The sequence below is a fragment of the Nelumbo lutea genome, chromosome 7 (assembly GCF_056320005.1).
Source record: "Nelumbo lutea isolate HS-2025 chromosome 7, American lotus-T2T, whole genome shotgun sequence".
Lineage (NCBI taxonomy): Eukaryota > Viridiplantae > Streptophyta > Magnoliopsida > Proteales > Nelumbonaceae > Nelumbo > Nelumbo lutea.
In genome coordinates, this window is record NC_142690.1 from 43,164,480 (window position 1) to 43,308,658 (window position 144,179).

The 144,179-nt window shown below is 40.1% G+C and overlaps 1 protein-coding gene and 1 pseudogene across 3 annotated transcripts; both read right to left on the bottom strand.

The window, feature by feature from the left end:
* Window positions 1-11,769: 11,769 nt before the first annotated feature.
* Window positions 11,770-104,313, bottom strand: GSNAP (gamma-soluble NSF attachment protein). 3 transcript variants are annotated; one of them, XM_088952825.1, is made up of 10 exons: window positions 103,918-104,313; window positions 103,671-103,782; window positions 78,380-78,447; window positions 78,189-78,273; window positions 77,932-78,090; window positions 76,918-77,055; window positions 38,171-38,249; window positions 28,700-28,779; window positions 17,448-17,577; window positions 11,770-12,134 (listed from the first exon to the last, which is right to left on the bottom strand). In XM_088952825.1, exons 2-10 carry the CDS (start codon window positions 103,715-103,717, stop codon window positions 12,030-12,032), a joined length of 891 nt encoding a protein of 296 aa, XP_088808951.1. In that variant the 5' UTR covers window positions 103,718-103,782; window positions 103,918-104,313; the 3' UTR covers window positions 11,770-12,029. The 3 variants fall into 3 exon arrangements, with proteins under 3 accessions (XP_088808951.1, XP_088808952.1, XP_088808953.1); XM_088952826.1 differs by having other exon boundaries at window positions 103,903-104,010; XM_088952827.1 differs by lacking the exons at window positions 76,918-77,055; window positions 77,932-78,090; window positions 78,189-78,273; ... (1 more) ...; window positions 103,671-103,782; window positions 103,918-104,313 and adding an exon at window positions 63,738-64,315.
* On the bottom strand, window positions 14,696-16,917 carry LOC148846201 (NADH dehydrogenase [ubiquinone] flavoprotein 1, mitochondrial pseudogene; annotated as a pseudogene).
* Window positions 104,314-144,179: the final 39,866 nt, after the last annotated feature.

Sequence of the window (144,179 nt, forward strand, 5' to 3'; positions counted from 1 at the left end):
GCTCATTCGACAGTGGCTCTTGCGCACACCATGGTTGAATACACATCATTGCCATGGTGTCCCTTTTGAATATTGGATGACCTTCCTCAGTGGTGGGCCCCACACCTCATTGAGAGGTTACGTGCGAAACCCTAGCCAATTTAAGGCCCACCGAAATCTAGCTTTATGAAAGTCAGTGGGAGCCACTTTGGTTTGACCTAAATCAAACTAGGGCGTAATTAACTGTTCCCTCTAGCTAATATGAGTGCACGTGATAGGGAGATTCATATGATGAACTCTCTAAAGGCCTTCCATCATTAGCATGAGGATGGGTCCTTCAGTAATGAGGAAACACACCAGAAAATGGGCTATCCATTTGTTGTTGGGCTTGTCTAAGTGTTTCATAAGATGATAGGGGCGTCATAGACCGATGTGGGAGGGGCTTCACCAGAAAATGGGAACTCTCTCACGGTACCTTGGCGTTCACGAATATGATGGTTAAGCACTCACTGGACAGAAAGGTTTACCTGAAAATGGCTCTGAACCTTGTCTGACAGAGGCCAAAGGGAAAACTCATACGATGAGTGGATATGATCCTTCACAGAAAGGTGGTGGGGTTACGTAGCTGAAACAGTTGGCTCCATGCACTCTATGTGATTTCCCACATTTCTAGAGACAACCCGTACTCTCCATCACTGAGAAAGGAGGGAAATCTCAGAGATGAATAAATGAAAATGAATCGTAGATTAAAATCCATATCTATGAAATGAACATGAATCAAATTAGGTTGTGGACTGATGTTTACTCTTTTATCAGAAAATGGAAAACGAATCTTTTGCAAAGCTTCTTGATGACAACAACCTTAAGGGCCCAAACTACGCCGACTGGTATAGGAACCTTATGCTGGTCCTAGCTTCTGAAAAGCTGGACAAAGTGGCAAAGAATCCTGCCCCGGAGCGTCCGGGTGACAAGGCTTCTGAGGCCCGAAGGAGAGACTATCAGGAATGGGAGGAGAAAAACTCCCTAGCCTGGTGTTACATCATTGCCTCCTTGGACAGTCCAATATAGAGGCAGTTCGATCAGATTTAACTTGCCAAGGACATATTGGACAGCCTGAGGACGATGTATGAAGAGCAGAATCATTCTACTCGACAAAAGGTCTTGAAACAGTTTATGACCACTCAAATGTCCAAGGGCCAACAAGTTCACGACCATTGTCTTCGGATGATGGGTTACATCAACGAACTGGAGGCTCTTGGATCCGGGCTGGACCTTTCAACCCAGATAGATGCTATCCTTAATTCTTTGCCTCCTTCCTTTAATCCGTTCATCATGAACTATAACATGAACAAGCTGAATGTCAGCTTGCAAGAGCTCAGCAATATGTTGCAAAGAGCTGAAGAACTGATTAAAAAGGATGAGCCTGTAGCTATGCTTGTTGAAGCTAGCAAAACGGGCAAGAGAAAGAGGACAGCAAAGAAGCCTCAGAAGAAAGCCACTAAGGGCAAGAAGCAGAAGAAAGACAAAGCATCGGATGGCTGTCACTTCTGCAAGAAGACCGGCCATTGGAAAAGGAATTGTCCTGCCTACCTGGAATCCAAGAAAGGTAATTTCGAAACTTGTGTTATAGAAACCAATTTATTGGTAGCTTCTGCGTCCTGGTGTATTGACTCCGAGGCTTCAACTCATGCGTGTAACTCACTGTAGGGGTTCAAGGTAAGCAGAAGGTTGAGTGAAGGAGAAGTCACTCTCTACTTGGGGACTACTACAACTATTGCAGCCGTGGCAATAGGAACTGTGGAGTTAATTTTTAGAGAATGAAAAGTTGTACTAAAAGATTGTGTTTATGTACAAAACTTAAGAAGAAATTTGATTTCTGTTTCAAAACTGTGTGCAGATGGTTATTATGTCTTCTTTAGTAATACAATTACTATTAAAAGAAATAACAGATTCATCGCATACGGGGAACTGGAGAATGGTCTCTATGTTCTACATCCTTCTCTAGAAACTAACATAACCAAAACTACATCGGCTGAAATCCCCAAGAAGAGAGCCCGTGATACAGTTAATCCCACGTGCCTGTGGCATTACCGACTTGGCCACATCAGTGTTGACCGAATCACAAGGTTGGTAAAGGATGGTCCTTCAGATTTTCTAACTGTAGAAGATCTTCCCACCTGTGAGCCTTGCCTACAAGGCAAGATGACGAAACGGCCATTTAACGGTAAGCCTGAAAGATGTACAGGCACACTTGACCTAATACATACTGATGTATGTGGTCCCCTAAGTGTTAGAACACATAATCAACACGTGTATTTCATCACATTCACAAATGATTTCTCACGATATGGTTACGTGTACCTAATGAGACACAAGTCTGAATCCTTTGAAAAGTTCAAAGAGTTTAGACAAGAGGTCGAGAAACAGTTGGGGAGAGAAATTAAAGCCATTCGATCTGATCGAGGTGGCGAGTATCTCTCTAACGAATTCAGGGACTACTTAAAGGACAATGGGATAGTATCACAATTAGCTCCTCCTGCTACACCTCAACTTAACAGTGTTTCAGAGAGGAGGGTAAATGGTTGCTAAGAGTTGAGAGTGTTGTGGCCAGCTTATGGCAAAGGTTGGCATGTCTCTAGCATTTGTCGCACCTTAGTACCAGCTCAGTTGTGTCTTTGTAAAGAGTCATCGAAAAGTATCTCTACCTTAGTGTTTTTTGGGATAGGGCTCGGGTGCCGAGGTGGTTACCGTAGATGCCTTCGTGAATTTCTCGGAGCACGTACTCGCCCTCCTCCTGACGGAGGCATCGGAGGTAAGGTAAGGTGAAGGATCTTTTGTACAACTTTCCTTCCAGCAAGGTGTAGTGGGCTTCCTAACGTTGGAGTCTCCTGGCTTTGTTCCTGTCATCAGGTAGTTGTTCTATCAGTAGGAAGTCGATGATGGGGTCTATCCATGATGGCTCGGCCTCTACTGGAAGTACTTGGGCTTCTTCCATAGAAGGCCAAGGTAGCTTCTCCACATAGAGAGTGTAGTTGAGGGCTACATCTGAAATGCTGGCCAACTTAGAAAGGGCATCGACACTTGTGTTCTCGACTCACAGGACTTGCTACAGGGAGAAGCGCTGTAAGTGGTGGGTTAGCTCTTGAACTTTGGTGAGGTACTTGGACATTCTCTGTTCTTTGACCTCATACTCGCCGTTGACTTGGTTCACCACCAGTTGTGAGTCGGTAAAGGCTTCGACGTGTAGGGAGTCGAGGTCCCTCGCAAGCTGTAATCTAGCGAGGAGGGCCTCGTACTCGGCTTCGTTGTTGGATGCCAGGAAGTTGAACCTTAGCGCATACTCTATGACTACATTATCTGAGGTGAGAAGGATGAGACCCGCTCCATTTCTTTTGGCATTGGATGAGTCATCAAAAAAGAGTTTCCATTTAGGGTGAGCCTCCTCGGCCGGGCGTTCCCCCTTCGCATTTTTGGGGGCTCATCAAAGGGCTTAGCTGAAGGTGCATTCTACTATGAAGTCTGCTAGGGCTTGTGCTTTGATGGTGGGCCTCAATTGGTACTGTATGTCAAATATAGGCAGCTCAATGACCCACTTGGTCAAGTGCCCCGAGGTCTTAGGCTTAGTGAGGACAGCCCTGAGGGGCTAGTTTGTCAGGACCATTATAGTGTGAGCTTGGAAATACGGCTTGAGCTCTCTATCCGAGATCACAAGAGCGATGGCCGGTTTCTCCACCTCAGGATATCTGGTTTTGGCATCATAGAGGACCTTGCTGATGTAGTATATTGGCTTTTTCATTCCGTCTTCTTTTATCAGAATTGAATAGATTGCGTTGTCCCCAGCTAATAAGTATAGATATAGGGTTTCTCCTCGGGCTGGCTAAGCAAGGAGGGGAGGCGAGGCAAGGTAGACCTTTAGCTTGTTAAAGGCGCATTGGCATTCCTCCATCCACTAAAAATCCTTCAACTTTTTGATGGAACAAAAGAAGGGAAGGTAGCAGTTCGTTGACTTCGACATGAAATGGTTGAGAGCATCTATCCAGCTGGTGACTCTATGAGTTTCCTTTACCAACCAAGTGGGTGCCATGTCCAATATGGCTTATATCTTGTCAAGATTGGCCTCAATGCCTCTTTGTGTAACAATGAAGCCTAAAAACTAGCCTAAGGTGACGCTGAAGGCACACTTGCTGGGATTAAGCTTCATGTTGAACTTTCGCAAGGTGTCAAAGGTCTCGGCTAGGTCTGAGGTGTGCATCTTGGATTTCAGGCTCTTCACCACTATATCATCCATGTAAGCGTCGACGTTCCTCCTCATCTGATTTTTAAACACCTTGTTGATGAGGCATTGGTAGGTAGCCCTACATTTTTTAGGCCAAAGGGCATTACTTTGTAGCAATAAGTGTCGTGCTCGGTGATGAATGAGGTATTTTGCTCGTCCTCTGGGTGCATCTTCATTTGGTTGTATCTGGAGAAGGCATCCATGAAGCTAAGTAGCTCGTACCTTGCAGTGGCGTCGATGAGGTGGTCTATCCTCGGCAAAGGAAAATTTTCCTTAGGACAGGCTCAGTTAAGGTCTATGAAATCAATATAGATCTGCCATTTTCCAATTGCTTTCTTTACCAAAACAACATTTGACAACCAATTAGGGTAGTATACCTCTCGGATGAAACCGACATTGAGTAGCTTGCCAACTTCCTCTTTTATGGCCTCCAATGCTCTAGTACAAAGTTCCCCTTTTTTTGCCAAACTAACCTAGAGCTCAGGTCCACGCTCAGCCTGTGAGTGATGACCGAAGGATCAATTTCGGGCATGTCAGTGGTACACCAAGCAAAAACGTCAGCATTAGTTTTGAGGAAACTTACCAGTTCAGATAGGCTTTTGGGGGGAAGGTTGGACCCGACACAGACTGTCTTATCAAGCTTGGCCTCATCTAAGGGAACCGAGATAAGGTCCTCGACTAGTTGGCCTCAACTCGCTGCTTCCTCCTTGAGGTCGATGCCCTCTAGTGGCAATGCTTCCTCGTTCTTATCCTTTAGTGCTACCACATAGCACTGGCAGGCTACTTGCTGATCCCCCCATGACTCCGATGCCGTACTCGGTGGGGAACTTGAGGATGAGGTGGTACAAGGAAATGGCTGCCCTGAGCGCATGAAGGGTTGGCCTCCCCATGATCACATTGTAGGGTGAGCCGATCTTCATGACTAGGAACTCGTTCATCCTCATCACCTGCTGAGGCTCAGTCCCTATCGTGACAGGTAGAGTAATTTTTCCCTTCAGTCTGACCACATTACCAGAGAAGCCGACTAATGGAACATAGGCTGGCTGGAGGTGCTTAGGCACTATCTTCATCTTTTGGAAGGCTTCGTACAAGAGGATATCGGCCGAGGAGCCACTGTCGACGAGGATCCTCTTAACTACGAAATTTGCGATGATGGCCGAGATCACCAAAGCGTCATCATGGGGGACTGTGACCCCCTTCAAGTCCTCGTTTGTGAAGGAGAGGGTTTCCTATTGCTTCGGCTTCTTGGGGGCAGGCTTGTGGATGCTCAACTACCCGGTGTAGGCCTTACGGGTCGAGGCCGAGGCTCCGCCCAAGGCCTTGCCCCCGACGGTGACATTGATGACGTTGACTATCTACTGGTGCTACTGCTACTGCTGCTGCTACTGGGAGGATGAGGCCCCATGCTCACAACTAACGAACTGCTTAAGGTGCCCTCGTTGGATGAGGGACTCTATCTCATTCTTTAGGTCATAGTATTCCTTTGTATTGTGGCCAGTGCCGCGATGGTACTTGCAGTACTTCTTGGGATTTCCCTTTCTGAGGTTCTTTTTTATCTTCTTAGGCCACTTCATGAACTTCTCCTCCCCTATTTGCATCAATATCTGTGTTCGGGTGGAGTTGAGTGGCGTGTATTGGTTGTAAGCCAGGGCCAAGGGTGGTGGCTTCTTGTTGTCCTTGCTGCTGTTGTTGTGGTGGTGGTGGTCTTTGCCCTTCCTCTTCTTCTTAGGGGGCCCATTGTGGCACTCAGCCTTCCTTTCTTGGTGGACCCCAGCCGAAGCCTCTACGGCTGCAATGTACTTTTGGGCCTTCTTGAGGAATTCTAGTTTCATTTTTGGTGGGGTCTTGGTGACTGAGCACTTCAGGGCCAAACTAGTGCAGAGGCCATTGATGGCAACGTGCATGGAGACCATGGGATCAAGGTCACGGACCTCAAGCTCTTCCTTCTTGAAGCGGACGATGTAGGACCATAGACTCTCTCCCTGCTTCTACTTTATGGACATTAGCATGACTACACAATTCTGGCATTGTCTGTTGCTGATGAAGCGAACAAGGAACAGGTTGGCAAACGGCTCCCACGAGCTGATCGATCAAGGCGAGAGACTAGAGAACCAACGACAGGCGGCCCCCCTGAAGGTAGCTTGGAAAATCTGGCATGTCAAGGCATCGGAATACCCATAAAGTATCATGAGCACTTTGAAATTTTCTAGGTAGTCATCAAGGTCTGAGTTCCCGTCGTACATCTCCAATGTGGGAGCTTTGAAGTGCTTGGGTAAAGGCTTAGAAATGATGTTCGAGGTGAGAGCATCCATTCTCCCCATTGGTTTTCTTTGATCAGCCGAAGCATCAACTCGGCTCTCTCGGACATGGTAGAGCTCGCCCTTGACAGCCCTGAGCTCGGCCCGTAGCTCTACGATCCAAGGGTCAGCTGGAGCTTGCCACCCACCTGTCTTTGTCTTCACGGGTAGGGTGAGGGTGGGCACGAACTCCGAAATTCTTTGAGGCAAGACCGCACCCTCCTATCTAGCGTGGTGGTTATTCAGGACGACATGGAGGTCTGAGACCGGCACAGGAGAGGCGCGAAATCGGTCCTTGGGCCTTAAGTGAGCGCTCAACATGCTCACGTCGGCCCTAGTGGTCTCGCAACCTGGTAGGGCGGTCACCTCGAGAGGGACCTCCTGCTTGGGGGCAAACTTGTTCCATATGCTATGCGAGGTATTCCAAACGGTCAAGGACCACCTGAAACTGTTCATTTTGTGACTAGGTTCTAGGGGTTCCTGGATCTTCGTACCATGGTGTCTGAAGCTTTAGGAGAACTTGAGTTTGTAGTGTTTTGGGGGAATCATCTTAGCAACGTTCCCACAAACGGCGCCAATTGTTGATACTCGATTTGGCCAAGGGCAACAAAGTAAATTCTCCCCCAAGCTTCGAAGGAAGGCCAAAGGCTTTGAGGATCCAGAGGAGATGAGCTGAGGCCGAGGTGAATTGCTCCTTTGGATACTATAGAAGTCGAGGGCTAGTAATGAGAAGGGCTTCCGAGGGAGGACGAAGTGATGTTCCTACAGTGTTGAATCTGCAAGGGAGAAGGTGTCAGAGGCTTCGGGTGAGAACATGAGGCGAGGACTCCGACGGTCAATTTAGTATGCGTGCAAGGTAAGTAGTGAGTCTGGATTCGAGAGGTATAGACGAGGTCTCAGATAGCGCTAATTCCTTGGAGAAGAGAGCACTATAGATCACAAAGGTTTCGAATCCCTTACTGTGTAGGGGGTGCCTTGCATTTATAGCCGGAGCTGCCAGGGGGTAATTAGGCTCGAATGGTCCAGATGCGAGCCGTAAGAGGGCCTGGCGAGATGTTTTTCTAGAGCCACGCGACGCCCTACGATTGGGTCCGCCTAGTCCATGTCGAGTAAACCTGAGAATAGTCAATTGATGAGCCTATTCTGGCACCCTTCCATTTGACACGCATCAGCCTTGTACAAGCCAACCAAATGCGTCTACATCAATAACTTAGAATCAATTATAGATGCATTGAAAAGCAATATTTTAATTTTTTATGATTATATATTATTTATTATTTTACGTAATTTATTGATTGCCACTGTCGCCAGTCATCAATTCATAGGGTCATGGCTTCATTGCAAATGATTTAAATCCAAGCTGAAGGTATGTTCTAATGCTTGATAATAATGAATTTAACATTTTTAATGTTTCAATCAATTGAGATGTGAATATCATGCATTTGTAAAGTTGTAGTCTTATTGGATAATATTTGTATTTTCCTTTTATGCTAATTGCAAATTAATTTTTCATTAAAACCATTCAAGTATATGGTTTTTATGTATATTTACCTTATTTATAGTCATTTTAGAATTAGTTTTAGAATCATTAATGCGTTTTTGAAATTTATTGAATTTACAGAACGTATCCATGTGCAACCAAAGCCCGCCTAATTGAATGGAGGCTGCCTTGACCACCAACCATGATTCAAGGAAGATCCAACAGTTAAGCATCCAAATCTTGCATACAATGACTGGATACAACCTATTAAATTTATACTTGGTTGATTGAGAAAGTCGACCAAACAAAGTTTTCACCAATCAATTTGATGAAGAAATGATATTGTAGGCACGACATTGTTATCCAGGGTAAGCGTGGAGGTATTTTTAAGGGACAGGTGTCAATTTTTTTGAGTGATTACTCAGTATGCTCTTTGTGTGTACTACCTGATCCGGACATCTCACAATGAGCACTTAGTACGAATTGTCAATCTACTTCACAATTGATGCCCGTGAATTTGGCATCAATTCACGGTCAGATGCATTCCCCCTGTACTTTGGGCCTAGAAAATTCTGATATGGGTTTGATTGGTACTTCTCCCTAGAAAAAAAGGAAGTAGGGATGTACAATCGGTCCGATTGGTAATTAAAACCGATAACCTAATCAATTATTTGAAGGGATGATAGATCCATCATATGGACGCAAATATCTTGTGGAATAAGGTGGGCGAATTTCAAAATTTTTCTCTCCCTTCAACTGGGAATCGCATTCCCTATTTAGAAAATCATATTTTCAATGATCAATCTTGAACCATAAATTGAACTAGATCTGAACCAAAAGGAGTAGGAGAGAGGTATACCTGATACGAAGAAGTAATATCTCCCAATGAAGGTGTTCACGCCCAAAGAAAATTCCAAAGACTGCTCCCACTGAAGATGGCGCAGTGCAGGATGGAGCAGAATTAGCAGTGTTCTTCTCCAAGAACCTTGTCCTTCGTAAGAAATAACAGGATGGCACGTGAGCACAGCTCCCTATCAGTTCTTTCACCAAGAACTGATATCAAGATCGAATCTTGACTTCTCTCACAACTGGAGATCGAACTGGCAATGTAGGTAGCAAGAAGAAGGAGGCGGCAAGAAATAATTCTGCAGGGTTGCTTGGTTCTTTCTTCTATGATTTTTCAGCTCTGAAGAGGGTGTGATTATGTGTCTCTAAAGGCTGCCGCCCCTTCCTTCTTTTGTAACCCTAAAGGATCAGCTCCTAATCCAATTAGGAGCTGCTTATCCAAATCTGATTTGGATCAGACATCCCTTTAGTTGATAAGGATAAACCCTTATCTTATCTACAGATTAGATTAGCATTCTCTTAATCTCATTAGGAGGTTTCTAGATCTGAATCACATTCAGATATGGATTCTCTGAGTTGATAGGGTTTAGACCCTATCCTATCTGCTAATCCATCTCAGAATTCATCCCACATTTAACTAATTAAATAGCCCAGTTCGAAATGGGCTTTAGGCCCATTAAGGTCATATGCTCACTTAACCTTCCTAATTGTTGCCCAGTTGGGCTTCCCTATATGGCGTGGGACCCAAGCATCAGCCACATGGGTTCGGCCCAGCCTTTGTTACAAGACTTGGCCAAATACACTGTTATGGACAGTGCACCCTCTGAAAACCATCAAATGGGCTCTATGTGCCCAACACTTAACTTAAGTGGTCCCTGTGCCAAGCCACCTTGTAACACCCAAGGACTGTGGGCAGATGCAAGATTAGCCCATCAGGTATTATCCTCAATGGTCTTACACTTAACCTCTCAGCCCATAATGATCAAACACTGCCCGACAAGAGAGAACCTCTCCCTCGGCTGCAAGGAACAGTATTGCACTCTCTACTTATATGAATCCCGAGAATTGAAACCTTTTGCAAACATTTTAGAAACTATAATATATATACTTTTATATCTCATATAAAATATATTTTGCAAAACAAATCTAAACGATTGAAATCGGCCGCTGACAGTCTTGGTTTCCATTAGTAAGAGTGCATCCCCGATCATTACCTTTGTCCGACAAAGGGGCTGATCCTGTCACTATGGTCACCCACTCAGATGAATTCTCAAACTGTCCCAACATACCTAGGTTTTGACCCCTGCTAAGGATCTCACTGATTGGTACATCAAAGATAGCCCAATCCGACACCTAGTGCAGTATCATAATCGAGTCTAGGGGTCAGGTGTAATTTTTCAGTTTTGCCCATTAATCTCTAAGGTCTAGGGAAATACTGGAAATCTGGTTGTGCCTAGGGTCTCACTCTGGTAGCTGAGACAGGCCACTCCAACCGACTTGGTGGCACAACAGTGTTAGCCTTATCAGGATAGGTCTCTCCAAACCGACCCACTGGCTATGAACATTCTAAACTAACACGAGTTTCATTAGGTGTCCAGTTTAAGGGCATTTTACAGAAACATACCAAGGGAACATGAATCAAATATATACTTTTATTCATTTATAATAAACTCATAATGTACATCATTCTGATTGAAGTTAAGGGCATACAAAACTGTCCAACATTATTCGGTTTGATCATTTTCTCCAACTGAATTCGATTTGGTTTGATCCAGTTTTCAGTTTGATTGGGCCCTAATTCCACCATAAATGACAAACATTGATCAATAATTAATAAATAATTTATAATTAATAAGTGTTATTAATTAAAAGTTAAAATGGCCCTAAAATCCATTAAAAGTTAGAATTCCCTGAAGCTCAATGGTTTTAATTGATTAGCTATTATTAATTAAAAGTTATGCCCAAAGCCTTATGCAAATGGGGAATTGGCAGATTAGGTATTTTTCAAAAACAATTAATAATTAATGAACAATTAGTGATTAATCTAGCTTCTTAATTAACAATAATTAATTAAAAATTATTCACAAACAATTAAAGCCTAATGGGAAATTTCCAAATTGATCATTAGAAAATATAATAATTAATTAGCATATATAGTATTAAATATATCACATTAAATATTTAATATACTTCACTAAATGAAAATTAATTCGGCTTTTGGTTCGGTTGAAAATCTCAACCAAACCAAACTAAAACCGAAAACCAATTTTTTTTTAAACAAAAATCAAACAATTAACTGAACCGAATTTACTTATTCAGTTTGGTTCAGTTCGGTTTTCAGTTTTAACAACCAAATTTGAACATCCCTAAAGGGAAGTCCGGAAGCTATCCCCTGAGAGTCCGGATCCCCACTAAACACCTAATTTGACCCCTTGATCAATCGAAACCACCCCATGAATTTTGATGAGGGAAACAAACATAAAAACATGGTTTTCCAACTGTCACTGTTTCGGTTGATCGGACCATTTGGCTCAAAAACCATCCAGGGCACCGGTTCCGTCACTGCTGACATGACCCTTTGCCAAAAATTGTTGACTTGATCAGCAACTCACTGACCTTGATGGTTGAACCATTGACCCATTTGACCCAGACAATAGTTTTTGGCTGTTTTTGTTTTAATTTTGTTTTAATTTTTTAAATTTCAAATGAACCATCTATTTGGACCAACAGTTGAACGTCTGACCTAGAAACCGGTGGTCAAAGCGGTTTCATTTCCGAGTCGACTAGCAGTGCTCCCTATCAACTTCTACTTACAGAACAAGTTCTACATTTTGCAGACGCTCTCGGGTAGTTACTTACTATCCAACCAATAGACTGCTGAGCTGCCAATGTTGGCATCAGAAATAGAACTCATCATTGGTTTACTGTTTATTAACTTGTATATGAATGGTTTATATGTGAATAGTCTACATAATTTTTTTTCAATATGACGCAACAGCTGTAATTATTAATGGGCAATATAGTAGTTTACACAAAACACACTTTCTCGTTTCAATATCTTGCAACATGCAAACCCTCCCGTATTACAACGTATTGAAAAGGTAAGACCAGTACGGAAGTATATTCGTAGAGCATTTTTAGTTCGACAAATTTAAGTGAGGTCATTTTCATCAAGAGGCTCTTCTTCTTCCTTGGTTGTTTCGGCTTTGAGCACACTTACATCACCAGTGGGTAGCTTCCTTGCGAGCCTGATAATCTGCAAACATTTCAAAAGGGCAAATGGTGAACAAACCGTAAAGCATCATCCTTTGGGTTGGGGAGGGGGCTTGCCATACATGGGGAATGAGGTAAAAGAGACTATTGCATACGAAATCAAAACCAAAACATAAATAAATATATGAACATAAATTAAAATCCAACCAGCAAGGACAAACTCAGAAATTTCATGCCCAATCAGCAGGCAACTTCATTGACCATTGAAGGTTAGAGAAGCTTAAGGATGTTTGTTTATGGAAAACAATTGCAAGGATGGTTTAGTGATTGGCACAAGGCTTCAGATGCTTGTGAGAATGTAGATTCTGAGACTAAATCTTGAGATTTATTTGTGAAAGACATTCCTCCAAATTCAAAGAACAAAGCCTAGGGAAGAGAATATGATTGATTTGGATAGAATTTAGTGGATTCGAGAGGTGTAGCCATGGAGGAATTAGGTAAGAGTCTGGTTGAGACGAGGAATGCTTGATGAAGTGCAAAAGTTGATAAACATGTGGATATTGACAGGGATTTCAAAAAAGAAATTGAGGTAACAGTTTGGGTCTATTCTTTTTTGGAGAAGAGATTTGCCAGAAAGATGTTCAGGGAGTTAGAAGAGAAAATGAAAAGTATAGAATGTCAGATCCAGACTATTAAAACTACAAGTAGGAGACAAGGGAATGGAGGCTAAAAGGAAGGAATGTTCAGAAACAAGAAAAAAGCATAACCAGGCCAAAGTATTTTGAGACTTCAATTGCAGGAAATAAGGTGAGTGTTAAATGTCAAACTTTTCAGAGTGGAAGAAAGACCGGGTACAGTTGGCAGAATTGCAAAATATAGTTTCAGTGACATGCCAGAATGGTGTCATAGTTGTCAAGGCGACGCCTAGGCGACAAGGCGCCCTTTGAGGTTCACCTCGCCTAATCGCCAAGCAGTTTTGTACTATGTATTGTAAAATACTTTTTTATTCTTTATTTTTTGACATTATAATTATAAAATAGGCACTATTAAACTAAAATATTCATTTTGTGTGTTTATATACTAATTTGTTTTTATTATTTTCTTATTTGTTAGGATTTAATCAATACAAACATTGCTAAATGATGTATTGAACCCTCAAAGACTTTAAAACGTGAACCAACAAAATAAGGAAGAACTTAAAATTTTGTCTAATCAACACATTTTCTATACTTTAACATGAAAATTATGAATAATTATTAAGGAAATATGGCTATGGTACCTAGGGAACTGCCCTAGGATCTATGTTTTCTATATAAAAAATCCATCGCCTAGGCGGGCTAGGTGACAAGGCACCCCTAACGCCCAGCCTTGCCTTGGTGCCTCGAAAACTACAAATGGTATAAAGGAAAACAGAAGAGGAGGGCTGATGATATTGTGACTCTGGAGTTTGAGAAGGGGGAGGTATTAGAACAAGTAGAAAGTAGTGAAGAAAGAGGTGCCAAGCGCTTGATGGGTAAATACTCGTATCCATGTCCTTTAATGATTTTTTTCTTTACTTTAAAAGAGGATGAACAATGAAACATACCAATAATATTTCCTCAAAACCAAAATAGATAAGCACATATTACCATATTAAATGGGATACAAGTACTCGTATCTATGTTCTAGATCTTAAGAAATGGAGAATAGTATCTTGTTCTCAACATCCACATTATATCTATACCTTGGCATATTAGATTGTTCCCAATTTCTTAGGTGATCATTTTTTGGAATCCCCAGCTCCCATGAAAAGCCCCTAATTATTTTCTTTTCCACTCTTTTTTTTTCTTAGGGCCAGTAAACATGAATAATGGCACTCAAGAAACTTGAAATTACAAGGTTTCAAGCAAAACAAAGGTGATTATTGGTTGTTCGACTTTTTCCCTTTTTCTCTGTTTAGATCAATGAGAAAGAATTTAAGAGAAGGTAAGAGTACATAGCCAAGGATCACAAAAGTATGAAATCAATATAAGAGAACCGAACAAAGAAGAAACACAAACCAAAGTGCAATAAGCTGCCCCTCACAAGCAATGGGGAACCATGGTTCTACTAGAAAACTCCAATTTCTCCATTTAAGTCAATGTAAATGTGCCGAAGTGCAATGCTTCATGTATTATGAAGATAGATGCATCAGCATCCAATAAAAATATTCAATAGAACAATTTGAATCATTGAAACAGCATCAGTCTTACCATATGATCAAGGTTTGAAATGGTGTTTGAGTGAGAAACAAGAACATCAACAAAGGAACTTGACACACAATTCTCAGACTCACAGCAGAATTCACACAACTAGAACATCAACAAAGGAACTGGTGTTCATTCAGAAGAAAAGAACATTAACAGTTGGTCGGTTCTTCGAGAGACCGCCGGCTCTCCCAATCACTCACAGTATTCTTCACTCAACAAAAGCCTCCCTCCCCCATCCCCCAAAGCCCCTTCTTATACTCTTCTCACAGCATAACTGACTCCCTCAATAAATGCCCAGCTGGCCAAGTTATAAATGCCCAACACTCTTCTTATTCCTAACTGACATAGCTATAAATGCCTCAAGACTCTCCTTATTCCCTGCAGCTATAATTGGCACCATGTGATTAATTGTTCAATTATTTCCCCCCCTTAGCCGATTGTTGACCTTTCCTGTTCCTGGCATACGTAAGGTTAATTGGGGGCCTATCATTACCCGCCGCCCAAAGTCTAACCTTGTCTTCAAGGTTAAAATGAGGAAATTGGTCTCAAAATTAGTCAAAAGGCTTCCAAGAATCTTCAAAATCAGGCAGGCCTTTACAATGAATAATCACTTCCAAACCAGTAACTCCAGGCATAGTGGATGGACGCACACCGCGCACTGATATGTCCCTGCACAGGCCAAGCAGCAGCATCACCCAATGCACAGATGGTGTGTCTTCTTTGTCACCTCTTGAAGCATGTCTATTTCCTCCAGCTTCGCGTTTCCCACCTTCAGCCTCTCCATGATCATCCACAACCAACCTGTCCCCTCCCTACATGGTGTGCACTACCCACAACTTTCATGCTTATAGAAGTAAGAGAGCCTAGCAATTGCATCCACAATATCAGTTGACTTGTCCATCACAATTACAACAGCTGTCCCTAAACCCGTTTGGACAGCCTTGAGTGCATCATAATCCATCAACACATCATCACATATGTGCTTTGGAATCAGTGGAACAGAAGAACCCCCTGGTATCATTGTAAGCAAATTATCCCATCCACCTCTAACTCCTCCACTGTGCCTCTCTATCAGCTCCTTCAATGGAATACTCATCTCCTCTTCAACTATACAAGGCTTATTTACGTGGCCTGAGATACAGAATAGCTTTGTCCCAGAATTGTTCTTCCTGCCAAAACTAGCAAACCATTCAGGACCACGCCTTAAAATGGTGGGGAAAACAGCCACGGTTTCAACATTTGTAACAGTTGTTGGACATCCATATAGCCCTGCATTAGCTGGAAAAGGAGGCTTCAACCTTCGTTTTCCTTGTTTTCCTTCAAGGCTTTCCAACAATGCTGTCTCTTCTCCACAAATGTAAGCATCAACTCCATAGTGGATATGAACATCAAAATCATATCTAGATCCACATGCATTTTTTCCCAAAAGTCCAGCTTGATAAGCTTCCCTCCTTGCCTTCTCAAGGTTTTTCCGCTCATTTACATACTCTCCCCTTATGTAGATATAAGCAGCAGTGGCCCCATACCAACCCCTGCAATCAGGCAACCCTCTAGTAGTTTATGTGGGTCATGGCGCATAATTTCTCTGTCCTTACATGTTCCTGGCTCACTCTCATCAGCATTGACAACAAGATAAGAAGGACGGCCATCAGATACTTTTGGCATGAAAGACCACTTCAGGCCAGATGGAAAACCAGCTCCACCACGGCCTCGAAGACCAGATTTCTTCATTTCATTGACAATTCAATTAGAGCCCTTAAGTACCAAGTCTTTAGTTCTATACCAGTCACCCCGCTTCATGGCACCGTTCAAGAAAGGGTCGTGCAACCCATTAACAAATGTTGCTTCAAGGACTGATTCTGGCAGGTCACGTAAGGGAGCGGAGAGCACCTCGAATTGGTGACGATATTCCTTAACAGTAGTAGATTGATGTAATGATAAAAGCTGCTCCTGTAAATTTCCCTCTTGAGTCGATCGAAAACGTTCAGGGAGGAGCTCCTTGAATTCTGCCCAACTACGAAAAGGTCGCCGACCATCTTCCCAGTAATACCACGCCAATGCATCACCCTCTAAATAGACAACGGCCGCTCGCAAACGCTCCGCCGGAAGCAAGCCATTAATCTCAAAATAGCGCTCCGCGCGAAAAATCCAGCCGTCTGGATTTTCCCCATCAAAAAAAGGTAACTCCAACTTCCAAGGAAGTGAATCAAAAGTATGTTCCGGTACCGACATCGAAGAAGACGTCGGAAAAGCTGCACTCTTCCCTTTGTCATCCGCACGACTCGATGCGACTAAAGGAGCAATGTCAGTCATAGACAAAGGAGCTGAATAGGCCTGTTGCTGAAGCAACAGATCAAAACGTTTCACTAGATCTTGAACACCTCCTTCCAGAGATTGTACCGAGCTTTCCAGAGACGAGATCTTCGAAAGTCCAGTTGCTACCTTATCTGGATCGAGTCGCTGAAACTCATTGCGTAAGCCATCCATCTCCAAATGAAATCTAGAATGCAGGGAAGACAAGCGTTCTTCGAAACCCTCCACTTGCGATACCACTTCCTTAGCTGTCACCATGGCCGAGGAAAGACGAGCTCTGATACCACAGTTATGTCTCCGAAACTTGATATACAATTCTTAGACTCACAGCAGAATTCAAACAACTAGAACATCAACAAAGGAACTGGTGTTCATACAGAAGAAAAGAAGAACATTAACAGTTGGCCGGTTCTTCGAGAGACCACCGGCTCTCCCAATCATTCACAGTCTTCTTCACTCAACAAAAGCCTCCCTCCCCCATCCCCCAAAGCCCCTTCTTATACTCTTCTCACAGCATAACTGACTCCCTCAATAAATGCCCAGCTGGCCAAGTTATAAATGCCCAACACTCTTCTTATTCCTAACTGACATAGCTATAAATGCCTCAAGACTCTCCTTATTCCCTATTCCCTGCAGCTATAATTGCCCCCATGTGATTAATTGTTCAATTATTCCCCCCCCCCCTAGCCAATTGTTGACCTTTCCTCTTCCTGGCATACGTAAGGTTAATTGGGGGCCTATCAGATAGATGCATCAGCATCCAATAAAAATATTCAATAGAACAATTTGAATCATTGAAACAGCATCAGTCTTACCATATGATCAAGGTTTGAAATGGTGCTTGAGTGAGAAACACGTTCGATTTCTTCAATGTCCCCTTCTGCATAAGCAAATAGAAGCTTACTGGCACAACGGTTCTGGTCACTATTAAGGAAAGCATCAATCCTGAAAATTACATGCCAAGAGCAGCAAGTTACATTTGAGCATTTGATCTAACACAAAATAGGCATGCAAGACCAGCAAGACAAAATCATCATTAAACAATATATATCAGCTCATTAACCATTTTCACTTATTATGCATAGCCCTAAAAGATTCATGACAACTAGTAGCTATCCCACCAGCTCATGTAATGTTTCCCCACACATGACCTGAGCTCTTTTTTCAACAAGTTTTGTCATTACATAGAAAGGTTAGGATCCCACAATCAGTTTGATTGAGGCTGTATCCTATGATCCTATCATCAATTTCCTACTAAGAGTCTACGATAAGCTATTTACAACATTATCTCTCTACTTGTTTCCCAAGAGAATAGGTAAAGTTACTTCAATTGGACATGGAAATCAATGGATGTTGACAAGAATATAGGAGGTAAGTGTTAGACAGTTTTGTATGCCCTTAGCTTCAATCAAAATTGATGTACTTTATGAGTTTATTGTAAATGAATAAAAGTACATATTTGATTCATGTTCCCTTGGTATGTTTCTGTGTATTACCCTTAAACTGGACACTTATTGAGACTCGTGTTAGTTTTGAATGTTCACAGCCAGTGGGTCAGTCTGGGGAGACCTATCCTGACAAGGCTGATACTATGGTGCCACCAAGTCGGTTGGGGTGGATTGTCTCAGCTAACGGGGTGAGACCCTAGGCACATACAGTGTGGGATTAATTGAATCTTTGAATTGGACCAGATTTTCAGTATTGCCCTGGACCTTGGAGATTGATAGGCAAAACTGAAAAATTACACCCGACCCCTAGACTCGATTATGATACTACACTATGTGTCGGATCGGGCTGTCTTTGATGTACCAATCAGTGAGATCCTTAGCGGGGGTCAAAACCTGGGTATATTGGGACAATCCGAGAATTCATCTGAGTGGGTGATCATAGTGACAGGATCAGCCCCTTTGTCGGACAAAGGTAATGATCGGGGATGCATTCTCACTGTTGGAAACCAAGACTGCCGGCAGCCGATTTCAACCGTTGAAATTTGTTTTTGCGAAGTATATTTTATATGAGATATAAAAGTATATACATTATGGTTTCTAAAATGTTTGCAAAAGGTTTTAATTCCCGGGATCCATATAAGTGGAGAGTGCAACACTGTTCCTTGCAACCGAGGGAGAGGTCCTCTCTTGTCGGGCAGTGTATGATCATTATGGGCTGAGAGGTTAAGTGTAAGACCATTGAGGATAATACCTGATGGGCTAATCTTGCATCTGCCCACAGTCCCTGGGTGTTACAAGGTGGCTTGGCCCAGGGACCACTTAGGGTAAGTGTTGGGCCCATAGAGCCCATTTGATGGATTTCAGGGGGTGCACTGTCTTTAACAGTGTATTCAACCAGGCCTTGTAACAAAGACTGGGCCGAACCCATGTGGCTGATGTGTAGATCAATGCTTGGGTCCCACGCCATACAAGGAAGCCCAACTGGGCAGCAGTTAGGAAGGTTAAGTGAGCACATAAGCTTAATGGGCCTAAAGCCAATTTCGAACTGGGCTATTAATTTAGTTAATTAAAGGGGCGAATTCTGAGATGGATTAGCAGTTAGGATAGGGTCTTAATCCTATCCACTCAGAGAGTCCAGATCTAGAAACCTCCTAATAAGATTAGGATAAAGCTAATCTAATCTACAGATAAGATAAGGGTTTATCCTTATCATTAGAAGAGAAAGCTGATCCAAATATGATTTGGATAAGCACCTCCTAATGGGATTAGGAGCTGATCTTTTCAAGTTAACAAAAGGAAGGAGGGGGCGGCAGCTTTGAGAGAGACCAGGAAACACATCAGATCCTCTTTAGTGCTGAAATCAAGAAGAGAGAATTCTGCACCCTGCGAATACTCTCTTGCCGCCCTGTTTTCTAGTTCGATCTCCAGCTGTGGGAGAAGTCAAGATTGGATCTTGACATCAATTATTTGAGAAAGGATTGAAAAGGGAGCTGTGCTCACGTTCCATCCTACTGTTTCTTGCGAAGGACAGAGTTCTTGGGGAAGAACACTGCTGATTCTGCTCTATCCTGCACTACGCCATCTTCAGTGGGAGCAGTCTTTGGATCCTTCCTTGGGCGTGAACACCTTCGTTGGGAGATATTGCTTCTCCGTATCAGGTATCATTCTCTCCCATTCCTTTTGGTTCAGATCTGGTTCAGTTTAAAGTTCAAGATTTATCCTTAAAAATATGATTTTCTAAATAGGGAATGTGATTCCTAGTTGAAGGGAGAGAAAAATTTTTGAAATTCGCCCCTTATTCCGCAATCTTTGGGCGTCCATGTGATGGATCTCTCAACCCTTCAGTAAGATGGTTATTTCCAAGAGGATAAAATACTACATATCTCTTGGAAAATTAAGTCAGCTACTGATGGGGATCAGTCCATACATTATAAGGCCTATTCTCATAAGAAGAAGGCCAACAAACAGGTTCTGATTTGGCATGGAGAAGACTCTTGGGACTTGGACTGATCTGGTCAGGGGTATCATCGTCATTTTGACCAGCCCAATGTGGGCTTGGGCTATAGCGTCTTGTTCCTCTAGCTTAGTAGTGCTTGCCTTTCAATTTTAGTTTATTTGCATTGGTAGATAGAAAGTTATTGTGTTTCTTGATACACAAGACAAAGAATGACACTTTTTGTAATTATGGTGAACTGTGTTCCGGACCACACAAGTCACTTTATAAATAGATGTATTCTCTTCCTTTTGAAGCTAATGAATGAATGAAGATTTCTCAAGAGCTCTCTTGCTGTATGGAGTGATTCCTACAAAACCCTAAAGTGATTCTAGGACCCCTTGAGGTGATTCCTTGGGATATATCTCTCTTTTCTTAAGAGCCTCTTTCTTCCTCTCTCGTTTCTGTTTTCTGATAGCTTGTTCTAGCCCCACTGCATCAGCTACACTTATTCATTTAATTAAATTTACTAAGTATGCAATTTCTCTTATTGTTCTAGCTCCTAGCACTTTCATGAGAGTTATGACTCAAGTACTTCGTCCTTTTATTGGTCATTTCTTGGTTGTTTACTTTGATGACATTCTTGTATACAATCATACACCTGATGATCATCATGACCATTTACGTCAAGTGATGAGAGTCTTGTGCCAGGAAAAGCTCTACATCAACTTAAAGTGCTCTTTTATGACACCTACTGTTATTGCTTTAGGATTTGTTATATCCTCTGAAGGTGTCAAGGCTGATCCTGACAAGGTGAAAGCTATACTTGATTGGCCCACCCTCACTAACATCCATGAAGTGAGAAGCCTTCATGGATTGGCTACTTTTTATAGGCGTTTCATAAGGAATTTCAGCACTCTTATGGCACCAATTACAGAAGTTATGAAAAAGGGGGAATTTGTTTGGTCTAAGGCTGCAACAAAAGCCTTTGAGACTATCAAGCAAAGGATGACTGAGACCCCATTGTTACAATTGCCCAACTTTTCAAAAATCTGAGGTGTTTTGTGATGCTTCCCAAGTTGGAATAGGTGGTGTGCTTATGCAAGAAGGGCATCCTATAGCTTTTCACAATGAAAAACTTAATGAACTAGACAAAAGTACTCAACATATGACAAAGAATTCTATGTTGTTGTGCAATGTCTTTGACATTGGCATCATTATTTAATTTCTTAAGAGTTTGTTTTGCATTTAAATCATGAGACACTCAAATATCTCAAATTTCATAAACATCTTAGTAGTCAACATCAGAAATGGGCTGAATTTTTAGTAGAATATAACTTTGTGATTAAGCATACAGCTGGTGTTGAGAACCGAGTAGTTGATGCATTGAGCCAAGTGGTGTATATACTTCATTCTATGTCTATACAGGTTGTGGGGTTCGATCAGTTGAAGCAAGATTATGCTAGTTGCAAGGATTTCAGCATCATTTATGGTTCTTTACAAGCTGGACAACAATCTAAATATCATGGCTTTTCTATCCATGATGGTTATTTGTTCAAGGGAACTTGCTTGTTTGTTCCTAGCACTTCACTATGTGATTATGTTATATGGGAGTTGCATGCAGGTGGAATTGTTGGGCATTTTGGTCGGAATAAAATCATTGCTATGGTAGAAGATCGCTTTTACTGGCCTAGCCTTAACGCTGATGTTGATTGTGTGATCAAACAGTGCAGAATTTGTCAATTGGCAAAAGGGAGAGAAAAATATAGGGTTGTACACCTCTTTACCAATTCCACATGAGCCATGGCAAGATCTCTCCATGGATTTTGTCCTAGGTCTGCCCAAGACAATAAGGTGTCTTGATGCACAAGACAAAGACTGGTACTTTTTGTAATTATGGTGAACAGTGTTCCGGGCCACACAAGTCACTCTATAAATAGATGTATTCTCTTCCTTTTGAAGCTAATGAATGAATGAAGATTTCTTAAGAGCTCTCTTGCTGTATGGTGTGATTCCTACAAACCCTAGAGTGATTCTAGGACCCCTTGGAATGATTCCTTGGGATTTCTCTCTTTTCTCTTTCTCTACCCTTTCTACTCTTTCTTCCTCTCTTGTTTCTGTTTTCTGATAGCTTGTTCAAGCCCCACTGCATGAGCTACACTTATTCATTTAATTAAATTTACTAAGTATGCAGTTTCTCTTTATACTGTACAGAATCAACATTTTTATACTCACATTCAAAATAGGTACCATATTTCAATTTATTAATTATACATTATTCATATTTTAATTCATTTCTTGATGATATTAACTAAATCATGTACAATGGAAAAAGATGTAGGGGATTAATTGTAAAAAGATTTGTAGTTAACGCAACACATTTACAGTTTCAAATGAAAATGCTTGCAAGTGGAGAGAATGGTTTTGCTTGGATTGGTATGTCCAAATTGTAAGAAAAAACTATCAGCCCCATTCTGATTTGGTTCATTGGTTGATCTCGTAATTTAGGTGCTTTCATGAAACAACCCTCTATTAGTTTAATGTCTATCATAGACCATAATAGACAGGCAACCTTCTAAGTTAGCTAACTTTTCAGCACTTTGGCTTAGTTTAATGTCTATCATAGACCACAATAGACAGGCAACCTTCTAAGTTAGCTAACTTTTCAGCACTTTGGCAAACAGGAACTCTGTGTCACCCAGAAGCTATAGGAGGTCATTGGCATTAACTACTTTGGGTAGCAATCAAAAATATGTTTCTTAACACCAAAAATTGAGGAAACTAACAGTCTTACATAAAGGTTAGATCACATCTTAGATTGAAAAAGCAAACTTGACAACCTCACAACACTGTCTACCAAAATCAGAGCCCTAGCCTTCATCTGGACAGAGTAACAGTTTTGCAGGAAATGTTTTTGTCTCATATGATCTAGGGAGGTTTGGAGGAGTGGGATTTGAAAGTGCCTTAGGCATTTTGGGAAAAAAATACAATTTTTTATGAAGTGTGGTTCAATGAAACTAAGAGACAGATTTTAGTGGGAATTTATAGAGTTGTATAGATGTATCTTCTTCATGTTGGGTATGTCTACTGTAAGGTACCATGGAATTTCATCAAGAATTTGAAGGATAATTAAATTTCTATTAGCAGCTCTAAGAGTCCATGAACCATTGCTCCATACTATGATTCTGCCCTTGAGATAGACACAATTAATTGTTTCCTACACCTCCATAAGACAATGTTGCCTCCAATACATTATCCAAAAACAATAACATCTATCCACCTTGAAATGACTGCTTTACATATAAAATTCCTTTTCCTGGATATTCCTTTAGATGACAGACATATGATCCTATCCGCGGCTTAAATAGGAGTGGTTCTTGGCCAATGCATAAATTTACTAAGTTCGTAACATATAATATGTCTGGTTTGGTAAAGAATAAGTATAGCACTTGAGCCACTAATCTCTTAAAGACTCCTTTGTCTAGAAGAATATCACCATCATCTACCCCTGCCTTCTAATTAGGGTCAACAAGAGTTTAAGTAGGTTTCACTCCCAGCTTGCCAGTGATGGGAATCAACTTAAGGTGTGTTAAGAGAACCAAAGTTGCTCCTACGCTTACTTGGAACCATTATGATAACATGGGACCCACATGGAAGCTGGATAAGTTGTGGGATCAACTTGGAAAGATCCTAGGTTCTCATCCCACCTTAAGATGCTCTTCTTGTGGTTGAGATTGCAGCTGGACAGGGTTCATTTGGCTTTCCAACATTTTAGGATAGCAGGGCTATTTTGTAATTTTTCATACTTAAGAGTTATGATTAGGAACATGTCTCAATCTAGAATTTTTCCTTTATTTAGTATTCTGTATTTTTAGTTGCTTGGAGCAGGTTTAGTCTAATTTAGCTTATTTTGTTAATCTTACTTGTGGGACAAGTTTCTTCCTTAGGAAGCTTCTACTTATTAGCTTGTAAGGCGCCTTAGAGACTGAATTTTAGGATGATGAACAAAGAAGGCTTCTCTACAAGAATTTTGTGCTGTCAACAATTTAAGGGTGTGGTTGCCTAGGGTTATTTTTCTTGCATCCCTCTCCTCTCTAAGTCTGGATTAGCTAAACTTGATAGTCTGTGTTAGGGGTTGCTTAACAAATCAGAAGAGCCCACATCAATATTGGACACTTCATCCTATAATAACGTGAGAACATGGCCTGGTTGGCATCTCTTACTTTTTCCTTATTTTTAACAAAACTAAAAAGATTAAAGTTAAGAAGGTTAACTGAACCAATTTGTTTTGGTTAACCAAGAAAAAAACGACGATTAACTGAACCGACTGATATATATATATATATATATATATATACATATGTATGTATGTATATACATATATATATGTATATGTATATGTATATTATATGTATATCTATTTGATATATGTCACATATTATCTAAATGTTATATATAAATATATATGCATTATATATACATATTGTTTTTGTGGTCGTAAGGTGACGGAGGTTGGTCAAAGTCTCCGAAGGTCCGGAGAGAATGGCAGAAAAGAGAGAACGTGGGGAGAAATACTGGTTGTAGAGGATGGTGGGAGAAGAGCAGAGAAGAGATGATAAGAGAGAGAGGTCCACTAAGAAACTCTAGGGTCAAGGTTATACGATTCTCTGACGTGGGGGAGTGTTATTCCCCCTTTTTATAGAGAGGACCCCAAGGCTATAAGAGGAAGGATCTAAAAGAGACTTATCCTATTAGGAAAGGGGATCTTTATCTTTATGTCGACTATTAAGGAAGCACCATTGGGATTTCGCCACGTGTCCAACGAGATCCTTTAAGGACAGTTTCCCTTTTCCTAAAGATTCTTGCATGACATATGTAGGCTATGTCCCCTTACAGGTTTCCCTGTGGACATGTGTCAAGGGCAAGACCTGGATTTGACTGATGTGCTTGGGTGTTCTGCTCGATCGCCTCTAAGGCGCCTTGTCACGGTTGGTTGTGAATAGAGGGAATGCCAATCTCCCATAGGTGGGTTCACTGGCCTCGAGGTCTATCCTCCGTTCATTACAGTAGGAGTTGCCATTTCATGCTCATTGCGAAGTGCTGATAGTGCATTGGGCTCTTGCGATATCATTTTATGTTCATCGCAAGTCTCAAGTGATGTTGATTTCTTATCGCAGGTCTAGGAAGTGTTTTATGTTCATCTTAGGTCTCAGATAACACTTCATGCTCATCTCACGTGTAGGATGGCTTTCTGTGCTCATCACAAGTGTGTGGGCCTTACATAACTTTGATAAAGTGTCATTGTGCCATTTCAAAGGTGTCTCGATTGGGATTTCTCCATTTTTCTTTTAACATCCTCACTGTAGTCCCGGTGATAGTGAACTGTACTTACATTAGCCCCCCTGCTTTTTGATAAGTGTATTATTGTCAATAAGCATCCTTTATGGTTTGCTTTGCTTGTTTGGTGTTGTGTAATTATGATTAGATGATTGAGAACGGAGGAACTGATTAATTTGTTATAAATTGCAGCTTAGGCCTACTTATTGGACACCTCTTTGTTGGTGTTGTCAAATTGACTCATACTTGTTTTCTGGGTCGTTTGAGTCATGTACAAAGTGTTGAAGGTGTATGTGATGGTGAAACCGTAGGAGCATTTTGTAAGGTATAGCCCAATATTTCCTCTACTTTAGCCCCCCTATTTCTTGATGAAAGGCCTTCTGTCAAGAAACATGGCTTCTATGACTTGTTATTTTAAGTTTACAACCCCCCTATTTCTTGATAGAAGTCATTATATCAAGAAACAAGTAAAGTAAATAGCCGGTTACTTTAGAGTTTGTTAGGGGACCTCTCTCTCTTATCATCCCTTCTCTGCTCTTCTCCCACCGTCCTCTACAACCAATATTCCTCCCCACGTTCTCTCTTTCCTATCGTCCTCTCTGGACCTTCGAAGACTTTGACCATCCTCCGTCGCCCTCCCACCACATCAACACATATATTATATTTATAACTAATCTATTTATAATATATAATATACAATAAATATATTATAGTATTTATAATAGAATATACATATTTATAATATAATATATTATATATTTATTTATAACATATGTTAACCGAACCAGTCAAAAACTGAAACCAATCAATTAGTTAACCTATGGTACCAATTCAAAGAAATGCAAAAACTAGTAGGACCAATTTGGTTTCAAAAAATTGCCCATGGTTCGGTTAACTGAACCGTGAGCACTCCGACATTATTTGTTAAAATTCTCATTGGCACACCAAATCTATGGATGATGTGCCATCTAATAAAATTTTCCACATTTGTAGTTGTGACATGCTTGAGTGGGACTACCTCACCCATTTTGAAAAATAATCTGTAGCCACTAGTATCCAACAAGACCCTATAGATGGTGGGGTTATCTTGCCTATAAGGTTCATACTCCAAGTACTTGGCATTTGTGACATGCTTAGACATGAGCATGAGGAGTTTTGAGAGAGCTGTTTTATGTCAAGTACTTGGGCGGCAGGGTGGTCTCATCATTTGCAGAAGATAAGGATGTTCCAATCCTAAAATTATTATAAATATAGACACTATTGTACTTGCACATTTTTTCATTAATATATATACTGGACCAACTATCTTAGAGAGAGATTCTAATCTCCTCTCCCAAGAGAGGGTCAACTGTTTCTCTTAACCCTAATTTCTCTTTCTCTTCTTCTCCTCTTCTCTTTCTTCTTTCTAGTCTGAATACTATTAGAGCTCTGTTAGATGTACCAATACTTTTGTTTCCTGGCTTATCTTCTTTATTCTGACTCTTAATGAATGCCTAAGTATGGGGAATTATTGAATTTTTCATAACTGGATTTTGTGTCCTTATTGCAGGCATATGAACTTCACATTCCTTATTCTGTGGCAGGGACTTCTGTAAGTCCATGCTCTTACAGTTCTAGCGTTTGGAAAGAAAGAAACAGGATTATTTGAAGACAAAAGCAAAGCTAATAGAAGAATTGTTGCTGATATTGGTTAATTGATTATGGACTGGTTAATGGTGCATTCAAAATTTAGAGAAATGTCTAGAAATTTGTTTGAATCAAATTTATGAATAATACTTGAATTGGGCAAGGTTTAAAATATCGGTATTGCTTATCATATCAGCAAGTTTCAATATGGATATGTATCATAATATGCTTTGGATACACATTGACACAATTGAAAGATATGGATATGCTTGGATACATTAGGGAAACTCTTGAAAATCCCACAAACACATCAATAACACTAAATGTAAGGTTGAAATAACTATTAATAAGGTATAAATAGATAAGGAATGGCACTTTAATAGTTTATATGAAGACTTGAAGAGATACATTGCAATCAACAATACCGGGTAATTTTTTACTTATTTAATAATTTTATTGTAGATTATATTATTAACTTAATAAATTACAAAATATAAAGTTTTAGTTTAAAAATACATAAGGTCTATTAGAATTTCTAAGATACATATATTGTAATTCAGAATTTTCCATTAGTAATCACTAAATACCAATATAATTAAAAAATATCATTTTTGACATAAATTGTTGTTGGATTAATGGGTTTGATAAGTAGTTAATAAAAAATGTTAAAACATATAAAATAATTTTTTTTTGTAATTTTTGGAGGAAAATGCATCTCTTTCTTGTACTGGGCATGTCATGTCAATATTTTGAACCTTGGAATTGGGTAATGAAATATCCAACCCTAGACTCACATGGATAAGGGCTAAGCTCTTTACTAACCAGTAACAAACAACCCTAGACGAAAAGGTAACATACGTAATATATTCTTCTAATATAACTCAATTAAGTGATCCCCAAGGCCTGAACCTACAAGCAATATGCAAAATGACCAAAATACCTTGATGCCCCAAAAAATACAAAATATGTAAAAGAAGTTGACACCTATAGTTGACCAGTTGGGTTTACCATCAAGTAGTCTGAAATAAAAAGCTTTTGTGCCTGAACCTACAAGCAATATGCAAAATGACCAAAATACCTTGATGGCCCAAAAAATACAGAATATGTAAAAGAAGTTGACACCTATAGTTGACCAGTTGGGTCTACCATCAAGTAGTCTGAAATAAAAAGCTTTTGTGTGCATCGTATATCTATATATTAATAAAATTGCTTTCTTATTAAAATATTGAGAGTAGATATTACCACACCCACATGGATCATTTTTGCTGATATTGTGTTAGCAATGTTGTAAGAAATGGGTTTTACATAACCAGTCACTAAATATCCTGATTATGTAATAGAAAAAAAAATCCAAGAGAAAAAAAAAAACAAGAACAAGAACATGAAATTGCACTGGCAAGGCAAAATGGTTATAACACTGAAATAAATTAACTAAAACACAAATGATCATAGACTTGCCCCAACAATGATAGTCTAGATAAATTCCAATGGGTCATAAATAAATAATTCATTGTGGAAAGCAAAGAAAGTTGGACAGTAATCACCATTTACTAATAATAATTGATCTATAATCAAATTTCTTTTGCCAGCCAAGAAACAATTTAATATATATTCAATAAAGAATTTGTTAAAATGTAGAAACGTATAAGAAGGAACAAAAGGCATTTATCCAGATAAAGAAACTTGTAGAATTATAGGGTGCTTTGGAAAAGATAGTACTTACTGGCAACAGTCATTATAGCACTTCTCTGCTTGCTTTAAGTCATGTGCATAAAGGTAAACAAGAATTGCACCGAGATATGCCTGAATCAAGCTGAAGGAAGTTAGAATGTATTTGAAGGCAGTTGAATTAAATCAAGTATACTGAAACTTGGGCTGTGAATTTCTACTCATATTGCATCATAGTGAGATCAAACAGGACCTGGAATCTGAATGCATTTGCAATTAACACAAAAAAAGATCAAAAAGGACCAATATTTTAGTTGTATGAAAAGAACCCACCTTTATGATTAAAATTCGTGTGGATTAATTAATTAATCAAATATCAATCAGATCCTACATATCTGCTTCAGGAGAAGCTTATGTTATCAGTTGTAATCACTAAGAATGTACAACTGGTGGTAAACAATGGCTGCTGGTGCACATTTAAGGTCATGGATGGTCTACAACAGAAAATAAAATGATCTCCCCCCTAAAGTTCTAATACCAACAAGCATTAGATAGATACGTTCAGAGCTGTAAATGGACACTGAAAGACCAAAATCCAATCTGATTTTCTCGGATTTGGATGTTAGAACTTGCAACTGATTAATAATCGGATCAGGTGTGGATTTAACCCCATCCAATTTAATTAAAATCTGAGTCCAATTATATTATTTTGTACATATATGTAAAATAATTATGCATATTTATATATTATATACAGTTATATAAAGTTTTAACTAATAAAATTAATACTTTGTATTTATATATTTATTATATATGTATAAGTCAAAAAGTACTTAATTTTTTTTTTCATTTTAAGTGCAATAAGCTGGAGTTGAATTAAATATGAATCCAATCCAAGTCCAACAATTGGACTTCAGATCATATTTGGATCTAACGTTTTGATAATCAGATTGGATTAGGATGTATATGGATCTGATCCGAATCTGACCAAATTACAGCCCTATATGTGTTATTGCTACAAAGAAAAAAAGGAAACAGAAGAGAGAAATGTGGTGAGAGCAAAGAAAAATAGGTCTGCCACCAATGTTACCCAGGTATGGCAAGGACACAACTGGATCTGTTGTCAGATACAGAAGTTACACTATGAGGTATCTGACATGATACTTCACTAGTAATATGACAGTGAGTGTACATTGTAATTATTTGGGAATATAGGAATGAAATCAATAAGTATAAATGGTTCACTAGTAATATGACAGTAAATGTACATTGGGAGAGAAGGTCGGCTAATGGGGTGGCTGATTTTCTAGCTAAACAAGGGGTCAATAGGGATCAATTATTTTGGGCAGAGTTGTAATTATTATGTGTTTTTTCTAGTGCAGGAAGTGAATCTCACACCACTCGTGGAGATGATTTTATTCCTGTACATAACTATATTGATTTTTCTTTATTTGTACAATAAACAAAAGACAAATAGTTTAACCACTGAACAGAAGTTACAATTTCTGAACTAAGATAAAACCTGACTTCCCCACCACTTCAGTTATTCCACTATTCAATCATATCAATGAAATAGCAAACATGATTTAAGGCTGAGTTGAGTTGAGTTGTAGAATCTTTTCTTTTCTTTTTTGATAAAGATTGGCTTGCCATCAAATAAATGGCTAAATACTAAATAATGATTCTTGAATCAAGTCCACATTAGATTTCCAAATCTATCAGAAAAAATGTGTCCAGTCTTCTGTGATTAGCCATTAAACCATGTAAAAATACTTCCATCAATAAGAATACTGATGTAATCTTAGTTATGTGCTACAGGGGCACTTTTGTACTTTTATCTTTATTTTTTGTTTTGTAGCCCTAACATATAAATTCAAACACTGGCGCTGCCAGCTTATGTTTTTTTGGTCTCAATCTTCACACCTCTTCCTTCTCTCCTCTTCTTCTTCCTTCTTCTTCTCCTTCTCCTCCTCTCTTCTCTTGATCGAGATCACCCTTCTCGCTGAAATCATGGTATCAGAGCAGGTCGGTGCTCTGTAAATATTTTTTTTATTGGTCGAAGACATCCTCTGTGTTCACTGGACTGAGAATGGAGAAAACAAGTTTGTTCTGGACCTAAGAACTCCTTGGCTGAACCTCTCTCTCCTGTTCTGGGCTGAAACTCAACTGAAGTGATTCCAGAAGAGTGTTGATGACTATTTGAGTCCTAAGAGGTTGGCAGCCCCTTTTCTATTCTTTGTTTTATTATTATTGGACTGGAAAACCCAGAATCTGCTTGAACTGAACACGAACAGAATTTAAATATATTTTTTCTTTGGTTCTTGGTGCTGGTACCAAGAACAGGTTAAGAGCTGCCTTGACCGAATGGTATGTGCTGGTACCAAGAACAGGTTAAGAGCTGCCTTGACCGAATGGTATATGGGAAGTTTAACCCCTTCTTTGTGGGTCGGATGATCCAGAAACCTGTGTACTTGTGGAATTATTTGTAGGCCATGAGTGACCTGGATTGGTTGACTGGTACAGCAGCAGTGTACTGATGTTTGTGGCTTCTACTAGGCTTGGAGAAGTCTGTGACACCTGTTAAATGTTCAGATCGCTGGTACAGCAGCAGAGTATTGAGGTTTGTGGCTTATATTAGCCTTGGAGAGGTCTGTTAGATCAGTGAAAGTGTGTTGTGGCAAGGACTGTAATTGTGTTCTAACTGTCAGAACACTTAGAGTAAGGGCTGTATAGTCCTTTTGTGTGTGTAGACTGAAGTGAAGGAACTGTCATTGTCTTAGTATGCGTCAGTCATGAATTCTAAAGATTCTGCAACCTCTGGAACTTCTTCCAACCAAGGAGGAACGAACAACAGTCTTGACTCTGAGATTTCCAATGACCATTACTCCCTTAGATGGCAGAAATTATTTGATATGGTCTAAGGAGATGTGGCTGTACATCACAGCCCGGGGTAAGGAAGGGTATATCAATGGAAAAGTGAAGGAACCTAGGACTAGTACTGCTGAATATGGTGGGACCAGGAAAACTGCATGATTATGTCATGGCTTTTGACTACTATGCTACCATCAGTTAAGCAGAACTTTATGTGGGCTGAAACAGCCAAGGAAATATGGGAACAAGCAAAGTTTACTCCGAGTAGAGGCACTATGCTAGAATCTATCAATTGCAAGCCGAGTCTGCAACATGTAAACAAGGGGAAAGAAGCTTATCCACCTACTATTCTGCCCTCACATCTATCTGGAAAGAGTTAGATTACTATCAGAATATTGACTGGGAGAGTGGAAAGGATGCCAAAGCCTACAAACAGTAAGTGTCACAGCAGCTGAGCAGCGGGTGTTCGCTTTTTTGTTAGGGTTTAATCCCATATATGAACCCATTTGAGTTCAAATTTTGGGCAGCAAGGATCTTCCTTTTGTCCAAGACGTGTATGCACTGATTCAATCTGAGGAAAGTAGAAAATCTGCAATAAATCCTCTCGAGGGGAAGACCATTGCTTTAGCCGCAAGAGGTAATATCAATTCAGCAAGAAAGAGAGATGGTCAGAAAAGGTTGATGACAAGGATAAATTGTGGTGCTCTCGTTGTCAGAAATCCCAACACACAAAAGAAACATGTTGGGAATTGCATGGAAAACCGAAGTGGGCACAAGATCTGAATAAGAAATCAGCACAAGAACAGAACAAGAAACCAAATCAGAAAAGGTTCACCTCGGCTAACTTGGCCTCTCATGAGTTGAAAAGTGGAGGAACTACTGTGAACTCTCAGGATAGCCCCCCCAAGTCTGATCTTAAGGAAAATATTATCACTGCCTTCAGTGACCATTGGAGAAATATGGTAGGGCCCTCACACAAACAAATTCTGGACCCACTCCTTCAACCGCTTTTGCTTCTTCCTCAGGTAACTTAGTTTCTACATTCCACGTGTTTACTGATACCTCTGAATCTCCATGGATTATTGATTCTGGTGCTTCCAATCACATGACTGGTAAGTTAACCTATTTCCAATCTTACACCCTTCTTTCGGCAAAGATAAAGTGAGGTTAGCTATGGATCCTTATCCTCCAAAGGAAAGTAGGTTTTGGAATCCGGTGGTTGAAAATTTTGAAAAAAGATTGGCAGCTTGGAAGAGGAACTACATTTCCGTGGGTGGTAGAGTTACTTCGATTAAAGCAACTTTAGCCAATTTGCCTTTATACTTCTTGTCAGTCTTTAGAATTCCTAAAAGGGAGGCAAAGAGGTTGGAAAAACTGATGAGGGACTTCCTATGGGAACCTGGTGTAGAGAAAAAAGACCACTTGGTCAAGTGGGAGGTGGTGAGTAGGAGCAAAAAAGGAGGACTAGGCTTAGGGAATGTGGTGAGTAGGAGCAAAAAAGGAGGACTAGGCTTAGGGAATGTGGTGAGTAAGAATGAGGCTCTTTTAGGTAAGTGGCTTTGGAGGTGGCCCCTGGAGAGGGAGAGGTTGTGGCATGAAGTGGTGAAAAGTATCCATGGCTGTTCTGAATCAGGTTCGGATGCGGGGGTATCCCGAAGGGCTTTGCTCACAACTCCCTGGAAGGCTATCTCTGGCATTCTCCCTAGATTCCTCAAGTTTGTAAGGTATGATGCTTGTTCTGGAAACTTTATTCTTTTTGGGAAGATACTTGGGTGAGCACTCAACCCCTAAAAGACTGTTTCCCTTCTCTCTATTCCATATCCCTCTTTAAAAAGAAACCCATTTCTTGGTTCCTTCCCCCCCGGTTTGCCCTTTGACTTTAAATTGGAATTTTGGGTTTCGGAGAGGGTTAAGGGATGAAGAATTTCTTTGTGTCTCAGAGTTGTTGTTGCTTCTAGATTCAGTGCTCTTGGACCCCACTAACCTGAACAAAAGAGTCTGGGCTCTAAACCCGGTTGGCTGTTTCGTTTGCGCATCTTTCTTTAAAGCCCTTTGCTCTAACCCTTCCTCTCAAATCTTCCCTGTTAAAGAGGCTTGGTCAAGGCCAATACCCCCCAAAGTAGCAGTGTTCTGTTGGGAAGCCTATTATGGTAAGATCAATACTATGGAAAACTTGCAAAAGAAGAAACCTTCTTTGTGTTTATCCCCAAATTGGTGCTTTATGTGTAAAGTGAAGGGTGAGGACTGTAACCATTTGCTGATATTGTGTTCCTTTGCTGCCAATATTTGGAATTGGGTTGTTTCTTTATTTGGGTGCAGGTGGAACTTGCCCTCTGAAGTAAAGCGTTGTTCACTCCAGATGCTCTTGGGAGATTGACAAAAAGGGGGAAGATAATGTGGAAATGTATCAGAACCGCCACCTTATGGATTTTATGGGAGGAGAGAAATGCTAGAATATTTCAAGAAAAGGAAAGAAGTTTAGATAAAGTCAAGGAATGTATATTGACAAAGACAATTTCATGGCTGAAATCTTCATAATTGTTGGCAGATTTCTCCTTTGATGACTTAAGGAGAAATTGGGAAGCAGTGGCTTCTACGGTCTCCACTAAGAACAAATTACAAGTTGAATGGTAACCCCCACCGGATGGAGTGGTAAAATTGAACTTTGATGGCAGCTGCCAAGGTAACCTAGGGCCATCCGGAAATGGAGAGATTTTGAGAGATAAAGACAGCAATATGTTGTCTCTCTTCTCAGGACTAGCGGGTGAAGGCGATTCTGTAAGGGCATAGCTACTAGCAGCAGTACAAGGCATACGGATGGCTAGTCAATTAGGAGTGAACAATTTGTTAGTAGAAGGAGATTCCAAGGTAGTAGTGGGCTGGCTGAATAGCCCAGACACGGTTTGTTGGGGCAACAGGGATCTGTTAAAGAAAGTTAAATGGATGACAAGAAATATGACTATTAGGTTCCAGTGGGTAAGCAAATCAGCAAACGCAATGGCCGATTCTCTGGCCAAGCAAGGGGTGTCAAGGGGTGATCTGTTTTGGGCTACTTTGTAATTTGTATCTCAGGTTTGGGCATGTTTTAGTTTTTATGATTCAATCCTTGGGGGAAGTAACATCTCGTGCCTCTTCTTAGGCTGCTTGTATTTCTGATTTTATTTCAATAAAATTACTCTCATTTATCAAAAAAAAGAATCTCTTGGGTGAATTGGGCTTTCCTCTCAGTGATCCTATGTCACTCTACTGTGACAATAAGGCTGCTATTAACATTGCAGCCAATCCTGTTCTCCGTGATAGAACTAAACATATAGATGAAGAGATGAGAGATCCATCATATGGATGGCCGAACCTTACAGGTAGGTTGGGCGAAATTTCAAACATTTCTCGCTCCCATCTGGGAATCACATTCCCTGTTTTAGAAAATCAGCATTTTCAAGAATCAATCTTGAATCTAAACCGAACCAGATCTGAAACCAAAAGGTAGGAGAGGGATATACCTGATACAGAGTATCAATAACTCCCAATGAAGGTGTTCACACTCAAACAAATCTCCAAAGACTGCTCCCACTGAAGATGGGAGGCTGTGAGCACGACTTCAGATCAGCCTTTCTCCAAAGACTGATATCAAGAACTTTTCTTGATCACTCCTACAAGAATGGAAATCGAACTGGCATTTGGCCGCAATTGGAGGAGAACGCAGGGAGAAGATGGCGCAATCACATTGTTGTTGTCTTCTCTCTATGTGATCTAAGATCTGATATCAGGGGTTTTTGAGATGTTGTGCAGAATGGTTCACCCCCTCCTCCTTTTTATAGCCTTAAAGAGAGCTCCTAATCTCATTAGGAGTTTCCTAATCCAAATTTGTATTTGGATCAGGAGTTCTCTTTAAGAGATAAGGATAAGCCCTTATCTTATCTGCAAATTAGATCAGCCCTCCAAATCTCATTAGGAGCTTTCCAGATCCAAATCTCTATTTGGATCTAGACTCTCTGAGTGGATAGGGATAACTCCCTATCCTATCTATTGATCCAAATCCCAAATCCGCCCTTGTTTAACTAATCATATTAGACCAGTTTGAAATGGGCTTTAGGACCAATAAGTCCATGTGCTCAGTTACCCTCCAAACTGTTGCCCAGTTAGGCTTCTTTGTATGGCGTGGGACCCAAACATTGATTTATACATCAGCCACATGGGTTCAACCTAGCCTCTGTTACAAGGCCTGGCCGAATTCACTCTTATGGGTAGTGAACCCCTAAGCCCATCACCATGGGCTCTTAACGGGCCCAACACTTACACTAAGTGGTCCCTGGGCTAAACCACCTTATGAAAACCCAAGGACTGTGGGCAGATGCAAAATTAGCCCATCAGGTATTACCCTCAATGGTCTTACGCTTAACCTCTCAGCCCATAATGATCAAACACTGCCCGACAAGAGAGGACATCTTCCTCAGCTGCAAGGAACAATGTTACACTCTACTCACATGGATCCCGGGAATTAAAACCTTTTGCAAACATTTTGAAACCATAATATATATGTATATCTTTATATAAATATATTTTGCCGAAACAAATTTCAACGATTGAAATCGGTTGTCGGCAGTCTTGGTTTCCATCAGAGAGTTTGCATCCACGATCATTACCTTTGTCCGACAAAGGGGCTGATCTTGTCACTATGATCATCCACTCAGATGAATTCTCAGATTGTCCCAACATACCCAGGTTTTGACCCCCTCTAAGGATTTCACTGATTGGCATATCAAAAATAACCCAATCCGACACCTAGTGCAGTATCATAATCGAGTCTAGGGGTCAGGTGTAACTTTCTAGTTTTGCCCATCAATCTCCAAGGTCCAAGGTAATACTGGAAATCTGGTCTGGTTCAGGGTTTCAAATAAACCTACACTGCATGTACCTCGGGTCTCACCTTGGCAGTTGAGACAGGCTACCCCAACCAACTTAGCGGCACATCAGTGTCAACCTTGGCAGGATAAATCTCCCCAGACTTATCCAACGGCTGTGAACATTCTAAACTAACACGAGTCTCATAAGTGTCCAGTTTAAGGGTATTACACAGAAACACACCACAATAACATGAATCAAATATGTACTTTATTCATTTACAATAAATGTCATAAGGTACATCATTCTAATTGGAGATAAGGGCATACACTGTCTAACAATAGAGGTTGACAAACACTTCATCAGGGAAAAATTGGAAAATGAGAAATTTGCACTCCCTACATCAGCTCTGAGAAATAACTTGCTGACATTCTTACTAAAGGATTAAATTCCATGTGGCACTATAATATTTGTGACAAGTTGGGGATGATTGATATCTATGCCCCAACTTGAGGGGGAGTGATGTAATCTTAGCTATGTGCCACAAGGGCACTTTTGTCCTTTAATCTTTTATTTTTTATTTTGTTGCCTTAACATATAAATACAAACACTGGCACCACCAGCTTATGTTTTTTTGGTCTCAATCTTCACGCCTCTTCCTTCTCTCCTCTCTTCATCTTCCTTCTTCTTCTCCTCCTCTTTTCTCTTGATCGAGATCACTCTTACTCGCTGAAATCAAATACTCAAATCAATATTGAAAATCTTCCCTTCACTGCCCAATTTTGTTGCACATTCCACAATCCTAATAAGATGTCTTCAGTCTTCTAGATAAACCTTCAGCAGACAAATTCAGTGCATAATGTTAACTCAGGAATTTTGCCAAATGTCTGATATATATAGGTGAGATAAATTTCCCAAGATATCTAATATGAAACATACAAGAACACACACACACACACACCAAGTTGGATATACAAGTTGCAGATTAAGTAATGCTTCACTTGAGACCAAAACAGTATGCATGAAAAGCAATCACATAAATGTCAATGCATAACTAACAAGAGTCACAATGACCTTGCAGGAAATCTGCAGAAGATAGTTTGTACCACAGAATCTGTACCACAATACACATCTTCTGGGTTTTCCTTTCAGGAGATGAGACACTTCCACATCGAATAAGAAAAAAAAAAAAAAAAAAGAAAGGTGGACAGCTATCTTGTAGCAGAAACCCCAGTAGAAACAGAACCCATTCCAAGAAGAGAAATGAAAATACACTAAACTAGGGAAAAGTATTGCTGGATCAATCCTACTCCCATTACCATGTTCATCTGCTATATTTATTCAGAATAAAAGAATGAGAAAAGAAAATAGAAGAAAAAGACAGGATGAGTAAACAGGGAATTAGCAAATGCTACTGATCAATCTACTGTGTACTTTTAACATATCATGATATCAAAATAATGAAGTTATAAGTTGTCCCACTAGACCAATCCACCTTCCTAAACAAACATAGAAACCAACCTTTGTAGTCCAAAAATTAACAATCTTTACAACTTTAAGACCCACATGAGAAAGGCAGCATACCAACTCATGGTCAAGACTCAATGCAATGATCAACATACAAGGTTGAACTATATTAAGAAGTTAGCTTCACAGTTCCATGGACTGCATTGAAGTTCCAGTCCCAAGAAACAGATGACAAAGAAAAGGTTTGCAGAGGATATATATACTAGATTGTCTTTCTAGTGTAAATCAATATTTGGTAACATGTAATTATAGGATTACAAAAGTGCATTAAATTGGAATTTCTTACCTTACATTGACTATTCACGGCATGACATTTATCTGCTGCTAAGCCCCATCTCAGTAGAAAAGTTGCAGCATCTGTATACCTGTATTTATGAAACAACAAAATATATCAAGTGATAACATGATTAAAAAAAAGAAAGTGCTTATTTTACCTAGTGAAATAGGTATGATGCTGATATCTATAAATATAATTTCCAAAACAATAATTATTCTTTCATGGTAGAAATATGCTCTGGCATCATTGTCTTATAAAGAGGTTGTGGTTATCCATAGAAATCACATCTTATCACATGCAGATCTATAATTAAACTGAACATGAGTATGGTGGATGCTTTAATAGTATCAACCACATACCAATCAGGAAAAGGTTAGTGATCTTTAAAACCCCGTCACCAAGCAGTAAAACACCACTGATCGATTCCATACATTTCAAAACACCATAGTATGAAAAGAAGTCATGACAAAACTACAAATGAGGCACTACAAGTCAAAGGACAATAGCCACCCATGCTTTCCTACCTAATATCATTATTTTCCTTGTTCATGCCCAAAAGGGTTAGATGATGGGGAGAATGCAGAAAATGTTGAATCAAAAAGCAGGATCAATGAGTAGGGAGACAGGAGAATGGGAGGATGCCTTCTTAATGTGACCATGGTCCAACTGAAGCAAAACTTGTGTTCAGAAAAAGACTTGTGATTAGTAAGTGTAGCCAACAGGATTGGTCTGTAAGGTCATGAAAGCTGAAAGAAACAAGGGAATTGAGGTTGCAAGTGAAGTCTCGAGGTCTAGAATTCTGAACCATATCTAAAGAGGAATCTGAACAATGAAGTTCAGGCTTTCTCTGAGAGTTATTCTCCAAGCTCAGAGATGCCTCTCGGAAGTCTGTGTGTCAGGTTGATGGAAGTGTCTTGAAGGTTCCTTTTAGGGCCCTTTTATAGATCCTGGCACTTCCTGCATACTCCCTTTAAGGTCACAGGAAAAGTATGATCATCCCCGAACACAGGGGAACCTTTTGTTAGCAAAGTTCACTAGTTTATTATGCCAGTTCAGTGTGATTTATGATGAGGGGAAAATAAGGGACTGATTGGACATTGGACGACATCCTAATTTGCACATGCTTATACATCTGACCCCGCTATTAACACAATTATAGGTTTCCATCTAATACCCTCTTTCTTCAACATCAATCTTGTTTCGCACCATGCATCAGCTTCAGCATCATGTTTCGTGAGCTTTAATAGATACCTTTTTTCGCCTCTAGTGGTTGACTGGTTGTTCTACATACCAGATCACATATATATATGGTCTTACATGCACCTTTGCTCTTACAGGAAGAAGGAAAGAAGTAGTCAAAACTCAAAAGCAAAAGGAATGGCTGAGTTCATTCCAGACAGTACAGGAGCTACGATCAGAACTGCAGTCCAAAGAGAGTGCAGACTGTACTTATAAAGCATGAAGGCGGATAATTGCAATGACATCCATGCCTTCTTAGTGCCAGTCATGCTGCCTACAAAGTTCTACTCATACTTAGGGAAAGGCTGGTGATCTCACTGCTGATTATTTGACTCAATCCAGATCCATACGAGATCAACCAAAGAATTCTCAGAACCACACTTCTAATTTCTTGGGGATGAGTTCTTTCAACCAAGCAAAGATAATAGAAATTATACAGCCTTTTTACAGGTCTACTCTATGGAAATAAGAGCCTTGAACCATGTCTTAGTTTGGTTTGATAATAATTCTTGGAGTAAGGCTGATGAATAGTCAGTGATTTTCTTCACTTGCTATGGTAACATGAATAGTAATTTGAATATTACCCTGAACAGAAACAAAAGGAAAGGGGAATACAACTGAGAGATGACAAGAGATACACCCATTGAGAGGTGACAAAGAGATACACCCCAGCTCTAACATTCTCAATGGGTGTATTTTTTTTCGAAGATAAATAAAAAATGCATTAATGAGGGACCAGGTGACAAGGCATCACCAAAAGATACAAAGAAATCACAAAACAGAAACAAAAACCAAATACAACTGTTCTCGGTACAATTAACATAGATTCAAAGTGTTCCAAAAATCAGAAAAAGAACAACTCTTTTTGAGTCTTCAAAATCTGGAAGGAAAAGCATCCAATTCAACAACCTTAAACCTATTGCAACGCACAATTTTTCCTTGCGCTTCTCTTTATCATTAAGTATTCATCTATTTCTCTCTTTCTACACTTCCCAGTGAATTGCGAAGGGAATGCAGCTCCACATGATCTTAGCTTTCTTTCTCAATAATTGGTAGCCACTTCTCAAAAATTTCCTTAGGCACCCAGGGATCCCACCCCTCCATCTTGAAGAGTCGAAAGAAGAACCAAATCCATCTAACATAGCTGCAGTCTACCATCAGGTGCATCTCATCTTCAGATTCAGATAAACAGAAGGCAATCTATTTGCCAAATAAAAAACTTCTTCTCTTCAAGTGATCTTGTGTGAGAATGTGTCCACAGAAACCAGCCACACAAAAGCTTCAACTCTGAGGGGAATCTGATTATCCCACACACCTCCAATAGGATGTCTTTCCACTTGCTTTCAAACCGAAGCTGTATAAAAAGGTTTTACTGCAAATTTCTCATTCTTGCTCTCCTTCCACCACCTCACATTTGAGTACTCTGGATGAACCTCTGTCTCTTGAAGCCTAGTCAGCAGTATCACACACTTTTCGACCTCCCAATCAAAAAAAGGCTTCCTGAAACTTGGACAACAGAAAATGACCCCCTGCCTTCACTCAAAGCACTGAGCTATTGGTATCTCCTTTCTACTTAATCTGTACAATCTTGGACATAGGTCACACAGTTTCCTCACATTCAGCAAATCATCCTTCCAGAATCTAAACTAAACCCATCCCCCACCTTCCATGATATAAAAGATTGTGTTCCCTCTTGAAATTTCATGATCCCCTTCCACAAAGTCACCCCATTACATGAAGTGGCCACCCTCGGTTTCCAAATTCACCACCCCATATTTACATGCAATAGCCCTCCTCCACAAGGCCTCCCTCTCACACCAAAGCCTCTACACCCATTTCCCCAAAAGTGCTTGATTAAAAGTTCTCACCCTTTTGAAAAGAAAAAAAGGTTCTCACCCTTCTAATTCCCAATCCCCTTCTTTCTTTGCCCTACACACCCATTCCCATCTTAACAAGTGAAACTTCCTTTGAGCCACTCAATTTCTTGACTCACAACTACTGGATTTTTTAGAAGAGACAAGTAATATATTGGTAAGTTTGACAGAACACTCTTAATGATGGTAATATTCCACCCCCCTCGAAATAAAAAAAAAAAGAGCTCCCCCCCCCCTTCCAACCCGCCAGTATTTGCTCTGTTGCCATGTAGAAGATGCTGATGCTTTCACTCCGACAGGCAATCCCAAGTAAACAGAAACTCACCAATTAGACACCCCAACGAAACTGCACATTCTTCCAAAATGTCTTGATACATATCTCCTATTATGTTAATCTTCAATCCTGAGAGAACTTCAAAACCTTTGTTGAGTTGGTCCGAGTTGTTTTTTATTTAATTAGGAAGTTGTTGGGCTTTAGGCCCATTAGTTTATGTTTTTTTAAGTTGTGACTGTTCAGCTATATTAGTAGCCGCCCTACTAAGGGCATCCTTGTAATATTTCACCCTTTAAGTTAAGTATAAATATAATGAGAGGTTGGCAGCTAGGGTTAATTTTTACAATCCTGGTTGACTTCCTACTCTTTTCTTCTTCTCCTTTCTTCTCTACTGCTGAAATCTTCATCTTCCTCCTCTTTCCTTTCACAAGAAACTCGACTAAATCCGCAATTAGTGATTTCTATTTGGTATCGAAGCAGGCCGAAGGTTCCTTGAGTTGTTCTCTCATGCATCCCTAGATCGACCGACTGCATGGTGATTTAAGAAGCTGATCCAAGCTCTTAGGTAAGCCCAGCTTTTGGATTCTTTTGGTGGATCTGTGTGCCCTGTAGCTGGTGTAGGGTTTCTCATCAAAATCAGGAAAAACTGGAGAAAGGGGAAGAGTCTTGTTTCTGTTGGACTCTTCAATTTTGACCTAGGAAGTGGCGCCCTAATTTTTTAGGGTTCCTTGGAGTTTTCTGTAAGGGGCAATTCAAGTCCTGCCTGATTTGGAGGATTCTAGAGAGAGTGGCTGCCTCTTCTCTCTATTCTCCATCCCACAGAAAAGGAATCTTTTATGGGAAGAAAGTCTAGGACACCAGAAAGGTGTTGTTGGTTCCAAAAAGTGTTTTGTTTGATCTTGTTGCAAATTTCAGTTATTTTCTTTACATTTTTTTAGTAGCATGGAGGGCCACGGAGTTGAAAATAAGCCTGGGAGTGAAATGGGACCAGTGGGAGGAGGTGTTGGAGACCCTTTCGAGGCTGGGACCATTACTACAGTTAGGTTGGATGGTGCAAATTACTTAGAATGGTGACAATCTGCAAAGATGGGCATTGGTACTCGTGCAAAATTAGAGTATATCACTGGTGAAGAGGTGAAACTTGAAACTAGCAACTCCCGGTGGGTACAGGAGAATTATATGGTGATGACTTAGTTGTGTAATTCCATGTTGCCCCATATAAGTAAAAATTTTTTATGAGCAAATATAGCTAAGGAAATATGGGATGGGGTTGCATAAACCTATTCACAAAGGGAGAATGTTGCTAGGGCTTATCAGTTGAGAAATCAGATTATTTTTACAAGGCAGGGAGATAGACCTGTTGCAGCCTATTTTTCAGCCCTTGAAACCTTAGAGACATTTGCTTGGGAAACCACTAAGGATGCAGCTACCTATTAGAAACATCTAGAGAGGTATAGGGTGTTTGAATTTCTTGTTGGCCTTAATCTTGAGTATGATATTGCACGACAGCATCTTCTTTCCGGGGACAATGTTACTCTCTCCCAGGCATATGCCTTTGTGTCAGGGGAGGAGTGCAGGAGAGATGTGAGGATGAAAAATCTTATTTCTGATCAGTCTTCCATGGTAGGTGCTGTGAAACCTAAACAAAGTGGAGATCGGGGGGGCAGTGAAATCAAGAAGGATATTTGATCTGTGACTACTGTAAAAAGCCTAAACGCACAAGAGATACTTACTGGAAGCTTCACCCACATCTTGTGCCGACTAGACTGAAAAATAAGAAGGGAAATGCACACATGGTAGTTATTGGTGACATTCCGGCCCCTCCTACTACAGCTGCTCTGGAGTCTGTTGCAGCTGTTGCAGTAAGGGCCGAACTTGAGAGGTATGGGCAACTTGTAAACCAGCGGGATACAGCCAATTCTAGTTCAGCCGCAAGCGGACAGCAAGGTACAGGTGGCACTAGTGGAGTCCACTCTACTTCCTTTGCTCACATAGGTAGTTCACACGTCACTGCAAATTATGTTTCTACTTCAGGTAAGGAGGGACCTCCTTGGATTATAGATTCTGGAGCCTCAGGGCACATGACCCAGAGCTCTACTATTTTTTCAACTTACCAGCTCTGTTCTGGCAAAGATAGGGTCTCCATAGCTGATGGATCCCATGTTCCTATTGCTGGGAAGGGATCTGTCAAGATTAGTGATTTTATTTCTCTACCCTCTATCCTTCATGTTCCCATATTGAGCACTAATTTGTTATCTGTTAGTAGTTTGATTAAGAACCTAAACTGCTTAGTAATTTTTTCTCCTGGTCATTGTATTTTGTAAGATCTAAATTCAAAGAGGACGATTGGGAGTGGTTGTGAAGTGAATAGAATCTACCTCCTGATTGTACTTCCTGCTCATCAGAGTCATCATGTCAACAAGGATAGTGAGTCAGGGTTTGTGGGTCAAATTATGCTTTGGCATAATCATTTGGGCCATTTACCTTTTTCTTCTTTGAGTTTTTTGTTTCCAAAACTTTTTGAGTCTATTCGTTTGTCAAGTCTGGAGTGTGAAGGTTATCAACTTGGAAAGCATTGTAGACATTCATTTAAACCTAGTAATAAAAGATGTTCTTCTTCTTTTGATGTTATTCATTCGGATGTGTGGGGCCCTTACCATGTTCCTTCTATGGAAGGCTATCGATATTTTCTCTTATTTGTGGACGATTTTTCACGATACTCTTGGATTGACCTGATGAGATCCCGCGATGAAGTACCATCCTTGGTGAGGCAATTTCATCAAATGGTGCTAACACGGTTTGGAACAAGAATAAAGGTGTTCAAATCCGACAATGCCAAGGAATAATTTGAAAGACACCTTGCCTCATTTCTGTTAAAATATGGTGTTGTCCATTTGAGCAGTTGTCCCTACAGTCCACAGCAGAATGGTGTTGTAGAAAGGAAGAACAGACACATTGTTGAGATTGCAAGAAGCATGATGATCACATCTATAGTTCCAGTTCGGTTTTGGGGTCATGCAGTTCTCACAGTAGTATATCTGATTAACAGAGTGTCCCCTCGTATACTTGAAGTGGATAGACATTTTATAAAAGAAAGGGTAACTTCTGGAGAAGTTTGTCTTCCATACATTGCTTCTGATCTGCAGCACGCTGATGTTCTCACAAAAGGTGTTGCAAAGAACAAGCTGGAGCATGATCTACGCAAGTTGGGAATGTTTGACATTTACTCCCAACTTGAGGGGGAGTGTTGAGTTGGTCCAAGTTGTTTTTTATTTAGTTAGGAAGTTGTTGGGCTTTTAGGCCCATTAGTTTATGTTTTTTTAAGTTGTGACTATTCAGCTATATTAGTAGTCGCCCTACCAAGGGCATCCTTCTAATATCTCATCCTTTAAGTTAAGTATAAATATAATGAAAGGTTGGCGGCTAGGGTTAATTTTTACAAACCTGGTTGACTCCCTACTCTTTTCTTCTTCACCTTTCTTCTCTACTGCTGAAATTTTCATCTTCCTCCTCTTTCATTTCACAAGAAACTCGACTAAATCTGCAATTAGTGATTTCTATTACCCTTAAGAATCCCCCTCAAATTCAGCACTTGTTCATCTGATGCATCCGTAAAACTCAAAGTGTCATCTGCATATTGTAAATGATATATGACCAACCCCATTCTTCCCACTCTAAAGCCTCTAAATAATCCTGTCTCCATTCCTTCGTTGATTAATCTACTCAAGACCTCCACTACCAACACGAACTATAATGAAGACAAAGGTTCCCCTTGTCTCAAAGCCCTTGAAGACCCAAAAAATTCAATGGTAACCCCATTTACTTACACCAAGAATAACACCAAAGAGAAACATTCAAATATCCAACTCCACCACTTCTCACCCATTGGAACCATCACCTCTTCCAATAAATAAACCACTCCATATGACCATAAGCCCTTTCCAGAAAAATTTTAGATATGATCCCCAGAATACTGCTTCTAATTCTTGCATCCACACACTCACTTATAATCACTATCCCATCCAAGATTTGCCTCCCTTTAATAAATGCCACTTTATTCAAGAAGAGGGAAGACACTGATAAAATTTTATCATTTGAAGGAGGTAGGTTGCTAAGATGCCCTGACCTTAGATTAGGAAGACAGAACCTATTGAGAGAGTTGTTTTATGTCAAGTCTTGAGAGGCAGGGTAATCTAGTAATTACCAAAAGAAAATAAGGGCTCTCCAGTCCTAAAATTATCATAAACAGGGCCATTATTGTACTTGCACTTATTCTTTTTTTTTTTTTTGAGAAATGTAAACCAAGATTCATTAATAAAAAACAGAGGTACATGAGGAGATGCACAATGCAGGGGAAGAACCCCTACAAACTACAATGGAGGAAGCTTGTCGCTATATAGCTGCTCTAAGAATACACCACATTTAGCTTAGCCATCTGCTGTATGATTGTGTTCCCTAGGAAACCAAACTAACTTTACATTTAGGCAGTCCAAGAAGTCCCTAGCCTCACCTATTCTTATTCTCTATTATTCTCTATTAATATATATATATATGCTGGGCCGACTTTCTTAGAGAGATTAGACTCTAATCTTCTCTTATAAGAGAGGTTCAGCTGTTTTCTCTTGCCTAATCTCTCTTTCTCTTCTCTCCCTTGTTTCTCTCTCTCTTCCTGGTCTGAATACTAATACATCTTTTTTACATGGTATCAGAGCAGGGAGATTGAGGTATCTCGTTCTTTCTCTCCATCTTATTCCCTTTGAACAGCTCTGGAAGTTTCTTTTGTGGCTAACTAAACCCTAGTTCTCCTGGTCGGCCTAGGGTTTTCTCACTTTCTGTTTACTAAGTGATCTGTGATGGGTGAAGTGAAAACCCTAGTGTGATCATTCCAAGAGGGAGCTGTGATGAATCTGTGTGAAGACATCAATTCAGCAGTGATAGAATGAGCAAAACAAGTGAAGTACTGAAGTGACGTGATCAGTAGATACTGTGAACGGAGGGAAGTGATCAGCCCAGCAGAGTGATAGACACAGGTGTAAAGGTGTGCAGGAAACTTCTTAATACTCAGTTTGTCAATTGGTGATTTTCTAGAATTATTTCAGAATTGAATTGTGATTGATTTCATAATTAATGAGTTGAGCGAAGGCCCTCACTAGGTTTTTACATCTGTTATTATGAAAGATATGGATTCAAAACAATCTATAGTTGTTACACCAGACTTTATGTCTGTTCAAATGGCCAATATTAAGCTGAATGGAAGTGATAACTATGCAATTTGGGCTAAATCTGTTGAAGTACACCTTACGGCTAGAAAGAAACTGAAGTTTATAACTCAAAAGAGCAGAGGGAGAAAAAGATTGCTGAAAAGAAGTGATCTTTTTGTAGACCGCCCCCTTATTTATAACCTTCCTTGGATCAGCTTCCTAATCCAATAAGGAATGAGTTTCTTTATCCAAATCTGATATTTGGATCTGGACTCTCAAGTGGATAAGACTTATCTTATCCAACTGCTAATCCTAATCAGATTATAAACCCAAATTCGCCATTTAATTAAATCACTTAAGCCCAATTCGAAATGAGCCTTAGACCCATTAAGTCACACTCCTCACTTAACACTTTAAATGCTGGCTAGTTTGGCTCTCTTTGTATAGCGTGGGACCCTAGCATTGATCTACACATCAGCCACATGGGTTCAGCCCAGCCTTTGTTACAAGGCCTAGCCGAATTCACTATAAAACACAGTGAACCCCTGAGTCCATCAGTACTGGGCCCAACATTTACACTAAATGGTCCTTGGGTCCAGCCATCTTGTGAAGACCCAAGGACTGTGGGCATGCAAGAATAGCCATCAGATCAGATGCAAGATTAGCCCATCAGATATAACCCTCAATGGTTTTACACTTAACCTCTCAACCCATAATGATCAAACACTACCCAACAAGAGAGGACCTCTCCCTCGGCTGCAAGGTACAGTGTTGCACTCTCTACTCACATGGATCCCGGGAATTAAAACATTTTGCAAACATTTTGTGAAACCATAATATATATGTATATCTCCATATAATTATATTTTGCAAAACAAATCTCAACAATTTGAAATCAACTGCCGGCAGTTTAGGTTTCCATTAGAGAGTGCATTCCCCGATCATTCACTTTGCCCGACAAAAGGGCCGATCTTGTCACTATGATCACCCACTCAGGTGAATTCTCAGATTGCCCCAGCACACCCAAGTTTTGACCCAGTCAAGGATATCACTGATTGGAATATCAAAGACAACCCAATCTAACACCTAGCGCAGTACCATAATCGAGTTTAGGGGTTAGGTGTAACATTCAAGTTTTGTCCATCTATCTCCAAGGCCCAGGGCAATATTAGAATTTGGTCCAGTTCAGGGTTTCAAGCAAAACCACATTGTGTGTACCTCAGGTCTCACCCTAGCAATTGAGACAAGCCACCCCAACCCACTTGGCGACACATCAGTGTCAGCCTTGACAGGATAAATCTCCCCAGATCTATCCAATGGCTGTGAAGATTCTAAACTAAGGGTTTCATTTTCATCTATTGCCATTGTCTGAGATGGTGAGAGGGTGAGAGAGTGAAGCAAAGAGAGGGTTGGTGAGAGAGGAGAGGTTGGACGAGATTGAGTGAATTGGAGGGAGAAGCAAGACAGGGAGAAGGGGAGGAAGTTCAGGATTCTCAGTTGGAACAGTAGCAGTCTCTGAGGGTCAAGGGCTGAGGAAGGTGGAATGGACGAGGGCAAGTTCAGAGTAGTAGGAAGGTGGAGGTCTAAGGTGTCGATCGAAGCCAAGACTTTCAAGTTCGAAGAGGAAAGGATCAAAGGAGAAGATGTTTTGAAAATTAGAGAGAATAACAGGGCGACTGTGTTGGTGTCAAAGGAGGTCTTAGTCTGGTTGAACGGTTTCATAGATGGGGCTATCAACTTTCGTAAGGTGATTAGATGGACAAATTCTTTGGTTGTACTAGGTAAGAAATATGTAACAGAATTGAAAAGAAACAGAAAGGGTTGGTTTATCTCTGTGGTGGAGATTTTTGGAACAAGTGGAAAGCAACTACTGTGTGTGCCAGAAGGGAGGCTACGGAAAGGGTGGATGGATTTTGTGAAGGTGCTACAGTCTTTTCTTGTAGCCTTGGAAGTGAAGAGAGTAGAGGGGGTGAAGAGAACTAGTCAAATTTCCAAAGACCAGGGTAAAAAAGCTCAGGAAGGGGCAGTTTCGTTTAGTTCCTCTGAGAGCATAGAAGTGCAAGGCACTCCGACTGAAGTGGTGGTTGCTTGCGCGTCTAGTCCTCAAAGATTATTGGTAGGAGCAGGGAAGGATGAGTGGAAGAAAAGAAGGGTTTTAGTGGCCGATAGAGGAGTGACAAACTGGAGAAGGGTTCTATGTACAATGGCAGGGGGAGTTAGGATCTGGGAGTGAAGCTTTGTTGTTCCCTTTTGCAGAGACGAAAGTTGTGCTTGATGTAGGCGACCAGGAGCTAAGTTTTAAAGCAGTAGTGGTGAATGGAGTTCTGATACAGGTTCAAAACTGGAGTCCATTTTGCAATGAAGTCGAAGTCCAAGATGGTTGTGTCTGGCTGAAGCTTGTAGGCCTTCCATTTCACCTTTGGCGGAACTCTGTTCTTGAACACATTGTGCATTGTCTAGGAGGTATCTTGATGAAAGCTGATAAACGATTTTTGGGTGCCGTGGAGTTACAGGTTGCTGGTGTAAGGCACGAGAACTTGCCGAGGATCATTGAAATATGCTCGGATGATGCCTGGTACAAGGTGTGGGTGGCCTCTGAAGTTGAATGGTCGTGGTGGGGAGATGTTCCTAAGGTAGAAGACGATGAGCTGGCGGGGTGGTGGACACGTGGAGGGCGTTTGTTGGGAGTCAAAAAGGTGGAGCAGATGCAAGGTTTTTTTGGGGTTACTGAGCCGGTTGGGGAAAACCAAATGACAAGAAATCCCATTAAGGAAAAATTTTCAAATAGGTTTGAATTAAGCAAGTTAATAGCGGGATTCTCTTCATTTGCTAGGGAGCCAAAAGGGTTGGTCTGAGCCGTTGAAGGTGGCGGGTGGGTCAGGCAGGGTGAAGGTTGAGCCGGGATAGAATTGGAAGGGCCCACGTGACAAATTAAAAGGTCACGCGGGCAGGTCGGGTGGGCGTAACACCGAAAGGGGGATCCGGTTGAAGGACCCACGTGATAACTTAAGTCGTTACGTGGGTCGGGGCAAAGGGGCTTCTCTTGGGGCGTTGATAGGCAGTGCTAATGGTCTATCATATTCCCAAGTCGTGAGAAAGGAGGGGGCTTGTGCGTAGCGGCGGAAGCTGGAGAAGAAACCAGTGTTGCAGTGGGTTTCCTGGCAATGTTTGGAGGAGCATAGCCAACTGCAACGCTCCTCAGAAAGGCCGAATCCAAGATTTGATAGGGACAGAACTGAAGAGAGGGAAGTGAAGGATGAAGGATGGGCACAGTAAAGTGAAGGAGATGAAGCAGCGGAGGACCTTTCTGCTGATGGTACTAGCGTGGGCAGCGTAAACGACGAAGGTAGTTGTGCTGGTGGTGACGTGGATGGGTGGAATATTGCTAGCTTATTTCAGGGTGTAGGTTGCAATCGGGTCAACTCATTTCCAATATTACAGAGTGTGCAAGGATTATCAGAATGGGTAAACCGGGAGAACAGGAAGCTGAGCAGGAACACACCATCTAGGGGTGAACCAGGGGTAGAGGGGAAAGATCACCAGGTTGGCCAAAGGACAAAAATACTTCCCAACCAACCAAGGGAGACAGATGTTTACCAACCTCTAGAACATGAGAGGGAGGCTGGGAGCAATCCTTTTCTAGCCTATCCACCAATCCCAAGTAACCCAGTGAATTCGGTTTGTGCTACTAATGTGTCTCCAGTGTCTTTGGTTCCAGATTTCGTTTCTGTTCCATGTCCTATAGCCCATGAGTATGCAGTCGTGCTAGAAGGCGGGCTCTCCGAGGAGAGGGAGAAGGGGATGAAGGAAAGTGGGAAGGTGAGGGAAGGAAGGTTTAGGAGTGAAAAGTGTGGGAAATCATTGAAAAAGCGTTTAAGGAAGTGGAAGGAAAATTGATTTGGAGGGAAGGTGAGGAAGGAAGAGGGGAGGGGCTAGTGGAGAGGAGGGGAAGGTTTGAGGGTAGAGATGGAGGGAAAGGAACAGGGAAGGAGGGAAGTAATAGGAGAGGGAGGTTGGATGGAGAGGAAAGAACAAAGGTGGAACCAGAGGAGAGGAAGAATGGGCAGATGGGCAAAGATGGAGGGGTTTCTGTAGGAAGGGTAGGGGTGGAGGACTCGGTGAGAGAAGACTTGCTAGCTGAATTTATAGAGAAGTTGGGTTGTAGGTTGGAAGATTTGAATGTGTTGAAAGAAAGTTTACAGAAGAGGAAGAAGGAGATTAGAACAAAGAAGAGAGAGATTGAGTGAAGTAGAGAGATTGAAGAGAGATGGTAGGAGACAACAATCTCGGGGTAAAAGGAGATAGGAGGAAAGGGGGAAAATAGTGGAAGGTGGCAAGGGGTTTAAATAAGAAGTGGAATGAAGATCCTCATTTGGAATGTAAGGGGAATTGGGAGTGCAAGGAAGAGAGCGACAATAAAAGAGGTAATTAAACGGTTTGACCCAGACATTGTGCTATTGCAAGAGTCTAAGAGAATGGAGTTTAATAACAATTGGGCACGGAGTGTTTGGAAAGCCAGGGGGGGTCAGTTGGGTGGTTGCTCCCTCTTGGGGTGCATCCGGGGGGATTGTAACAATGTGGAAGAGGGATGTGGTTGAAGGCCTAGAGGTGTTGATCGAAAAGTTCTAGGTTTCCGTGAAGTTTAAGTAGCTTAAGGGTGATTTTACGTGGGTTCTCACAAATGTTTACGAACCGAATGACTACAGAAAGAAAGAGAAAGGAGTTGTGGGAGGAATTGGCGAATGTTAGAGGATTGTGGGATGGGCCCTGGTGCATGGGTGGGGACTTCAATGTGATTAGATTCTCGGAGGAATCCAATAAAGTTAACCAGAGAGTGACAAAAAGCATGAGGAAGTTTAACAGCTTTGTGGATGACTTTGAGCTTAAAGAGATCCCCCTAGCTCATAAGACATTTACTTGGTCAAATCTCCAATCTAGACCCATTTGCTCTAAATTGGATAGATTCATGTTCTCTCTGGATTGGGAAGTCCACTGGGGAACCTTGGCTTCTAGAGCTCTTCCAAGGGTGACCTCCGATCATTGGCCCATAGTGTTATGTAAGGAGGAAAGAAGGCGTGGAGGTCCTACCCCCTTTAGATTTGAAAATATGGGGTTACTCCACCTAGGGTTTAACAACAAAGTGAGGGAGTGGTGGTTTGAGTGTAACCCATTGGTGGAATGGGAGGGGATGAAATTCCACAAGAAACTTCAATTTTTTAAAGCAAAAATCAAGGAGTGGAATTTGGTGGAGTCTGGGAGGATAGAAAAAAGAAAGGGAGATCTACTGGATAAGATTGAAAGCCTTGACTCTAAAGAAAAAAGGGGAGAACTTGGAGAGGAAGACATTGAGCTCAGGAGAGATTTAAGAAGACAGATAAAGGATTGCCTGCACAAGGAGGAAATTAGCTGGAGGTAAAAATCTCGGTGTAAATGGGTGCAAGAGGGGTACAGAAACACTAGGTTTTTCCACTCTCTAGCAGAATGCAAGAGAAGAAAGAACCTGATCTCCAAATTGGTAGTATATGGAGTTGAGCTAGTGCATCAAGAGGAGATTGTCGGGGCTTGTGTGGAGCACTTCAAATTCCTAAGAAGGCCTGTGTGTAGAAGGGTGTGGGTAGAAGGTTTGGACTGGCCAGATGTAGGGGTGGAGAACAGGAGAAGGTTGGAGAGAAGCTTTAGTTTAGAAGAGATCAAGGAGGCTGTATTTTCTATGGATAGAACAAAAGCCCCAGGGCCGGATGGGTTCACTATGGATTTTTATCAAGACTATTGAGACATTTTGAAAGATGATCTTTCGTAGGTATTTGAGGAGTTTTACAGGAGAGGAATTGTCAATCCGGGTGTGAATTCCACATTCATAGCCTTAATTCCAAAAAAGAAATATGCTTCCCACCCGAAGGATTTTAGGCCAATTAGCTTGGTTAATAGCTTGTATAAGATCATTGCAAAAGTGTTGTCTTTAAGGCTGAAGAAGGTTTTGCCAAATATCGTTGCACACTACCAAGGAGCTTTTGTGAATGGAAGACAAATCACTGATCAGATTTTAATTGCTAATGAGAGTGTGGAGAACTTTAAGAGGGATAAGAAGAAGGGAGTGGTTCTTAAGTTGGACTTGGAAAAGGCTTATGACTTGGTGGACTGGGAATTTTTGAGGAAAGTTTTGACTAAATTTGGGTTCGGGGCTAGATGGTGTAAGTGGATCATGGGTTGTGTTCGGAATTGTCATTACTCAGTGCTAGTGAATGGGATAGTGGTAGACTTCTTTCCAGCCAGTAGGGGTACAAGACAAGAAGACCCCCTTTCTCCTTTCTTGTTCATTCTAATTGCGGAGGTTTTGGGGAAATTGATTCACAGAGCAGATTCTAGGGGACTCATTAGAGGCTGGAGAGTTGGGAGGGCAGAAACCCCTCTTACTCACTTGCAGTTTGTTGACGACACGATTCTGTTTTGTGAAGGCGGTAATGTGAGCTTTATTAGGAATTTGAAGTCGGTGATACAACTATTTGAGCAAATATCCAACTTGAAAGTTAACTTGGGAAAAGTTTGTGTTGTGGGGGTGAATTTGGAGGAGGGAGAGATCAGGGAGAGTGTTGAAGTATTGAGGTGTGAAGTCTCGGGTTGGTCTTTGAACTACTTGGGGTTGCCTTTAGGGGATAATCCCATGCGAGAGAGCTTTTGGAACCCGGTGGTGGAAAGGTTCGAAAAAAGACTGGTGTCATGGAAAAAGAACTACCTCTCTCTTGGTGGGAGAATTACTCTTATTAAGGCCACGCTTGCTAATTTACCTATCTTTTTCCTGTCGGTGTTTAAAATCCCAGTAAAGGTTGCTGATAGATTGGAGAAGTTAACGAGAGATTTCCTATGGAAACCGGGAGAGGAAAAGAAGGATCATAGAGTGAGCTGGGAGATAGTTTGTAGGAGTAAGACATGTGGTGGCTTGGGGCTTGAGAATATTAGGAGAAGGAATATGACTCTTTTGGGAAAATGGTTGTGGAGATTCCCAGTGGAGAAGGAGAAGCTTTGGGCTAGAATAGTGGCAAGTATTCATGGGCTGGAGCATAATGGATGGGACGCTGGAATCAGAGCTAGGACCACAAGTAATTCTCCTTGGAAAGCCATTCATGACCTACTTCCAGTTTTCTCCCCTAATATCAAGTATGATTTGAATTCCGGTAACTCCATAAAATTTTGGGAACAAACCTGGGTGGGGAGTGCCCCTCTAAAGGATCAGTTTCCTTCTTTGTTTGCTCTTTCTGATTTGAAAAATGAGCCAATCTCGTCTTTTACCACCCCGTCCTCTTCCATTTCTGGGATTGGGTGGAACTTGGGTCTAAGAAGGGATTTGAGGGACTCAGACTTTGACATTATTTTGAGCCTTATTGCAATTCTTGATAACGTTGTCTTAGACCCCATTAGGGTGGACTCTAGAATTTGGACACCTTCTCCCGATGGAATTTTTACTTGTGCTTCTTTCTTCAAAGTCTTAAGTCAGTCCACCAGTCCTACCTTCCCTCCTTTTCCTATTGATGAGGTTTGGTGCAGAGCAATACCTCCTAGGGTTGGTAGTTTTTGTTGGTAAGCCTATCTGGAAATAATCAACACTGGTTATTCACTCCAAAAGAAGAGACCCAATACTTGTTTGTCACCTCAGTGGTGTGTTCTCTGTAAAGCGGATGGGGAGACTAGTTTTCACCTATTGGTGTCTTGCCATTTTGCGAGGTCAATTTGGGAATGGGCTTTGTCCCTATTTGGTTGTTGTTGGAACCCCCCATCAGACTTGCAAGGCCTTTTTTCCCCTTCTTTTTTCAGGTGGCAGATAAAACGGGGAAGGACAATGTGGAGAGGACTAAGGGTTGTAATATGTTGGACACTTTGGGAAGAAAGAAACTCCAGGATATTCTCAGAAGCTCAGAGAGGAGTAGCAGATCTGAGGGCTATCATTCATATTAGGGCGGTACAGTGGCTGACATCTTTGGAGCTTTTCACAGATTACACTGTGGATGACATGTTGAGGAAGTGGGGTGAAATTGCAAGTCGCACACAAACTAAGTCAGTAATGACTGTGGCTTGGACCCCTCCACCTAGTGGATTCGTGAAACTAAACTTTGATGGGTGTAGCAGGGGAAATCCGGGACAATCGGGGATTGGGGGTGTTTTTAGGGATGGAAATGAGATCATTTCTGCCATGTTCTCAAGCCCAATTGGAGTGGGTGACTCCCTTAGAACTGAGATCTTTGCAGTTATGGAAGGAGTCCAAAAAGCTAAGCAGTTGAACATCAGGAAACTCTTAATTGAGGGGGATTCAGAGGTGGTGATAGGGTGGCTGCTTAAAGATCACAATGGCTTATGGAAGTACGATAATGAGAGGAGGAAATTCAAGTGGCTGGTGCGGGAGATGGAAGTTAAGATACGTTGGGTTAAAAGATCGGCTAATTCCCTAGCTGACGGTTTAGCTAAACAAGGGGTAGAAAGGGATTCACTTTTTTAGGCCAAGCTGTAACTTTAGTGTGTTTTCTTTCTTTTCTCTTTCTTTTTTCCTTTTCTTGAGGTTCTTTGTTGCTCTTGGAAGATAAGCGTGTTTGTCTTCCTTTTGTAAATCTTCTATTGATGAATTAATGAAAGTGTTATTGATAAAAAAAAAAAAGATTCTAAACTAACACGAGTCTCATAAGTGTCTAGTTTAGGAGTATTACACAGAAACATACCAAAATAACATGAATCAATTATGCACTTTATTCATTTACAATAAATGTCAATAAGTACATCAATCTGATTTCCTTTCGGTTTGTTACCCTTGCCAACGGTGCTACATCCCGGGTATCTGGGGTTAGCACAGTTAGCCCAACACAATTCTCCTTTTTCTGTTTTACATGTTCCTCAATCTCTATTTAACCTTATGTCTGTGAATAAACTTACTAACAAAACTGTTCTATTGCATTTTATCCTTCTTACTATGTCTTTCAGGATCTAAAGACGAAGAGGCAGATTGGTAGAGGAGTTAAGTCTGGTGGATTATACTATCTTCAAGGTGATTTGGGAAATGCAGCATTTCAGTCCTCATCTACTAGTGATTCTGTATTTCAGCTACATTGCTAACTGGGTCATCCTTCATTGCAGAGCTTACGTATTTTGTTTCCGTCTCTTTCGTCTGATGCCACCATTGATTGTAATGCATGTTAGCTTAGCAAACATCATTGTATTTTATTTCCTCCTCGAAGCATTGGTCGTGTGTTCAAACCATTCCAATTAGTTCATTCTAATATTTGGGGTCTGTGTCCAATAGTGTCATATTTGGGGTTCAAGTATTTTGTCACTTTTGTAAATGACTTTTCTGGAGTCACTTGGTTGTATTTGTTGAAAGACAGATCAGTCATTTTCTGTATTCAAGTAATTTGTATGGAAATAAATACCTAGTTTGGCTTCAATTTTTGTGTTTTGCAATATGACAATGCAAAAGAATATTCATCTTCTCCTTTTTCCAATTTTCTTGATGAACATGCTATCAAACATCAAAGATCATGTGTTTCCACACCTCAACAGAATGGTGTGGCTGAACATAAAAATTGTCATTTGTTGGAAACTGCATGAGCATTACTAATTCATATGAATGTTCCTAAAATTTATTGGAGTGATGCTATTCTCACAGCTTGTTATCTTATCAATCGGATGCCATCCTCTGTGTTGCATAATCAAATTCCTTACACTGTTCTCTTTCCTAACTCACCTCTATTTCCTCTTCCTCTCCGTGTCTTTGGATGTATTTGCTTTGCTCATTTCTTTGGTCATCAGAGGGATAAACTTGAACCCTGGGCTGTTAAATGTGTTTTCTTGGGTTACTCTAGAACACAAAAAGGCAACAAATGCTATAGTCCTTCACTTCGTCATCATTTCATATGTGTAGATGTCACATTCCATTAGTCTATTACCTATTTTTCTTCTCCTAATGATCCTCCCTACTTCCCCCACCCCAATCAACATACTCTTGGCCAGATTGACTTTCAAACCTATGGGCATTTCAAAATTAGCCAATCAATATACTCCTATCCCTTGTTCATGCAAGAACATCTCCAAAACCAAACACTCTTTATTAAGTACAATTTGTCTATTCCCACACCAAGTGTCAAGCCAAAATCTGATCCTTGTCCCATCTCCTAGACTCCTACAACCAGATTAATTCCTTTCAAATCTCTTTCTGATTTTTGAATGCACCTCTAGACTGCACATCCATAGGACAAGCTGGATTCTCCCAACTCTTAATTAAAATTTCTTGAGCTAAATTGGCCAATACTAATCTTCTCCACTGACTTGTAGGTTGTTCATTTGACCTCCAATACCACTTCCCAAGGCAAGCCAAATTAAATTTTTTAATCAGTAAAGTAGAATTTATTTATTAATTTAAAAGCAGATTACAGTTACTTTACTACTCTGCTTCCAGAGTTCATCACTTGACAAAAACTCCCATATTACATGGATAAACAAACACCCCTCTGTTTGATACAGCCAGTTACAGTTTTGCCCAAAATAAAGTAGGCCTATCAACTCCCAGTTTTTCTACAGCATCTGCCATTCCATTTGCTGTCCTTTTAACCCACCCAAATGTAGTGTTAAAACTATTAGCAAGAATGTCGATCTCCCTAAATGCATGTCTGTATTTACATGGATAAACACCCCTCTGCTTTTGTTTTTCCATTTGTGCCACTTCCTTCCATTTCGTTGCTATATCATTTGTTGAAATGTCTTTGAAGATATCAACAGTTTTTACCAGTGGACAGATCTGATTTTTATTGTTTCAGTTACTTCCTCCCTAGATCTGCTCTTCTAATTGAAAATCCTCTGATTCCTTTCTTCCCAAATAGTCCAAATTATAGCTGCCCTTGTTGCCTTCCATAAGCATTTTGCCCTTTTTTGTGTTGCTGCAGAAAATTAGAACTGAATAAGCTAACTACATCTTGTGGGGGGGGGTCCCATCTGCAAACCCCAAATGCATGACACAAAAGATCAAGAAATCAGTAAATGAGGAAGGGTCTCACCACTAACCAGACAGAGGATACAAACATGACGAGATAGGCACTTAGTTGGTCTTCTTTTCTGTAGCAAATCACAGGTATTGATCTTTCCAAGGAACACTTCCCAACAAAAGGTTTGCACTTTGGGAGGGATTGGCTTAGACCAGATTTCTTTCACCGGGAAACTTTCTCCCAAAGGGTCTGAATGGGTAAGGTTGTTGAAGGAGGCACAAGAGAAGAGACCATCAGGGGAGGGAGACCAAACTCTACTATCCTCGGAATTTTGATCCAAGAAGACCCTTTCCAAAATTGAGAGCAGAAGAACTAGGGAGTTACATTCAGAGTGCCTCAAACCCCTTCTAAAGCCAAAATCCCAATTTAAACCAAGCTCTTAGGGTAAGCCAAACCTAACAACAGGTTCAGTCTTATATTCTGACAAAGCATAGAGTAAAGGGAACTGTTGTTTGAGGGGTGTTTCTCCCAGACAATAGGTCTTCCCAGAAAAGGACTTTATTTCCACAACCCACATCGCAACGGATAAAAGGGAGAAAAGAAGGAAGTACCTCAAAGATTGCTTTCCAAGGGGAATTTGAAACTGCCTGTGGTGCTAGTTTTGCATCCCAGCCATTGTCTGGTACACCATGGATGCTTTCAATGACCTTGTACCACAACTTTTCTCCTTCTAGGGGATATCTCCATAGCCATTTTCCTAGGAGGGCTGTATTCCTCTTTACCAAATTCCCTAATCCTAGTCCTCCTTGGTCCTTGCCTTTACACACTTGTTCCCACTTTACCAAATGATCTTTCTTTTCATCTCCCGGTTCCCACAAGAAGTTTCTCATTATTTTTTCCAATTGACTTGCAATTTTTACTGGAATTTAAAGGTGGATAGGTAATAGGTAGGTAGATTGGCTAGAGTGGATCGAATCAAGGTGATTCTTCCCCCCATAGAGATGTAGCTTCTCTTCCACAAGGCTAACTTCGTAGAAAATCTTTTATTATGGGTTTCCAAAAACTTTCCACTCTTGGGTTTCCCCTCAAAGGCATGCTAAGATAATTTTGAGGCCAACTCTTTACCTCACATCCTAGTACTCTAGCCAACAAACCAATCTCTTCCGCTCCCAAGTTACTCTTGTCATACAACTCTTTTCCCAGTTGGCTTTTAAGCTTGAGACTCACTGAAAAATATCAACTAGGGCCTTCAAATTTCTTAGTCTAGATTCTGAGCAGTCCTCACAAAAAATAATTATGTCATCCACAAACTACAAATGGGTTACCACAACCTGATTTCTTCCTACCCTCCAACCTTTAATATGGTTTTCTAGATTTGCCTTTAAAATCAACCTGCTCAAAACCTCAACAACAAGGGTAAAAAGGAATGGGGAGATGGGATCTCCTTGTCTTAATCCTCAGTATTGAGAAGTGAGCCGAACTGATACAACCTTTAATCCAATTTCTCCACCTTCCACCCAACCCAACTTTTTGCAGTAAACCTAGAAGAAAGGACCAATCCACCATATCTTAGGCTTTTTCTAGGTCTAATTTACAAATTAATCCTTTCCCTCCTTGCTTCTTCTTTTCTGCCAAACATTCATTTGCCACAAAAATCTGGTCAATTATTTGTCCCCCTTCCACAAAGGCCCCTTGATTTTGGGAGATTATCAATGGTAAAATCCTCTTAAATCTTCTTGCTAAGACTTTAGCAATAATTTTATACAAGCTACACACGAAACATAATGGCCTATAATCCCTTGGAGATTTGGCCTCTTTCTTCTTGGGCACCAAAGCAATGAAGGTTGCATTTGCTCCTAGTGAAATCTTCCCTTTGTTGTTGGAATTCAGTGAAGACCTCCGTCAAATAAGATTTTATTATCTCCCAACAATCCTGATAGAATGCCACTGAGAAACCATCAGGTCAAAGGGCTTTAGATCTTTCCATTGAAAAAATTGCCTACCTCTTCCATACTGAAGTGCTTTTCTAAGAGGGATATATCCACTTCTGACTCTCTAGTCCAATTCAGGTCGTCCGCCTTCAATGACCTTTCACCTACAGTGGCAAACAATGACTTAAAATAATCCACAAATATTTTTATAATGTGATCTTCTGAAGTTATCACTTGACCTTCTAACTCAACACTAGAGATTAGATTTTTCCTTCTCGCATTTGCCACTGAGTGAAAAACATTTGTGTTGCCATCACCCTCTAGGAGCCACTTACATCTCGATTTTTGTCTCCAAGAAATTTCCTCCTTTCACAGCATCTCCTCCAATTCCACCTTTAGGCATCATCTCTCCGATCTTTCCTCCTTAAGATCTAATGCCTCAATCCTTTTAGCAATTAATTACTTTTTTTTTCTTCAATCCTTCCATTTAGCCTCTTCAATTTTTTCAAAAATTTCACTCCTTTGTTGACAACATTGATCCCATCTTCCATCCACCATTCCCTTATTTTTTCAATGAACTTAGGGACTTCCAGCCACATATTTTCAAATCTAAAATGTGTGGGGCCCCCAAGGAAGTGCTCTTGGCTAAGTCCTAGAGGACAATGGTCAAAGGTTACCCTAAGGAGTGCCTTCAAGACTAGGTTTCCCCATAGTTCTTCCCACGCAATGGAAAACAGGAATCTATCAAATTTTGAACAAACTTGGTTTTCTTGAAAATTCGACCATGTGAAAGAAGCCTGTAACAGGTAGGGTTCTTTAAGCTCTAGAGATTCCACAAGGGCATTAAATTTTCTCATACTTGTAGGTCAGTGTTTTAAAAGCGCAAGCGCAAAAAAAGCGCAAGGGCCAATTTGTGCCCGAGGCGAGAGGCGCAAGGTGAGGCACATGCCTTTTTGAAGCAAGGCATAAAAATACAAAAAAAAAATTGCTAAAGCAAATAAAAAAATGTCAGAAAAATCAAAAAAATGCAAAGAAATTAAAAAATGCAAAAAGATACTAAACATAATACTAATAACAAATATAAACTTAAATTTTAAAATTAATGGTTTAAGAAAAACAATTATCTAAAATTAAAATACATAAACATAACATGTAAAGCATATTCAAATGAAAATTTAAAAATACAACCAAACATATAAAACATTTCCAAGCATGTAAAGCCCACAAACTCTTTTTTTCCTCAATTGCATTACTTCAAGTAGCTAATGTGATGTAAAACATATTAAATTCCTGATTCTACAAGTTGCCTTTGTGCCACACCCCTTGAGGCAAGCCCAAACAAGTCCATGTTCGGGTCTTAAATTCTTAATTCTCACACAAAAAATAATGATTTTATAATTTTAATTGCCTTTTAAGAATATGTTTTATTAAGATGAATGAATGAGCAACATTAGCAAATAGGGGATTCTCAGAGCTTTGGTGAGCGAGCAAATTTTTTGTGTGGGAATTAAGAATTTAAGACTCGAGTATGGACTTGTTTGGCTTGCCTCGAGGGGCGTGGTTGGGGGTCCGGGGGCAGAGCCCCCAGCCCAGCCACTAAGTTCAAAAAAAGCAAAAAAACATACAATTTTCAAAAGGCACACACTAGGGCCAAGGCACAAGGCACATCAGGCACACACCTAGGCGCACCAAGCGTGCGCCTTTTGAAAGTGCTGCACCTAGGACCTGGGCAAGGTGCCTACCCTAGGACCAAAGTCCCTCTCACAAGCCCCTTATTGCTGCAAGTTCCTCCCAAAACAGATCCCTTTCTCTATATAAATTAGGGCCATAAACATTTGTTAACACCCATTCCCTTCCATCATTTATTGTCTTGGCTTTTATTGACATTGAAAACAACCCAATTAGTTCTTCTACACACTCCACCTCCTCATTCTTCCAAATTGTGAGGATGCCACTAGAGGCACCACAAGAAGGGGCAAATGACCAACTCATCCCTCTACTATTCCAATACTTCTTATCCACCTTCTGTCCAGATTTGAGAGTTTTGTTTCTTGGAACATTACAACCTCCAACTTCTCTTTCCTTAACACATGTCTTATTACTCTCCTTTTTTTGCACTTCCTAATCCTCAAACATTCCAACACAAAATCTTCATTTTATTTATTTTAGTAGGTCCCCTTCTACTTTCAATTTCTAGTCTCTGTATTTTTTCTCCCTCTTTCTTGTTTTCAGTTTTTTCATAAGATACTCCACTCACTAACTTCTTCACTTCACTCATTTTCCTCTTCCTATTTTTATCCACACATCCTTCTTTCCTGAGGTAGACACTAAGATTTCCTTGCGCTTTACCAAAGTTTTTTGGTCTCCACCCTTTCCCCTTTGGTTGCTCACTAGGTGCACTTCCTTTATTAATGATTTTATTAGCCTCCCCCTCCCTCTCTACTTCACTCTTTGGAGACTACTTTTCCAGTTTATTTTCAGCAAGCTTTTCCATCTCAATTAAGGTCTCTAAATTTGCCAGGACTACATCCATGATCACCTTTTCCCCTGAGTCTACACTTCCATTTTCTAATGGTTTTTCTGGCACACTCAGGTCCAAATCCACACCAGGTGTAGTTTTCGGGACTGGATCTGTACAACCAAGTACAACAGAATTAGCACCCAAGGTTCAAAATTTCGATACAATACACCCATACGGGGTGTATCATATCGTATCTTTTAAATCAAGATACGGGAAACGTATAGAAATCATGTGTATCGTATTTTTTGTGTATCGTACATGTATCATGTCAATACGGGCCCGTTTCAGACGCTTCGGTGTTGTATCGGGTGATACTCTACCAATACGGGGACGTATCAACCGATACACCACCAAAACAATACGGGCGGAAAATAAAAACAGAATATGGGGAAAGAAGGCTTTTTTCTCTCCCCCCCAAACCACTCCAAAACATTGAAAAACATACCCAAATTGTTAGATCTACAAAAAAAAACAAGAAAAACACATCAAAGTTGAAGATTTGAGAAGATTTTTGAAGATTTGGAAAATATTGCGAAAATAGGTGAGTTTTCAACTTTTTTTTTCATTTAATCCTTTTGATTTGTTGTTTCTTTCTTGTTTGAATGCCAAGAAGTGTTCTAATCTTGGTTGATCTACATTTCCCATGTCAAAAATCACAATTTTTTTTATTATATGTGTAGATCTATGTATTTTTATTATGATTTGATATTTATTCTCCAAATATGAATTTTTTATTATTTTATAATTTTTTAAATTAAAAAAATAAATAATAATTAATTACATTTTTTTGGTATGTCCATAAGGATTGAAAACTAGATATAAAATTATATATAAAAGAAACTAATATATTCTATGATATGAATGTATAATTTATGTTGCGGTATGTTTACTATGATGCAGTTCCTCATAAATTCTATTAAAATCAAGCTTTTTAAAACCGAACCGAACAACGAACCTGTCAGGGGTCCGGTTCCCAAGTCAAACGGTCCAACCGTTCGAACCGAATGGATGGCCCGTTCTAACAAAAAAAATAAAAAATTTTAAATTTTTTTTAAATATAAACGGCCAAACCGTTGAACGGTTCGAATGGCTCGACCGCCCGAGTCAGCGGTTTGCTAACCAAGTCAACGGTTTTGGGGGAAATAACGGTTCTGGGGTAAAACGTAACCAACCACCTGACCGGTTCCCAGGTTTTCCAGTCAGACCATCCAGTCCAATCCAATTTTGAAAACCATGATTAAAATATATTAATTTAATGTATATTATCTTATTAAAACCTGATATTTAGTGTTATTAGTGTATTTTTATGTTATATTGAAGTTCTTATAGTGTTTCTATGTGTATCCATGTGTTTCCATGTGTATCTATGCGTATCTTAATTTTTCACTGATACACATGCATATGCATATCGAAGGCATATCTGGATACGTATCTTAAAATTGCCTTTCCGATACACTTGTGTTTCCCATACTTTGTACCTTGTTAGCACCAAGAACGAGGGGATCAACAAAAGAACGGGAGCATGGGGAAACAAGAGAAGGGGTAGAGACTCCCTCAAAAGGATTAGAGAAGCTCTACCCAAAGGCAGACTTTGACAGGTTGTGTTTCTCTTCATTCTCAGCCTGGATCACTAATCTGATATGTTCCTCTGTTTGTTCTCGGTCTGGATTGTTTTGAAGGCCCAAGTCCCCAGAATCTGAAACTTGCTTCTGTGCTTGATCTGTTTCTACCTCCCTCTCTCCCTGAAGTGCTTCTGTTAAACCTCCATCCGTAGAAGGCTTTTCCGCACTTGCTTCAAACAGGTCCAGAACTATAGTATCTCTGAACTCTCCAAAAAGCAGTTCAGTTCCCAGACAATCTGAATATTCTATTCTGCAATCCTTTGTAGAGCTAACACATCCAATACTTGAAGGAAGGTCATCATCCCCTTCTTCTATGTCTCTGCGATCCTCCCAATCCGCCTCATCTTCAGACTCCTCATGGAGCTCTCTATGATACCGCGGATTTGGCTTTTCTGGCGTTGCTGACATCTCCACCCCCGAAAGATTCCAGCTGAAACTTGGGTTTGGAGACTACAAGCTGTTTGGAACCACAGAAATCGAGGGAAGGGCAGCTTTGCTAGTCGCAACCTCCGCTGAAGCATTTTCAAGATCTTCAGAGAGTGATTGGGATGATGATAGACCAATGGTATCGTCCCTAATCGAATGTGACAGTCCAGGCACGTGATGTTTTAAGAGGTCACGCGACCTGGTCTCATTTAAGTGGTTCAAAAGAGTCCCTGAGCCCGGCTTGCTTGGTCAGTGAGGTGGCGGGCTCCAAAACAGCCCCCAGACTGTTGTTCTCCACGTGGTTGGTCAAGATCCACATTTGTCATTAAGGCCTCAGCATAAGATTTCTTTTGATCCTTTGGATTACATTCAAAAGAATTTGAAAAGATAGCCTTCAACGTTAAAGGGTCCGTTCTGCCAAGTTTTTTAGACTTTTCAGTTTCCTTCTCCCTTCCTGCGGTCTGACCCATTGGTCTGTCCACCCAGCTTCTTCCACGTGTAATCCAACCTTCCAAGTCATCATCTTCTTCCTTCAGCTCTGGGCACCAAAGCTTCACCTCCGTCTCTGAGACCAGCCAGACTGTTCTCCAACAGTTATCGGCGAAGATTTGCAAGGCATGAGGAATGTTCTCCTGTTTTGCCTCCGCCACTTTAATCATAGCAGCACAAGGGTCCTTCAGGCGGTATTCTTCTAGGAATCCGTCACACATTGCTACAAATTTATGGAAAATCTGTTCCTGCCAGAGGTTAAACTGCAATCCAGCGATTTTAATAACCTGAGTTCCATTTGGGAGGAGCTTTTCATTACAGATAGGTGACCAATTTTCAACTGTTATTTTGCCGAAGCTCGTTTCTACCTCCAGAAAATCCAAATTAAGTTGTCATACATCGACGATGGCTTTCCTTTCATCAAAAGGTATTAGCACCACCTTCTCCTGTGCAAGAGTCTTTCTTACTATTGCATCCAGCACTTCTTTCCAGTTTTCCCGCTTTGGATTGTGCCGTCACTGCTCTTCTTCTGGCCCAATCTGAATCTTCTCCTTCCCAAAACATTTTCGACGCCATGACAGGAGCAAACATCTTCATTTCCTTGTTTTCAACATGCAATTCCACTTCTTCCGGCTTTTCTTCATGACTCTCATCTTCTGATCCTATTTCTTCTTTTCCCTCCATTCCAGCCCTATGCTCTGTTTTCAGCCTCCTTTCTTCGATGACAACCAACTCCTCCAATGTTTCAGCCAGCCTTATCCAACCCCGTCTTTCATTGCCTTCTGGTACACAGATCATTTGTCTCTTACCTTTACTAAAGAACTCTGTTAGTGTAATAAACCAGCCACTTCGGTTTCTTCTATTTTCTACTACAAACTTCTTTCCTTCTCTGGCCAGCTCATTTTTCCAACCCGGTTTTTTCATTGAATAGATTAATCCATCGACAAATCCTTTAAACCAGCTGACCTCCTCCACATCCAAAAAAAACCATTGCAGTCCTGTCTTCCCTGATCTTCAGTTGTGTTTTTCCTTTAGCCCTGGTTTCCTCAAAAAGAAATCTCTTCTTCTGCAGCCGCAATTCTTTTCTCCATCTACTGACCTGAACGGAGTCTCTTTTCTCCATTCCGAACCTCCTCCAAGCCAAATTAAATTTTTTAATCCTTCAGTATCCCTAAACCCCCCAATTTTCTAGGCCTGCATACCTTGCTCTAATAAACAAAGTGAAATTTGAACTCCTCTTTCCACCCTTGCCAAAAGATATCTCTTATTTTCTTTTCTACTACCTTGGTTTTGCTGACCAAGATGGGAAATAGAGATAATAAAGAAGGGAAGAAAGCACACTCTTGATCAGAGTTAATTTTCCACCCTTTGACAAATATCTTGGTTTCCAAGATGACAGCTTCCTATCTATTCTTTCCACCACCGACTCCGAAGTGCATCTCTCTCCAATTGGCATTCCAAATTATTTGCCCGGCAATTTCCCAACTTTGCACCTTACTACTTCTGCCAGTTGTTCTAACTTATAAGTTGGGTCCATCACCCACTGCCAATGTCACTTTTATGGAGGTTAACTTTTGGGACAGGAGACCACTTTGAAACAAATAAGAATCGTTCTAATAGCCTCCGTATGATGTTGGGAAGCATTAGCAAAGAAGATTGTGCTATCCAATTGGGGCAGGAGACCACTTTGAACCAAATAAGAATCATTCTAATAGAGTCTCAAATAAGAATCACTCAAATAGTCTCCATATGATATTGAGAAGCATTAGCAGAGAAGATTGTGCCATCCACATTGTAGAAAAGGTATTTCCATTTCCTTTCCCACTGAGAAAGGATTCTTTCAGCCTGTTAATTCTCGCTACGCCTTCTTAACAAAACAAACATGTTTGATCATTCTACACGTGAGAAAAGGGGTATAGAGGTAACTTCATGCAAAAATTATAACATCACGCTCCTCCTTTCTTCCATGTCGTGTTCTCTCTGCTCAACTATGGTGCTTCTTCTCTGACTATAACCCCGATGTCAGTGAACAATTGTGGCTTCTTCGAGCTTGAGCTCTCTGCTATCTTTTTCCTCAGCTTCTTCGCTTCTTTAACAGCATAGTCACACTCTTTCTGCAACTCGTCCACTCTGTTTCTTAGCGGCATCATGAATTCCAAGACTCAGACCATCTTCTCTTCCAACTCTTCCACCATCCGATTGGGATCAGTGATTTGCCTCTCGAATACATACCGTCATCTCCAACAATGAGCAAGTGTCCACCGTCAGCAACGAAATCACTTTAAATCACTGTACTGCAAAACTATATTTCTCTCTTTTTTAAATCTAAAAGAATCCCAAACTCAGGGACTCCGAAAAAGTGAACTAAGATTAGTACTCAGAAGAGAAGATATTTTTCCAAGGTTCATTTGTAGGCTCCAGAAATTTCTTAGTGCGATCTTGGGACCCAATGACTTGCTACATGTTGCAAGCTGGAAGGATCTGGACCCACCATACCATACCGCCCGTACAAAAAACTTGTAAGCTGTAGCCAATCTGATGGCTGTATAATTTTCAGAGAATCGGTACTTTTGACCATTAAAATTAATATATCAGCAAAAGGGGAAAAAAAAGAATTTGATGAAATCCAAACAAACTTGTCATTTTCTGCTATTTCTTTCTTGGTAAATCCATTTTTACCTCTCTATTGGTGAAAATCAGGGACGGGGTCGAGGATGGGGATTGCTTTTGCGGGACAGAGATGAGTTCGGATCTCCTGCCCACGAGTACCCTACCCACATTTATCGCAGCCACACATGGAGAATATCTCATCCTTAGCATAATTTCCTGCCCACGAGAACCCTGCCCACGTTTATCACAGCCACACATGGAGAACATCCTCTGCATAGTATTATGCAGGGGGAGACGTTCCCAATTGACGGGAGGTAGTGTGTTGTGAGTAGACATGGGCAAGGTTCTCGTGGGCAGGAGATCCGAACTCGACAGAGATGGGGATGGGAAATAAAATCTCCGTCCTGCCCAGGTCCAATTATATATCTGTATTAAATATTATTCATATTATTGAATATAAATTATTAAATATATATTATTATTATATATGATATTATTTATATATCAAAATATATTTAAAATATTATTTATATTTTAAAACTTTACTTTATTTTAAGTAAATTTAATTTTTAAAAATACTATTAATTATAAAATTCTGGGGATTCAAGTAAGGAACCCATCTCCATCAAAGATCGGGGATAGAGAACAACTTTTATCTCTAATGGGGATCGAGGTCAAAGATGGTGATTTATTTCAAAGTTAGGGTCAAGAATCGGGATTTATTTCAACTTTTATCTCTAATATGATCTCCGCCCTATTGCCATTCCTAATGACAATACAACTTTCCTTCAAAGTTCAAATACGAAACCTCAAAAGGGGATGTCATGGTTTTGTGTACCAGTAATCTAGAGAATTGATTCCAAAACATTGGTTGCTACCAAACATGATTCTATTTCCAAGAAACAGGAATCAGATGACTGTGTCAAATACATCTAACGATTCTCTCAATGAAAATTCTTAGAATCCATTATTGTCTAAAAGGATTCTAAGAATGAGAATCCCAAAATTGATGCCAAATATGGCCTTAGTTTCCAGTGAAACTTCATCCCTGCCCAATTCACCCTTGGGTTACTTTCATTCCACCATTCTTTTATTTTCCCAACAAAACGTGATAAAGCCACATGTACTTGAATTTGAAAGGAGTTGGCCCCCAGCTACCCATCCCGTCAACTGCTACCATGATCTCTTTCTTACACTCCCGAAACCTCTAAATTCCAGCTTACCAACTCCATGCTTACCTAAAGTTTCCATCCCCCGTTAATTGACCTCTAATTACTTCCTCTTCTCTTACCCTTCCTCTCACTGAATTCCTTGTCTCCTTCCACACGCAATCTCTCAGTCTCACTCAACTTCCTCTTTCATGCCTTCCCCTCATTTTTCTTTTTTTCTCAAAAAAGCTTTTAAATCATTAGGGTTCTTAATTTTGCACCCAAGCCTCCCCACAAAATCAGCCACCGAATCTTCCTTAACACTCTCTTCCCCATCCCCACTCATTTCCTTCTCCTTTTCCTCTTCTTGGGTTCCCACGCTCTCAGGATTTTATTGTTGAGGTCTCCCCTAGTACCTTGCCACTCTTTCCTTCTTCCTTCTCTAACTCTTTCCTTTTTAATTCTTCAAAGAATTCCTCTGTCAACTCCCAAATTCCCCCCGTCCTCTTCCCCTTCCATATGCTTCCTTCACACCATTTCCCCAACTTCAGTGGTTTGGGCAAACGGCTTAATGGAAACCTGGGAACCAGGAAGACAGGCATCAAAAACAGAGCAACAATTAGTAGAGAAAACTGAATTCACAAATAGACCTTGATTAGCCTGAGGGGAAACCTTAAGAGATGCAATAGGAGTTTTGGATGGATTCCATGTTCAATGGTTTGGGGCTCACTAGCCATCCTAGAGATGAGGATTTGTTGTGAAGGGCTTCCTGTTTTTGGTTCACACCCGTGCTTGCCCCAACATATCTGCAGTTCATCCCCCCTAGAGCCTTGTAAGACTGCTAGTGATCGTCCACTAAGCTCTTGTGAACACACTGCTCAAGTTCCAATACATGATCTGATTTACTCTCATCTGAAATTAAATTTTCCTCCCCATCAGCTGGAGTGCACTCGATCTTATCATGCCTCTTGCTCTCAACATAAGGACTTTGAATCCGAGTAGAACCCTCTTCAAATAAAGAATCAATGTGAAACACTTCCCTGCCTTCCTCTTTCCTTTTGTTATCCTCCTCCAAGCTTCAGGCCACTGATTCATTCTCAGAGAGAGTCATCAGTTTCATCATCCAACAACTCAAAGTTAATCCATCCATCATCATCCATTTCCTTATCCTCAAATTGCTGCCTTGAGTAGCACGGATTGGGCCAATTGAAGACCTTGCTGCTCAAGTCTTCGGATTTTGTTCTAGGTTTCCACCATAGTTTTCAAGGTGTCTAGGCGATTCTGGGCAACACTAGGGCACCTGGCCGCCTAGTCGCCGCCTAGGTGGGGCACCTAGGCGATAAAAATTTTATAATATAAAAAACTGACTTTTGGCTAGTTTCCTAGTTTTATATACCATTCAGCATGTATGTTAATTGAAAAAATAGCAATTCTATTTATTAAGAAGACTAAATTTCCTCTAAAAATGTGGCAAATCATCACATCTAAAAGATAAAAATCTTTTACATATATTAATTTCATTATTTTCGAAAATAATACTACTATAATAAGTATTTAATAGAGCAAATTCATATTAAATAGCAGCTAAAGAAGGTTATTAACTTTATATGATAAATATTCAGGATAGAAAGTAAAACAGAAAAGAAAAACAAGAATGGAGTTTCTGTTAGAGAATAGAAAAAAATAACTTTATTATTCTATTCTTTCTTTCCTCTTTCTTTTTTTCTTTCTTTCTTTCTTTTTCTCTCCTCAAAACCCTTTGATCTTTTAAATTTCAATAGTAAAACATTAAAACAAAGTATAATTGATATATATAGCATATAATAAAATGTATTAACACATACATTAATAAGATACAGCAATATAAATGATATTATAAAAGGCACCTGCCTTGCCATTTTTGTTGCCTAGGCAGGAGCTTAGTTGCTTAGGCGGGCTCCTAGTTGCTAAAAGTCAAGGCGTTTGGGTGAGGCGCCCAGACAAGGGCACCTAGGCGATGCCTTGACAACTATGGTTTCCACTATAAGGATTGCTTAGCCAAACTCCCTAATACAGTCTTTGACTGCGACTCTTTTGGGAACGAAGATAGACCCAAATCATTGTCTATTGTTGCCCCAAGAGTCTTTTACCCCACGTGACAACTAAAGGAGCCACATGATCCAGTCCCACTAATAAGTTTCTCCAGCTGGTTCAGATTACAGATTGGTTTAACCAGTTCCCTGTCTAGCTTACACCAAGGTTCTTTTTGTCTGGTTGATATCATTGGTCCGCGAGCCAGCTCAGAAGTTGTCCCCCTTTTTAAAACCTCAAAAAAATAATGCCCTTCTCTTCACTTCTCACTTTCAAATAAATTTGAATTCATTCCCATTTTCGCCCAGGCAACGCTTCATCTTCCAGCTTCCAACCAATCACTTTCCCCAGGCAGATTGCCGCTTCCCCTTCCTTCTTCAACCTGTCTCCTACTGCCACATGATCGTCCTGTAACCACCTCAGCATCGTTGTCTTCCTTGGTACAACCCTTCCACAACCAGCCTTCTGGTTCAGTCGCCAGCCAGAACGTTTGCCAAATACCATCGGAACAGAGAGCCAAAGAGCATGGGACCTCCTCTGGCCTGATTCCTGAAACTCTAGCACTTATTGCCTGTAGGTGGTGAAGGGAATGAGAGATCCATCACATGGACGCCCAAAGATTGCGGATTAAGGGGCGAATTTCAAACATTTTTCTCTCCCTTCAACTGGGAATCGCATTCCCTATTTAGAAAATCATATTTTCAAGGATAAATCTTGAACCTTAAACTGAACCAGATCTGAACCAAAAGGAATGGGAGAAAATGATACCTGATACGGAGAAGCAATATCTCCCAACGAAGGTGTTCACGCCCAAGGAAGGATTCAAAGACTGCTCCCACTGAAGATGGCGTAGTACAGGATAGAGCAGAATCAGCAATGTTCTTCCCCAAGAACTCTGTCCTTCGCAAGAAACAGCAGAATGGAACGTGAGCACAGCTCCCTTTTCAATCCTTTCTCAAAGAATTGATGTCAAGATCCAATCTTGACTTCTCCCACAGCTGGAGATCGAACTGGCAAACAGGGCGGCAAGAGCAGGGAGGCGGCAAGAGAGTATTCGCAGGGTGCAGAATTCTCTCATTTTGATTTCAGCACTAAAGAGGATCTGATGTATTTCTTGGTCTCTCTCAAGGCTGCCGCCCCCTCCTTCCTTTTGTTAACTTGAAAAGATCAGCTCCTAATCCCATTAGGAGGTGCTTATCCAAATCATATTTGGATCAGCTTTCTCTTCTAATGATAAGGATAAACCCTTATCTTATCTGCAAATTAGATTAGCTTTATCCTAATCTTATTAAGAGGTTTCTAGATCTGAATCACATTCAGATCTGAATTCTCTGAGTGGATAGGATTAAGACCCTATCCTAACTGCTAATCCATCTCAGAATTCGCCCCTTTAATTAACTAAATTAATAGCCCAGTTCAAAATGGACTTTAGGCCCATTAAGCTTATGTGCTCACTTAACCTTCCTAACTGCTGCCCAGTTGGGCTTCCTTGTATAGCGTGGGACCCAAGCATTGATCTACACATCAGCCACATGGGTTCGGCCCAGCCTTTGTTACAAGGCCTGGTCGAATACACTGTTAAAGACAGTGCACCCCCTGAAACCCATCAAATGGGCTCTATGGGCCCAACACTTACCCTAAGTGGTCCCTGGGCCAAGCCACCTTGTAACACCCAGGGACTGTGGGCAGATGCAAAATTAGCCCATCAGGTATTATCCTCAATGGTCTTACACTTAACCTCTCGGCCCATAATGATCATACACTGCCCGACAAGAGAGGACCTCTCCCTCGGTTGCAAGGAACAGTGTTGCACTCTCCACTTATATGGATCCCGGGAATTAAAACCTTTTGCAAACATTTTAGAAACCATAATATATATACTTTTATATCTCATATAAAATATACTTTCCAAAACAAATCTCAACAGTTGAAATCAGCTGCCGGCAGTCTTGGTTTCCAACAGTGAGAATGCATCCCCGATCATTACCTTTGCCCGACAAAGGGGCTGATCCTGTCACTATGATCACCCACTCAGATGAATTCTCGGATTATCCCAACATACCCAGGTTTTGATCCCCGCTAAGGATCTCACTGATTGGTACATCAAAGGCAGCCCAATCCGACACCTAGTGCAGTATCATAATCGAGTCTAGGGGTCGGGTGTAACTTTCCAGTTTTGCCCATCAATCTCCAAGGTCCATGGCAATACTGGAAATCTGGTCCAGTTCAAAGATTCAATTAATCCCACACTGTATGTGCCTAGGGTCTCACCCCGGTAGCTGAGACAAGCCACCCCAACCGACTTGGTGGCACCACAGTGTCAGCCTTGTCAGGATAGATCTCCCCAGACCGACCCACTGGCTGTGAACATTCTAAACTAACACGAGTCTCAATAAGTGTCCAGTTTAAGGGTAATACACAGAAACATACCAAGGGAACATGAATCAAATATGTACTTTTATTCATTTACAATAAACTCATAAAGTACATCAATTTTGATTGAAGCTAAGGGCATACAAAACTGTCTAACAGGTGGATGAGATCAAAGTCTTCCATCACACATCCTAACGACCCTGCTATTTCATCAAGGACCTTCTAGTTCCAAAGGTTGAAAGGCAGCAATACAAGTTTTACTGTGAACATACCCGTCAAGATCTTCTGTTCATTGCACGACATTTGCCAAGTCTCAATCCGGACAAGTCCTTCACCAGTATCAATCGACGAGGGCTCCACCAGACCAACTCCAATGTCTAGAATTGCTCTTGTCTCACTGAAGGGTACCGCCACCACCGAGGACTTGATTTTAAACTTCTCTACAATCAAGTCCACAATCAGTTGGCAGCCCACAATCTTCTTACCAGAAATCAAAACCCACCTCTGCTCCCACGCCCCTTTACCAAATAATTAAGTCTTGCTGTTGATTAAGTTCAGCAGAAACAGGGGATTGATTTTTCCCCATCACTGTAGTGGCTTCCTCAACAGCCAACTTCTCTTTTCTTTCGCCTGTCATGGCCTGTTTACATGTCTCTCTTTCTGAAAGGTTGACTAGGTAATCTTGAATTGTCAGAAGCTCCCATCCTTCAGCCTTCTTACCTTTTGGAAAACAGATTGTCTGCATCTTCCCATCTCCAAAGAACTCAGTAAGTGCAACGAACAATCCTTTGCTATTACATTTGAACTCAGCTTGGTCAGTTTTTCTAGACAGCTGTTAGACAGTTTTGTATGCCCTTAGCTTCAATCAGTTTTGATGTACTTTTGATATTTAATGTAAATAAACAAAGTACATGTTTAATTCATGTTGTGTGGTACGCTTCTGTGTAAGACCCTAAAACTGGACACTTAATAAGACTTGTGTTAGTTTTAAATGTTCACAGCCGTTGGATAAATCTGGAGAGATTTATCCTGCCAAGGCTGACACTGGTGTGCTGCCAACTATTCGGCTCCATCATCACTGTGTCATCTTCAGTGGGAGCTGATCTTGGATCTTCTTTGGGCGTGAACACCAACGTTGGGAGATTCTCTAGATCAGGTATAATCCCTCCCTTCCTCTTGGTCCAAATCTGGTCTGGTTTGGTTCAAGTAGGATCCTTGAATTTTGATTCTAAAATAAGGGAATGCGATTCCCAGTTAGAAGAAAGGTATGAAATTTTTGAAATTCACCCACCCATTCCGCATCCCTTTTGGCATCCATAAGATGGATCCTACCATTCTTTCAACAGCACCACTTGATTCTTCCACCCGTTTCTTTTCACGGAGTGGATTGCTCCACGGATCCACAAATGAAGCCTTTCAGCCACAGCATAGCTTCACTGACAAGAAACACAGTGGCCCTCTTCTCTTCTCGGATCTTCAGAGGGCAAAGATCAGTAGTTCTGCAATCCTCAAACAAAAACCTTTTTGCTTCAAACTCCACTTCCCTTCTCCACCTGGTGATCCAAAGGAACCCAGCTTCTTCTCCTTCCTTCGTCATCTACTCTGAGAAAGTATTACAGTTTCTCCATGCTCTTTAGAAATTAAGAAAATAACCTGTTTACAACCATCTGTTGTAAATAGATATCACTTCAGGCTTTTGGATTGAACCTGACTTACCTTCGGACATGGGAATTAGCTCAACTTTCAATGTGGAGGATCTGTTTCCTTATCGAGGCACCTTCAAGGCTCCTACTCTACCTGCAGGTGTGCCAATTCTAGGTATTCATTGAGTGATTCTAGGTTCACTCTTTGTTGCATCTCTCCTAATGTATAATCAGCATTACAATTAACAAATGCTATCAAGTTCTAGGGAAAAGGAGTTCAATAAACATAGGCAAGGACTGATTCAGGTACATCCCTTTAAGCAACAAGTAACTATAGATCCTTCACAAGTTTATCCAGAGAGAGAAACTCTTCTCTTGATTGATCCCTTCTAGAGTGGATAAAAACCCAACCTAATACAGCTGCCTCTCACTCACCTTTAAGACCACCCATAAATATCCCTCTGGAGCAATTTTAAAAATTTCCAAGCTTAACCCTAATTTCTAGAATTTTCTCCAACTCCCATTCTACCCATAATTTTCATCTTTTTGTGCCAAACTCTGTTGAATTACCTTTAAAATAATCACCTCTTACATAGAACTATTCTAAGAATATCTGCAAATGCTTGGTGCTATGGAAAAATGTTGGATTCAGAAGCAATGACACAGGTTTGAGTCTGAGAATGGACACCTTGTGCTAAATTCAGAGTGGTTGGAAGATGGATGCGGAGAAGGGATTCAGAGTGGTTGGAAGATGGCGTTCTGAGGTAACAATGGAAGCCAAGTCATTCAAGTTGTAAGAGGAATGGACCAAAGATAGTTGTGCTCTGAAAATCAGAGAGAACAATAAGTCAACAATATTGGTGCCGGAGAAGGTCGTTGTATGGGTGAAAGGATTCATGGATGGAGCTATCAACTCATTTAAGGAGGAAGGTTGGAAAAATACCATGGCAGTTCCAGGAAAAACCTTTGTAATCGAAGTAAGGAGAAATACTAAGGGGTGGTTCATTACTGTGACTGAGCTTATTGGATTAAGGGGAAAACAGATGATTTGCTTACCGGAAGGTAAAAGGCAGAAAGGTTGGTTGGTCTTTGTGGAGGAGTTGCAGGCTTTCCTTGTGGCTGTGGAACGGAAGAAGAAGAAAGACGAGAAGGCAGTTGTCCAAAATTCAAAAGCTAGTGACCGAAAGGTTCAGATGAAGGAGGGTGTGGTTGGAACCAGTGGGAGTGTAGAGGTGCATGGACCTACTGCTCCTGGTGTGGCAGTTGCCTGCTCCTCTGTACATCAGCGAATTTTGGTGGGTGATGGCACAGATTTTTGGAGGAAACGGCTGGTGCTAGTGGCTGACAGGAGTGTGAAGGATTGGTAGAAGGTTCTGGATACTGTAGCTAAGGAGGTAGATTTGGAAAATGAAGCCAGTTTGTTTCCATTTGCAGAGACGAAGGCGATTCTTGATGTAAGCGACCAGGAGCTTTGTTTCAACACGGTGGTTGTGGATGGCTGCCTCTTTCAGCTTCAGAACTGGAGCCCTCTCTGCAACAAAGTGGAGGTGAAAGAAGGCAGCTTACAGCTGAAGTTGTTAGGTCTTCCCTTCAAGGAGGGACTCTGTTCTTGAACAGATTGCTCGTTGCTTGGGTGGGGTGCTGATGGGAACCAACAAAAGAAGTCTGGGGGCAGTCCATGTTTTGGGCACAAGTGTAATTCTTTTGTTCTTGGGAGTGTTTAGCTCCCTTTGGAAGATAAGAAAGTTTATCTTCCTCTCTGTAATTCTTTTGTGATTAAGTAATGAATTGTTGTTATTGATCAAAAAAAAAAAGAATATCTGCAAATTTCACACAAATTTCTTTTCTGAACTTAATTATTGATTTTCTTGATCACTGGTCAACTTCCTTCCTCCCATATTTCATTTATTCTAGTTTCCCATCGGTTGTGGTCATGACCTAGGCCTGAAGCCCTCCCATAATCTTCCTTGTTAAGCTAGGAAGTTTCTTATTCTTTTTCCTACTTAGGATCTGAATAAAGGCTAAAATTGTTATCTGCATTCTGTTTTGCTTGTTTTAAAATAGGAGTGACGTTTAATGTAGTTCTAAGGGTTTCATCCACATATCCAATGTCCAAAAAGTTGATCTTTTCTTTGTTCAAACAAGTTCCCTGACACCATCCCATGTATCACACAAGTTCACAGTGGTAAAATTTTTCAGTTCAACAAGTTTCATTTGTTTTTCAGGTTTTGCTTTACCTCAGAGAAGAAATAAGCTACAAAATTGCAGTGGCTTCACACCCATTGTAGCTATGTATAATTAAAGTAAATCAAAACTTCCACCAACTTAGATGTGAAGTGAAGGTCATCTGTAAACCCTAAAGAAAGCAAGTTCTTACCTCTCAATCTTAATATAGATGCTTGTTGAAGCACGATATAAATCAAATGCCATTTGTTCTTTACCATCCTCTTCAAGAATGACACAAGCATCAGTAAACATCCGAATAGCTTCCTCAGGAACAGCATTTTCCAGCTCACTATGTAAGAGATATAAAAGCTCTATCAGCATCTTAGTATTTCATGAGAATATACCAACATTGACAGAGTTGACAAGACAAAGCACAATTTCCTTGATCCAGAAATTGACATGATAAACTCTACAGAGGTTTAAAGCAATTATCTATAATGATAACTTGAAAAAGAAAAGAAATAATGACTTAATTGGATAAGGCTAAATATACCATACATTAACATCAAAACCTCACAAAAGAACTTGATCCTGCAAACATTTGTCATTCAAAATTCTATGGAGATTTTAGAAATTTTTCCTTCATAAGGATTACTAGGAAAGAACCGAATTATGATTCATCACCACCATCATCTAAGCCTTATCCCAATTATGTGGGGTCGGCTACATGAATCCTGTTTCGCCAGTTCAGGCTCCATGACCATAAGAGCTTGCAAAAGAACAGAAATATGACTAAAATTCAAAAAAATAAAAGTTCAATGCAATAATCCATTAGTAAAACATCATAAGTAGGGCCCAGTGCTTAATATAATGGTAAAATCTTGAGCAAACAAGATCTGAGAACAGGGGCTCAAGTCTGAAAGTTGACACTGTGTGCCAGAAAAGAAAGAAAAGAGACAACCAACAAAGTTTATGTTTATATCCAGTCTACCCCTCCCAAGACCCCAGATAGCTGGGACCATCATTGGGTATTGGCCCCTTTAACAAAGTACAAAACCACATGAATAATCATCAGACATGCAATATCATATTATGTATCAGTTCCATGAAAGAAATTAAAATGCTTTTTGGAGGTTCAGATATAAAATATAGAACAAGTTTTTCAAAATAGAAAAGATACATGCAAAAGCTTGTAAGTTACTAAAGGCAAGAGCCATGTGCACACCGAGCACCCTTTGCAAGAGCATCTGCTGCAGGCTGTGATCTCCCACACTCAATGTATAATTCAGATGCCCTTCTGTAAAAGTCAGCAACTTCATTCCAGCTGCCTAGTTCTTTTGCTGCAGCACCAGCAGACTCCATATGCTTAGCAGCATCCCAAGGCCTATTAGACTTGTAAAGGGATACAGTTAACAAGCACAGAAATCAAACAATAAAATAAGACCAAGCACAGAAATGTGTTATTCAAGCAAATGAGGATACGATGAAAGCATCTCCTGTCCCTTTGAAGCCTTCTCAAATGCAGTTTTTGCTCTCTCATAATTTTTAGCAATCTTAAAGCCGATAGCTACAAAAAAAAAAAAAAATACTTATCTGAAAACCCCACTGAACATTAAACAAGTCAAGAAAATTATGAAAAAACAAATACATTTACATAAATGGCAACTACCAACCAGCCTGCTCATATAGGAGAGTGGCATTCCTCCAATCAGCACTCCACCGTGTAAGAGTAAGTTTTGTTCTGAGAAAATTAAGAAAAGAAAAATGAAGAAAAAGATAAAATTATAACAACTTCAAGAAAAAAAACATAAGTAACAAACATGAACTGAGAGATTCTCATACATGTTTTTGTCCACCCATTAAGAAAATCATATTTGTTAGTATAAAAAAAAAAAACCTTACAACATTCCCCTATTTTGATTTTCTATTTATACCGAAAAATTCTATGTGATAAGAGAAATGACAGAATAGTGGCCATATGGAACCAACAAAGAGGTTAAGAACTACAAACTCTGAGCCATTACATGATCTAGAACAAACACAATTAACAATTACAAAAGTTATGACCTTGGAGCATGTCCCCTTGATGGCAGATCATGTGGCATAATCATTGGATTCTTTTTTCTTGGGAGCAAAGAGTACACAAGATAAGAGATAGGTAGAGGTGGAAGACAACAAGGTGATGTTTGTCATGCCAGTTATAGGAGTGTATTTGGAGGTTGGAGAAAGTTTTTGGTGCCATAGAAGTTGGTTTTCATCAGGTCTATCCTTTTTCGTTACTTTTATCAGTAATAACAAGAATTTAGCAAGAAGAAAGCTTTCAAGGTGCCAATGCGAAGCTAGGTGACAAGGGGGCTTCCTTTTCACCTAGTCACCTAGGCGATATTTCAAGGTGCCAATGCGAAGCTAGGTGACAAGGGGGCTGCCTTTTCACCTAGTCACCTGGGCGATGAGTCTTTTAAAATAAAAATATAAAAATCAAGGTGACCCTCTAGGTTTCATAATGATGAGCAGTAATCTTAAACTAATAATTACCATAATTCTCATAAAATAAGTATAACCCTCATATCAAAACATGGAAAATCAACATATTTATGAGAAGCAAAAGAAGAAACAAAAGATAAAATATAAAATATAGGGGTTGTGCTCCCTTGTTTTTTCTCAACATATTTATGAGAAGAAATTTCCTCGTTGCTCGTATGTTGATTGGATAAAATCTTCAAGTTCTTTACTTATCAGTTCAAGTCTTAAAGAACTCAAGACTAGGGAGAATGACTAATCAGCCCAGATCAGAATTTTATAGCCCCAAAGTACAGGGGGAATGCATCCTGACTGTGAATTGATGTCAAATTCACAGGCAGGATGTGGTTTATAGGGGGGGAGAGGGCTAGTAGTAGGGGGGGCTGGAATTCAGAATTCTGCATCGGGTGTATCCGTACTTCTCCGCTCAAGACTATGTCCCCAACTAGTATGTTGATTGAACCAAAATAAATAAATAATACAAAGAAACTATTATAAGAATTACGAAAATACTATAGACCCACAAAAATGAATAATTTAGTGCAGTAATATCTATTTTAATAGTATAATATCATAAAGTAAAAATAATAAAATATTATGTGGCACCTAATACAAAAACATGTAGGCACTTGGGCAAGAAAACGCTCCAATAGTGGCTTCTTGCCTGGGAATTGCCTTGACAACTTCATTAAAAATTAACATGGGGAAATGGAGAAGGAAAAACAAAAACTCAACCCAATCCCCAAAAAAGGCCTAGAAGCCTCAACTGTGCAACAAAACCTCATCCCATAGAAATTAGCATGCCAAGACCCAATAAGTTATGGTTGTCTTTATTCTTGAAGATTTAGTAGAAGAAAGATGAAGAAAAGGAGAGAAGTAAGAAAGAAGGAAAATAGAAAGAAAAGAGAGAACAGTTTATGCAAGAAAGAAACCAAAATAGGGTTGTCACACTTCTCATTCACTTTTGTTAAATTGCATATTAACCACTGCTTAACAAATTGATTAAAATACCCCTATAGCAATACATGCATAATCTTAACATTTACCCTCAAGCTGAGCATAGATATTCCACACACCCAACATATAAACTATCTTCAGACTTAGGCCTCGTGACTCCCTTCCTTAGCAATCAAGCAATTGAGAATTTGACTTGACAAACAGCTAGTAAGGCCATGTTTGGTTCAATTGTCATTCTTTCTCATTCTTACCCAAGATGAAATTCTAAGATGGAAAGGAATGAGTAAAAATGGGAAGAATGAGATAGACATACGACCAATGAAAGTTGAAACACTAACCTTGGCATAGAAAGTTGAAACACTAACCTTTTGTAAGTTAACTTCTTAAAAAAAATTAATGTATTGAATTTCATTGGCATAGAAATAATGGCATAGACATATTTCAGATTTTGATAGGTTTTAGCCTTTTTTACTTTAAATCTCCTTGCATGCTGAATATGGGTAGTTCTGTCCTGACTTGAAATAAATATACCTTTTTTGGCTTGGTGGTTGTCTTTCAGGCATACGTCCAACACCTGAATATGATACTAGGGGATGTTGAAGAAATCATCAAATTGATGATGAAACTTATGAAGAGATTATTCGGGTATTACATATTGCACTTTTTTTGTTAATTGTGAAACAAATAACAAAAAATGAATATATGCCAAACAAAAATTATAGAGGAAAATGGAAGGAGATTATTCACTTCCATGTTCCATCAATCTTCCACGTCTTTCTTTTTTATCTGTTCAAATATTATATTGATTTTTTTTTACTTAAACTTTTCCTGCACTAAATTAGTCTGATCTTGTTATAACTTATAACTTTTAGTTTGTTTCCATAGGGTCTTGCTTGGATCTCTGTTTTGGTGGACTAAATTTGGGAGGGGGTGGCATATTGAAATGTTATATAGAAGTCTACTAAGAGACCTCCTACAATTCTAAAATCCAAATATCTCAATCTCCTTTAGTGATAGTTTAGGCTAACATAGCCCATGTTTTTCTAGCCCTGTATCTATATGTATCAACCAACAGCTTACATACTATGTTATTACTCATCTCCTTTTCTCCTAGGAGAAGTAAAAGTTCCTGCTTCTACTCACACTGATTTAAAATCCTTTTGAAGATGCAAGTTTGCACATTCTGAGAAACCTCAACTGATTGGATTGAGCTATTTTGCATTATCTTCTGGAAAATTAGTTTAATTGATTTTTTTTTATTGCTATGGAGTTGCAGTTGGTTTTTTACCAGGGAGTATGTATCTCAACTCTTAACTGAGTAGCACTTCTACAACAAATTTTTTTTATCTTTTGACATTATTTTTGCATATAACTGGCTATTTTGTTATACAGTCTGATCTAATAATTTGAAAGCAGAAACCACTGGAGTACTTAAGTCATGTAGATTCTGGTGCAATACCTAAGGATATAGAACAAATAGAAAGAATTAGAAGCATAATGTTACATCTTTACAAGTCCAAGTTTTTTAGGCAATTAAATCAAAAATGGCATTGTCAGCACTAGCTGAGATTTTTATACATAGAAAATCATAAATGACATTGTCAGCACTGTCTGTGATTATTAAAAATTAAAAATTTTCTGTTATGGTTCTTGAGAAAATAATCAAAATTAATGTAGGTAATATTTTAAGGGAACAGGTTAATTTTAACTTCCAAGTAGGCAAGTATTCATCTTTTTTTTCCATAATTATACATTTTGGAGCTCTTCTGAAAATTAAGATTTACATCCCCTTTCTTCAAGTAAGCTAGCAATAAATGTGGAAAGTTTTGTGACACAATTCAACAAAAGTTAAGATGCTTTGGATTTTCTCTCTCCCCCACCCTCATAAGTTAAGAATTTTGTTTGTTTTGAAGCTTTTTAGAAGTTTTCTGCTGATAAAAGGATGAAAAAAGAAATCCATCCTCTGGGCTTTTTTAATGGCAAACTTACTATTGTATGAGCAATCTTGCCCTTTTCATTGCCTGAATTAATAAATTGATCTGCATTTTATTGGTAAATATACTCTATAAAACCTTTACATGCTTTTTCAATAATTTCTGGTTTATTCCAAAAGAGGGGAATAAACTATAGAATCATAATTCTATAAATGCTTAATTAAAGAGATCTGTCAAACATTTTTAATAAAAAATAATGACTTCCTACTGGTTTTTAAAGTGGTTATGGGAGAGACCTTAAATAGACAATGATGCTTGACTGGCAGTAGAACAAGTTAATTATCACCTTTTGGATAAGATCAAATGGGTATCTATGGTCTATAAATCGGTTTTCTTGTTTGTTTCCTTCTTTTGGACAACATGCAATGAATAGAAAAACTAAAATTCTGAAATCAACTATTTTCAGAACATAGCTTTCTTCCGTTTTAGCTTTTGAGTTAGATATCTAAGAGCTAAAGTTCAGAGGTCCATTTTGTCTTTCTGACTAGAACTAAAGGAATATATTCTACTCAGAACAAAATTCCACCACAATTAATCATGTAGGTCACCAATCAATTGCTACCTTAATCAGGAAAACTGTTGGCTAGATATCCAAAAAAAGTAGAAATGCAACACAATCCTCTTAGATAATTATCACAAAACTTGTTAAATAATTAAAGCTCGTTAGTGTTGTACCTTAATCTGTCGTCCTTCACTGATTAATGCCCTAATATGGGATAAAACCCAAATGAATCAGCACAAAAGAAGAAGATGAAGAAGAAGAAGAGAGATCGATTTTACCTTTGTGCTCTATAGCGAGAGAGATCGATCTTACCTTTGTGCTATTGAGAGAGAGAGAGAGAGAGAGAGACGGATTTAGTGGAGAAAGTGTCTGAGGTTCGGGTTCAGTGGAGAAAGAGTTGAGGTTCGAGAGAAATAGAGAGTCGAGGTTCGAGAGAGATAGAGAGTCGAGGTTCGAGAGAGATAGAGAGTCGAGGTTCAACTTTCGAATGAAAAATAGAATGAAAAATTTGGGCACGAATATTTTTCGTGCCACACATATGATCTTTTGACATACATGCAAGTTTCATTCTCAAAAGAATGAGTCCTACGGCAAAAAATTGGTACCCAAACACCATTGTGTCATCATTCATTCTTGCCCATTCATTTTTAGAATCGGAAAGAATTGAAAAAATGAGGCCAGTGGCAACAAACCAAACATGGCTTTAACTTCTAAACTTACAACTCAATAGAGGAGGAATTCTCAGCTCTTGAACATAATAGCAAGGCATGCTATGGGTTGTTGGTTGGTTTATACAGGCAAGTTTCCACCAAATGGTAATATAGAACAGCTTAACTCAAGATTAATTGCAAAGGGGTATACACAGATGTATGGAGTGGATTACATGGAAAATTTTTCTCTAGTTACCAAAATCAGCTCAATATATGTGTTAATTTCTCTTACTGCTAGGTATGAATGGTCGCTTTTTCAACTTGACATCAAGTATGCTTTTTTCACAATGATCTTGAAAAAGCTTATATAGAGAAACCACCAAGGTTTGTTGCTTTAGGAGAGTTGAAGAAGGCAGTTTATAGGTAGAAACAATCTCCACGTGCTTGATTTGGTAGGTTTAGTGAGGTTGTAAAATAGTTTCAAATGAAACAGTGTAGTGTTTATCACTCTATATTTAGCTACGATTCTATAGGAAAAAATATTCTTTTGGTGGTATATGTTGACGATATTGTAATCACTAGGAGTGATGTTAAGGGGATTGAAAGGTTGGAAGTGTTCTTTCGGACAAAGGACCTTGGTAAACTAAAGCATAAGTTAAGCTCAGTGTAGATACAAGGAAGTTGTTTAATAACCTAGGCAAGTATAGAAGACTAGTTCGAAAACTAAATTATTTAACTATTACACATCTAGATATCTTTTTCGTAATGAGTATAGTTAGCCGATTTATGGTTCCTCATTGAAATGTAGTTATTAGAATTGTACAATACTTAAAGGGAGCCATAGAGCATGGATTATTCTACAAGTCTAATTGAGGTATAAGGCAATATAGATGTGAATTGGGTTGGGTGTTAGACAGTGTATGCCCTTAGCTCCAATTAGAATGATGTACATTATGACATTTATTGTAAATGAATAAAGTACATATTTGATTCATGTTATTATGGTGTGTTTCTGTGTAATACCCTTAAACTGGACACATATGAGACTCGTGTTAGTTTAGAATGTTCACAGCCGTTGGATAAGTCTGGGGAGATTTATCCTACCAAGGCTAACACTGATGTACCGTCAATTTGGTTCAAGTAGCCTGTCTCAGCTGCCAGGGTGAGACCTGAGGTACATGCAGTGTAAGTTTACTTGAAAGCCTGAACCGGATCAGATTTCTAGTATTGCCCTAGACCTTAGAGATTGATGGGCAAAACTGGAAAGTTACACTTGACCCCTAGACTCGATTATGATACTACACTAGGTGTCGGATTGGGCTGTCTTTGATATGCCAATCAGTGAGATCCTTAGCGGGGGTCAAAACCTAGGTATGTTGGGATAGTCCGAGAATCCATCTGAGTGGGTGATCATAGTGACAGGATCAGCCCCTTTGTTGGACAAAGGTAATGATCGGGAATGCACTCTCTCTGATGGAAACCAAAGCTGCCGGTAGCCAATTTCAATCATTGAAATTTGTTTTTGCAAAATATATTTATATAAAGATACACATATATATTACGGTTTCAAAATGTTTGCAAAAGGTTTTAATTCCCGGGATCCATGTGAGTAAAAGAATGCAACACTGTTCCTTGTAGCCGAGGGAGAGGTCCTCTCTTGTCGGGCAGTGTTTGATCATTATGGGCTGAGAGGTTGAGTGTAAGACCATTGAGGGTAATATCTAATGGGCTAATCTTGCATCTGCCCACAGTCCTTGGGTTTTTATAAGGTGGCTTGGCCCAGGGATCACTTAGTGTAAGTGTTGGGCCCATTAAGGGCCCATGGTGATGGGCTCGGGGGTTCACTGTCCACAACAGTGTATTCGGCCAGGCCTTGTAACAAAGGCTAGGCTGAACCCATGTGGCTGATGTGTAGATCAATGTTTGGGTTCCACGCCATACAAAGAAGCCCAACTGGGCAGCAGTTTGGAAGGTTAATGAGCACATAAACTTATTGGGCCTAAAGCCCATTTCGAACTGGTCTAATTTGATTAGTTAAAGAAGGGGCGGATCTAGGATTTCGATCAGCAAAAAAGATAGGGAGTTATCCCTATCCACTCAGAGAGTCTAAATCCAAATAGAGATTTGGATCTGAAAAGTTCCTAATGAGATTAGGAGGGCTAATCTAATCTGCAAATAAGATAAGGGCTTATCCTTATCTCTTAAAGAGAACTCCTAATCCAAATACAGATTTGGATTAGGAAACTCCTAATGAGATTAGGAGCTCTCTTTAAGGCTATAAAAGGAGGGGGCGAACCATTCAAATCATCTCAAAAACCCCAAATATCAGATCTTAGATCACACAAAGAGAAGATAGCAACAGTGTGACTGCACCATCTTCTCCCTGTGTTCTCCTCTAGTTGCCACCAATTGCCAGTTCGATCTCCATTCTTGTAGGAGCGATCAAGAATAGTTCTTGATATCAGTCTTTGGAGAATGGCTGATCTGAAGTCGTGCTCACAGCCTCCATCCAATTCTTGCTGAAGGGTTCGGTTCTTGGGAAGAACACTGTTGATTCTGCTCCACCCTACACTGTGTCATCTTCAGTGGGAGCAGTCTTTGGAGATTTTTTTGGGCGTGAACACCTTCATTGGGAGTTACTGTTACTCCATATCAAGTATATCCCTCTCCTACCTTTTGGTTTCAGATCTAGTTCGGTTTAGGTTCAAGATTGATCCTTGAGAATGCAGATTTTCTAAAACAGGGAATGTGATTCCCACATGGGAGAGAGAAATTTTTTGAAATTTCGCCCAACCTACCTGCAGGGTTCGGCCATCCATATGATGGATCTCTCATCCCTTCATTGGGATCCATCTTTGACATCCACAACAGGGTATTATACTTTCTTTGAGGTAACTTGGTTACCTAGAAATAAGAAGATTGTTGCAAGGATTGGTGCTAAAGCTAAATATAGCCATGGCACATACCATGTGTAAACTTGTATAGTTAAAGCATCTATTTCAAGAAGTTGGATTCACAATGTGTTAGGTACTGCCTAACACAGGGTTCTACAGAGGAACCACCTCCTGATAATAGAGAGAAAGTAAGAGAGGGAGAAAGAGTTTGTTTGAATGCTTGTCTCTGTTACTTCTTCCGATTGTATTTATACATGGGGTTGGTACAATCTGTTACAATCTTGGAAGTTAATTCCCACTTCTTGTTACATTCAGTTATGCCAACCTGTCATTAGTGGGACCTGAGAGCTGACGTGGCTTCCTTCTTTTGTAGGTCTTGAGTTTGGGCTGGCTATTCACATACACCGGCCTTGGTTCAATGTTGTCGTTTGTCCCAACCATACCCCCCCTGTCAAGATTGACCTTGGCCTCAAGGTCAAGATGGGGAAACTGGTGGTGGAGTTGGATATAAGGCTCCCAGGTTGCATCTTCCTTGGGTAATTGAGACCATACTACTAGAGCTGCAGGTTCCACATGGTGTCCTTTCTTTACCCAATGAAAGTCAATAATGGACTAGGGCTCGGTGACCAAGGCCTGTCTTCAGTAAACTTGGGTAGAGTGGGCTGACTTACTACATCAGGCTTGAGCCCTTTCTTCAGAACTGAAATGTGGAATACCGGGTGAATTTTAGTGTTCCGGTAGCTCTAAGCGGTAGGCAAGCTTGCCTATCTCTTCGATGATCTTGAAGGGCCCAAAGTAGCATGGAAAATAGCTTATTCCAGTGTTGTTGTCTTATTGATAGTGAGTGGTAAGGGAGCAATTTCAGATATACAAAGTCACCTACTTGATATTCCACTTCCCAGTGGTGTTTGTCATAGGCGTTCTTCATCCACTGTTGTGCTCTGTCCAGGTTGTGCTTGAGTTCCTGTAGAGTAGCATCCCGTTGGGTCAATGCTTCCTCCAATGAAGCCACTAGAGAAGACCCCTTTTCATAAGGCAGTAAGTCAGGGAGCTCTCGACCATATAAGGCACGGAAAGGTGTCATTCCCGCAGCTGCATGATAGGTGCTGTTATACCACCATTCAGCCCAGTGAAGCCATTGGGTTCATCCTTTGGGTGTGGACCCTGTAAAACAATGCAGGTAAGTCTCCAAGCATTTGTTAACTACCTCGGTTTGTCCATCTGACTGAGGATGGTAGCTAGTTGATTTCCTTAGCTGAACACCCTATATCCGAAATAATTCCCTCCAAAATATACAAGGAACACAGGATCCCTATCTGATAAAATAGATTTGGGAAATCCATGAAGGCGAACTATCTCCCGTACAAAAACATCGGCCACCGTCGTGGTTGTGAATGGGTGTGCTAATGCCATAAAATGACCGTGTTTGGTGAAACAGTCTACCACTACCAAAATCACTGATTTACCTACTGAAAGCAGAAGCCCAGTAATGAAATCCATCGAGATGTCTTCCCAAACTTGGGTGGGAACAGGAAAGGGTTGGAGCAGGCCTCTTGGAGATTGGGCCTCGTATTGCATTGTTAACAAACCATACAGCTTGCAATGTACTTCCGGATCGTTCTCATCATTCCCTTCCAGTAGAATTGCGATGCAACGCATTTGTATGTTTGGAGTACCCCCTATGGGTGACGCATGGAAGTAATCTAACAATGGACCTATATGGGCTGAGTTGGATGATAATACTAACCTGTTTTTATGATAGAGCAAGGTCCCCTTGACCATGTAATCAGGCTCAACTTGCTGTGAAAGGTGGTTTTTTGTCTGCTGCAGTTCGAGACTTATTGCTGCCTCTTCCCGAATTTGGTCCCAAAGTTTAGCCATGGGCTGAAGAGAGACCAGTAGCTGCTGCAGTTCTGGGTGTCTTGGCAATGCATCAGCAGCCTTGTTGGTTGCTCCTGGTCGATATTCAATTGAATAATCAAACCCCATGAGCTTTGAGGCCCAACATTGCTGATCTGGTGATAGAATTCCCTGTCCCAGTAAGAATTTGAGGCTTTGATGATCAATTCTGATTATGAACTGTTGGAAAACGTGGGGTTACTGGTTCAGATCTGAAAATAGAATTGTATATATTCCTAGGATTGTGGAAGGATTGATTTAAAAAGTTTTTTCTTTCTATTTCTTTCTTTCTATTTTTGTACTTTCTATTTTCCCTTCTTTCTATTTTTTCTTCTTTCTATTTTCTTTTCTTTCTATTTTTCTTTCTTTCTATTTATTGCAGCAACTTACTATATAAATATGCCCATTGGCAATAGAATGAAACATATCAGTATTCTACCATTCCAAAACATGGTATCAGAGCTCTAGGTTTGTCAACCTTGAGATTTTTTCGGCCTTCATTGCCAGTTTTTTGTGTTTTTCTCTTCTGGCCTTCAGTGCTGATCTGTAACCAGAAGTGTTCCTTTATTCACCTTTCCTGCTGGCCTTATTTTTCCTCCATTAACAATGTCCGACATGACTGCAACAAGTGGTCCCGTCCAAACCGATGAAGGAGCAACAAACTCTCATCCTCACACTGGTGATTTGCAGAATATTCAGGCAACATATAGACTGAATGGCCAGAATTAGTTGAAGTGGTCACAACTAGTGCGTACCTATTTGAAGCGAAAAGGAAAAATTAGTCACCTCCTTGGAACAGGACCAAGGTTGGGCGAGCCAAATTTTGATGCTTGGGACGAAGAGGACTCCATGATTATGTCATGGTTGTGGAGTTCAATGACACCTGAGATCAGTGATACTTGTATGTTTCTTCCCTCTGCAAAGGCTATTTGGGATGTTGTACGACAAACCTATTCTAAAGCCCATGATGCTGCTCGTGTCTATGAGGTCAAAGTGAAGACTGTGGCGGCCAAACAAGGGAGCAGAAGTGTTACAGAGTATGCAAATCTGCTGCAAAATTTATGGCATGAGCTTGATCATTATCGGGTTCTTGAGACAAAGTGTGCAGATGATGTTGTGATCTTGAAGAATTTTATTGAAAGAGATAGGGTGTATGATTTTTTTGGTCGGACTGAATGCTGAATTTGATCAGGTCCGAATACAAATTCTTGGCAAAGAAGAAGTGTCTCCATTGAATGAAGTCATAGCCCTTGTCAGAGCTGAGGAAAGCCGCCGTGGAATCATGCTTGAGCCTAAAGATCCCGAAGGCTCAGCCATGGTGGCAAGGGGAGGAAGTTACAGTGGTTCAAAGGGTGAGAACAATCACAACTTGGCTCGTGACACAACCACCTATGACTCTAATGATAACCTCTGGTGCACCTATTGCAAGAAGCCCAGACACACGAAAGATCGATGCTGGAAACTTCATTGGAAACCTCCCACATTCAGCAAGGAATGGGGAAATCGAGGAGTTTCAAAAGGAGTTCAACAGGACCATAATGTCTCCACAACCCCGCAGCAAGAACACTCAAGTCAGGGACCATTTAATGATGAAGAAATTGCATGGCTAAGGTGCTTCCTGAAATCCTTGAAACCAGGAAGTGGTTCTACCTCTCTTGCTCTCTCAGGTGAGTCTTTATCTCTAGGATTACATGCCTCGGCTAGTGTTTTTCCATGGATTCTTGATTCTGGAGCTACTGACCACATGACACCCTCTTCACTACATTTTCTCACCTATACACCCTGTCCTAGTAATAGAAAAATTTATGTTGCTGATGGTTCTTTCACCACAGTGGCAGGGATTGGGAATATTCAAATTACTCCATCCCTATTACTTAAAAATGTGCTTCATGTTCCTAAGTTATCCACTAGCCTTATCTCTATACATAAACTCACCCAAGATGTGAACTGCAATGTTGTGTTCTTCCCTTCTTACTGTGTATTTCAGGACCAGGTTCCGGGGAAAGAAGATTGGACTTGCTAAGGAAAGAGATGGACTCTACTGCCTTGAAGCAACCAGCAAATCATCTCACACTGTTATGCATGTCACACACGAGTCATTCTTATCTACCTCCAATAAAGATTTAATTTGGCATCATCATTTCCGTTTTGGTCATCCTTCATTTCCTATTTTAAAAACAATGCTTCCTTCCTTGTTTAAAGGAATTGATGTTGAAACCTTCCATTGTGATGTTTGTGAACTTGCTAAGCACAAAAGGGTTTCTTTCCCAATCAGCAATAAAAGATCTTCAACTCCTTTTTATTTGATTCATTCGGATATATGGGGCCCTTCTCAAATTCCCAACATTACTGGTTCCAGATGGTTCGTCACCTTTATTGATGATTGCACTAGGGTCACATGGATTTTTCTTCTTAAGTCTAAATCTGATGTGGGTACGATTCTTCCCAACTTTCATAACATGGTCCAAACTCAGTTTGGTGTGAGAATTAAAAGGTTTCGATCTGATAATGTTACAGATTATTTTAATCAGAAATTGTCCCCATTTTTTCATAAAGAAGGCATTGTGCATGAATCCTCCTGTGTTAACACTCCCCAACAGAATGGGGTAGCTGAGAGAAAAAATGGCCATATTTTGAAAACCACCCGAGCCTTTCTCTTTCAAAATCAAGTGCCAAAACAATATTGGGGGGAAGCTGTCCTTACTGCTGCCTACACCATAAATAGACTACCATCTAAAGTTCTTGACAACCGAAGCCCAATACAAGTCCTTTCTCAATTTTACCCTGATATTCGAGCCTCAAATAACCTCACACCAAGAATTTTTGGCTGCACTGCCTTTGTTCATGTCCATAATAAGGGAAAATTAGACCCACGAGCAATCAGGTGTGTCTTCTTGGGATATTCCCCAACTCAGAAAGGTTATAAATGTTATCATCCAGCCACCAGAAAATTCTACACCTCCATCGATGTCACATTTGAGGAAGGAAAATCTTTTTTCACTCAATCTTATCTTCAAGGGGAGCCCTCATTAATGGAAGATAAGGCCTCGGATCTACTCTCCCTAGATGTATTACCCTCCTCACAGACATTCAATCGTCAAGAATCACATCCCTCTGAGTCACATTCCTCTGAGCCCCACATTCCCGAGTCTCAACAAGAGTCAAACAACCCGACCATTGAACCAAATTCGGACACTGTTAACCCCACGAATGATGTGCATGATAATGTGAGATATATGCAGGTTTACTCTAGGAGAAAAAATCTAGATCCTCAACCTGTGCAAGTCCAAGATTCAACTCCTAATCCTAGAACTGAGGGATGCTCAAAACCTGAACCTACACCTTCACAGTCTGAGTATGAGTATGACCAACCTATTGCACTGAGAAAAGGAACCAGAGAATGTACCAAACGCCCATTGTACCCTTTACCCAAATATGTATCATTCCAAAGATTCTCTAAATCCCATAAAAGTTTTCTAGCCAGCCTTAACACCATTCCAATTCCTAATACTCTAGCCGAGGCACTTTCTAATAAGGAGTGGAGAAAAACCATGAGAGTGGAAATGGAGGCATTAGAAAAAAACAACACATGAGAAGTTGTGGATCTACCAAGAAACAAGAAGACGGTAGGTTGTAAATGACTATAAGGGTGTACACAGACTTATGGGGTAGATTATCAGGAGACTTTTGCCCAAGAAGTTGTGGATCTACCAAGAAACATGATGGGTCATTAGAAAGGTACAAAGCACGCCTGGTAGCCAAGGGATATACACAGACTTATGGGGTAGATTATCAGGAGACTTTTTCCCCAATAGCTAAAATGAATACAGTAAGGGTGTTACTGTCGTTGGCTACTAACTATAATTGGGATTTGTAACAGTTTGATGTAAAAAATACGTTTCTCCATGGTGATCTAGAAGAAGAGATATACATGGATATTCCATCGGGTTTTGGAGAAGGCATTAAAGGGAACAAAGTTTGTCGGTTGAAGAAAGCACTATACGGTCTCAAACAACCTCCGAGAGCATGGTTTGGAAGGTTTATGAAGGTAATACTGAGTACAGGTTACAAGCAAAGTCAAGGTGACCACACATTGTTTATCAAACACACAGCCTCAGGGGAAGTTATTGCACTATTAGTCTATGTGGATGATATAATCGTTACTAGGAATGATAAAAAGGAGAAGGAAGCATTGAAAAACTGCTTTGCCAGAGAATTTGAGATAAAAGACTTGGGGAGACTAAAGTATTTTCTCGGAATTGAAGTTGCACATTCTAAACAAGGCATATTTATCTCTCAACAAAAGTATGTTGTTGATCTTTTGAGAGAAACAGGAAATATAGCATGTAAACCAGCTTCCACGCCTATAGATCCCAATCATAAACTTGAAGAAGCCAACGAGAATGCAAGTGTAGACAAGGAGATGTTCCAAAGACTAGTTGGAAAACTCATTTATCTTGCACATACACGACCGGATATTGCATATGCTGTAAGTGTAATAAGTCAGTTTATGCATAATCCTAAAGAAGTTCATCTGCAGGCTGCTCATCGAATTCTGCACTATTTGAAAGCCAATCCAGGAAAAGGAATTTTATTCAAAAGAAATGGAGGACTGACTCTTGAATTATATACAGATGCCGATTATGCAGGATCTCCAATAGATAGGCGGTCCACTTCTAGTTACTGTACCTTCTTAGGAGGAAACTTAGTCACTTGGAGGAGTAAGAAGCAAAATGTAGTGGCTCGGTCAAGTGCAGAGGCAGAATTCAGGGCTATGGCACAAGGAGTGTGTGAATTACTCTGGTTGAAGATAATTTTAGAAGACCTGAAGATTCCACAAGAAGAGCCTATGAAACTATATTGTGACAACAAGTCAGCCATCAATATTGCTCACAATCCTGTTCAACATGACAAGACGAAGCACATCGAAATTGACCAACACTTTATAAAAGAGAAACTGGACAACAAGTTGATTTGCACTCCCTATGTGTCTACAAAAGGACAATTGGCCAATGTACTTACTAAAGAGCTCAATAGTACAGATTTTCGGAGAATTATAGCCAATTTGGGAATGGAGGATCTCTATTCACCAGCTTGAGGGGGAGTGTTGGAAAATGTGGGGTTACTGGTTCAGATCTGAAAATAGAATTGTATATATATTCCTAGGATTGTGGAAGGATTGATTTAGAAAGTTTTTTCTTTCTATTTTTGTACTTTCTATTTTCTCTTCTTTCTATTTTTTCTTCTTTCTATTTTCTTTTCTTTCTATTTATTGCAGCAACTTACTGTATAAATATGCCCATTGGCAATAGAATGAAACATATCAGTATTCTACCATTCCAAAACATGAACTTACGCCCCAGTAGATAGGAATGCCAATGTAAGACCGCAAAGACTACGGCTATTAGCTCCCTTGTGTACACTGAGCTAGATCCTCGCTGAACTGAAAGTGCTTTACTAAAGAAGACAAGGGGTTTCCCTTCTTGCATTAACACAGCTCCAATCCCTTGACACGATGCATCGCACTCTATAACAAATGTTTCGTTGAAGTCCGGTAATGTCAATGCTGGTGGTGAAGGCAAGGTCACTTTGAGATTTCCAAAGGCCCATTGGGCTTCTGGAGTCCATGTGATTGCATTCTTCCTTAGTAGAAGTGTTAATGGGCTAGCAATGAGGCCATAGCCACTAATGAAGCGGCGATAGTATCCTGTCAAACCCAAGAAGGCTCGAAGTTCCTTCACACTTGTAGGTGCGGGCCACTATTGGATGCTTGCTACTTTCTCGGAGTCTGCCATTACCACTCCTTCTACCACATGGCCGAGTTAGTGTACTTGGGATTTTCAAAAAGCACACTTGGATGCTTTTGCATATAATTGATTTTGCAAGAGAACCTTCAAGGTGACATCTAGGTCTTCCATGTGGAGTTGTAGACTAAGATATCATCAAAGAAAACCAGTATAAACCGGCGAAAGTACGATGAAATAAATCATTCATGAGGGATTGGAATGTTGCCAAGGCATTTGTGAGCCCAATGGGCATGACCTGGAATTCATAATGTCCACCATGTGTGCGAAATGCAGTCTTGTATATGTCATCCATGTGCACTATAATCTGATGATAGTCCGGTAAATCTAGTTTGGAAAAAAATCGGGCTTCCTTGAGTTCATCCAAGAGCTCGTCAAACAGAAAGATTGGAAACCGATTCTTGATGGTGATGTTATTGAGTGCTCTATAATCAATGCAAAAATGCCATGTCCCATCTTTCTTTTTGACTAAGAGGACTAGGGAAGAAAATGGGCTATGGCTTGGTTGGATGAATTGTTTTTCTAATAGCTCCTTAACTTGTTTCTCGATTTCTTTTTTCTGAAATTGAGGATAACGGTAGGGTCTTACATTTGTGGGGACCGCTCATGAAAGTAATGGAATGCGGTGGTCATGTTCTCATGAAGGCAGTAGATCTGTCGGCTCCTGGAATACTACTGCATATTGCTGGAGGAGTGCTTTCAACTGTTGTTGTTGGTCTTCTTGTGTGGTTGCAATTTGGGCCTGGGTTAACACGGGCCCTGTCTGAGTGAGTCCCCAGAGGATGGTTTGAGTGGGTTCCTGAGCTTGTTTCAAGAGGGACAAGAGGCTGATTGGACTTGGACCTCTGGCTGGTATACCTTGGAGGCAGATCTTGGTCCCATTTGTCATGAACTCCATTGACAACTGGGCTTCATCACATAGTACCAGCCCCAATTGTCTCCGCCATTGTATTCCCAATACTATATCGGCTCCACTAAGCTCAAGCGGGTATAAGTCCATCACAAATGGCTGCCCTTGGATTGTAAGTTCAATGCTTGTACAGATGCCTTCACAAGGGAGAGATGTCCCATTTGCTACTTGGACCTTAAATACCACTCCCTTCTTCCTACCCTTCTTGAAGTTCTCCACACTTTCATTTGCGATTAGAATCTAATTGTTATTTGCCTCCCCTTCACAAAAGCTCCTTGGTTTGGTGCAATAAGGGTAGGCAATAAGCTTTAATCTTAGAGACAGCACCTTTGCAATTATCTTATACAAACTATTAACCAAGCTGATGGGCCTAAAATCTTTTGGGTGTAAGGCATCCTTCTTCTTTGGGACCAAAGCAATGAAGGTGGAATTCAACCTAGGATTAATTACTCCCCTCCTGTAAAACTCATCAAACACTAGCATTAAATCCTTTTCCAATATTTCCCAACAACCCTAATAGAAGGCCATTGTGAATCCATCTGGGCCCAAAGCCTTTTTTCTATCCATGGAGAAAACAGCCTCCTTTATTTCCTCCACTTCCAACCTCCTTTCCAGCTTTTCTCTATTCTCAACTCCAATACTTGGCCAATCCAATCCTTCCAGCCAAACCCTCTTACCTAAAGGTCTCCTAAAGATGGACTTGAAGTGATCTATAAATGCCCCTACTATCTCCTCCAAGTGAGTGAGGACTGTGCCCTCAATTTCCAGCCTTGAAATAGAATTCTTCATCCTCCTCCTATTTGCTACGCATGAAAAAAACTTGTATTTCCATCTCCCTCCTTCAACCATTTACATCAAGATTTCAGTCTCCAACAAATCTCCTCATGCACACAATCCTCTAGCTGCCTTCTCAACCTCCCCCGATGTACCTTGTCTTCTCCAAAATCTCCCCTTTCTTCCTTCAAATTTAGGGCCTCAATCTAATCCATCAAAGTACTCTTTCTTTCCTCAATTCTATCAAACTCCAAGAGATTCCACTCTTTGATCTTTGCTTTCAAGAACTGGAGCTTTTTGTGAAATCTCATGCCTTCCCATTCCACTGAAGGGTGACATTGTTCCCACCATTCTCTAACTCTCTTTGTAAACCCAAGGTGATGTAGCCACATGTTTTCAATTCTGAATGGGGTGGGCCCATCTCTCCCCCTTTCCTCCTTGCAAATTACAATGGGGCAATGATCATAAGTAAGCCTTGGAAGTGCCTTAGAGGATAAATTTCCCCAATGCATTTCCCAACCTATGGAAAAAAGAAACCTGTCCAATTTGGAACAGAGTGGGTCTGGCTGAAGATTAGACCAGGTGAAAGTCTTGTGGGATAAAGAGATCTCCTTAAGTTCAAAGGCATCCACAAATAGGTTGAGCTTCCCCATACTTGTAGTTACACTCTAATTAGGGTTGTTAGTCTCCTCTGTAAATCTAACCACATTGAAATCCCCTCCAACACACCACAGTCCATTTCATAAACTCCAAACATCACTCAATTCCTCCCATAATTCCATCCTTTCCCTGTAGTTATTTGGTCCATATATATTCGTTAGCACCCATTCAAACACATCCTCCACTTGCTTAAATTTCAGAGATACTGTGTATCTGCCTATTAATTCTTCCATCCCCACCAACACATCCTTCTTCCACAATGTCACAATCCCTCCAAAGGATCCCCAGGATTGAGCAACCACCCAAGTAATCCCCCTTGTCCTCCATACACATCTTGCCTATATGCTATCAAAGTCCATTCTTTTGGATTCCTGAATAAGCACTACATCCGGATTGAACTTCCTAATCACTTCTTTAATTGTAGTTCTCTTCCTTGGACTTCCCAATCCCCTCATGTTCCAGCTAAGAATCCTCATGAAACCTTTTGTTTTGCTCCATTCCTACACCCCCCCTACTTCAACCTTTTCCTTCTCTCACCCTTAACACGAAATTGCCCATCTCCTTCTACATCCCTTTTTAGTCCCTCAACCTCACTCAAGTTTCTCTTCTTGGTCTTACTCCTCTCCTTCTTTTGTAAGAAAGCTTTTAAGTCATTCAGGTCCTTCAATTTACATCCCAATTTACCCACAAATTCTGCAACAGAATCCTCTCTGCTGGACTCTTCCTTTTCTAAACTTTCCCTCACCTCCCTCCTACTCTCCCCTTCAATCCTCACTTCCTTCTCATTATCTTTTTCCTTTTCTAACCCAGGTATCACACTCCTCTGCAATTCATTTTGTTCCACTTCTCCCATAATCCTTTCAACGATTTCCAAAGCCAACTTATTCTTGTTCATTTCCCCCATTAACTCTTCCCTATCCTTCATCCCCTTCACCATGGGTGTACTTCCTGCTAAAGTGGAGAGGAATGAAGACTGGTGTTAGTATTTTCCTTTCCCTGTTCAGAGAAATAATCTCTACCCATTTCCTTGGGCTGGTGAGAAGCCAATCCCGTCACACAGCCAACACTACGATCCCTCTCTGTACCCTGCTACTTATCCCTTTTCAGTGAATTCCTGCTCAGCCTCAAGTTGTCATGATTCTTTCCCCTTATAGGACCTTGCACATCTTGGAACAATAGAGATGAGTTACTCCTTTGTGCTCAATGATTTATCCCCCCATCTACCTAACCTTGCTTTGTTTTATTTTCTTCTCCTGTTCTGACATTCCATTCCACCAACTCGGCCTGTTTCTTTTCTTCCTCTTGCAGCTAAAACCACCTTCCTAGATTGAGTTTTTCCATAAGATCTTCATTGCACATCCCCTCATTGACCACACTTCCTACACTTATGGCATCGTCTGAACTGTCATCAAAGTCATCCGTTTCCTCCTCATCCATGCTACAGTCGACCCACCCCCCATCCTCTCCCTATCTCTCTTCCATTCTAATCCTCATATATCGCGGGTTCGACCTCTCAGATGAGTGGTGTTGAATAGTTTCCTCTGACCCCTGGAGAGGGACCCACCGAAGAGATGATTCTTTGCCTTGTTCCTGCCACCGCAGGCCTTTCTATTCGAGGTAGCCCAAGAAGGAAGAAGATGGACAGAAGTTCCAGTCTATAAACTCCTTAGCTTTACCCCGGTCCACATGATCACTTAAGTTATCACGTGGGTCGGGTTTTTTCCTGCCTCGGCCTACTATTGAAGCACCCCTGTCCCTGACCGGTTCAAACACCACAGCTCAACCTAAAGCACCCGAACCACAGTTTTTCTTGGCCACGTTAGCGTAAGAAGGTCCACCTCCTTTACAATTTAATTCAAACCACTTAGAATTAATTTCCTTAAGTAGATTTCTTGTTATTTGGTCTTCCCCAACCAATTGTTCAACTTCCTTCTTTATTTCCCCTTGCATGTCAATTTGTTCCCACATTCCCTCACTGCCACATGTCCTTCCCCCTGCCCTGTCAGCATCATCTTCTACCTCCGGTCCTCTTCCCCATAGCGACGCTTCAGCTCCTAAAGCCAGCCACACCCAATACCATATCCCTTCTACACAAACCTGAATAGAGCAAGGCAAACACTTTGGCTTAACTCCGGCAACACGAAGCTCAAGTGCACACAATCTTCACAGATTAACCTCCAACAGTTTCCTCTGACCCCTGGAAAGGGACCCACCGGAGAGATGTTTCTTTGCCTTGTTCCTGCCGCCACAGGCCTTTCTGTTTGAGATAGCCCAAGAAGGAAGAAGATGGACAGAAGTTCCAGTCTATAAACTCCTTAGCTTTACCCCGGTCCACGTGATCACTTAAGTTATTACGTGGGTCGGGTTTTTTCCTGCCTTGGCCAACAGAACTCCTCCCAACGTTTGTGTGATGCTTCCAAGAATTGGTTCGCACCAGAGATTGAAAGGGAGCCCTAAGAGTTTAATTAGAACACTTCCCTCACCGAGCTCAATCTCGTTGCAAAGTGGAGTCCAGTTCTGAATCTGAACCAAACCACCATCCACGGAGACTGTTGAAGCTTAACTCCACCTCTCCAACATCCAGAAAAGCTTTCCTCTCTGCAAAGGGCAACACGGTTGCATCCACTTCAACATCCACCTTCCTAGCAACTGCATCCAAAATTTTGGTCCAATCCTTTACATCCTTCGCGGCTGTCAGAATCATTCTCTTACTCCAATCGCCACACCCAGCATCAACCATCAATCTGGAAGTTTTGTCGAACAAGCATACACATTTCCAGGCCGAGGCAAGCTCTGCTCCTTAGTGTTCTCAACTGCTTCATTCTCGCTGAACTCCTGGGTCTCTTGGCTCTTTTTTTCTTTGCTTTGCTGATTATCCCCCCTTCTTCATTCTCCCTCCTCTCAATAGTAGTAAGGAAGAGCTGAAGCTTGTCGGCAAAAGCCATCCATCCCTTCCCCTTCTTCCCTCCCGACACGCACACTATTTGCCTTTGGCTGTTACCAAAGAGTTCTGTAATAGTGATATACCAACCTTACCCGTTTCTTCTCAGTTCCACTATAAAGTTCTTCCCAAAGTGGGCAATAGAGTTCTTCCTCCTTCCTCCCTAACAGAGTTCAGAACAGCATCGAAAAATCCTTTCACCCATAAAGTTACCTCCTGTGGCAAGAGCACTATCACCCTACTCCCTTCCTTGATTTTTAGAACTGTCTTCCCTCCAGACCAACCCTGCTCGAACCTGAAACACTTGGCTTCTACATCCAAGGTACAACTGAGACCTCCATCTTCCTACTGTTCTGAACTCTCCGTTACCAACCTCCATCTTCCTTCTAGTTAGCCAATTTGTTTTTTCTCTACACCAGCCCCAATTTTCAGCAGTTCTCCGAATCATTTGTTATGTCAAGGGAATAATCTCTCATGGTTTGTTTTTCTCATCTTCTTCTACTCAGCTCCGAGTTTATGCCGATGTTGATTTGGGCGGGCTGCCCTAACACTCGTCATTCTACTACTGGCTGGTGTATCTTCCCCTTGGGGATTCTTTGATATCTTGGAAATGCGAGAAACAACATACAGTTTCCAAGTCATCTACTGAAGTGGAGTATAGAGGAATGTCTTCTGTATGTAGTGAAATAGTTTGGCTCAAGGCTCTACTTCATGATATGGACATCGATCATTCATCTGCCATCCCTCTATTTGTTGATAACATGAGTGGTATCAAGATTGCATCCAACCCGGTTTTTCATAAGCACACTAAACACACTGAGGTGGGTTATCACTTCATCTGTGACCTCCTTGTGGGTCACATCTCGCTCCCACATGTCTCCTTGGGCTTACAGCTTGCAGATCTCTTCACCAAAGCTTTGACTAAAACCCAACATAATTTTCTTATGGACAAACTGATGCTTGTTCCCAGCATCAGTTTGAGGGGGAGTGTAGAGAAGATGGAGGGTAGCTCTGTACTTTTACTCTCTTTGTTGTATTTTATTAGGCATGTATATTAGTGTACTGCCTTGTCTCTTTATTTCTTTTGTAAGGACAATCTTGTCCATTCACCTTTTAATATAAATTCATATTTCCTAGGTTGGTTCAATCAGATTGATCAACCCTAACAGATTTGAAGTTTCTTTGTTCTCTCTTGTTGGCTTCTCTTTCTCACAGAATAACAATAACTGGCCCCACCCTTCAAACCATTTTTAAATGATTAAAAGCTTCTAGGTCCTCTATTATAATCCAATTTCCGGCCCAAAAAGCCCCATCAAACCGTTTTTTTTTTGAAGGTTAGAAAGAAAAAAGTACAGCAGAAGGTGATAAAACATCAGCATAAGCAAGAAAGCCATGCCCAAAAAACCAATTCAATCACAACTTACAACCATAATGAAAGCCCATTCACCCAACATAAAAGGAAAACATAGACCCATAACAAAACCAAAGGAAAGGGCCTCTAGCCTGTCCCTAACCAGACACAAAGGACCCTATCCTCAAGCCTACATCAATCTTCATCAGTGAATTCATCTTCTTGGCTTGAGAAATCCTTGTCCCATTCCCTTCTCCGTTGCGACTGAGCTTTGTTTTTATCTTTCTCTTGCTTTTTTCTTCTTTCAAATTCCTCAAATGCTTTCCTAGCAAAACCATCACTGCCCAAGAAGAATAGTCACAAGATTTTCCTGATCATAACTTCTCTGTTGACTAGATTCTGTAGCTTCACTCTTTTTGAGTTTTCAACAACTACACCAGAATTGTTCATTGCATTGGTCACAGTAGAATCAGAGCCATCGCCACTCCTCTTGACTTCCTGATGTTTCTCCAACATAAAGGTATCCGGTGCCTGAACAGGCGTAGTCACCTCCCTATGGTCAGTGTCAGAAGTTCCTTTGCCTCTCCATCTTTTCTTCTATATACCCATTTAAATTTTTTTGTAGATCCTGTCCCTGCCAGGCCAATTTTTACCCTTGAAAAGATCTTTGTCACATGAACAATGTTGTGAGATCTCAAATTGCACAGCTTCTTGTTGATTATCCCATTATTCTGCTCTTCCTCCTCTTCATGGTTAACCCTTTGACCCAAATCTACACCCCGCCTTCAAACCTCAACCTTTTCATAATGCAGACCTTCTCCATCCAAACCTTTTTCAACTTGCCTTTCAACCAGTCCTCCAATGAACTCATCACCGCAAGAGATTTCCTTTCCCATCATACTATCACATAGCCTATTTGCACTCATTATATGAAAAGTTCCTCTCCAATCCTGATTTAGCTAAGTAATCAGCCTTATGGTTCAGTTTTCTTGGTAACCATCTGAAATAGCAACTAAGATGAGCATTCAACTCGCTGACATTTCTAGAAGGAAGTGACTCCAAGGCCCAGTCTTAGGCTTACTTGCCCAGCTGATCACATTCCTGGAGTCACCCTCAACCAGCAAGGGAGCAGCTTGTATAGCTTTAGCAGTTCTGAGGACTACAACAAGGGCCCTGACTTCTGCTTCAGAGGTATCCTTTGCCATAACAGGCCCACTAAAGGTCCAAGCCGGATTGCCATTTGAATTCGGGATTATCCCTCCAATTCCTGCTTGAACATCACTTCTGGATCTCAAGCTACCATTGAACGGCAGAATAAAAGCTATGGGAGGTTGGGAGAAGAGTGTAGCTGGTCTGAGGGGCAAAAGGAGAAGATTTCAAAATTTGTGTCAAGATCACCATAGCTGATACCCATAAAACATCTATTAGTCAACATCCAGAAAAATGCTAGAGCAAGAATACCTTCTGAATTCCTCTTCACTTCTGCTTCTATTTTGAAATACCCTTCCAGTTTGCTCCTCCCAAATATCCACATCACTGCATGAATAATTTCTCCCAAATACCCTTCCATTTTCCCCATTTTATGTAACCCTTCCACTGGTGAATGAAATCACAAGTTTATTTGGAGGAGCCCAATGGTATCTGCCTTCCCAACAGAGATCAAGAAAGAATTGCCAGATTCCACAAGTCCCTTGATTTTTCTTTTCTTCCTCCTCTATTACTTCAAACTTATCAACACATCTCTACTGTTTTTTTTTTTTTGGAAAAATAACAGAATCAACATGTCTCCTCATAACCAACAAGACCACAAAAATAATAGAGAAGTGGTAGTCTTTCCTACTCAAAATCAAGTAATCAACTGAATTTGGATTTGCCATTCTTTTCTGATTAACAATCACTCCTATACTTAATGTCTTCCTAAGATTCACCATCACTTCATACTAACATACACAGATCACATTGCTGGAGGATTGCAATGCTCATTGTCTAACACTATGCCTGTCTAGCTGCAACTTTCTTGCCTTGCCTATTTTATAACATAAATTCAACTGATGGAACCAGATCCAAAATGAAGATACATCAAAGTTCATCTTTGGTAATGCAGTGTCCAGAGGCAACCTCTTTAAACCAGAATAAAACTAACCAGTCACAGCCCATAGTGTTTAGGCCATAAGACTATCCAAATCACTATTTCAAAGCAAAATAGGTACAAACAATGCAGTTGTTTACTGATTTCTAATTGCCATTTAAAATCCCATATTTACAATATTATACTTCAGACTGCTGCATGATGTATGTGCCTCTCACCATGAATCCCTCCTATTGGACCTCTGCTCCATTTACCCGTATCTCCTTTTTCCTGAAGTACTGCATCTCCTTCTTTGACTTCAATTGCTACATCCACCCCATTTTATTCAACTCAGCAATAAATTCAACTCCTTTGGCACAAAATGCATCTAAAACACAAAAGAAATGAAAGGTCCGATACAGTAATAGCCCTAGGAAGCTAACGGCATTTTTTTGTTAATACCCAAAAGCTATATACCTATATAATTTCATCTACTAAGCTTCTTACATTGGTTTTCGAATTCAACCACAAGCTTCAATGAATAACAGAAAAGAAATTAAAGGTTGTCATAATTCTATAATTTCTATCCAAAAAAAAAAGTCATAAATTCGCTTCTAATAAACTCTAGGGCTTGACAAGCGTTAGAACGCATGGTTGAATCTTAGAGCAGCAACTTTAGGTCCCAGGTTGCTGGCACCCAAAAAAAATGGGTATTGACCCCTTTACATTATCATATTATTTATATATTATATACCAAAAAACCACTTTTTCTTAGTTGCATTTTAGCCCAAAAAAAAAAAGAATGACATCTCCCAATTCTCGCCATTTCAAATCCATCCATCCCTCCATAATTTACAGTGCAAAGAATGTAATATCCAGCAATTAAAATCTCATAAACTCTAATATATCGTAATTATTCCAGCTTGGTTTAGATAAGAATCGAATAATCATCCAGAAACAAAACAATAAATAGAGACAGATTGGATTTCATAATTCCGCTTTTCAGTTCAGTGCAAAGGAGAGAGGGGGTGGAAACTCACAGCTTATCAGCTTTGATCATCAACTTCTCGGGATCGGATCCCCCCATAGCCGAGTTCCTCCTACGCCCTTTTTGAACCTTCTTCCTAGCGATCGTGCTTAATACAGACGCCTCTGCACATTGGACCGTGTTAGTTTTCTATTGCTAGCAGGTGTTAGGCACCTGCTAGGGGACACCGTTGGGCCTGGGCGTGAATCCAAAGGGGACACCGTTCAAACTAAGTCTTTTCTTACCAACGAATTGCTTACCGTGCTGCTGAACCAACAAATTTGCGGCCTGTCACCAAAAGACTCCAAACCCTGAAAATTCCACTTTCTTCTTAACATGAATGTTTTTGTATTCATTTGATCTCGGTAATTGTCGTATCAGCAAAAAATAACAAAAACATCTTCTTGAATTATGATTTCAAAAAAAATAAATTAGTTTTGTTTAAAAAAATAATACATGTTTTGAATTAAAATAAAAACAATTTTAATTATATGATTTTATGGAATATGATGTTGTTGTTCCAGCCCTATGTTAATTAATGATCACTCAAGTTTGGGTAAAACTTATTGAGCCCAATGTATTAAAAAAGGGTAAAATGCATATTAATACCCTGGTATTCCGATTTCAAAACATTCCAATTGAGTAACTGAACTCCCAAAACATCTCAATTTAGTTCATGTTATTATTAGTCCATCAATTATCTATATTACATGATGACATGTGTGAGTTAAAACTTTTAAAAATGTCAAAATTACCCTTTGAAATAAGATATTGACCATCATTTCTTCTTCTTCAAGAATCAAGATTGAATCAAAGCAATGATGAACAACCCCAAATCCACCACCAACCCAAAGAGATTTAGGCATTTAGGTGGTTGATAAAGAAAATTAAATGACACCCGAAGATCATTTGTATCCTTTTACATGCCAATTAATGATGATTAACAATTTTGGACTAAATTGGAATGTTTTGGGAGTTCAAGTACTGAATTGACACATTTTAAAATTCAGGTACCAAAGTAAGATTAGGCCCTAGTTACATGATATTAATCTGCAACTTACCCCTTAAAAAATGATCATTAGCAGGCTGGGTTCAGGTTGGGTTAGGATCAGGCTAGGATCGTTTTAGGCTTGGGTTATTGAATGGCTAGGCCCTAAGCCCAACCTAAAAACTGAAAATCCAAGTCCAACTCTTATTGGGTTAGTCCAGGTTGGGCCCACCCAAGTTACACCCCTAGAGATACATGGTTCTAGAACCACTAAGGTTGGTTTTGGTTCATGGTTAAAAATGAACTTTTCTAAACATGCCATTTTAGTGTTCTAACCTAGAAAATTTAGCTCCTTCTTTACCAAAAAAGTCGAAGTAGTCATCAAGAGTTCATAGGAATCTACTAGCATGGAGTCACTATTAAACAAGCACTCGGCATGATTGGAGATGGCTTCTAGGTTCAAGGAAGTTCCTTTTCAACTCTATTTGCGATTTTTTGTTTAGCATGGATGCTCTATTAGTTGTGCTTTGTTATTTTGATTTCAAATACCTGTCTACAACTGTTATTCTTCTTTGTTTTTGCCTTTTGTTCATATTTCTAACCATGTTCTGACTTCTCTTTGAAAGTAGTTCTCAAATTTTGGTGCAACTAGTGCTAGTTGATATCAAATCCTATGGGTATCAAAGGCAATAGGAAAAAAAGAGAAGGGAGATTTGAAGACTGTTTACTCTACAACTAGTTACAAAGAGAGCAAAAGTGACAACTATGAAAATTTCAGGTACCATTGTGATTTGGATAAGAAAATTACTGGCTCTTCTAGGAATCATTCAAAGTGTGTGGATTAATCCAATCCACATCCACAATGACATCACACCACTATGGCAGGGACAAATGCACATCACACCAACAACACATAGCTGTTTTGAACTATGGACAAAGTGTGTGGACTAGTCCAATCCACATCCACAATGATATTTTGTAGGTGTTGTGTGGACCATATTTTTTGATTCCATGTATCTCATATATAATTTATGAAATAATCTACACAACCGACCACAAATGTATAACTTTTCCAATTTATATGATAAATAAATTAAAAACAAGGCATTGATAATTGAATATTAACCAATAAATATTAATTTAACAAAAATGATAAGAAAATAACTTAAAAATTAAAATTATTATTTTTATTGATAAAAATATTAAAAAATAATGTTTAAGGAAAAATAAATAAAAAATTATTACAAGACGAAGGAGAATCATCTTCTTCCCCTTGTAGTGGAGCACAACAGCGAAGGAGAGCTTTGGGCGGTGGAGAAGAGCTTCAATGGTAATATCGTAGGGTCCTAACTAGTATTGTAGGGTAAAGATCAATGTATCTTATCAATATTATATTCTCAAAACACTGGAGACCAAAGTCTACCATGAGAAATATGCATAAAAGAGATATTGAGTTGTTGACAAGGCCACTTCACAATATATTGTGGACCAATCTCGTCCATAGAACATAGAACGTTATGGTCATCTTGTGGCGTGGACCGAAACAGACCACCCATGAGATGATCGCATTTCCGAACACCACACCATTGTCCATGATTGTTCTGAACTATGGACAAAACTGTGTGGACAAAAAGCTATCCACACCTACAAGGGTGTATTGCAATTTGTGAGGTACACGGTGGATTATGAATGAAAAAGAACAAATTTTAATCGAAAAATAATATGGACTAATAATATAATAATAATAATGGATAAAACAAAACACCAATACATAATTACTAATAAATATAAAATACATATATTTTCCATTTATGTCAATTATTAGAAGATAAAATGTGTATAATATGAATTTATGTAATAGTACAAAAGCATTTTGATGAACAAAAAATTATTAAAAATGGTTCAATTTTTAGAAAAGTCATTATAATTTTATCTTTGGCAATAAACAACTAAAAATGAATTTAACTATAAATGAAATATGTTAAAAGATTAAAAACCGAGGGTAGTTAGGTTGATGTAGCATAAGTATGTTACACCGAATCCTTCCCACCAACTGTCCATTCCATGGTGTGGCCCCATCCACAGTTATTGCCGATAAATTGAAGAGTGACCCATCCCTGTCCACATTATTTTGTAGACGGGGATGGTCCAAACGAAACCAAATGCCCCATTCTATATTCACGGTATTGAACACCCCCTAAGATTCAAGGATTTACGTAAAAAAATTAATTCAAAATCTTCAACAAGCTTAAGTTTCATACTCGAGTATTGATCCAAAGTTACACAAATCTCTTAACCTTTTGGGTGGTTAAGAGATTTGTGCCCAATATATCCACATGCATGGTAACTTATTGGGTGGTTCCAATATTATTTACCCCTAGGCATGTGCTGGTAAAAAATGTGAGAATTGTTGGATCTTAATCTCATTAGAAATTAAATTTAATGGGGTTTGATTAATTAATTACATGAAAATACATCTGCACATATATCTTGAAAATAGTTTTTAAATCTCACACTAAAACCAGTTTTGAAAATGTTTTTCTTCTTTAAAGCCTTGTTCCACATTGGAAAGTTACTAAACATGTTTTTGAGTTTTCAAGTGAGAGCTTGTTTACACTCCTTAGAATTATAAGAGGAGAGTATGCAGGCTTGCTATCGTGTGCACGCATGTGTGTAGAACTAAGGTGATTTAGAGGCGCACTTTGCTCGCACTTCACGCGCACCCCTTGTGGTTTGCGTAAGGCAGCATTGATTTTTTTGTGCCATGCTGAATCATGACCATTGACATTTTAATAAAATCCAATGTTCACTCTACAAATGCAAATTTGTAGAGTGCAAAACATTGTATTTTATATTATTTTTTATGTATTTGCACTATACATATTTGTATTTGTACTCCTTCCAAACTGAGGCTAACAGTCAGTAACTGTTAACTAATTTTTAACAATCATAAAGTTTGAAATTGTGACTGTAAAAAGAGACTTTCTTGAACCAACACCTTCCTCTTCAAGATGACTCGCTAGAAATTATATAAAGAGTGTGAACCAAGCAAATAAACATACAAGTTTTTGAAAGCTCACTCTTATCTCTCTCAGTCCAATTTGCTATTGTCTAATAGAAGGTTTCTTTAGAGACTCTTCGAGTTTCTTGGTTGCAGATTCTCGTCCAAGGCTCTGTTGTATCTTGAGAGTGAATTTTCCTGTAAACCAATAGCAAACTCAGTAAAACAAAGTGGGGCAAGTAATGTTCTAAAGGCAGTGTCTTTAGACACGCCTCAGAGCTTCTCCCCAAGTTTTTCTGATCCCAATTTCCAACAAGAACATAATGAACATGTAGTGCCAAGGTTATGGTCCCTAAGACTGCATTTGGAAGCGATGCAAATCAAGAACCAATGTAAAATTTACATCGCTTCGATTTTGTAGGCATTTGGAAGGAGCGTGTAATTATGATTGACGTAAAACTCCACCCTGGTTTAGTTTTGCATGTGTTTGGATGGAGTGGAGTTTTATGTTGATAATCGTTGTAAAACCTCATCAAGCATAAATTTTTACATCGATAAATATCGATTTTATCGATGTAAAACTTTACACTTCCACCCATCGTGTTTTTTCAAAAAACAATGGTCACTTTCATGGTTTAGTATAAAACGTTATCAATGTATTTTTACACCGATGACATTTTACATTGATTCCAAATGCAGCCTAAGGATTTTATTGAAAAAAAAGCATAGTTTTAAGGATACATTATTGAATAGTAATAGCTTTGAGAATTGTAAAGAACACAATGATTCAACTTCTACTATGTGTGTAACCATTTTTATTCTTTCCAAAAATAATGCTTCGGTTTATGAGTGCTCATTGTATAAATTGGAGTATGGATTGGATGCAAGGTATAGAAGTTGCTCATCCCTTGTGGTGTTTTGTAACTCAAAACAAATGGAAAACAAAATGTTGTTTGGTGAGCCAGGTGCTAGTCCTAGTAGAGCTAAATGATCCCTTGCTATGGACTTCCAAAAGGACTTTAAAGCTCAATTTGGAAGGAGTACAAATACAAATATGTAGAGTGCAAAATCTTGTATTTTATATATATTTGTACTGCACATATTTATATTTGTACTCTTTCCAAATTGAGCCTAAAGAAATTCTATTGAATGTAGTCAAAATCCAACTCCAAACAAAAAATCCAATGTAGCTAGAGCTATAAACTTGAATGAACTCAATGGAAAAAAAAAAGAAACTAGAAGAAAGATGGTTAAGATGCCTAGGCCATATTTGGTTCACTGCTCTAGGCCTCATTCTCTTAATTCTTGCTCATTCTAGGCAAGAATGAATAACATTAGAGTGTTTGGTTACAAAATTCTTGCCAATGGCAACATTCTTTTTAGAATGAAAAATCAGCTTCATACCACAAAAATTGAGTTGTTTGCAGCATGAAAAATAATCATGTCCATCTTGCTCATTTCCTTCTTTGAGGAAACTTTGCCTACAAATTTGTTGCCAAAATGTTTATACAAAAACACTTTTAGAAAAGTACTTTTATATGAAAGCACTTTTATGAACCCACTTTTACGAAATCACTTTTATGAAAGTACTTTTACATGAAAGCACTTTTATGAAGTACTTTTATGAAAGCACTTTTTTTAAAGTACTTATATAAAAGCACTTTTACAAAAGTACTTTTATAAAAGCACTTTTATAAAAGTACTTTACTAAAACACTTTTATGAAAGTACTTTATAAAAGCACTTTTATGAAAGCACTTTTGTAAAAACACTTTTACAAAAGCACTTTTATGAAAGTAGTTTTATAAAAGCACTTTTACGGAGTACTTTTATGAAAGCACTTTTATGAAAAATACTTTTATAAAAGCACTTTTATATAAGTACTTTAAAAAAAAGTGCTTTCATAAAAGCACTTTTAAGAAAGCACTTTTATAAAACTTTTATGAAAGCAATTTATAAAAGGACTTTTATGGATGTACTTTTACAAAAGCAGTTTTATGGATGTACTTTTACAAAAGCAGTTTTATGGAAGCACTTTTACAAAATAACTTTTACGGAAGTACTTTTACAAAAGCAGTTTTGTGGAAGCACTTTTACAAAAGCACTTTTACGAAAGTACTTTTATGAAAACACTTTTATAAAATGACTTTTACAAAATCACTTTTATGGAAGTACTTTTACGAAAGCACTTTTATTGATGCACTTTTATGAAAGTACTTTTATAAAAGAACTACAAAAGTACTTTTATTAAAGCACTTTTGTGAAAGTACTTTTACAAAACATCTATGCCAAGTTGTAAACATTGAATGTTAGAGACCTAGGCTAGCGGTTTGTGAATACCGACATGATTTTTTTTATGCTTTTTTTTTTTTTTAAGAATGAAAATGAGCAACATAGGACATTTGCCAGCATGAAAAGAACTCATTTTTAGGAAAAAATGTTTGGTTCATTACAATATTTACCTATTTTTACCAATTTTTTTTACATTTTAGAATTTCATCTTGGTAAGAATGAAAGAAAATGAGAATTGAACCAAACATGGCCCTATTTGCTAAATTCTTAGGTAAGTCCAGCCCCTAAAAGTCATCATTGACAAAGCAAAAGAATGGAAATTGAAGGCAAAATAGAATTTCACACAATTGTGATTTTAACAATTTAATCATTCATTGTAATTTGTTTGATTTTTTATATGAGAGGAATGAAATTTACTTGGAAAAATTCATCAACCAAGGAAAGATTGGATTAGGTGTTAATCTATGACTGTTGGAGCTAGGAATTTCTTAATGGATACCTAATTAATATTCCTTTTCTCGCTTTTGACCACAATCCTCTCCTCTTGAAAACATGCCATCATCACCTTATGGGTCCAAAGCCTTTTAGATTTGAGGCCATGTGGTCATGTCGTGTAATGACCCCAAACTAATCAATTTATACTATATATAAAAGTGTTGATGTAGCATGAAAGATTTTTTGGACTAAGATTACCTTTTGTTTCTTTGTCTAAGAAATGGTATAAAAGTCATTGTATTGTAGATTTAATGCCACCTTTTTTTGGACTAAAATTACCCTTTATTCCTTTACCTGTAAAAGGATATAAAAGACAGTATGTTCCATCTTTATTGCCAGATTTATTAGCTAGCTATCATCGATTGGATTTTTTTAATGAATTTTACATTGGAAAGCCAATGGTTTAATCACCTCTGATGCTCTTTCTTTGCATCTTAAATTCTATTATTTTCTACTTTTCTTCATGAAAAATTAAAGAAAAAACTCTCAGTCATGGTATAGAATAAAAGAAGAAACTGGTTTAATTTGATTGTATTAATAACAAAATATGATCTCATCGATACAAATTAGAGCAATTTTCAAGGAACCTTTGTTTTGTATACCTCTACTCTACATACGTGAAGTATAATTTTTTGATGGAAAATAGCTAATCGATCTGCAGAAAGCTTATGGAACTATATATACTCACTACCGATGTATTTTGTTATATCACAAGCTCTACTAGAAGGCCAAAATTGAATGCATCATTAGTCAAAATGAATGCTTTTTCTATTATAGGCTTCAACTTTAATGGATATCATCGATTAGAACGTGGTTAGCCTTACTTGCTTGTTATTGTTGTCATTGTTCTTCAATGTCCAGTAGATCGTGGAGTACATACTAATCTACATTGAAAAGAATGTGGTTTGTTTGCTTAAATCTTCTGGCAGTTTCTAGCTTTCGAGGGCATATAAATATGGTGGGGATGTCATCTTTGTATTTTATCAAGAAACAAACCATCAAGTATGGGTCCTTCGAGTACTTCTAGAGATCGAGAAATAAAGCTCCCTTTGCATTAAGTTTCATCTGGATAACGAGAAATAAAACGGTGAGATTCAATGCCTATGGCTCATAGCTTTTGTACCATTTTCAAATAAGGGGAAATAGTTCATGCACTCATTAAGGTTATTTTTGTTTTACTAAAGCAAGTGAGGAAGATAAATCCTTGTTTGTAGTGTCAGTTTTGTGGAGATAGACATTACAAGGTTAGCACATGATGTTTAATTTCAAATTTCCTGTTCTTTATGATTGTTTTTTCCTTGAGAGAATTCAGCCATTGTGTAATTTAATTATATGCAATGTGAAATTTCCTATTCTTGATGGTTTGTTTCTTGATAAAATATAATAATTACTTATTTAATTATATGCAATTTGAAACTTCTTATTTTATGGCTTTTTTCTTGAGATATTATAATCATTACTTAATATAATTATTCTTTAGAAAAATGCAAAGTCCTCATAGTTCTCTTGCATAAAGAACCATGTGAATTGCAAAGCAAAGTTTATGCTGAAATTTATGTGAAGGGTTAAACATGAGATTTTCATGCAGTCAAGACTTAAGGTTGATTTCAGTTTATAAATTTTATGCAAGTTTTCCGCTTTGACCTAAAATTATTTTTGTCTTCATTGTAATTTCTTTGTAGAAAGAATGGCCACTTCAACTGAATTTAGCAATTCATTCAAGAATGTCTTAAATGAACTTAGTAACAAAATTATGGTTTTAAAATCCTAAATTTTTTGTGCAAGATGTAAGCAGAGATTTTAGAGCAACTATTGTGCTAAGACTTTATGGGAGTGATTGGGAAGTATATGGGAAATTAGCACCTACTAAAAAGGAAGTAGAACAAGATGCTGCTTGCAAGGCGGTTAAGAAACTTATCGATTATTTCAATATTAAAATTAAAGATATCAACTATGAGGAATATCAAAGGTATCGTTGGAAATGTAATCAACTTTAGAGTGAAATTGCAACACTTCAATATGAGATTTCTAGGGTTAAAAATAGACTTCCTGAATTTGTGATTGAAGAAGATGCAATTTAGATGAAGAGCACCCTAAGGAAGATGATTATATGCCCAATACTAACTAGGAATTAGTTTCTTGGTTTCTTTTCAGTGTTAAGAAAATACTGTCTACTTTTCATAGTGTTTATGTTTCTGGTTTTTTTCAAGAGTATGAGATAGTAATAGATGGCTATTCCATAGGTTTTTTTTTGGTCTTCTATCCTTGGGTCAAAAGCATGATTAGTTGCATGTAATGAAATATTAGTTAAGTAGTTTCTTGTCTTAAATTGTCTTTGAAGTTGGACTTTGCATTTTACTGTGTAGTATTTGAAAATAAAAGGATCATGAAAAACATCCCTAAACCATCCAACAAGCATTTGACACCCTATATCAAATAAAAACTTGCAATTCAAGTCACATTATAGGTAGTCCATGCATTAAACAACTTGATACTTTATGCAATTGCTACCAAGCTGAAAATTATGTCTATTGGTCAATCAAATTCTCAACATATTCAAAGAAAGACTAGAAAACAAAATAATATAATGATATAAAAGATTTTGTGAAAGATTCCTCATCCTTTGATAATTTGTCCACGTACAATATTAGAAGGTGGCAATGGGTGGCTGATTCTGCTAGACCAATACCAAGCAGGTTAATCCAATGGACTCTTCCCAAATTGATGCCTATAAGATAAACTTTGATGGGTGTAGCTTATGCAATCACCAAAATTAATGCCTATAAGATAAACTTTTGCATAAGGTTTGTACAAGTTTCCCTACCTTTACCTTATTTCCCCTTCATTTTTCTTTCAAACCAAGCACAACCTTAACTTTTAGAAGAAAACGAAGCTTGTGCCCAACTCTATGTACATGTTTTTTCTACCATGCCCATAAGTTATTTGGTGAAGTGGAGGCATTCCCTTATTATTATTGTTTTTTTGAAATAACTAAAACCTCCAACAATGGGTGTTACTCTGAGTTGATGATAGTCCTCCCAAGAATCAAGCCTGCAATCCTCTATAGTAGCATTGAAACCCAGAATTAGTAGGTTCACAATATTGCAGTACCCAAACATCCATTGAAAACCTAGCATCAATAGATGTTGGTCTGGGTTAAGAAAGGAGCTCTTGGTATCAGGATGAATGCATTGAATTCTATAGATAATATACCAAAGGAAGTAGAAGGTGTTGTTATTATTATAATCTGTTAGAAGAAACTGATAGAATTATAGAAACGGAGAAATATTTGAGATCTTACTGAGGTCAATTGAAGACAAGATACTGCTTAACTAATGTTTCATTACATGCAACTAATCATGCTTTTGACCCAAGGATGGAAGACCAAAAAACCATGGCATAGCCATTTATTACTATCTCATACTCTTGCAAGAGTATTGGTATTGAAAAATGAAAGAAAAAACATAAACCTTATGAAAAGTAGATGACCGTCCTCCCAAGCAACAAGCCTATTATCCTCCAGAATAGCATTGAAACCCAGAGTCAGCAGGTTCAAAATATTGTGGTACCCAAACATCCATTCAAAACCTAGCATCAATAGATGCTGCTCTGGGTAAAGATAGGAACTCTTGGTATTAGGATGAGTTCATTGAATTCTATAGAGAACATACCAAAGGAAGTAGCAGGTGCTATGACTATAATCTATTAGAAGAATTTGATACAATTATAAAAATAGATAAATACTTTAGAACTTACTGAGGTCAATTGTGGCATCATTTGTTCTAGGGAACAATCACTCTCATTAACTATAAGTAATTCAAGTATCACTGTGCTTCTAAGACTTGATAAAAAATTATAGTATGGTTTATTGGTTGTCAAATATGCTTTCGAAAATTAAAGAAAGGTATTATAGTATTATCTTGTGGGAAGTTAGCAAGGCTATCTGATTGATTATCTGAGAGGATGTGCATGGATTCAAAAGGGATAGGAGTCTTAGAGATGGGTGCATCTGAAACTGTTTACTCTTTGCTTTGATGCTTCTCTTTGGAACCCCTTCAATATATGCCATCATTTTGTTACTGGAAAGGCTTCTCTTTGGAACCCCTTCCATGTAGAGTTTTTAGATTTTTCAATCAAAAGTAGATCTCATTGTGCTATTGTTATTTATTCTTTTTAACAAATTATGAAATTAATAAAAGACTGATTGTTGCCAATAAAAAAAAGTAGAAGATTTCATTAATATATAGTTATGTAGTATAATTATAGGATAGAAATGCCTCTTTCGAGATTGTGATAAATACCCAAGAAATAGATGGGTAATTCACTATTTCCTCTTAATTGTTGTTAAAGATAAAAGGATTACAAGGGGATCACCTTCAATAGAAATCACCTATGAGGTTCGAAAAGGAGAAAGATTATTCAAAACTACAATCATGAGGTCAAGATGGAACTTCATCATTTCACTTAACTTAGAAGATGAACCCATGCCGGCTTTGAGAACACACCCAAAGATAACTTTTAGCTTTTTATAGTTCCTTGCCACATACAAACACTATGTAGCCATTTGAGATGGCTTTTTGGGGTCAACAAATGGGTTTTACTATTGCCAAGAATTCAAGGATAGTTGCTTGGAAAATCCATGTCTTGCGAGCATGAGCACTACAAAAAGCCACCCTTAACTATTGAATGAAAACTTGAACGCACTACAAAAAGCCACCCTTAGCTGTTAAATGAAAAATTGAACTGTGGACATCCCATGACATGCTTAACCAAACAAGAGAGCTAACTTTTCCACAAGCTGGGCTAAAGAGGACACCTTTCTGTCATCTTCTTCCACGGTGCACCTTCTTTATGTCTGAACCTCCATAATCATTTCCCTAGGAGTGTCTCATTCACATAAATCTTATGCTTTACAGATCCAATGCCCTATACAACTCAGTTCATCAAATTATTCTTTGTATCCTCCTTGTTTCCCAAAATAATTCTTTTTGTACTACTAACAGGTTTGTTTTAATGAAACGAAGTAGATTGGAAGACCTAACATCATGATTTTCATGAACATTAACCTTACTCCATATGATGGATATATTGTCTTCCAATCAAACATAATTGTTATGTTTTTAAGAAGTCACTATGACCATTGGAATGTGTTTGATAGAATTAACATGTTTGAACAATGAAAAGCTTAGTTTGGTTCAATCAATGGTTATTCTACTTTCTTCAACGCTTGATGTGCATTCAATAAATACTTTTCACTATTAAGTTTGGATTGGTCCAATTCAATAAGTCTGGACCATTAACACTAGTACTTAATACAAGATAGAATGTTCGGGAAAAGTTACCATCTCCAGTCCTAGACTAATTATCTGAGCATTAATTGTTATACTTCTGCTTCTTCAGATTAGAACAAACTATATATATACCCAAATGAAAAAAATTTGTTGTTCTTATTGCTTGGAATTTGGAACCACATTCATAATAGAGTTAACATGTGTAAAAGGTTGCCATGTTCCTCTTATTTTCCATGAACCAAAGATTTTCTTTCTCTGTTTAAGTTGTCACATACCCTTTTCCAACAACCACCTGTCAAAAGGAGAATATATAGTGTCACTGACCCAAAAATAAATATTTCCATATGAAACTATAACAGGTTTGAAGAACAACCAATTCACAGCATGAATGGTTGAAATTTTCTATTAATATATTTGTTCAACTTTGTAATTTGCTATTTGTTGCAAGTTTCTTACACAGATTTCACATTTCAATTGTTTGTGACCTCAGGAGGAGCTATAAAATTCATTTGTAATAGTATAGCATACCATCAATAGCAAACACATACATACACGTGTACACGTGGACATGCATGCATACATCTACATAAAAGTGGATTAATAAATTGTTATTCATGCATTTTTTGTGTTTGTACATTTTCTGAATATTAAGGCTGGCCTGAAATATACATTTTCTATATGTACAAGAAATCATATGCCTAAAATGTATCGGGTCTCTGATACAAGAAATCAAAGATCTTACCAACTGAGCCAACCACCAGTGGGTGCATTTTTTTTTGACATGCAGATCAAGCGATCCAATCGCATTTTTATGTTCCTTAACAATGTTAAATTATCAGAGGAATAATTTCTATCACATAAAGTTTACAATGGAAAATGTTAGAACATAGAACTACAGCGATGGTTGAGTGGATATATTGGCTTTTATTGTGAAGTCAGGTTGCTTTAGGTAATTTTAAACAATGAAGTGATCTTTCAATACTATCAATTCATTACACTAGAAGAATATCTGAGTGAGTGTACTTTGTAGCTCCCAGGATTCCCTATTCACGTATACAGAGTAGGGATGCAGTGTGTGTGGAAAGAAAGAAACTTTCATCTTTTTGATAACAAAGCTAAATCTTTTGAAGAGTTGATTTCCCACATTACCTTCTTGTATATTTGTAGGCAGTCAATTGTCAGGAGTTCAAAGGAGTTTTCTTCGGTGATCTTCAAAGGAATATAATGGAGATACTTCAGTCTTCTCCTGAATCTAATCCCACTCTTCCCAACCCTGGTGGCAACATGATTTGATTCCAAATCTCTAATACAACAAATTAGAGATCTTACAAACTGAGCCAACTACAAGTGGGTGCAATTTTTTTTTTTTGGCATGTAGATCAAGGGATCCAGTACCATATTTATGTTCCTTAACAATGTTAAATTATTAAAGGAATAATTTCTATCACATAAGTTTACAATGAAAAATGGTAGAACATAGAACTATAGTTGATGTAGGTGCACATGGCCCAGACCAATAGTGTGTGTACGTGGTAGGTGGCAGCATTCAAAGTGGACCCAATGAGTGTGTGCGTAGAGCAAAGGTCAGCGAGTGACCCAGAGTCAATGGCATGGCCGCACACGATAGCCTCGGATGACCGTGCTCCTTAGGGCCAGATCGCATCTTGACCGTTCAAGCCCACCTACCTCCAGGCAGCTTCAAGTATAAATAGGGGGCAACCTCCTCAAGGTAAGGATCTGGACTCTGAACTACTAAGAGCTCTACAGTTTCCCGTGTGGCCTCATCTGCGCAATCCTTACTCTGGCCTCGTCCACCTCCTACTCCTTCGTACTAAATTCACCATCGAAACCCCTGCATCAAGTTACCACCCAAGGCCTCTGGTGTTCTCTCCCTCTTTGCAGGTCTGACCTTCAAACCCTCAGTCACAATAGACTTTGCGTTGGATTTTAATCTCATAAGAGATTAAATCCAATGGGTTTGATTGGTCAATTACATGAGAAATTGCACCTGCACACTTGATTGGAAAATTAGCTTTTCTCTTACAAAACCCAGTTTTGAACTTGTCCCACATTGAAGCTGCCTGGAGGAGAGTGAGCTGATTTACACTCCTTAGAATTAGTAGAGGAGAGTATGGGGGTTTGATACCGCACACACACGCGCGCACGTGTGTGTGCGGCGCAATGAGGCGCTTTAGAGGCACACTTTGCTCACACGTGCACCCACATGGCTCGCAAAGGATAGCTTTGGTTTTGGTGTGATGCTGACTGCTGATCACTATTGATGAGATCAACAGTCACCATTCGATCGGGTCTGATCAAGAGGCACAATTCAAAGTTAACAGTCATTAACTATTAACTACCTTTTAAACAGTCACAATGTTTGAAATTATGACTGTTCAAGCTGTCTTCTCTGAACCAGCACCTACCTTTTCTTCATACCTCTTCATAAACTATTTAAGGAGCAAAGGTCAGACTTCAAAAACACACATTTTCGAAATCTACTTTCTCTCTCTCTCTCTCTCAGTCTGGTTTGCTATAGTCTCAGAGAAGGTTTCTTAAGAGATTCTTCAACTTTGTTGGTTGTAGATTCTCGCCCAAGGCTCTGTTTTATCCTGGGAATGGATTTGCCTGTAACCCTACAACAAACTTAGTGAAACTAAGTGGGGGAAAATAACATTCTAAAGACAGTGCCTTCAGACGAGCCTCAGCGCTTCTCCTCCAAAGTTACAATGACCCCATTTCCTAACAATTTAGAACGTTATTCTACAATGGAGGCAGAAGTAAGCATGAATTTGGTCAAGATGATGAACCAAGATCTTGTTCGACTAGACCAGTTCGATGAAGAAAACTTCAGCCGATGGTAAGACAAGATGATTTTCTTTCTGAACACACTAAAACAATACTATCTACTAGACCCGAATCTACAATCACTTCCTGAATCCACTGACAAAGACTTAGAAAAACTAAAGAAGGAAAGAGAAAAACGAGAAGATGACTCACTTCTATGCCGAGGACACATACTGAATTCCTTATCAAACTGGCTCTACAACTTCTACAAGGAACTTATATCTCCAAAAGAAATCTGGAAGGCCATGGAATTCAAATACAAGGTGCAAGAAGTAGGTGCGAATAAGTATCTTATTGCAGAATACTTTGACTTCACCATAAACGACCATAAACCCATATGGAGCAAGTTCATGAACTACAAGTGATAGTCAACAAAATTCGATCCCTTAACATCATCCTTTCTGAATCTTTCCAAGTGGAATGGATTTGCCTGTAACCCTACAACAAACTTAGTGAAACTGAGTGGGGGAAAATAACATTCTAAAGACAGTGCCTTCAGACGAGCCTCAGAGCTTCTCCTCCAAAGTTACAATGACCCCATTTCCTAACAATTTAGAACGTTATTCTGCAATGGAGGCAGAAGTAAGCATGAATTTGGTCAAGATGATGAACCAAGATCTTGTTCGACTAGACCAGTTCGATGAAAAAAACTTCAGCCGATGGTAAGACAAGATGATTTTCTTTCTGACCACACTAAAACTATACTATCTACTAGACCCGAATCTGCAATCACTTCATGAATCCACTGATAAAGATTTAGAAAAACTAAAGAAGGAAAGAGAAAAACGAGAAGAGGACTCACTTCTATGCCGAGGACACCTACTGAATTCCTTATCAAACTGGCTCTACAACTTCTACAAGGAACTTACATCTCCAAAAGAAATCTGGAAGGCCATGGAATTCAAATACAAGGTGCAAGAAGCAGGTGCGAATAAGTATCTTATTGCAGAATACTTTGACTTCACCATGAATGACCATAAACCCATAGTGGAGCAAGTTCATTAACTACAAGTAATAGTCAACAAAATTCAATCCCTTAACATCATCCTTTCTGAATCTTTCCAAGTGGGAGCAATCATTGCCAAACTTCCACCCTCTTGAAAGGATTACAGGAAGAAGCTTCTATACAAGGCTGAAGAACTTACCTTGGAGCAAATTCAGCAACACCTTCATATTGAAGAAGAGTCTCGAATTAGAAACAATAGGGATGAAACCCTGGTTGGTATGCTGAACTCTAAGGTTAATTTTGTGAAAAACAGATTGAAGAATATTAACCCTGCATTACAAGTAAAGAAGAAGGATGGTAACTTCAAGAAGAGCAACAATAAGAAAGGATCCTACCATGTTTGTGGAAAGAAGGGGCATTATGCTCGAGTCTATTGACATCGAAAAGGTGGAACCAAGTCTACAAACATGGTAGAAGACAATCTAGTGGCCATGATTACTGAAGTCAACATGGCAGAATCGTCTTCTGGATGGTGGTTTGATTCAGGCACCACAATCCATGTTTGCAAGGATAAGTCCTTGTTCAAGACATATGAAGAAGTGACTGATGGCCAGGAGGTACAAATGGGAAACCAAACATGTGCCAAAGTTGTTGGAAGAGGCAACGTAGAGTTGAACTTCACCTCCGAAAAGACACTGATGCTCCTAAATGTTCTCCATGTTCCTGACATTAGAAAGAACTTGGTCTCAGTAAATCTTGTCTGTAAGAAGGGATTCAAAGTTGTTTCTGAATACAACAAACTAATCCTATCCAAGAATGGGATGTTTGTTGGAAAGGGATATTGTTGTAATGTATGTTCAAATTAAGTGTTAATGAAGGAAAAGTTTTTGCTTATATTGTTAATTCTTTCTCTTTATGGCATGATATATTAGTACATTTGAATTTTAAATCCATAAAGAACATGAACAAACTTGGTATAATTGCTTACAGTAATGAATCAATTGAAAATGTTAGATATGTGTGAAATCTAAAATGGCTAAGAAACCTTTCCCTAATGTTGAGAGAAATTCTCAACTTGTAGAACTAATTCATTCTGACATCTGTGAACTCAATGGTGTATTAACTAGAGGAGGCAAGAGGTACTTTATAACATTTATAGATGACTTTTCTAGGTACACCTATGTCTATCTTATGAGAACTAAAGATGAAGCCTTTGACATGTTTAAACTGTACAAGACTGAAGTTGAAAATCAGTTAGAAAAGAAAATTAAAATCCTTAGAAATGATAGAGGTGTTGGACATTTTAAAAATGAATTTAATTCTTTTTATGGAGAATTTGGAATAATACATCAGTGTTCTGCTCCCTATACCCCTCAATAGAATGGCCTGGTCGAAAGGAAAAGTAGAACACTTATAGAAATGATAAACTACATGTTGTTAAAAGCTAATGCACCCTTAAACCTATGGGGGGAAGCACTCATAACAGCCTACCATTTACATAACAGAATTATTTCTAGAGTTAATAACAAATGCCCATATGAATTATGAATAAGAAGAAAGCCTAATTTAGCATATCTAAAAGTGAGGGGGTGCTTAGCATATTATAGAGTTCAAGATCCAAAAAGAACCAAGTTAGGACTCAGAGCTAAGAGAAGTATGTTTGTTAGATATGCAGAACATTGCAAGGCCTATAGGATTCTAGACTTAGAGTCCAACATAATAATTGAAACTATAGATGTTGAATTCTTTGAGAATAAATTGTGTTTTGAATCTACAGAAAATGAATCCATAGAAAATGACAGAGAACTTGAAAGAGAAACTCAGATCTCAATACCTGTTGATAATAATGAGACAGAAAGAAGAAATGACACAATTGTAACACCTACAATAGAACGTAGAAGAAGTCAAAGACAAAGAACAGAGAAACACTTAGGTTCAGATTTTATCTCTACTCAGTCAATTGTATTTTTGTTGAGGCTGATAGAGAGAAGATTTTAAATAAGATACCAATTGTCCTAAACATTGAAAATGATAAAAAAACCTATAGTGATGCCATGACCTCTAGAGATGCTACCTTTTGGAAGGAAGCTATAAATGATGAAATAGATTCAATAATGTCAAATAACACATGAGTACTAGTAGACCTGCCTCCAGGATCAAAACCAATCAAATATAAATGGGCGTTTAGAAGAAAATACAACACTGATGGAACTGTACAAATTTTTAAGGCAAGATTGGTAGCCAAAGGATTTATTCTAAAGGAAGGGATCGATTAATTTGACACCTATGCACCAGTGGCTAGAACAACTTCTATTAGAACACTCATAGCATTAGCATCCATTTATTACTTATCTATTCATCAAATGGATGTTAAAACTGCTTTATTAAATGGTTATTTAAATGAAGAGGTTTATATGGAACAACCAGAATGATTTGTTCTTCTTGGAAATGAGAAGAAAGTCTATGAACTGGTTAAATCACTATATGTATTAAAACAAGCACCTAAATAGTGGCATGAAAAATTTGTTTCTTGCATTCTACCTTTTGGTTTTAAACATAATAGTGCTGATAGGTGCATCTCCTCAAAACTCACTGAAAATTATGGAGTAATTGTATGTCTTTATGTTGATGATATGCTTATTGTGGGTACAAATATGGTTGGCATAAATGAAACTAAAAACTACTTAGCTTCTGTCTTCAAGATGAAAGATTTATGAGAAGTAGATGCCATCTTGGGAATAAAAGTTAAAAAGCATAGTAGGGGTTATGCATTAAGCCAATCACATTATATTGAGAAAGTATTTGAGAAATTTAAGCATTTAGGGTTTAAGGAATATAGCACACCATATGATTCTATTATAAAGCTAGTAGAAAATACTGGTAGAGAAATTGCGCAACTTGAGTATGTTAGTGCAGTAGGAAGCTTGATGTATGCTATGCTTTGTACTAGACCTGATATTGCATTTGTAGTAAGTAAACTCAATCGGTTTACAAGTAATCCCGGTGCAAAGCATTGGAAGGCAATTGGGAGAGTTCTTGGGTATCTCAAGAGAACCTTGGAACTTGGTTTGTTTTATTGTGATTATCCAGCTATACTAGAAGGGTACACTGATGCAAGTTGGATTACCGATAATAGATATAACAAATCCACCTCTGGATGGATTTTCATCCTTGGTGGGGGTGCGATCTCTTGGGCATCCAAGAGACAAACTTGTATATCTCACTCGACCATGGAATCCGAATTCATAGCCTTGGCGGCTGCTAAAAAAGAGGCTGAATGGATTAGGAATTTATAATTGAACATAAAACTTTGGCCTAGTCCTATGCCTCCAATTTCCATTTACTGTGATAGTGAGGCAACTCTGTCAAGAGCCTATAGTGGTACCTACAATGGTAAGTCCAGACATATAAGTCCGAGACATGAATTTTTTAGGCAACTGATTCAAGATGGAGTCATCACTATAACTTATGTGAGGTCAAGTAAAAACTTGCTGATCCTCTTACCAAGGGCTTGGCTAGAGAATTGGTAAGAATGACAACCAAAGAGATGGGATTAAAAACCTTTACTTAGTCACCTATAATGGTCTATGGGATACATCAGCTCAGGAGTAAAATTACCTTGGCCAGAGAATTACTTAGTCATCACTCGGCTTAGGAGTGAAATTACCTTGTTGCCCTTGACCTGTTCCAGGCAGCAACAAGTGACATTGTTTGTGGGATACATCGCTAAGACTTCCCTAAACTAAACTTATACTCTAAAAAGTTCAAGAATTAACTCCCAAGCTTCAGTCGATATGGCAATAAACACTAGGAACGCTCAGAACCTGGTCACAATGGACCAACTCTAAGCGGTTCTCGACCGGATTGACAACCTCGCACAAGGGCTGGACGAGGTGGGGCCCATGGAAAGAGGCTGCCCTTAGGGTAGTCGCCCTGTTGGGATCCTGGGGCATCATGGAGAATGTGCATCCCCAGGCCCATTAGCCATCGGCGTAGTCGGATCCAATAGGGCCGACTTATGTCCAACAACAACAGATGTGCTAGTCAGCCGCCGATGACCTCCTGACCCCCCAACTGAAGGGGGGATGAATCAACATAATCTCGCAATCATCGCCGAGAACCAGGATATCATCGCCGCTGACGAGAAAACCCCCAGGACAAAGGCGGGCGATTAGGCAACCACAACCCCCTATCTAGGGGTGAGGGCCGATGTCGTGACTCTCCTTCTTGGGTCTCGAACCTCTGAGACCTCCTGAATGACTGATGAGCTCGAAGAGACATAAATATGCCATCGTTGGAGCACTCTGGGAATTGGACCAACCCCTTCTGCATTCGGGAGAACTAGGGCAAGGCCTAGGCCCCGATCGACTAGAAGATTGTCGACCTCTAGGCATAGCTCAGTGCCATCAAGGATGAGCTCTACCAAGTTAAAGAGAGCAGAGACGATGCCTTGGCAAGTCAGAAACCCCTATTCGGAAGAATGAACGCCTTCACCCCGCACATCATCTCCAAGCCTCTATTGTAGCACTTCAAAGCACCAACGCTCGAAATGTATGATGGAACAACCGATCCAGACAACGACCTGGAAAGTTTCAAGGAACTCATGCTCCTTTACGGATACTCAGATGCCCTGACATGCTAGACTTTCCATGCTATCTTCAAGGGGGCAGCCTACCGATGGTTCTCCGGGCTCACCCTTGGTTCACTAGTTCATGGGAACAATTCGCCAATCTCTTCCTCTTACACTTCATTTGTAGTCGACAATGCCAAAAGAGTGTTGTCTCACTCATGGATGTTTGGCAGAAGCACAATGAGAGACTGTGGTCCTACATCGACTGCTTCAAGAAGGAGGAGCTCGGTGTCCGGGATGTTGACCCCTTGGTCTTCATGCATGCAACCATCAATTGCCTCCTGTCAGTCTTGGTCCTCAAGTGCTCGGTAGCCAAGACACCACCCAGGTCTAAGGCAGAATTTTTAAAGAAGGCCAAGAAGTACATCACTACGGAGGAGGCCTCAGTGAGAGACTGCTAGGAGGGAGAGGCTGACCACCCTCGCGGAGGCCCAAAGAGGAAGAAAAGAAGCAGAGACAGCTACAATGACAACAACAACAACAACAGCAACAAGGACAACAAGAAGCTATCGGCCTCGGCCTTGGCTTATAGCAAGTACACGCCACTCAACTCCACCCGAACACAGATTCTCAAGCAAGTAGAGAAGGAGGAGTACATGAAGTGGTTGAAGAAGATGAAGAGAAACCCCAAGAGGGGAAATCCAAAGAGGTATTGCAAGTACCACCATAGCACTGGCAATGATACTGAGGATTGCCACACGAACTCAAGAATGTGATCGAGTCCCTCATTCACCATGGTCATTTGAAGCAATACATGGGAGGCAAGGTCGGCGCCTTGTCCTTACAGCAACAACAATTAGCAAGTGCCATCGATGTCATCATTGGGTGCTCAGCCTTGGCTCGGAAGGCCTAAGCCAGGTAGTTGAACATCCAGGGGCTGGCTCCCAAGAAGTTGAAGCAGGACGAAGTCTTCACCTTTATAGATGAGGATCTAAAGGGGATCTTAGTCCCCTATGATGACGTGCTGGTTGTGTTTGCCATTGTCGTGAATTTTTTGGTGAAGAGGATACTTGTGGATAGCGGTTCCATCACCGACATCCTCTTCTATGACGCTTATGAAAAGATGAAGTTGGCGCCTGAACGCCTCGAGCCGGCAGATGTGGCACTTGTCGGCTTCTCTAGAAATGTTGTTAGACTGGAGGGGAAAATCACCCTACTAGTTATGGTAGGGGAAAAGCCTCGGTAGGTGACGAGGATAAATGAGTTCCTGATCATGAAGATTGGCTCCCCTTACAATGCCATTATAGGGCGACCAACCCTCCATGCACTCAAAGCAGCCATCTCCTCTTACCACATCGTCAGCAAGTTCACCACCGAACACTATGTCAAAGTTTTACGGGGGGGACCAGCGAATCGCTTGCCAGTGCTATGTGGCGACACTAAAGGGTAAGAGCAAGGAAGCCTTGCCTCGAAGGGCCTTGACCTCAAGGAGGAGCCAACTAGTTGAGGCCAACTAGGCAAGGACCTTGTCTCTGTTCCCCTAGACAAGGTCGTGCTCGAAATGACAGTCCGTGTCAGGTCCAACCTTCCCCCAAAAAGCCTATCTAAACTAGTAAGTTTACTCAAAACTAATATCGACGTCTTTGCTTGGTCTACCATTGGCATTACTGGAATTGACCCTTTGGTCATTACTCACAAGCTAAGCGTGGACCTGAGCTCTAAGCCAGTTCAGCAAAAAAAGAGGAAATTTGCACAAGAGCGACGAAAGGCCATAGGAGAGGAAGTTGACAAACTACTCAACGCCGGTTTCATCCGAGAGGTACATTTTCCTAACTGGTTATCCAATGTGGTTATGGTGAAGAAAGCTAATGGGAAGTGGCGGATCTGTATTGACTTTATATACCTCAATCAAGCCTGCCCCAAATATAGTTTTTCTTTGCCAAGGATAGACCACCTCGTTGATGATAGTTTTTCTTTGCCGAGGATAGACCACTCGTCGATGCCACCATAGGGTACGAGCTACTTAGCTTCATTGATGCCTTCTCTAGATACAATCAAATTGAGATGCACCTCGAGGACGAGAAGAAGACCTCATTCATCACCAAACAAGGCACCAGGGTCACCCACCAATGCATTGTGAGAAAAGTTTTCATTCCCCAGATGGAAAGAAACATCAAAGCCTACGTGGATGACATGGTTGTGAAGAGCCTGAGTGCTAACCAACATACCTCAGACCTAGCTGAGACCTTCAACACCTTGCGGAAGTTCAATATGAAGCTCAACCCCAGCAAGTGTGTCTTCGGCATCTGCTCAGGCAAGTTTTAGGTTTCATCGTCACGTAGCAAGGCATAGAGGCTAACCTTGAAAAGATCTGAGCCATACTTAACATGGCACCACCTTAGTTGATGAAGGAAACTCAGAGGCTTATTGGCCAAGTGGCTACCCTCAACTGCTTCATGTTGAAGTCGGCTAAACACTGCCTACCCTTCTTCTGGGCCATTAAAAAGTTGAAGGATTTCTAGTGGACGGAAGAATGCCAACATGCCTTCAAAGAGTTGAAGGCATACCTTGCCTCCCCTCCCCTCCTCACTTGGCCACTTCCAGGAGACCTACTGTATCTATACCTCTCGGTCGAGGACGAGGCCATCAGCTCGGTATCGATAAGGGAAGATGGAGTGCAGAGACCGATCTACTATGTCAGCAAGGTCCTTTATAATGCCGAGACCCGGTACCCTGAAGTGGAGAAACTGGCCTTCGCCTTAGTGGTTGATGAAAGCATGAAAACGTATATATCTAAAGTGTGCTCAACAATTGACATTTGTAAAATAAAGAGCTTAAAAGTAATATTTTTCCATAATAATTTTATAAATATTAGTTTTATTATTTGTGCAATTTTATGCTAAAATAATTAATAATTGAGTGGTGGATAGCCCAAACATAGGTCCAAGAAACCCAAACCCAAGTTCCATGACCCAAGTATGAGTGCTGACTCGTTTTCCCGCTTTATTGTGAACAGGGTCCGATATTTTGGGCATATCTTTCTCTACAAATGTCAAAATTCAATGATTCTTGAGGATATTGACAGCTAAGAGAAAGGCTACAATTCATCTGTTGTTAACTTCCTCAAAGTCAATTTATATCTAGGCGAAAATTTGGGGATAAGATGCAGATTCGGGCTAAGTAGATTGAGGAGCCTGACAACACAATAAAAAGGAAAAATCTGACCAAAAAGGGGGGGACGACTTGCAGAGGTTATTTTGGCATTATTTTCTCAATTTTTCGTAGAAAAGAAGAGGGGAGAATGATGTCCAAGCATGGCTAAAGCTTCAACAAGGCTTGGGAGGACCTTGATCGACAAGTTTTACTTGTTATTTTACTTTGAGAGATTTCTTTTATTATTTTGATAAACCCTAAAGTTATATTCTTCAATTTACATATAAGATTAGTCATGCTCTTTTTATGTGCAATTTGTTAGAAAATAATTGATTGGGTAGATTTATTTTATGAGTTGATCCTTGACTACAATACTGTCAATCTGATATGTTGTCATTCTTGGTTAGCTTGTAAGAATAGATCATTCTATTCTTCATCAAAAATTAATTCTCTTGGAACAAATATTTTTGTTCTTGTCGCCAGTTTCGAAGTTATATTTTCCGATTGCTTGTTTGGGATGTGAAACCTGCAATTGAGAAATGAATATGAATCAAAGTCGAAACCAGTTAAGCAAATCGATCAAGTGAATCTCGAAGTGTTGCTCATCACAATTTACTTTTCATCCTTTTATTATCGTTACTTTTATTCAAATATTTTTGCTCTTCCTTTTATTTTTAGAAAATCATTTTTTCTAGGTTATTCACTCTTCACGATAACTCCTTTTGTTGGTTTAATCAGCTTCTCTGTGGATTCGACACCTAAAGCTATGCTTCAACGACCGCTTAGCCAAGAGTAATAATTTTGGGTGAGACAGTGGTGTCGGCTAGGAAGTTCAAGCCATATTTCCAAACCTACACCATTACGGTCCTGACTAACCAACCCCTCAAAGCCGTCATCTCCAAGCCAGAAGCCTCGGGACGACTGATTATGTGGGCCGTCGAGTAGTCTGAATTCAACCTACAGAACTAGCCAAGGCTGGCGATTAAAGCACAATCCCTGGCTGACTTTGTGGTAGAATTCACCTTAAGCCAAGCCCTAGAAGAAGAAGAAAGACCACAACCGGCAGAGGAACCCAGGCCTACTTGGAAGTGTTTGTTGATGGATCATCCAACTCTAAAGGAAGTGGAGCTAGCTTCATAATCCTCACCCCAGACAACACCGAAGTAGAATATGCATTGAGGTTCGACTTCTTGACCTCCAACAATGAAGCTGAGTACGAAGCCCTCCTCACCGGCCTACAGCTCGCAAAGGACCTCGATTTACAACACATTGAGGACTACAACGATTCACAATTAGTGATGATCCAAGTCAATTGTGAGTACGAGACCGGGGAACAAAACTGAAGGGATGAGAGATCGATCATATGGATGGCCGAATCCTGTAGGAAGTTTGGGCAAAATTTCAAAAATTTCTCTCTCTCCCACGTGGGAATCAAATTCCCTATTTTAGAAAACTACACTTTCAAGGATCAATCTTGAACCTAAACCAGACCGGATCTGAAACCAAAAGGGAGTATAGGGTTATACCTGATACAAAGTAACAATAACCTCCAATGAAGGTGTTCAAGCCCAAGGTTAGATCCAAAGACTGCTTCCACCGAAGATGACATGGTGCAGGATGACTCTTCAGCAAAAACCTGATTCTTCAGCAAGAATTTGATGGAGGGCTAGTGAGCACGACTTTAGATTACCTTTTCTACTAAAAGGTAATATCAAGAACTCTTCTTGATCATTCCCACAGGTGGAGATTGAACTGGTATGGCGGTAGGAGCAGGAGAGAGCAAGAGCAGAAGACAGAAGCTGTCAAACTGTATGTTGTCCTCTCTCTTAAATCAGTAAACTGATGGATGAACTGGAGGTTAGCCTTGCTCCTTTATTTATAGCCTTAAAGAGAGGTTCTCCTAATCCCATTAGGAGTTTCGTAATCCAAATCTTGTATTTGGATCTGGACTCTCTTTAAGAGATAAGGATAATCCCTTATCTTATCTGCAGATAAAGATCAACACTCCTAATCTAATTAGAAGTTTCCTGATCCAAATCTCTATTTGGATCTGGACTCTCTGAGTGGATAGGGACAATCCCTTATCCTATCTACCGATCTAAATCCTAGAACCGCCCCTCCTTAATTAATCTCATTAAGCCAGTTCGAATTGGGCTTTAGGCCCATTAAGTCTATATGCTCACTTACCCTCCAAACTACTACTTAGTTGAATATCCTTGTATTGCACCCAAACATTGATCTACACATCAGCCACATGGGTTCAGTCTAGCCTCTGTTACAAGGCCTGGCCGAATTCATTGTAGGAGATAGTGAACCCTTGAGTTCATTACCATGGGCTCTTAATGTGCCCAACATTTATACTAAATGGTCCTTGGGTCAAGCCACCTTATAAAAAACCCAAGGACTATGGGTAGATGCAAGATTATCCCATCATGTATTACCCTCAATGGTCTTACACTTAACCTCTCAGCCCGTAATGATCAAACACTACCCGACAAGAGAGGACCTCTCCCTCGACTGCAAGATACAATGTTGCACTCTCCACTCACATGGATCTCACAAATTAAAACCTTTTGCAAACATTTTGAAACCATAATATATGTATATCTATATATAAATATTTTTTGCAAAACAAATTTCAACGGTTGAAATCAACTGTTGCCAGTTTAGGTTTCCATCAGAGAAAGTGCATCCTTGATCATTCACTTTGCCCAACAAAGGGGCTGACCCTGTCACTATGATCACCCACTCAGATGAATTCTTGTACTATCACAACATACCAGGTTTTGACCACCTCTAAGGATCTCACTGATTGGCATATCAAAGATAGCCCAATCCGACACTTAGTGTAGTATCACAATCGAGTCTAGGTGTCAGGTGTAACATTCCTGTTTTACCAATCTATCTCCAAGGTTCATGGAAATATTGGAATTCTGGTATGGTTCAGGGCTTCAAGAAAACCCATACTGCATGTACCTCAGGTCTCACCCTGGCAGCTGAGACAAGCCACCCCAACCAACTTGGCAACACACCAGTGTCAGCCTTGGCCAGATAAATCTCCCTAAATCTATCCAATGGCTGTGAAGATTCTAAACTAACATGAATCTCATATGTGTCCAGTTTAAGGGTATTACACAGAAACACACCATGATAACATGAATCAAATATGTACTTTATTCATTTACATTAATGTCATAATGTACATCACCAAAGGCCTTTGGTCCGACGAACTCAACAGTGTCCTATGGGCTTACTGGATGACTCCTCGAACCACCACAGGAGAAACCCCATTCATCCTAACTTACAACACCAAGGTTGTCATTCTAGCAAAAATCAGCGAACCGACACTTCGAACCGATGCATACAATGAGGTTGATAATGAATGATGAAGAACTTAGAACCAACTTAGACCAGCTGAAAGAGGTCCGAGAAAAGTCTCAAATCAGGGTGGCGGCTTACCAACAGAGGGTGGTCCACTACTACAATTACCAACAGAGGGTGGTCCACTACTACAATTCGTTGGCCTTGGCACATTTTGTCTTGAACATCTAAACGGAAGACCAGTCCCTCGAACTTGGAACTCAGAGAACATTCAGATGTATTATGAATGAATCTACTCCCTAGTGGCTGAATAGTAAATAAAAGTGCAAAGTTCCTCCCCTCCTTGGCTCCAACCGTTAGGGTATAAGTTCTCATTTTTCAAACTGCCAGCCTCCCACAACGTGATAAGCTCAGACTAGATGGAAGATAAGGCACATGAATCCATACAAGCCATACGTCCACTTCACCTTCATGATAAGGCAAGGAACAATGGAGACCTCGGCTATAAGCACCGGCTAGCGATCTCAACCTACAACAAAGAACCACACTAAAAGCAATCTAATGAAGGGATAGGAAATCCATCACATGGACGCCCAAGATTGCGGAATAAAGGGGGCGAATTTCAAAAAAAATTTCTTTCCCTTCAACTAGGAATCAAATTCCCTATTTAGAAAATCATATTTTCAAGGATCATTCTTGAAACATAAACTGAACCAGATCTGAACCAAAAGGAGTAGGGAGAGATAATATCTGATATAGAGAAATAGTATCTCTCAATGGAGGTGTTCACGCCCAAGGTAGGATCCAAAATCTGCTCCCACTGAAGATGGCGCAGTGCAGGGTGGAGCAGAATCAGCAGTGTTCTTCCTAAGAACTTGATTCTTCCCAAGAATCACCTAGACGGCTTGTGAATACAATTCCTACCAATCTTTTCTCAAAAGATTGGAATCAAGATCCAATCTTAATTTCTCCCAAGCAATTGAGATCGAACTGTTGTAGGCGACGGCTGCAGGAAGGAGGTGGCTAGAAAGTATTTGTAGGGTGTAGAATTCTCTCTTCTGTGATCTCAGCTCTGAAGACAAGACTGTTGCCAGTGATTGTTGGATGTCTAAAGGCTGCCACCCCCTCTTCCTTTTATAGACTTAAAGGGATAAACTCCTAATCCCATTAGGAGTTGCTAAACCAAATCATATCTGGATTAGAAGTCACTTTAAGATAAGGGATAATCCTTATCTTATCTGTGGATTAGATCAGGCAGCTCCTAATCTAATTAGGAAGTTTCCAAATCTAAATCTCATTTAGATCTTGGACTCTCTGAGTGGATAGGGTGTGGGCCCAATCCTATCAGCTGATCTTATCTCAGAATTCGCCCCTTAAAGACTAATCAAATTAGTCCAGTTCGAAATGGGCTTAAGGCCCATTTAGGGTTATGTATTCATTAAGCCTTCCAAAAAGCTGCCCAGTTGGGCTTCCTTGTATGGCGTGGGACCCAAACATTGATCTACACATCAACCACATGGGTTCAGCCCAGCCTTTGTTACAAGGCCTAACCGAATACACTGTTATGGACCGTGCAACCCTTGAAACCCATCAGATGGGCTGTATGGGCCCAACACTTACCCTAAGTGGTCCCTGGGCCAAGCCACCTTGTAACACCCTAGGATTGTGGGTAGATGCAAGATTAGCCCATCAGGTATTATCCTCAATGGTCTTACACTTAACCTCTCAGCCCATAATGATCAAACACTGCCCGACAAGAGAGGACCTCTCCCTTAGCTGCAAGGAATAGTGTTGCACTCTCTCAAGTATGGATCCTGGGAATTAAAACCTTTAGCAAATCATTTCAAAACCATAATTTATATACTTTTATATCTCATATAAAATATATTTTGCAAAACAAATCTCAACGATTGAAATCGGCTGCCGGCAGTCTTGGTTTCCATTAGTGAGAGTGCATCCTTGATCATTACCTTTGTCCGACAAAGGGGCTGATCCTGTCACTATGATCATCCACTCAGATGAATTCTCAGACTGTCCCAACATACCCAGGTTTTGACCCCCACTAAGGATCTCACTGATTGGTACATCAAAAACAGCCCAATCCGACACCTAGTGCAGTATCAAAATCGAGTCTAGGGGTCGGGTGTAACTTTCCAGTTTTGCCCATCAATCTTCAAGGTCCAGGGCAATACTAGAAATTTGGTCCAGTTCAAAGATTTAATTAATCCCACACTGTATGTGCCTAGGGTCTCACCCTAGTGGCTGAGACAAGCCACCCCAACCGACTTGGTGGCACCACAGTGTCAGCCTTGTCAGGATAGGTCTCCCCAGACTGACCCACTGGCTGTGAACATTCTAAACTAACACGAGTCTCATTAAGTGTCCAGTTTAAGGGCATTTCACAAAAACATACCAAGGGAATTTGAATCAAATATGTACTTTTATTCATTTACAATAAATTCATAAAGTACATCATTTTGATTGAAGCTAAGGGCATACAAAACTGTCTAACATCTAAGTACTTCGTCAAGCAGGAAGTACGTGGTGGCCTTGGCTAGGCGCACCTCGACAGCCTCGACCAAAGTTGGAGAATAAGCCAAGAGAGCTAAGTACTTGTCCTCCCTTCCCACCTCGTCGAGGAAAGGGGCCCCAAACACCTTGTCGACATAGCTTGGCCTTGATAGAACTCCACTAACTTAACTTCCTAGGAGAATGACTAAATGACAAGCCACCTTGGATGGTAGCTTCTTTGCTATTTGTGACCTCTCGAAAGGGGGCACTGACCTATAAACAAAAAAGAAGTAAATGTACATGTGCAAGAAACAAGTGATAAGGCACAATTTACACAAAAAAGTATATTTCTTTGAGTATTCATTGTCAGCACTTTACAAAAAATAGGCCTCGAATGGGGAGGTTTAGCCCTTTACTAGAAATAAGTTAAGAAAAATAGAAAACAAAAGAAAGCAGAGAAGAAGAAGAGTAGCCTATGCAGCCTCCTTGGCGGTGGGGTCAAGTGCCTCAACAACCTCAACGGTAGAATCCTCGGTAGTAGGAGCAGCTGCACCTTCAACAACAGGAGCAGCTGAGTCCTCAGTGGTAGGAACTTCAACCTCTCTTGGAACCTTTAGTTGGTCCACCAAGAAGTCCGGCATCAGCCTCAGCACCTCGAGCTTGGTGTCCTCGATGCTTGACGGGTTTGTCGAAGCCCTCAAAATTAGTACTAGTCCCACAATAAAATATTTGCAGTAAAAGTGGTTATAGGTCGAATCCCACAGGGAGCAAATCAATAATCTCTTAGCCGAATGGACAAAGTAATTGTGTGGAAATATTAAATAACTAAAATTAAAAGAATAACACACTAAACAAACAAGAGAAAATCAGTCTTACCGAATTCTAGTTCAAGGGTTCGGGTTGAATCGATTGGCCATCGATCCTACGTACAATTCAGCATTTTTGCAATTCAAGCATTTAACCTTAGATTTATTAGGATAGACATAATAAACCTTGTGTTTTCCTAATTCAGTTGACCAAACCCAGCATTCGATCAACACTTATCACCACTCAACTGGGTACGATAACGTTCCATGTTAAACAATGATAGCATTAAGATTTGTGAAAACAGTTAAACCAAAATAACAATAATTGAGATAGCTGCAATTACTGAATTTTGTTCCGATTCTTTTAGGTTGAACCATGTTAAAAAATTGGTCAAAGGCTGTCACGAACAATTGACCCAAAAAGATATCAACCTAATTGCTTCTTGTACCATTATTCGTGATAATTACGGATCACCGAAATCATGGATAGCAGTAGGAAAATCAACATTAATTCAGTTTGTCAGACTAATTAACATTAACATCCAATAAAAATGTGCACAAGAACCCATGAATACTTGAATTAAAAAGAAAGAAAACAAAGTAACTACAGAACCTCACAATGACACAATTGAACCTCCCCCCTTGAACCAGAAAAAGAAGCTTAGCTACTCATGATCTGTGCAATCTCCATGCTCTTCTTCTCCATAGCCGAACTGCCTTCTTGCTTCTTAGTCTTCTTGATGATCTCTTGGATCTTGGAATGAGTGATTTCTAAAGCTGGTTCACCCCCCTCTTTATATAGCCAAAGGAGAGGGCTGTTTTCCAACTCCTTCTAGGAGATCATCTTATCCTTAGGGAGTTTTGATCTTATCTTGAACTAATCCTATCCTATCTCTTATCTAATGTTCTAATCTCAATCTTTTTATCTCTCTAGGATTACATTCAAGACTTTAGATTTGATAAAACTCTCTCCTTGGAGATTACATTCGAAATTCGGACTCTTAACTCTTGAATTCGAGTTGGGCTGCTTCATGGTACTTCTGCGAGTTGGACTTAAGTTGTGAAATGGGCTTGGCTGCGAACTTGCTCCGACTTTGGGCTCATTTTCATACTCTATGCGGGCCGAATCTGTCAAAACCCAAAACATAAAAGTTGTGGGCCTTCCTTTTATCTTTCTAATTCTTCTTGAATTGTCCAATGCGGTGTCCAGAATTGAGAGTTAGGCCCAGATTACTGACTGTCGCCGAAACTATGCTAAATCACCCGATTTGTCCTGTTTTCTTCCAATTGCCTTCTTTATTGCCCTAGATCGAAAGACAAGAGTAAGAGTAATGAGTATCAGCGAGGCAGTGCTGATACTCCTCCATCATCTTCTAGATGGTGACGATGTCCCTAGCCCTCTCCTCGGCCTCCGCCACCTGCACTTGAGGAGCTGCCAGGGCCTCATTGAGGCAGACGTGCTCCAGCTTAGACTTCTTCAAGGCCTCCTTGAGGTCAGTTGTGAGAGCCTTCTTTGCCTTTAGGTCCTCCTCCAGCATCCTCCAAACCTCCTGAAGGGATGGGAGATCCATCATATGGATGGCCGAAACCTGCAGGAAGGTTTGGCAAAATTTCAAAAAATTCCTTACTCCAATTTGACACCTAGTGTAGTATCATACTCAAGTCTAGGGTTAGGTGTAACATTCCAGTTTTGTCCATCTATCTCCAAGGTCCAGGGCAATACTGGAATTTTGGTCCGGTTCAGGATTTCAAGAAAACCCATACTGCATGTACCTCAGGTCTCACCTTGGTAGTTGGGACAAGCCATCCCAACCAACTTGGCGGTACATCAGTGTTAGCCTTGGTAGGATAAATCTCCCTAGTTCTATCCAATGGCTGTGAAGATTTTAAACTAACACGAGTCTCATATGTGTCCAGTTTAAGGGTATTACAAAGAAGCACACCATGATAACATGAATCAAATATGTACTTTATTCATTTACAATAAATGTCATAATGTACATCTTGCTGATTGGAGCTAAGGGCATACACTGTCTAACACCTCCTTCTCCTTGTTCATAGCCGAGACAGCAACATCTCAACCACTCTCAGCCTCGGTGACCCACACCTCGAGCTGCTCCTTCTTATCCTCAACCTTCTTCAAGTGCTAGATGAGGAGCCTGACCCAATCACCTAGGCCAATGAAGTATCGACATGCCTATAGCAGAAACATCTTCGTTAGTAAGTTAAAGCCAAAATGACAATGCCAACTAGAGAAGTAACGAAGGGAAATGATTACCTCAACTAGGTGGTCTAGGGTGTGGTCCTGGAGGTCAATCAAGCTCTCGTTCATCATGGCTAGACGATCCCCCTAATCAGAGCCCTCTCGGCCCTTCGAGTGTCAAGGGAGTCCCCCTCTCGGACATTCAACTGGGGGCGGGACACTCGTCGCGTGACTAACTTCCCTTCTTCCCCAGTGGCAGAAGGGTGAGGCCTCTTTAGTTGGAGGCCACCTCAATGGATCGACAGCCCCTCCTCCTCGAGCACTACCCTTGGCTGGGTGGTCCTTGTGTGCTAACCTCTTTCCTTGGGGGGGGGGGGTTAAGGTGCTTCAGTTGGCCTTTTCTGGCCAGTCTCTTGTTGTTGGCTTCCCTCAATCGGCCTCTTTCCTTGTTCGGCCCCAGCATTGGCAGGAGGTTTAGGTTGAGACATTCTCTCGGTAGGTGCAACCCCTCTCGGCCTCTGTCCCCCAATGGGCCCTCGCCTAGCACCCTCTTCTTGGTCAGGGCCTTCTTCAATAGCAGTTGCTTCACATCAACCGACAAATCTGCAAAAGAGCGAAATACACATTAGTACCTCTGAACAAATAAGAGAGCTAGTGTGTTAATAAGCCGACGACATAAACTCCCCTACTAAGGCAAGCGGGACTAAGCTCGACGAAAACCGAAGGGAGCTCTTCCTCAACTAGAGGCTTGGCCTAGATCATCCCCAACACACAAATGTGGGTAATCACATTGGATTCATCATCTCAAAGAAGGACTTTGGCCTTCTCGACTGACAAGCAAAGCTCTCCCTAGCCCTACCTGAATGGCCAACCCTCAGGACAGGACACAAAGAAGAATTTGTTCTTCTAGTAATGAATAGACAAAGGGTTGTCAACAGCTCGACCTCTCTGAGACTGGAAATAATACATACCCCCTCACTAGGGTGTGGCCTCAACAGAAACCTGGCATGAAAAATCTTTTGGGTCACCTCCACGTCTCAAAGCCGAGACACCACCAGCATAGCGATGATGGTCCTAAGAGCATTAGGGGACAGTTGACCGATGGAGATGCCGTACCACCTCAGCAGCTCGAGGATGAGAAGATGGAGGGAAAACCTAAGACCAAACTCCAAAAAATGTTGGTAAATGTAGATTTTCCCCTCCTCCAACGTCCATGACCGATCACCGGTGTTGGGAACCCTAAGTCTATAGGACTGAGGGATGTAATACTTCCTAGCCAAGGTCTTCACCTGCTCGAAGTCAAGGACATTATCTTGCTCCGAATGTGGAAGGTGCTCTATGTTCACCCCTTGGGCCGCATACTCGGCCAGCACACACGGGATAAGTGTGGGGACCTCCTTGCCCTCGACCATGTCAGGTGATCACGAAGACCCCTTGACCTCCCTAGGCCTCGAAGACGTAGCACTCTCATAAGGAGAGATCACCCTTTCGGCTGCTCTCAACACTTACAAGGGCAGTCCTCTCTCTTAGCACCTCGACCTCAGGCCTTGGAGTAGGGACCTCGGGCTCACTTGGGTTGTCTCCACTGTTACACATAGTAGATGGGGTTCAAAAGGAGCTCACTCTTGAGACATCTGGGATCTCATAGCACTCAGGGCCAGAGTCTGAACAAAACATGACTATAGAGGGGTTTTTTCCCTAAGGATACGAGGTCTATGGATCTCTAAAGAAAAGTCGAGGTCTATGAGAACAACAACACTTGGAGGCAAATGGTGGGGGGGAAACGTGACATTTCCCCTATTTCAAGAAAAATAGATGGTCCAAATTGCCTCCAATCCAACGACCATGATGTGACTACCTCAACTACTCAGTCGAGTGACTGACACATGTCGCTTGCCTAAGGAAGACGAAACAACGTCGGGTGAGCCGATTGGTCTACTTGCCGCGCTGGCTGGTCTGCCCAATGACTCTAAACCAAAAGAAGCATGACCCTGCCAACCCGACCTCCATCTCGCATATGGATATGATGCAGCACCTGTCCTACACATGGTCCTCACTTGGAACCCGTCTCGGGAACGGGTCCAACTTGGCAACGCAAGAACCCATGACGCACATGGTCTGCACCTGTCTCGGAATGTCACCCCTTGCATGGGCTATAGCTTACCCATAGCGAGATCTTGCAAATGGTGAAGCCATAATGACCTGGCACCAAGTGTTACCCTCGTTGACCTCAGTCGTGGCTAACACCTCACATAGACCCGCGTCGACATTGATTAGACACAAGACAGGGGAGAAAACAACTCTCACACCTATATCCAGCACGGGCTTGAACCCTCGGGCACCGAAACCGTGGCCTCTAGGGAGCACAGGCCCCTACAGCACCCCTCAGAGGGAAGAACAAAGACCAAGTTGATGCCATCACAACCAAAACTAGATGCATCCTCAGCATGCCAAAGCCAAGGTCGAGGCCCTCAATAAGGGAAATCCTTCGGCAGTCCCGAGTGAGGACAAGGCATTGTCTTCGACTAAGGCTGAGGCCTACATCAAAAAGGCCCATCGGTGCATCCCAATGCAGATGATGCACTCTCTTCAGCTAAAGCCAAGGCTCTCAACTAAGGCCTTCACCATAGCTTCAAGAGTGGGGGTCAAATGATGTAGGTGCACATGGCCCAGACTAGTAGCATGTGTGCACATGACAGGCAGTGGAATTCAATGCAGACCCAATGAGGGCATGCACAGAATAAAGGTTTGCGAGCGACCTAGAGACAATGGCATGGCAGCACGCGGTGGCCTCGAATGACTACTCTGTTAGAGAGTGTATGCCCTTAGCTCTAATCAGATTGATGTACATAAACATTTATTTTAAATGAATAAAAGTACATAGTTGATTCATGTTATATCTTGTGTGTTTTTGTGTAATTACCCTTAAATTGGACACTTATGAAACTCATGTTAGTTTAGAATGTTCTCAGCCATTGGATAGACTTGGGGAAGTTTATCCCACCAAGGCTGACACTTATGTGCTTGTAAGTCGGTTGGGTAGCTTGTCTTAGTTGCTAGTGTTAGACCTAAAGCACATGTAGTGTGTGTTTGTTTGAAACATTGAACCCGAACCATTTTCCAATTATGCCCTGGACCTTGGAGACTGGTGGGGCCAAATTTTAAAGTTGCACCTAACCCCTAAACTTGATTATGGTACTGCACTAGGTGTCAGATGGGACTGTCTTTGATATGGTAATTAGTTAGATCCTTAGTGGGGGTTAAAACCTACGTATGTTGGGGCAGTTAGAGAATTCACTTGAGTGGGTGATCATAGTGATAGGATCAGCCCCTTTGTTGGACAAAGTGAATGATCGGGACTGCACTCTCTCTGATAGAAACCAAAACTGCCGGCGGTCGATTTCAAACTTGTTTGGTATTTTTTTGTAAATACATTTATATGATTAAATATATTATGTTTTAAGAAAAAAGGTTTGCAAAAGGTTTTAATTACTGGAATCCATCCAAGTAGAGAGTACAACATTGCACCTTGCAGCTAGGGGAGAGGTCCTCCCTTGTCGGACAGTGTTTGATCATTAAGGGCTGATAGGTTAAGTCTAAGACCATTTAGGATTGTTATACTTGATAAGCTAATCCCACATAAGACCATTATCCTTGGGCCTTCATAGGATGGCTAGACTCAAGGTCCATTTAGTGTAAATGGTGGGCCCATTAAGAGCCCATACTAATGAACTCAGGTGTTCGCTGTGCTCAGTAGTGAATTCGACCAGGCTTTGTCACAGAAGCTAGGCTGAACCCATACGGGCTTTTGTAAGGTCATTGTTGGGGTCCTATGCCATCCATAGAGAGCTAAATTAGCCAGCAACTAAAAGGGGATGTGAGCCTATTTGCTTAATGGGCCTAAGGCCCATAATTAATTGGGTTAATTAAGAAGTCACATGACAGTCATGTGACTTGGGCGAATTTGGGTATGGATATGGGCTTAGATCAGCAATGGGATAAGAGGATAACTCTTATCCACTTAAGGAGTCCAGATCTAAATAAAGATTTGGATTAGGAGAAGCTGATCATTAAGGCCTATAAATAGAGGAGGGAAAATTGCTCCAGACTTCACTATTCAGCTCTCCGTTTTCTTCCTCTGCTCTTGCCAGCCAAACCCTAATTTGTTCTCCCTCTGGTGACTGATCTTGATCAGTCTTGGTTTTTGATTTTTGCAAGAAAAATCAGATTTTCATCGTTCTCACATCCCTTGCTCGATCCAAGTTGTTGTATTGCAGTTCTTGTTGAAGGACTACATTTCTGAACTGACTTCAATTTAAGCAGCGCCATTTTCAGTGGAAGATGGTTTTGGTATTCTCTTTGGGCGTGAATACCCACTTTGGGAGCTACTATTGTGGAATCTGTATTAGGTATTCTTCTCCCTTTATTTTGGTTTCATATCTGGTCCAGTTCAGTGCAAGAACGATCATTGAAAAATGCAATTTTTCTAAAACTTGGAATACGATTCCTGGAAGGGAAAAATAAATTTTTGAAAATTTGCCCAACCATCCAGAATGGTTCAGCCATCCATATGATGGATTTCCTCTTCCTTTAGTGGTATCAAAGTTAGGTTCTATCTTGAACCGAAATAAACCATATTTGAAGCAAGACCCTAATCGGCAAAATTGTTTTACCCGATTTGTGCAATTAGCAGTTTACTGAGAAATCGGTTCTCAGTTTTTTGTAATTTGATATGAAATTAATTCTTTCATTCTACAATAATTTCAGAATTGTTCTATTATTCTTTCTTGAATTTTTGGGTTGTTGGTGAAGGGATGAGAGATCCATCATATGGATAGCCAAACCCTGCAGGTAGGTAGGGCAAAATTTCAAAAATTTATCTCTCTCCCATGTGGGAATCACATTCCTTGTTATAGAAAAAATAAATTTTCAAGGATCAATCTTGAACCTAAACCGAACTAGATATGAAACCAAAAGGTAGGAGAGGGATATACTTGATACGGAGTAGTAGTAACTCCAAACGAAGGTGTTCACACTCAAGAAAAACTCCAAAGACTACTCCCACTAAAGATGACACAGTGTAGGGTGGAGTAGTATCAACAGGTGGTTCTTCCCAAGAACCAAATCCTTCAGCAAGAATTCGATGGAGGGTATGTGAGCATGACTTCATATCAGTTTTTCTCAAAAAGTTGATATCAAGAACCCTTCTTGATCGCTCCTACAGTGGAGAACGAACTAAAAATGGCGGCAACAAGAGGAGGGCGCAAGAGCAGAAGATGCCGCAATCTTACTATAGATGTCTTCTCTCTTTTTGTGACCGGAGATCTGATTGTTGTTTTGGATGGTTTGCCCCCTCCTCCTTTTATAGCCTTAAAGAGATCAACTCCTAATCCCATTAGGAGTTTCCTAATTCAAATCCTTATTTGTATCTGGACTCACTTTAAGAGATAAGGATAAGCCCTTATCTTATCTGCATATTAGATCAATCCTCCTAATCTTATTAGGAAATTCCAAATCCAAACCTGTATTTGGATCTAGATTCTCTGAGTGGATAAGGATAATCCCTTATCCTATCTGCTGATTCAAATCCTAGATCCGCCCCTCTTTAATTAATCTAATTAAACCAGTTCGACTTGGGCTTTAGGCCCATTAAGTCCATGTGCTTACTAACCTTCCAAACTGCCCCTAGTTGGGTTTCCTTGTATGGTGTGGAACCAAAACATTGATCTACACATCAGCCACATGGGTTCAGCCTAGCCTATCTTACAAAGCCTAGCCGAATTCACTGTAATGGACAGTGAACCCCTGAGCCCATCACCATGGGCTCTTAATGGGCCCAACACTTACACTAAGTGGTCCCTGGGCCAAGCCACCTTATAAAACCCAGGGACTGTGGGCAGATGCAATATTAGCCCATCAGGTATTACCCTCAATGGTCTTACAGTTAACCTCTTAGCATATAATGATCAAACACTGCCTGACAAGAGAGGACCTCTCGCTTGGCTGCAAGGAACAGTGCTGCACTCTCTACTCATATGGATCACGGGAATTAAAACCTTTTGCAAAAATTTTGAAACCATAATATAAATGTATAGTTTGAAAAGTTGATGCCTTAAGGGCATCATATCAAGGGTATTTTAGGCCTTAGAATAGTTAAAATGTCCCATTTTTCCTAGTTAAATTTAATAATGTGACATCTAAGGGTATCTGTGAAAATCTTGTGGAAAACTAGGGAGGTTTCTTGACTAAAATGCAGTTTTTGGGAAGCTAGTCTAAAGTCTAGTTGAGAGAGGGAGCGTTTTTGTTAAAAACTGAGCATAGGAGGGCGCCTCCTATCTACTAAACCAAGAATGGCGCCCCTCCTACTCTATTAGCATACTCCCCTCTCCTTAGTAAACCCTAGGGCACCTCCTCACTCATTCTTTTCATCTCAAACAAACCCTAGCCACCCCTAACTGCTAAATCTCCACCTTCCATCCCTTATAATCTCCACCATTCATTCTAGGGCACTCTCTTTTTAGCATTTTAACCCTAGGGTGCCACCTAACTTCTAATCCTCACCATTCAGCGTTTAGCCACTAGATCTCAGTCCTCTATTCCATTCTCTATCTTAGCCATCCACTCAAGGGTGCCACCCACTCCTTTTAATCTCCACCTTTCAACCCTAGGCACCTAAATCTCCACCATCCAACTCTAGGCGCCGAAATCTCTGTCCTAAATAATATTGGGCACCCTCTCCTTTTTTTCTCAGCCTTAGGATCACCTTAGAACCATCCTAACCCTTCATTCTAAACCCTAGGGTGTCCATATTTTTGCCGAAACCCAGCTGTTGCCCCCTCTTTCTCTCTAATCCCAATTTTATCCACCCTTCTATATAAAAAGAACCCAAGGGCTTCAGAGAAGGGGTTGGATTCTACCCCCATTTAAGATGGAAGGCTAATCCTGAGAAGTTGAAGGGCAGAAGAAGAGGAGAATGCCCTGGCAAGAGGAGGGGTTCCTACTTGTAGTTTGCCAAAGCCATTATTGCCACCTCTGGAATTGAATCCCAACCATTTTAATTCAGTTTTAGATTTAACTTCTCTTCTTTAATTTCTAGCCTGATTTTTTCCTTCCTACAAATTTACTTTTATTCAGTTTAATTTTTGCTTTGTTTCTTTTTTACAGATCTAGAATTTGGCCAGGTAAGACAAAAGGCCTAGCTCGAGAAGTTTGAGGGTCAAAGCATAGATCCAACGACTGCTAACTCTGATCGGATTACAATCTTTTTTATTTAATTTCTTTTATTTATTTATTTTTGTGCACTTTTCACTTTCAGTGCTGTTCAAATTTTATTTTTAATGAATTCCAATTTAATTAATTAAAGTTTTGTGATTCTACAACTTCCCTTTGTATTCTTTTATCCAGATTAAAGTTCGTAATGATTTTTCCCTTTTTTCCCCTGTGGATAGGACCTATTCTCACATTTACTGAGTTTGTAATTGTGATGAGAAACAGAGAAATTTATAAATATTAAAACTAGTGTTCGGTAGTGGCTAACGACATGCTTCCGGAGACATTATGTTTTTGGCGCCGTTGCCCTTTGAAATAATGTGTGATGCATCTGACTACGCCATCAGAGTAGTTTTGGGACAAAGAGTGAATAAATGTCCTATGGTAGTATATTATGCTAGCCGCACCCTATATGAGGCTCGATTGAATTACACCACTATTGAGTAAGAGTTGTTAGCTGTAGTGTTTGCTTTGGAAAAGTTTCACCTGTATCTATTGGGCACCAAAGTGGTTGTCTACTCTGATCACTCGGCTTTAAGACATTTGTTTAGTAAGAATGAGGCCAAACCTAGGCTCATCAGATGGGTTCTTCTTTTGCAAGAATTTGACCTTGGGATTTAGGATAAAAAGGGCTTTAAAAATGTAGGAGTTGATCATCTATCTTGAATTCAAATTGAAAAGAGTGAACCCATCCATGACTATTCCTTCTCAGATGAACACCTCTTAGCTGTCTCTCGTAATATTCCCCTGTGGTACGCTCATATTGTCAATTACTTAGCAGTAGGTAAAATTCCTGGGGGGTGGTCTAAGAATGAGAAGGACAAATTCTT

Excerpts from the sequence above, each read along its gene's own strand:
- GSNAP (XM_088952825.1), bottom strand. The coding sequence starts at position 103,717 with ATGGGGGGATCCGATCCCGAGAAGTTGATGATCAAAGCTGATAAGCT. Across the intron at positions 38,250-76,917 it reads ATCTATATTAAGATTGAGAG|GTATACAGATGCTGCAACTT; the intron begins GTAAGAACTTGC and ends TCATAAATACAG. Across the intron at positions 12,135-17,447 it reads TTTCAAACCTTGATCATATG|ATTATCAGGCTCGCAAGGAA; the intron begins GTAAGACTGATG and ends AAATGTTTGCAG.